At 42.7% G+C, this 106,921-nt stretch overlaps 4 protein-coding genes and 1 non-coding gene across 7 annotated transcripts; 3 read left to right on the plus strand and 2 right to left on the minus strand.

The window, feature by feature from the left end:
• Nucleotides 1-30,305: 30,305 nt before the first annotated feature.
• Nucleotides 30,306-53,012, minus strand: ATP6V1B2 (ATPase H+ transporting V1 subunit B2). The gene is made up of 14 exons (XM_063310874.1): nt 52,859-53,012; nt 44,585-44,640; nt 43,581-43,679; nt 41,855-41,948; nt 41,649-41,726; nt 40,279-40,418; nt 37,768-37,869; nt 36,176-36,273; nt 34,728-34,851; nt 34,097-34,247; nt 33,504-33,586; nt 32,363-32,467; nt 30,638-30,767; nt 30,306-30,541 (listed from the first exon to the last, which is right to left on the minus strand). The coding sequence occupies exons 1-14, from the start codon at nt 52,980-52,982 to the stop codon at nt 30,399-30,401; spliced, it is 1,527 nt and encodes a 508-aa protein (XP_063166944.1). The 5' UTR covers nt 52,983-53,012; the 3' UTR covers nt 30,306-30,398.
• Nucleotides 53,013-60,330: 7,318 nt separating this feature from the next.
• Nucleotides 60,331-80,386, plus strand: SLC18A1 (solute carrier family 18 member A1). Its single transcript, XM_063311370.1, has 15 exons — nt 60,331-60,484; nt 61,178-61,529; nt 63,872-63,930; nt 64,891-64,974; nt 65,652-65,744; nt 67,631-67,720; nt 67,996-68,039; nt 68,364-68,424; nt 69,260-69,355; nt 73,228-73,306; nt 73,901-73,952; nt 76,366-76,429; nt 76,806-76,925; nt 78,340-78,473; nt 80,273-80,386. Exons 1-15 carry the CDS (start codon nt 60,343-60,345, stop codon nt 80,384-80,386), a joined length of 1,584 nt encoding a protein of 527 aa, XP_063167440.1. The 5' UTR covers nt 60,331-60,342.
• Nucleotides 80,387-83,608: 3,222 nt separating this feature from the next.
• Nucleotides 83,609-93,207, plus strand: MAK16 (MAK16 homolog). Its single transcript, XM_063311475.1, has 10 exons — nt 83,609-83,729; nt 84,580-84,629; nt 85,497-85,606; nt 86,437-86,501; nt 87,634-87,785; nt 88,202-88,256; nt 88,842-88,916; nt 89,661-89,774; nt 91,328-91,384; nt 92,909-93,207. Exons 1-10 carry the CDS (start codon nt 83,715-83,717, stop codon nt 93,083-93,085), a joined length of 870 nt encoding a protein of 289 aa, XP_063167545.1. The 5' UTR covers nt 83,609-83,714; the 3' UTR covers nt 93,086-93,207.
• TTI2 (TELO2 interacting protein 2) lies at nt 93,194-104,071 on the minus strand. 3 transcript variants are annotated; one of them, XM_063311473.1, is made up of 7 exons: nt 103,162-104,071; nt 101,801-101,987; nt 96,860-96,952; nt 95,483-95,670; nt 95,243-95,386; nt 94,537-94,699; nt 93,194-93,498 (listed from the first exon to the last, which is right to left on the minus strand). In XM_063311473.1, exons 1-7 carry the CDS (start codon nt 103,821-103,823, stop codon nt 93,295-93,297), a joined length of 1,641 nt encoding a protein of 546 aa, XP_063167543.1. In that variant the 5' UTR covers nt 103,824-104,071; the 3' UTR covers nt 93,194-93,294. The 3 variants fall into 3 exon arrangements, 2 of the variants coding, with proteins under 2 accessions (XP_063167543.1, XP_063167544.1); XR_010068488.1 differs by having other exon boundaries at nt 93,370-93,498; nt 94,537-94,766; XM_063311474.1 differs by lacking the exon at nt 93,194-93,498 and having other exon boundaries at nt 94,514-94,766.
• A 728-nt stretch (nt 104,072-104,799) lies between these two features.
• On the plus strand, nt 104,800-104,897 carry LOC134503018 (small nucleolar RNA U13). Its single transcript, XR_010068494.1, has one exon. It is a non-coding gene; the product is annotated as a small nucleolar RNA U13 (small nucleolar RNA).
• Nucleotides 104,898-106,921: the final 2,024 nt, after the last annotated feature.

Below are 106,921 nucleotides of genomic sequence, written 5' to 3' on the forward strand. Positions count from 1 at the left end.
GCTGTCCAGCTCCATCCTGACTCTGGACTTTTAATGCCCTGCTATCATAGTGCATTAAGAGATCCCTCAGATAGGCATTTCAGGCTTTAAAAGTTAAAACCAGCATCTTTAATTGTGGTTGGAAAACAGTTAGAGACTACTTCAAGTCTGTTAATATCCTGGCATCTGTTAACCTGAGAGCAATCACTTCTTCTTCTGAAACTATTATTTCTGTGGAACTCAAGATTAACAATGGGAGAATTTGTTCCCCAGAATTACTTTATCCTTTCATCATTTTTCCCTGCTAGCTTATTCTATTAAGAGATGTGCATCTTCAGTTTTCAATTACCTGTTAAAACGAACAGTTATTTTTAAATTCAGAAGCACACAATGACAGAGGAACATTAACTGAGAAGGTTAATTCCAGAAGTGCTTTGTAAACCATTTATAGTTAAATATGGAATTAGCTTACAATGCAAGTTAACCTCCTGCCAAAGTAGCAACCTTTCTAGCTACAGCCACCACCTCCACTAATGGCCTATAAATATCATATATATAAGTTCTAAATGGGCTCTGCAATTTTTATCCTGAATTAGAACCTGTGACAGCATTTCCTTGCTTATGTAATATGGAAGCTGGCCAAACGCATCCATCATGTATCTGGGTGAAATCTCAAATTAATTCCCCTTAAAGATATTCTCTGCCAGGCAAAGGGCTTTGCATCATTCTCTGGTGGACAGGATGAGCTGGGCTAGCAGGACTCTTGCAGAGGAAGAGGCTGAGAAAGAGGACACCACCAGGGTGGTTTATTCTGGTTGCTCAGATTGCACCCAAACAGAAACATCTGCTGCTGATGTATATTTTGGAAATATATCCCAACCGCTCCAAATCTGCCAACAGGAAATTAGCATCAAAATGATAGGGATTCATTGTTCTTGATATGCCTCATTTTAGGGAACCATGCTGCTCATTGGCAAGGAAAGCTGGTTGAATCTAGGTTCCCGCCATTGGAGAGTGGCCAGAGGAGTGTTTAGGAGCCTGAACCTCACATGGAATCAACAATTTTCAGAGCCAGTTTGGTGTAGTAGTGAAGGCACCAGGCTAGAAACCAGGAGGCCATGAGTTCTAGTTCAGCCTAAGGCACAAAGTCAGCTGGGTGACCTTGGACTAGTTCTTCCCTCTCAGCCCTAGGAAGAAGCAGGCAAGGGCAAACTCCTTTTGAAAAATGTTGCCAAGAAAACTGCAGGGGCTTGTCCATGTAGTTGCCAGGAGTCAAGACTGACCTGAAAGCATATATCCCCCCTATTAAAATGTAGTTATCCATGCAATATTAAGAAAAACATTGGGGGAGAAGGGCGGTAATATAAATAAATAAATAAATAAATAAATAAATAAATAAATAAATAAATAAATAAATAAATAAAAAGTATAAATAATTGCTACCACAAAGTAACTAAGAAATGCAACAGCAACTTCCTCTGTGCAGTGATCCAATGCTGGTGTTCAGCATCCTCCCACAGCTTCCTAGGATAAGGTTTCTGGTTGAGCCCTTAGGGTCTAATGTCATTTTATTATTTCTTGCTAAATGCAGATTTGGAAATGAGGATGTTTTTTTGTTTACAAATAGCCTCTCAATTTTCTCTCTTACTTTCATTACTCTCTGCTTCTTTTCCTGAAAAAAAATGAAGCTTCACTTGCTGATCCCCCCACTTTTGTCTCTAATGGTAAGAATGAAAAATTCTAAAAATTAAAAGCTCTCCCCACCATAGGAACAAAAATGGAGAGTGAAGCAGATCAGAGACATTATTCAAAGAACGAATGGCCTGTCTGAGATATACTGAAGACACACAATGAGCAAATCTGGCAAGCAGTGAATCTTTAATTAAAGGGACATAAATCCTTAAAACAGATCTAGTTACCTGGAATATTTATATCCCACCTTTCTGCTTCTTGGGGGCCTACATAGCTCAGAAAGTGGATTAATCAATGCAAATTGTTTTTTTAAGTATTAAACTGAAAAGCAAAGCATGCATTACAATTGTATTTTAATAAAAGAAAAAGAAGATAAAAATTAACTTGAACCATGGTGAAGCCAAGGTATCTTCACAGAATATGGAAATTCCATTCAGAATGCAGGCAGCTGTTTTCAAAAGACAGAGACTTCTACTTTGGGGGTGACAGACTGAAAAGCATCTTTCCAATGCCCAGTTGATTCTCTGGAGGCAAGGGATCCTAAAAGAAGGTCTTTGGTCTATCCCAGAGTTTCTCAAACTTGGCAACTTTAAGATGTGTGGACTTCAAACTCCCAGAATCCCCCAGCCAGCACTTACAGCCAATACAGGCTGCGCTACAGTTGCATTCTACTGAAAACAAGAAAATAAAATAGATACGAAAGCCCAATCTGGGGGGAAAAATACATAGGAGAACACAGAAAAAGAAATGTAAAGGACTTACACTGCATCTGGATAAAAGATAGGGAGAACACTCAGGGACTTTATGGACACATCCATGCAATTTTCTTATTAATAATACTGTACAGAGCTGGTTTGCCACTGTCTTTTTCAAGGATGATGTTCTCCTCAACTTTCCAGTCCAGCCTAAAGTCCTGGCATTAACTAGCGTGATAGCTTGGCTGTAGCACATGGTCTTCCATTCAGGGCCTAACCAGCACCAGTCGCTCTTCATTTTGAGGGATCACCCAACATTACCAAGGTGCTGTCACTTGGCTCAACTCCAGAAATAAAATAATTCTGGGGGGTGGGGAGGTGGGGAACATAGGCCAACAGAGCAACCACCAGGACTGTGGAACGATTTCTTTGCTTCAATGTACTTGGGCTCTAGTTCAGTCTGTAAGATTCTCTTTTCTCCTCTCTTCCTTGATCCCCACCCAACTCCCCTCCAACCGGTAGTTTTTCAACTGCCAGTTTCCAACCAGAACACTAACATTCATCAACCTCCCACTATGCTCCAGTCCTGCCTGCCAGAATGGAGTGACTAAGGTAGTGGGCGGAAGTGTGGTGAGTTACAAGCCAAAATTAGCAGCTTGTAGTGCCAACGGAGTGTATCTTGTCAGGACTGGGCTGCCTCACACAGAGAGCTGAGTGGCTTCCACAGCGAACAAGCTGCTAGGATAAAGGGTACAGTACAGCACAGTGAGGATGTGCAAGACAGAAAGGGACAGAGCATGCAAACATGTGCCATCTTGGCGCAGATACAGTCATGACTGAGGATGTAACCAACCAGCTTTGTGTGCTTTGCGCCTAGGAGCTGAGCTTTGGGTGAAAGTCAGTTCAGTTTTGTGCACTGGACGGGGAGATCGGCCATGTGCTACAGCCAAGCTATCACGCCAGTTAATTTTTGGCTCCTTGAAAACAATGCTTCTGCCCACCTCTTCCCGCCCCGTGATTCATTCCATCTGTATGTTTCTATATGTGGTATCAGCAGCAGGAGTCAGATAAAGATTTGGCTGCCTGAAAGCCCAGCTGTGGATGAATGAGAAGTAGACTGAAATAACAGTTGCACGACAGGTATCTTCTAGAAAGCACCTGCTTCATTTGGTGCTCCCCAAACCATTCACATTATTTCTGATGTTCAGACTGGATGTGCCATTGCTAGCCAGCCAACATGGCTGTACCCACAGAGAAGGTCTGAAGAAGTGCAAAGGACATGTTTTTTTGGCCACCCCACCTCCCTCAACGTTTTAAAGAGGAAAAAAAAGTTTTCTGTTGAATGCAAGTACATAGCAGTCCCAAGTTACCTGGGAAAGCTTGGCATCTCCAGATAAAAACATCTCACACCATAAAGATGGGTAGAGAACACTGTCCAAGACTTCTGCTAGCCCAGTGCCCTTCTGTTGTGTTTGGACTGCAATTCCCAGAATTCCAGTGGCTATGTTATTTGAGAATTTGGGGGCTTGTGGTCCCAATGCTCTTAGGACTAGGTTGGGGAAAGCTAGCACGTGCAGTGCTGAACAAGGTTGGGTCAATGCTCTGATTCCATGCCAGCCATTCTCATTTGAGAAAAGCTGAAATGTATCTGCAGAATGCCTATAATAGTCTCTGTTATGGATTGAGCTGCAGTAAGAAGAATGGCTGTATCATTTTCAGCACAGTTAACGCCAAATCCTTAGAGATCCACAGAATGTTTTCAACTCTGATAGAGAAGGGCACTGCATGTATTGCAGATGGACGCTCCCCAGCTAAGATGTCTGTGTGCTACAGGGCTATGCAAAGCATTCACAAGGGCCCCTTCACCACAAATCCTACAGCAGAGGAATGGATGATTAAACTGATGGAACTGGTCCAAATGGCCAAGTTAACATCGTTGATAAGAGAAAATACTGTGTCTGGATTTGTCTCTATTCGGCCACCACTTGTAGACTATTTGCTTGTGTCAGAAAAAAATGAAGTTTTGATTTTGGGTTTTGATAGTTAAATGGTTTGATTTGATAGAAATTATATTACTAAGGATTAACTAATGTAAGAGATTATATTTGTAAATGCATTTATATCTGTACTGGAGAAGGTCGGAAGTTACTTTCTTTTTCTGTTTTCTCTCTAATTCTGCACTTTTATAGTTTTCCTTTTCCCTTTAGTTCTGTTTTTTATCTTTTCTATATTCTACATTTTGTATTTACCTATATTTTGAAAAATTAATAAAGTTCTTGAAAAACAAAACAAAACAAGGTGCCCTTCCCCAAGCTGGCTCTCATAAGCAAAGCAGCCCTCCTGGAGGCATTAAAGCAGCCGCATCCTCTGAAAGGCTCATACAGCTGCTTCAAAAGCTGCCCCAGTTACCTTCCCATGCATGGGCTTTCTACTTGGATCACCAGCAAAGAGAAGGGGGCCGGCAGCCACACAATGTACTGGCAGCTGGGAAAAGGCTTTGGCGCAGCTGTGCAAGTTTACTGTGTGAGCCATGCTGAGCCAATCAGTGACTGAAACATGGAAAGCCTAGATGTCTTTGGCAGACTGTACCCTGGCAAGCATGTGGAAGTGAGAAACTATTCAGGCAGCATCTGCTATGTTTCTGTGAGAAATTCTAGATAGTCCTGCCCCAAATTAGCAGTGTTGTTCTCTACTCTTACCTTTCCCAGTGTAAGTTCCTTTCCTGCATTTGGCTCAATCAGGATGACTGGTTAGAGCAGTATTTTTCAACTTCAACAACTTCAGGATGGGTGGACTTCAATTCCCAGAATTCCCCAGCTGGCATGCTGGCTGGGAAATTCTGGGAGTTGAAGTCCACCCTTCTTAAAGTTGCTGATGCTGAGAAACACTGAGCTAATAATTGCATCCTCATCTGGACAACCTTCACCTCCATCACAAAGGCTATTGGCAGGTTAGAATTTATTGCTTGCATTTTGTTGGCATTCAGGGAGGAGGAGGAGGAGGAGGAGGAGGAGGAGGAGGAGGAAATAAAAAAGTATCTAAAAATACAGTTAGTAAAACAACACAACGGTGCTAAGATTTGGGGTAGAAGCCACAGCCAAGCTGCAGTACAAATGAGGTCTGTTATGAAATACTCTGGGATCTTCAGCAAAAAAGGTCATCTGCTATGCAGAGGACTCAGGAAACTCAAAGGGAGCCACTGCTAGACAGGACAGTCACAGCTGTCATTTTTCTCTAACAGGGCAATTGAAAGTCCAACATGGATATGAACACACAGATTCCGGTTTCAAAGGCAAGTCAAATATTACATTAAGGAAATTCTGAGTGCCAGAGTTTGCTAAAGGTGCTAAAGTTCAGGTAACGACAGATGTCCCCCAAATCTCTTTCTTATGGCTGACAGTTGCTGAAAATGAGTGACTTCTTTTTCTCATATTTTGGACTGGGAAAAAATTAAATGGTGGTAATATATACCTTAAAATAGGCTTAGCATAGCTTTGAGAAAAATCAAAACTTACCCCCCCCCAATTCCTTGCTCTAGCCACTTTGCCTACTGCACCGTGATCCTGTTGACCCCAAAATGGCAAGCATAGTAATTGGCCATCAAAGTTTGCCTGTGTCCAGGTGAAGCCTAGCAGATGCTTATGCACCATGCCTGTAGGACAAGCCCATCACCATGGACCCAAAGTACATCAAGCTCTTTCTCTAAAATGCCCAAAATCTTGCTTGGAGTAGAGACTTGTGTAACTGTGGCTCCTTTGAAAAGTAGCAGATGCACTGGTACTGTCCAATGGTCCTAATCAGAGGCGTGCAAAACATTTTGAATTCAAAATGTTTCAAGTTTGAACGGCAACTTCCAACCACTTGGCAAATGTTCCAATGCTGTTCTGACCTTGTGGGAGATGTTCTGAGCTCAGAACATGTCTGGGATGGATGGAACAGGATGGAAGGCTTCCTGTGAATTTGCCACAACCAAAAGCTGAGTCTTTCGAGCGCAAAATGTTTCTAAATCAAAATGTTCTGCATACTGTTGGCTCTAATCATCACCAATTATTTCAAGGCAAGGTACAGAGTGTGACCATTACATACTGAGATAGTGAATGGGGTCATGAAATTGAAAGCCTTGCTACAGAGAGGTGGAAGATAAAGCATCAATTGGAAACAGTTACTTACACATTTTATATATGGTAGTTATAAAGCTACTTATACCGATAAGCATTACTTAAGCCTTATTTGGCTGACTGATCGCTTTAGACAAATCAGATAGGTAGTGATGCTAAGAATATGTCCCAAAGCTTTATTTTTCTTATAATTGAACCCACCATTAAAAAGCTTACAGAATGTAACACATCAAAGGTGTTTATTTGTTTGCTAGACCGCTACAAGAAAAAAAACCTATTCAGGAAACTTTTTGACAGCTATCGTTTGGCCTTATTTATTTATGATAAACAATCACATTATGCAAAACAAAACAAAACAAAAAAAATGCTGCCTAAGAACCGTACAAAGAAATCACAAAAATAAAACCTTTCCAGGAGGTGGTGTCTTAGGAATGCCTGCAGAACTCCCATTTTATTTCGATGGAGTTTGTACAGGAGAGCAGATTGTAGCCATGTACCCACCTCCCTAGTGCAACTGAGTACCATCTCTTTCTTGACTGGTACAAGGCATCACTGCCTTGGAATAAGAGCTGACAGTGGGAAAGCTTTTGGGCCAGTCAACCTCTCTCAGCCCATCCCACCTTACAGGGTTGTTGTTATGGGGAAAAATAAGAGGAGGGAGTGTTATGTCTGCTGCTTAAAATCTGGAAGGGAAGGAAGGAAATAAACCTGGCAGAAAATAATACTCTAATCAGGGAACCACCAAGGAGGAAACCACACCCCACCAAAACTGGCAGGGCAAGCTACTGTATATAAGCAGGGAGAAATCCCCACACTCACTCTCACTGATGATGTTACCTAGTTGGATAATGAAACGTCTGCAAGCCAACAACCAAGCTCAGAGAGCACTGAGAACACCATGGATAAAAAAATCTAAGAGCCACATAAAAAGCATCATTATCCTCTCCTAAGATGCTGAGGAAAACCCTGACTTTTCCCTAAAGGCATTTTAATAAGCATTTCATTACGAGAATTGCCACTTTTTTCACGATGAAAAGCAGGGACCAGCAACCTGGGGCCCACAATAACCATAAATGATGTTATTAAAAATTAAATCCTTTTTTTTGAACCAAACAAAATAATCAAAATCTGGCGAACACCTGAAAAAGTTGCTGAGCCCCAAGGTTAACAGACCCTCTTCTAAAATTCCCACCACCACATAATCGGATCAATGCTTCTGCCAAAGCAAATCTGATTGATTCCATGGGGTTTACTCAGAAGCCCCATGAATGAGGCTCTCATAGCTCTGTCACCCATTAATTGATGCAATAATGTTGGTATTCATGGAACAGTATTAAAGCCCTGGAGACTGGGAAGGAATATGAATCAAAATATCATTTCGGGAAACCTTTCCAAACTGAGGGTCATGCTTGTTTTGCTGGGGGGGGGGGCTTTTTTTTTTTAAAGCAAGATCAGAACAAAAACATGAAATGCAATGTCATGTCACTAATGTTTAAATTTCATTAACCTAAATCAAGATGATTGCTCTCCGGTGATCTCTTTCTGACACGTTCAATTTTACAATTTGGCTAGATCATTCAGGGTCATGCTTTTGGGGGATCATGTGAAGCCTCTGTTTGCACTAAGGAACCTTGTACGAAGCAAGCAGCTGTGAGGAGTTTTAGGACCCCAGAAACATGCCGTAAACAAGACCCAGAAATTACACTTCAAGGTGCATATTACAAATAGTCGGCAGCACTGAGGCAGAACTGATTCAGTTTCTGCCGCTGAGGTCCTGAGTACACAAAGCAGCAAAAAGCCACATGAAAAATCAGCCTCTCTTGAACAAGGTTCAAATATTCACTGCTGATCACATCAGCGGCTGCGTTCCAGGCACACTCCTGACCATCCAGATATGTGAGCTTTTCATTCCCTCCAGCGCATAAGAGAGGTAGCCCGCCACAGAACAAGCCAACTGGCTTCATGTTTGCCTGCATGATTCCCAAAAATAATGCCCACGCCCATGGTGAGAGGGGAAAATGTAAAAGCCCTGGTCGTTATGTATAAACCAGCCTGTACAAATCCCCCTTCCTTTCCCATTATTTCAGCACGAGTGACAATTTCCAGAGGGAGAACACTGTAAATCTGTTGCAGCTACACGCACGCACTCACATACACACTCTCTTTTTTGGAATTTTAAAGACTAAATGTTCTGGTTGGGTTTTTCGGCATCCAACAGAGCAGCACTGGCTGATAGCTTTTTATAGCACCACGCAGATATATAATTTTTATGATGCCTCAAAACAACTTGTGGCAGTCCCATAAAAAGGTACAATTCCCCCAATCAGATCGTTCCTCTGTTTTTCCCGGACCTTCCACTCTGCCAAATGCTCTCCAAGGGTTGAGCAGAGTTTTCACATCACCTGCTACCAGAGCCTCGACATGCCTATAATTAAACATGCTCTTAAATGCAAAACAGGTGCTTAATCACAGACCTGCAATTTTGCCCCTAGCATCAACCCTGAATGGCGTCCAGCATTCACGCCGCAACATGTGCAGACGTGTCCTGTGAACACTTTGAAGTCAAGGGACTCATGTACTGTACTGGGTTTCAGCAGGAACAAGCAACTCAGCGTCCTCTGGATGCCTTGGATTGCAACTCCCTTAATACCCGATTGCTGGCAATGCCGAACGGGGCTCCTGCCGCCTGTCCTGGGTACCCTCGTCCCACTCTCCGCAGCTGGAAGACCATCGCTGCTGTGCAAGAAACTAGCTGCATTCACACACCCTTCACCTGTAGACTGAATTAACCCACTGCCTGGGTTCATACACCGGGCTGATCGATAACTAACCAGAACAGGCTAGGTTCGGAGGATACACTTAATCACAAAACAAAACAAAACAAAACAAACAAAAACCGAGCAGGCTTACCACTGACCAAGCTTCCTGGGTCGGGCGAAGGCAACCACACAACAATGCGTCTGATCAAGCGTGCTGTGTGATCGCCCAGCCTTTGTTTTGTACACACTGATTCTCCGGGCCGTGGCAATCACTTCTGCTGCGAGCCCGCGAGCGCGAATTCCTGCAAGGCTGTGGTGGGTTGCCCCCAGTCGCTCAGCAGTACCGGATTGTGCAACCGCCAGGAGTGGCTTTGTCTGCCCGTTTACCTGACCGGCGCTACTTTTGCACGGGGACGGCGGAGGCACAGGAGGCGCTCGGGCCGCAGACGGTCACCCCTTCCCTGAATTGCCACCGCGCGCCCGGACGCGCCTCTCGCGCCGCCCTCACCTGGCTCCGTCTTTCCCCGCGTCCGGCCCGCCCGCTCTGCGACCCCCGCATGGGAGGCGAGTGCGACTCCAGGCGAGCGCCGCCCGGCCGCCCACCGCCGCCCCTCCGCCGCGGGGCCAGCCGGGTGGCTCTAGCGCCGCCGCGCCGCGCCGTGCATTGTCGCCCGGACTGGGGGAAGGCTGGCGGGCGCGGGGCGAGCGGGGCGCGGGGCGAGCGAGCGAGCCTGCAAGAGCGAGGAGGGCGGGCCGCTGCTTGGCAGGCGAGGCGCTAATTGGCTGCTTAGCTCAGTTTGGGCACGCGGGGAAAGTGGCCCGGCGGGGGGAGCCGAGACGGGCTTTGTTGCGCCGCGGTCGCTGCCTGGCAGCTGCCAGGCGGGATGGAGACGGGCGGGGGAGCGCGACGGCTGTAATGATGTGTGTCGCCGACGGGCGGCACGCGCCGCCTCCCCACGCCCCCCGGGACGCCTGGGTGGGATGGAGGGCGGGGGGGCCCGAGGAGCTGAGCTAATTGCTCCGGACGCAGGAAAAGGCTGCGCAACTTGCGAACGGTCTCCCTGCCCGGAGACCGCTCCGTCTCTCCTCTTGTCCCGCTCGGCGTGCAGGAGCGCGAGTTGTCGCTTCTCAGCGGTGGGGGTTAGTTGTGCAAAATTGTACCAGATCCTCTAGACTCCAGAGTACGTGGCTGTTGGTGTTCTAATCAAGACTAATATCGACACATGTTGATGCTTAAACCGGCCTTGTTTGTTCTGGGGGAGAGAAATGAGCGAATTGGGGGAGAATTGCTGCGCTGGCCTGCAGAAGGGAGCCTCCGTGTCAGGGAGACGTACATCTTGAAGAAGGTTGGGGGCGGGGAGAGGCGAGGGGGGCAGCTGTGCTTGAGGTTTGCATCAAAACAGGACATCAAAAATTGCTTCTGTTGAATCACACCTGGGATCTTTGAGATCGCCTCAGAGCAGCTCTCCAGGGATTCATGCAAGAATCTTTTGAGATCTAGCTAGAAATGGTTACAGTTTAACTTGCGATCTTTTGCTTTGTGTGTGTAATTTGAGCTGGATTCACACAACATTGCTAACCTGTTTACTAAATTAGTCATTTTCTGGGATATAGCATAATGCATGGAACTGAAAACTAAGGAAATAGTTTGGATTCATAAAAAATACTAAGCCACAAAACAGCAAACCAAACTGACCAACTTTAACACTAAACTTAGCACAAACATATGCTGTTGTGAGGTCTTTAACTGATCAGGGTTTACCTGTTGTGTGAACCAGCCTTTAATCTTTGGAAACCTGCTTTTTAAGTTTATTTTAAAGAAGAGTTTTGGAGTGCAAGAAATGTCTTTGCTTCTGTTTACATCATGGTTGCTAGATGATGTTCAGGATGACAGCAGGTCTTCTAGCAGACTTTTCCCTCTTCACTCTCATTTTCTGTCAGATTCTCTAATATCCCAATATGGGAATTTTGCACCCTGGAGTCCCAATGCCATTTAAATCTCCTCTGAGCACACAAGAAGAATCCTGCCTTAGGCCGAGACTTCACATAGCAATGACTGGTTGATAGATTGTTCCTCCCCGGATTTGCCCAATCTCTTTTCAAAGCCATCTATGCAAATGCTGTGGATGGATGGATGGATGGATGGATGGATATATAGATAGATAATAGATAGGTTTGGTACCATCACAATATGTTGGACTACAATTCCCAGAATTCCTAGCCAGCATGGCAAACAAAATTCTTAGAACTTCAAGCTCAGAATGGGGAAGACTGCCAAAAACAAACAGTGTGTGAAATGATGAAGTCTCTCCTTTGTCTGCCTTTTCACTGGCTGTTTGTTTATTTTCCCCCCAGTGAGTTTTGCTATCCACATGCTTTCACTCTTCTTAATTGCTTACTTTTCAAAAACAACTATGGTTTTTTGTTTTGTTTTGCAGAAAGGTGGCCTAATCCCTTTCCCCCTGCACTGCCTTTCAGCTTTTGACTGACCTTTTCTCACAGCCTAGTTAGGTATAAAAGAAGAAAGGCATAAAAATGGAACAGAGTTAACAGCAAACATGTCAAATAAAAGAAGACTTATCGGCTGAAGACTATCTGCAATACAAATGCACAGTTGGCAAGGTGTAAATCCTGCTGAATGCAAGTCACAAGGAACAATTCCAGTCTAAGCAAGGAAAGGCTCTCCTTTTTCATCTTACCGAATATCCAAGCTCTGGGTCATGTTAACCACCTGCCTCTCCCTGGCGTGCTTTAAAAATTACCCAAAGGTATCCACACTCACAACCATTTTGGTTTGCTTTCAGCACAGGCACATGGACAGCAGAACTTCACTTGCATCTCCTCTGCTTCCCATGTGGAGAACTTCAGTCTTCCTACAGCAGCATCCTCTGCCAGGCAGGCACAGAACTTGGGGAGAAGGTAAAGAAGATCCAGAAGACAACTTCCTGCTAGACTCTGTGGCATCACTACTTGGAAGCCTTGTCTGTACAAATCTTCAAAGATAATGCAAATGAAACTACGAAACTAGTAAAATCATGCAAATGTGACTAGTAGAATCTCAACTGACCACTATCTGGTGGACAGTGCAGCATATCCTGCAAGAAATACGATGCATGCATGCTTGATCCCACATGAGGAGGGATCTCACAAAGCTGCCTTATATCAAGTCACAGCACTGTTCTCTCTAGGCTAATGTTTTCTACTCTGGCTGCCAGCAGCTCTCCATGATCTCTGTCGTTCATCACACCCCATTAATTCATCTGCTCCTAATTATTCAGCTTGTTTCCTATACCTTGTCCTAGAGTCCTTCAAGATGTTTTTCCACCTCTCAATCCTTCTGAATGCAGCAAAACATGCATCTAAGGTTCATCAGGGCTGTTTTGACTATTTTCAGACCTATTTGAACATCAGCACTGGCATGTGGGGGAGTCTGTAGAGTGCAGAGAACTGCCAGCCAATCAGTGATTGCCCTTTCTGGCCAATTGTTCAACGCAGAAACTGCCAGCCAATTGGTGCTTCCTCCTTGGCTAGTAACTAAACGTGTCCTCTCCCCCCACCCCCAGTTCAGTGTTAAATGTACCACCTTTCCTCTTGTTCGCAAAAGTAAAAGGGAATACATTGCTATTGTTTCCTGGTATTCATATGCTCACCATGATGGCAAGTCTCCATTGCCTTCTAAGCAAATGTTTTACCTAATGGTGCCATTGTAGGGCTGTGATGGGACCCAGCAGGTAGAAGAAGCCAGAAATCCCCTCTAGGGAGGGTACAGGGTGCCCCATTCATGCACAAAGGCACTGGGCATGAAAAAAAGCATTTGCTGCCTTGCACTGGCATTTCCCTGACCATGGATATAACACCACTGGCACAGGGGTATCTTGAAATTGCTCTCAATAGCCAGTCTCCCACCTTTATCATGTCATGAGATCAATAGGGACTCATCTTGCAGATGTAGCAGGATTACACTTTAATCTAGAAGGTCCTCTAGGAAGCCATTGCCAATGAATATAGACCATATTGAACAAAATGGACTGGTTATTTGACTTGGTACACAGTTCTTTGTGACCTCTTATTCTTTCTGTTGCTGCAGCCTCACTAATTTCCTGATTCATTGGTGGCTGGTGTGGTGTGTGTACAGCCTCCTATGGTTTGGTGTCTTGAAAGAAACCAACAGGGACGTGCTCTTTGGAGCTGTAAAATGGGATGGAACAAGACAACAGTTCGTTCTGTGGGAGGAGCAGAGGAACTAGCGGGGTTCCACTCAGAAGGGAAGAACAAACAAAAGGTCAGGAGGAGGTTGGCAAGGGCTGTGTTTCCCCCTCCTTGATGAAAAGGTAGCAGTGTTTGATGTCTGAGAATAACATGTAGGTATGGATACTGTGTGGTGTCTGCTGCATACTTGAGAGAGGGAAATGTCTAATTTTAGAGATGCCAGGATTTCTCTTGACCAAATAGTATTTAGAGCCCTCCCTTCTGTGACATGGTGGTAAGATCATAAGCTAGTAGAGGGGACTCTGTCTCTCTCTGACCTCTCCAACTCTGGCAGTAGATGAATCAAGAACAGATAAGTAAATCCTACCAGTTGGTTAACAGCTTAAGGGCTGGTTCTGGATCATAAGGTCCAGGTCCATCTCTCAAGCCATGTCTTGACTCCTCCTATCTTCCAGCTCCCAGTTAAAATCCAGTGGCGTGATTTCTCTGAACAGCAATTTTAAGCATCTCTGCAATACAATAACTCAATTTGTCATCTGCTGCTGGGCTGAGCACTTCTCTTTTCCTTCCCCGTTTCTCTCTTGAGAAATGGCCAGATTCATATCTGCATTCCTCCACCCCTGCTTTGCCTCCTCCTTGAAGTTCATTCCTTTCCCAAAGCTGCAATGCACAAGTCAGAACTTGCTGTGTCTCTGAGTCTTGTCGCCTCCTCCAACTTGAATGTTCTAGGTATTACTTTACTCTAAAAACTGCCTGGAGGATTTCTCAGGGAACAGCAGCTCTCCAACTCTCTGGCAAGACAGCTCAAGTGAAAAGAGCAGGACAATTAGTTCCTTGACATCAGTGAGCAGTTTCACAGCTGGATTAACTTGGCGATGGTGGGCTACAAAAAGAGCCAGCCCTGTCATTAGACCAGTGTTTCTCGACCTTGGCAGCTTGAAGATGTGTGCAGCTTGGCAGCTCTCACAATTCCCCAGCCAGCCAGCCTTGAGTTGAAGTCCACACATCTTCAAGCTGCCAAGGTTGAGAAACATTGCATTAGACAAATGAAATTATTGTCTCAGATGGCTAATGCTGAGGATGGCATTCCAATAGCTATTCCTCTTGAGGGCTCTCCCTGGGTTTGGTGATCTGGTAGCAAAGCAGGAAAGGAGTGGCAAGGCAAAATTAGGGATGCAAAAGCAGCTTGCCTTTCCCCTTTACCTCTGGAAGAGGGGTGGAATGGATTGTGGCTAGCTCAGGCGCATGTGTATGTAAAGCAGGGGTGTACACTGTGCACCCCCACAAAAAATACAACAGCCACTTCCAGAACCTCTCCCAAAATTGTCACTGAGCTGTCACTTTTAATATGACAAAAGAATTCTGGGGGGAAGAGTAACACGGTATCTTGTTAGCTTTATTGGTTCGGTCGTGCCCTCACCCACTGTTTGGAGTCTGGCCTCCAGCAAATGTGGCCTTCATTCCCCACCAGACATGTCTATCCCAGGTAGAGAGGAACAGCAAGGATTAGTAGAATCCCAGCCTGAAAATGAGTGTCCAGAACATGATCTCTGCAGTTAGATGAAAACTGATCTTTTGTTTTGATATCTCAAATTCTTTCTTAAGATGATCCCTCCTGTACTCTGATTCAGCACTGTACTGGGGCCAGCAAGATGCATTCAGAAAGCTTAAAAGTCTGGATGGACAGGTGATCATTCTCTTTCACCAAGGCACCACAGCACGTGATATTTAAAGGATTCTAGTAAATAGCTATCAAGACTAATAGGTATACATTTGCTTGCTCCTCTATAGATTTGTCCACTTCTTTTAAAACTGTCCCCCTCAGACATCAACAACCCATCTGATGGTCATGAAACTCACCATTTAACTCTTCCCACCCTGAATATGTATTTGAAAAGTGTAATAGGTTCTTATTTTAAAAACAAAGGCAAATTCTCACCTGTCTGCAGCCTGGGGAAATCAGTAGGCAAAAGGTATCTCCAGCCTGGAGAAGACTGGGTTAAAATCACAGATCCTATCAGGAAAAAATGAAAGAGGACACAACCCTTCAACCAGGGCTATAAGCCCTATAAACCTGGTTGAAGAGCCTGGTTCCTAAAGCAGGTACCCACAATCACCCAGCCCTCTCCTCTTGCTCTCTGAATCTCAGTGGTGACTGGATGGCAGTTCCATTTTCTGAGAACAGGAATTAGCTTCTTCCTTCTGCAGATATTTTTTTTTGTCTCCTCTGAAAGAGCTCATTGGAGTTCCCAATTGCTGTCACCCACACACACATCCCAGGGAAACGCTAAGAGGCTGTTAAAGAGGGAAATCTGACTCTCCTCATCACCCAAGCCACATGATGTTTGTTTTATGTCTCTGGTGAGTTCCTATTCTGGCCCAGCAGGCCAAGAACAGTTTTGTGATTTCTGCTCCACTGAGTTCTTGCTGGAGGTAAGAAACTGTCAGAGTAAAAATACTCACCCCTTGCCAGCAGATCAGAGAACTAAGCTGGGAATGTTTGACTTTTCTATTTACATCAACTTCCTGAATCTGATGATTTCCAGAGAGGGAGGCACTACAATACCCATGGTTGCCACTCTACAGAGCGGGAATTCTGAGAGGTGTAGTCTCAAATTGGAGAGAGCTGATTGAAGGATCAGTTTGTTTCTGTGAAAACCTTGGGGGCAGCTCAATAATTGTGGCTGCAGATTGGGTGCAAATCCAGGGGGGGTGGGGGAGAAGGGGCAAAGAAAAGAAAACGGGGCCAGGATTAAAACACAATTATGTGCTTTTAAATGATGATAATTGAGTGAAGGAAAGACTGTACATTGCAATGTTTAAAAACAGGAGGCAGTTGTGTGCTGGATTTTCAGCATGCAACAAACTCTGAAGAAACCTCCTTTGTGATCTCAGGTCTGCACATGCCTTGCGATGGTGCAAACAGCCCTATTTTTCCCATAAAATCTAGTATTTTATTGTCTGTAAACCACCCAGAGTCATCGTAATATGAGACGGGTGGCGAAGAAATATGGCAAATAAATATATCTATAATAAAAATGAGTTTATGGGAGTATTACCAAAGATGTCTTACTTGGGGGGGGGGTGGGGGAATATTTCACTAGGAATTAAATTTAGACTTGCCCAGTTCTATGAACGGTTCATCCTAGATGTTAAGTAAATAAGACTATTTCTGTGCCTGTGAGGCATTTTACAGCCTGGGCCAGCTGTAAATCTTGCAGAGGTTAGGCTACAGGATCCTCCTTTTATCTGGAGAGAATGCCTCACATTTGCTGTTAGTGTGAGAATGCGGAAGTTATTCCTCTGATTGACACATCAGACTTCTCAACATGCATAGACACATGCAAATAGACTTGCCCAAACAATGAGCTTCATGAGTTGCTATTTCACATATTGAGTGCTCATTACTGTGTATCTTTAAGCCCAATTCCCATTAATCACAAAAGCTGAGCTTGAAGGTAACTGTTCAACATTTGGAAGGTCCTGCATCCCCATCCCTGTTGTAGCCTAGCTACATATAGCCCTCTCCCCATCTTGACTTTAAGGATATTACTCCCAAGGGTTTAGACCAGTGTTTCTCAACCTCAGCAACTTTAAGATGTGTAGACTTCAACTCCCAGATTTCCCCAGCCAGCAGAATTCTGGGAGTTGAAGTCCAAACATCTTAAAGTTGCTGAGGTTGAGAAACACTAGCTTAGATCATCATTTCTCAACCTTTCTACCCTGAAGGAACCCCTGAAATAATTTTCAGGTTTCAGGGAACCCCTGGATAAAAACAAAATTTACAAAAGCTTCACAATACATTTCTAACCCTCACAATGCATGTTCTCCAACATGTTCTCCAACATGTACAATAGCAAAGGGGCAGGCTGGAATAAAAATTCCCATCATTGAGAACACTAGCACAACACTAGCACACAAACAAAGTTCAAAAACCAATGTGATTTTTTTTCCTCCAACCACAATCTGTTGCGGAACCCAGTTGAGAAAGGCTGGTCTAGACATAGAGCAGGAAGGAAAGAGTGGTAATAAATATCTCCTTGAGAATTTACTGATCCAATCGAAGCAAACATTTGTAGCTCAGGGTTGAACTGTGGGGTCCTTGGTGCTCTCTGAGCCTTGTTGTTTTCTTGCAGACATTTCATTGCCAGACTAGGCAACATCTTCAGTGCAAAGAGGGAGTGGGCCTTGCTCTCAGTTTATATACCATGATTTGTCCTGCTTGTGTTGGTGGAGACACAAGTAGGACAAACTACGGTATATAAACAGAGAGCAAGTCCCACTCCCTCTTCGCACTGAAGATGTTGCCTATGAAACGTGTGCAAGAAAACAACAAGGCTCAGCACCAAGGACCCCACAATTTACTTATCCCCACAACCAGTGTAAATGGACCCTTAGAATCCGAAAAATGCTTCATTTTTCCATAAATGGCATGTTGCAGACCTGCTATAACAGCACCATTGTGTGGCCAGTTACTGAATAACACCTAGACCAAATGGCATTTGGTAGAAAGCTACATTGTTTTAAAAAATGGTTTATTGGTAAGAGTTTAAATATATGTGCCATTTTCAAGTTGACAATATAGGAAAGGGTTTCTTATTCTTTCTGGACCAATGATCAGCTTACCCATTTCTCATATCTAAGGAAGGAATGTAACCAACCATAATGTTACACATGCAGTGCTAGTTTGCTGATGCTTCTAAATATTCAACCACCTTTAAGCTTCCCACCACCACCACATCCCATTCTCTTGCAATAGGTACACCTTTACTTTAACTGTCAGCACATATCCAGACTAAATCCACCAAGGGTCCGTGTAACTTCTAATTCTTCAAGGTAGATGCCATCAGATGGGCAGCATTGTGATCAGTGCATGGTTTATGTGGGTAAGCAAGCTATAGCTTATATCTTCAGGTTTCCTAGGAATGCCTCGCACTGAAGTTCATTTCCCTGGTTAGATCCTTACGGCTTGCTTCAGTGGGTAAGATGACTGAGAGGATTCCATATTTTTCAGAAGAGAGACCTTTTAACGGTGGCAGCAGTTCTCTGGTGTACAAATCCAAGATGATAGCTATCCCAGCTCATTTTCTGTGGAACTGCATGAATCATATTTTGCAGACATGTATGACTCATCCTCTGCTTCACTAACCTTGGATGCATCTTTCAGATACAGTTTGGTTTTGTTTCCAAAGACTTGATAGAAGTGGATGGTAATTGAACATTTGCTTCATTTCTCTCTGGAGAGAATTCCTCCTTTTCCTCTGTCTTGACTGGAGATACAAGGAGCTTAGATACAGAAGTCTTTTTCTGTTTCTTGTTGGAGAAGACCAAAGCTGCATGGTGTTTCCTCAGCAGGCAAAATCTGGCTGGTAGTTGGTTTCAGAGCCACTGTGTTGTCCCATCTGTGGTCAGTACAAAAGCTCAGGCTATCATCTTCAAGAGGGCTCATCCCTGTAAAGGAGGAAGTGACTTGTGGGTTTCTGATAGACTTTGTTGTCCAAGCAGCAGGCTGCGGAAAGTCTATTGGAACTTCTGGTTTTTCAGAAATGTTGTGATTAGTGGAATCTATAGGCTTGTTGGTGACACATTCATGATTCTCATTCTCCTTGCATCCCTCTCCACTTAGCAAAGATACAACGTTTGATGATCCGCTAAAGTTTTCTACTTCAGATTTCTCCAAAACTGGATTCTTAATGTGAGGGTCTTGGTTGACTGAAGAGTGGTAAAAGATTTCATGAACGTTATCTCTTCTTCTTCTTCTTCTTCTCAGTGGGGTGGCCATTGGAAGAGTACTGGCTGTACTCAGAGTATCTTCTTCTTGTGCTCTAGTAAACATACATACATATATAAAGAGAACAAGCTATGTAGAACATTTAATCTGATATTATTGCTCTATGTGTATATGTGAGTGTATGTCTAGGGGTGCAAATGCACAGGCATGTATCATGTGGAAGAATAAAAATCTTACAAGCCATCTCTCCTCTTACTGAGGTTGATAACTCTGACTCAAGGAATGAGAATCCATCCAATTAGTAATTACCGCTTATGGACATAGTCATCATCATCTTTATGGACTTGTGTATGTTCATAGCCAAAAGCTCCACTTCTCCGATTCTTGCCAGTTGTGGAAGCTTCAAGAAATTGAAGCATGCTCTGATGGGAACCTGAGAACAAAAATGATACAGAAATGTTAACTCTCAAACTTACCTCCCTATATATTCCAAGCCACCCATCATTCATACCTGCTTCAGGACTGCTCACAGTTTGGGATAAGTCTTGCTTGTGTTCAATAAGTCGTCCTTCCACCCTTGACAAGCCAACCTGCAAAAGCAGGAAGCAGAGTTACACTGTGAAAATTAAATTGATTAATTTTCAACACAAGAGTAACTTTGAGAAATGACTGCCAAGGAAGGATCTGATAACAGTTTTCAGGTACCCAAAGGGAAGTCACACAAAAGCAGCCACAATCTGTGCTGTGGCCTAAGAGTCCAGAATATGGGATAATGGTCTTAAGTAACTGGAACGAAAATTGCAGGTGAATATTAAAAAAAATCTTTTGAAGAGTCAGAATAGTTTTGAGAGTGAACCAATTACAGAGGGTTTACAGGCTCCCCTCCAATGTATCTATTCAAGCAGAGGCTAGAAAGCTATCTGTTGGGAAGGTTTTGAAACTTCTGTGAGTCTTGGCCACACCTGGCAGCAAAATACTCACCATGCTCTGACATTCTAAGGAATGGTAATAGCATATTGGGGAGAAAGTGTGCTTCCAGATGGCTGTTACAGTGCAAAAGCCCTATATGTCAGGTCCACTAGATAGACCAGACCAGGAAATCAGCTCCACAGGAAGACCAGAACTACACTTTATTGAGATTGGCTACAATAACAGAATCTTGCAAGTCTGACTGTGCTGCACCTCTTCCCTCATACTCCAGTAAATTAGGGCAGCATCTACCTGACACTTTTCCAAATGTTATCTTGTTTTTTGGTCTTAAAAAGTTTTTCAGTGCCTTTAGCCTAAGTAACAGTTCTTCCATATTTCCATCAAAGTCATCTTCCTTTCTTTGTACACTACCTCATAAACTGGTTTCAGAGATCCAGATATTTTCTTTTATTTGGTAGTGTTTACAAGGAGATGGTTACATGCAGACAAAATGAGAGTAGATCAACTGAAACCAAGATGATATCCAGAATTCTCATTGGGATCAATAGGTCTGTTCCAAGTGTGACCATCTTGATCTTCTCTGCTATCTGTTAATTGGAGATGTAAAGACAACCCTTACCTTTCTAGACCTGGTTGCTGGTTTTGACAAAGCTCGCCGATGAATCTTGACTAGCCTTTTCTTCACTGGTTTCTGCTTTGGCAAGACAGCATTGCCTAAAAGGATTTAGGCTAGTTGTCATAAAAATGCTTTGGATGTTCTTCCCCACTGCAAGGCATAAAGCACCTATTTTGCCCTTTAAAACCCTTGAAGATTTTATTAGATCTAAAAGTTTCAGCCAAAACCACAGGTAGAGGGAGCTTTGAGGACTGCCAATGAGGTGCTAGAAGGCATTTAAGGCCCATGGATTGCCCACCTCTGATCTAGATGTATCATCTATGCTTTCTGGGTCTGGTGGATGAGAATTTAAGCCACTATATGCTCTTCCATTGTTACACAGATTCATCTTCTAAAATGGCAGCTAGAATAGTAAGAGGAACCAATTCTTTATACGGAGTAGAAATGAGGTCAAGGAAGAGCAGGACAAGATTCCTAGCTGATCTTGGAGACATGTCTCTCACAGAGGTAGAAGACATGTCTTTTTGAAAGCCTAATCCCTGCTTTAAGCTGAGTATGGTAGTCTCCTTCCCTATCAAGTCAAATGCAAGCTAAATATTAAATACGGTATCAAAAACACCACCTTGTTTTTGCACGTTTGATGCAGTGACCTTTTCTGCAGAAGTCTTGTTGATTTTAAAGAAGAATCTGGAGTAAAAAAGTTGAACTAAGCGTTAAAAAAATGTTCAGCACACACAGATATTAACTCTGTTCACATGGCATATCAAAATCTAGATGACTACAGTAGGACACCGGTAGGAAAGGGAAGGATGTGCTCCTTTTATTAAAGAGAGACTTTAAATCAAAGGGCCACCACTATGGAACTTACTTGGTTTGCTTCCATAGAAAAATTAGTCAGAGAGGAATTGGATCAAGTTTCCACCAAGCTGATGCTTCAAGATGGGAAGGGCCTCTCAGACTCCCTAGCCAGCATGTCCATGCTCATTCAGATTTCTGAAAGTTATGGTCTAGCGTATCGATAGGGTAATGCTGCCTTTGACAGGAACAGGTATAGCAAGATTATCCCTTGGTTCCAGGAGATGAATAGGAATTGCCATTCAAGCTATCCTAGCAACCGGATATGGAAGACTCAACAGAGTTCCTGCGCTAATTTGGCTTATGCAATCTAGTGGCATAAATCCAGCCAGGAAGATTAGAAATTGTTTACATAATCTCCACCCTAGTTCACTATTTTCCAGCTTTTGCAATCTAGTGTCCCCTTCAGCTGCAGCCAGCATGGCATATGCTTGAAGATGTTATCATTTGTCTGTGGAATGCTGTTCTCCAGTGTTTATCAAGATCTCTGTGATTTCAGAGGGGATTATTAGTTATCCATTTAGTGATGGGACTTTTTCATATAAAGGATATGCTCCACAAGCTATGGGAGCAAGTTGTGGGAGCAGCTCAGGCAACATGAATAGGTCAAGATGAATGCTGCTGAACAGATGAAACAAGAGTCATATCTTAGGAACAGAATACTGTAACCATAGCATTGCTCTGGATTAACTTTCCAGCTAAAACTGACATTATCTCTGGCTATGCAGCTTACCTGCTAGAAGCTTGGGTAGGAGAGGAAGGCTGAGAAGGTGAGGATGTAGGCTGATGGTTTTCTCCTGGCTGTGCTAAAGAACAGCCAGCATCCCGTAGTTTCCTCTGAAGAACAGTCACTATGGAGCAGACCAGACAGTCTGAATTAGGTGTGTCTTTAAGAAAGGCCTATCACCTCCCCTTGAAATAGACATTTTAAAAGTCTCTTGGGCTGTCCACTTGGTCTTGAAATCAAAGTTCTCTATGCTTTGCAGCATAGATCTTTACTACCAAGAACAGTTTTGCTTTCTGAATTCTTTGGGAAGATTACTTTGTCTGATTTCTCCTACCTGTATGCTCCAATTCCACCACAGTCTTCTCTGCTGTGGTTGCTCTCCTCTCTAGCTCCTGCTTTTCCACCAATTGGCATTCTAGGTAGACTTTCAGCCTCTCTGGGAGACTGAGCTGTGCACAGTCAGGCAGCTCCATCCAAAGGAAGCACAAAACAGGATTCAAACCTAGGCTTTCTTCCCATGGACACATAATCAAAGTCAGTGAGTCTCTTGTAACAGCAACAACCTACATACACTAAGTGTTGAAGCATCAGAAGCACACGCAGAAGATGCATTTTCTATATTAGAGGGTGCTTTGTCCACAGGGACCTACCTACAATCTTGGGTTTATACCCAGGCATTCTATTCCAAGAAAGCAAAGATACAACATCCTAATCTTGTACTCTCAATACAAATCCCCAATCCAAGTAGCCAGCTCTACCTCTGGGAACACAAGGTGATCCATTTCATTCAGCTGGCAGGACAGCCTGCTGTTGTTCTTCCTGGCATTATCCAACTCCCGCTCAAGTTCTAAACAAAAACGAAGTATCAGGTCAGCATCATACACATCGGATACCACTGGAACACTGGCATTCGTCCTCCAAGTTAAAAATAAAGACACGACTTAACCTGTAGCATCCCTAAGCAATTTAACAAACCCTACTCATATTTACAGCCTTAAAGCCAAGAATGTTTTTTCTTCAAAACAGCCATGTTCAGGACATTTGAACTGCAATCTTAAGCAAACTTGAATGTCACTGAAAGCAGCAGAATTTACTTCTGAGTCAATATTTATGTATTTATTTAATTCGCCCCCACCCATCTCCTCCCATCGGGGGACTCTGTATGCCAGAGATGGACTGAAAGTCCTCTCCCTTATATCAAGGTCTGTGTGTTTGCCCACAGAAATCCATGGAACAAATAGATTAGTGACTTACAGTGTCTTTATAATATCACAGAGTTTTGGATAAAGCAATATAAAGCACAATAGGTGGAATACTCTCAAATGGGCTGGGGAATTCTGGGAGCGGAAATTTGTGCATCTTAAAGTTGCTAAGGTTGAGAAACACTGTTCTAGAAGATGCTGTAAGTTGCTAGTGGAAAAATGACCGTAGTCCTGTTTCCTCAAGTTTCAGCAGTCAGACCTAAATATTTTACCATGGATATGCTTTTGATATGTTGCTTTGGTATCTTGATTTCCTGTGTCCTTGGCCCAGTGTTCCCTTTGGGATGGAGAATCTTGGACCTGCTAAAAAGGAGGTTTTTAATAAAATCTATATATATACTAACCATCTTATGTTTCTCATTTCTAAAGAGGTCATAGTCACCATTTCCATGAAAGATCCTTTACAATCTTCTATTACTTTTTATAAGGTCAGGGATCCCTGCCCAATAGAATCTTCTGCCCTGCTTCTTAGCCCTGTATTTTCTTGAAATCAGTACCTTTTATGTACACACCTGAAAGTGCAAGAAAGTTATCAGCTAATGAATTTTTTCTGCAATTTCTCACCAACTAATTGTCTAAGCTTATTTGCTTCTGGGCAACTAGCCATGAGTATAATTTGATAATGCCACATGATTTCCAAATTACTACCTTCCCACCTCAGCTTACCCTCACCAGGGTCTAGAATTCCCTACCTACTGGCCATGCTTGCTTGGAATTTTGGACTTTTTCATCTCAATACCCAACATCAACTTGGAGAAAGGCTGTATTGCTACCACACCCCAAGCAAATAAATGAGAAACTGTTTTTTAGATCAGTGTGTCTTCTCTTCTAAAACATTTTTTCCATAAGCTATTTGTTCTTGAACAAATTCCACTTGCACCCTCTATTACTGAACCCCAATGACATCGTCCACCTGTTGTATTCCATATTTCCATATCTTCCTCTCCTTTGCCAGATCTGATTTTGACCATTTTTAAAGCAGTTTCAATAGAATCAACGCATCCAGTGTCAATTGGCCCTGAACTACTGTAAGTGTACAAGGGAGTATACACCATGACTTGATCACCTTTATCAAGAGCCATCAAAGTGTCACAAAATTATTAGGAAGATTTTCAAATTCTCCAAAACTCTTCATTAGAATAGAAGGTAGACAATAAAAGTATGGAGAAAGGAAGGCAGTTTGGTGTAACAACTAAAATTTATATTGTCAAATACTAAGTAGTTAACTGTTGCTTCTTTTTCTCAGGATGTAATTCAGTATCTGCAGGTATTAGCAATGAGTAATTCACACAGCCTACAATATTCACATTAAAAATGTCTTAAGTAGCAAACTTTAGCTTTAAAACTACTAGCTTAGCTTTTGTCCCCTGTATCCCTATATACTGTTTTATGCAACATCTAATGGAGATCTTTGGAAATCTCACAATGTCTTAGTATTTCATGGCATTTTTTGGTTATGCCAAAGTGCATAGATTAGGAACACACTTCAGTTTACCTGGACATCACTTCCTGGAGCATTACAGTTGTTATTGCTAGTGTGGGATTCTTCATGTTGCTGTTGCTGTGCTGGGTCTAACTCACCACCTGAGAAGAATACAACTCATGGAAAACAGAGAACATGAAGCAGAGCCCCTGTTTTCTAGCGTAAGTAATGCCAGTAATGTTTTTGTAATAGCATAGAATTGAATACAGTATAACACAAGATGTTAACATTTTTGAAAGGCACTGAAAATCTGCAATCAGGTTAGTTAAAGGCTTCCAAATGTCCACAGGCAAACTCAAGGTCACTTTTAGGGGCAGGCAGATGCAATCTTGGGTGAAATGTCCTCGGTAGCCATGAGGTTCCAGTAAGAAAACTAGATCTCAGAAGCTTAAAGCCCATCAACTCTTACAGAATGAGTTGTAACTCAGTGGGAAAGGAGGGATAAAACACCCACTTTGCATGGAACAGGTCCCCATTTAAATTCAGTCCTGGGCATCTGTAGTTAGAATTAACAAAATATAAGAAAAATCTTATCTTTAATGAAGAATCCAGAGCTCTACTTTTCTTGAATAGAGAAGAGCAAACTGTGGGAACAGGGTTACCTGGAAGCTTCCTATATTCCTAATATTCTATAGACCTTAAAACAGTAGCAAATTTACCTTTTACTACTTGAAATGTCCTATTTAATCCTTCTTTAAATCATTATCTCTCAACCCAGCAGAAGCAATAGTATCTGAAACCACAGTTAACTTAGAGATGTGAAAGGTTTCTAACCTATTGCTGAATTTCAACACAACGCATTCCCTTCTCCTTTGGCAGCACCCTCTTGACTTAAAAAAAAATTCCCCAGAAACTAATGTGCCATTACTGACAACCCATATTTATCTGTCAGCCCACTGCCGTCCCAAGGAAACACTCCCCCAACAAACCTTTTGCTTTCAAACAACAAAAAGTTTCCCTTATTCTAGCTCGTCGCCCATTCCTCTGATTAGACATAACTGAGCCACATAAAATTTTCCCAAGCTGCCCTTTTCCATCCTTCCTTTTTATCTTTATTTGCTGTTCTCTTATTGGAGAACCTAATCAGGGAACATGGGTTGCTTACTAATTGGTTTGAGAACTCAGCTGACCACCTATTTTCTACTAGGATGGCTAACATTTGAACTGGCCCCTGAAGCTATGCTTCTAACAGGCCTCACCTGCAGCAATTAGCAGAAGATCATGTTTGGCTTTAAATTTGTGTACCACTTTTTCTGCATAAAATAAGTCTATTACATTTAAGTGCTTCCTGGGGCCCCATAAGGGAGAATGGCCTATTGACTAGGGTGTCTCATGCTTTGCATGTAACTTGCAACGCTTTAGTGAAATTGAAGGCCTACCTCTTTTACAGTGCTAGCGTGCTAACCCCCTGTGTGGCTTATATTTCTGGTACTATCTATGAGCAAATACATAACAGCCATTTTTCCATTACATCATTTGCACGTGAGCAAACTAGGAAGCAAGATTAGAACCACAGTCATGCTGTTCTCTGCTGCTAACAAGTCTTCAGGCACTGAAGAGTTTCACCTCCAATTCCTTGAGCACCATAACTATTTGACCATCACAGCCTTAAACTGAAAGCTCATTTTTCTTCTGAGCTATATTGCAGATTAGAGATACTGGCCAGGTTCACATATCACACTAAACCACATTGTTGTATGCCTTTGATTTAACATGTTGTGCAAAAATATGCCATTGTAATCTGTAAACCATGTTCATGTCTTGTGTGAATAAATGCAGTTGAGGCTTATTTAAACACTATTAAACAGCCCACAACTGTGTAAACCCAATTGTTATTTATTGAATGGGTAGGAAAAGGACCTCTGTTCTTATTCATTCATGAACCACAATTGGTGATCCTGCTGTACCTGTTTTTAAGGAATATGCCTTAATTTCTGGTTCCTATTTTGTCTTGTTTTTCCTGGAGATGCTTCATTGCTGATACTACTATTCATCAGGTTCATTTCTTCTCTCCATGCTTTGACCAGGATCTGTAGTACATTTCTAGACAGACAGGTAGAAGCATTTTCACAGTACCTAGACCAGTGTTTCTCAACCTCAGCAACTTTAAATCGTGTGGACTTCAACTCCCAGAATTCCACACATCTTCATGTTGCTGATGTTGAGAAACACTGACCTAGACAATACTGATCCCTCTTGGCTCTGACATACCCTCCTGAAAGAGGCCTGTTTAGCATCTTTTTCCTTTTTGGAGTACAGGTAGTCCTTGTTTAGTGACTGCCTCATTAAGTGACCATTCGCAGTTATGACAGCGATGAAAAAGTAACTTTACGACCAATCCTCACATTTACAACCTTCGCAGGTCTGTAAAGCAAAGGAAAGCTGAAGTAAGATCATAAGCACAGTTGTGGTTTCTCTTCACTTAATGACCAAGTTGCTGGTCCCAATTGTGGTTCCTAAAACAAAGGCTACCTTTACTGGGTAAAACCTACTTCTCCAGCCACTTAGGTTATGCTAGCAATTTAAACTGTCTTAGTTCTGCAGAGTTTAGCCCCCTGCTTTCAGTATAAATTGCTTTGTTGCTTATTTCTTGCTTGTTTTGAAATCATTTGTGATTTGTTGTAACAATGATATATTTTGGTGTTTTATTGTAAGCTATAAACCCTGAAGGTGCTTAATAGGACTAATAAATTGTAAGCTCATAAATGATAAGATGATGCCATCTACCACAGTTGTATTTATCACCTTAAAAAAAGAAGATACCGCCTTTATGCATTGCAAATTTCATTGATCTGACATCTACTAAACAACTGTAATTAAAGAAGTATGGTGCTACCTTAATATAGTCCTAGCTGCTACTGGAAATTATCCAAGGCTGAACTGAGAGGAGTAGCAGAGGTCTCCTACCATTCCAAACCATCAGTGTCTTGCTGAGCTGCTGACATATGAATCTATAAATTAGGTTAAGCAACTTGGTGGTCTCTGGGTAACACGTATACTCCCTTAGGCCCAACCAAGTTCTTTGCCTCTCCAGATTTAATTTTTAGAAGGCTCTTCTTTCAGAAGCTAGGCATGCCGCAAAGCACCAGTCTCTAGCGTAATTGCTCAGAAAGACCCTTGACCCCTCTCCTGTTGCCCCCAGCTGGTAGAAAAAAATGAGAAATATTCATGGGAGGGAGATCAGGGTGGGTTGGCTATAGGTGGCTGGACCAACCTTGCCACTCTGCTTTCTGACAAAGGGCTATTTCTGGTATCTGGCTATGCTAATCATAACAGCTAGCCACCAAGGACTCACAACATTCAACAATTAACAGTGAAGCATTTCCACACTAATGTAGAAAATCAGTGATTAATGGACAGTGTCAGATGGAAAGCAGAAATCTGCAACGGCAACTGATGAAAGGTATCTCCTCTTCCTTCTAATAGCTCTGAAGCTGGTGGACAGGGACATCTCACTGAAGCAAAGTTGAACCATGACGGGCTCATGACTTATATGGGTATGGGCCAACTTGTGAGTATGAAATTAATGTTCTTGAGAAACCACAAGCCCTACTTTTATGAAGGGCCCACCGCTAAAGGAAACAAGACACCTTCATGTTGTCAGTACAGAACAGAGTCCCATTTTCTTTAACATTTATTTATCATGTTTAACTTATTCAGGTATCACAGTTTTCTACATTAAAATATTTCCATGCTATTTCCCCATCCCCATGATTCCCAACCCTCCTCAAATTCAGAGAAAAATAGAATGGACACAACTTTGATGGAATGCATCAGAGTAAAGGAAAAAAAGGCTACTGCACCCAAGTTACAGAGCACACAGAACAAAGCAATACAAAGAAGATCTGCATACAACAAAGCACTGGGAGGGCCAAAGGAGAGAAATGTTGGAACCACCAGTCTTTGCAGCCGGAACCATCACAAACCTCTCCAAGCAACACCCAGCTGGGATCTGGGATGGTGTCTCATAGTTTGTGATCTGGATCACCAAAAGTAGAGTGGTGGGAGCGGCCCCTAGGAATAGGCTGGAAACCAAAATCAAGATGAAAACATACCTCATGTTTGCCTCTGGGCTCTGAAATTCACACGAGCCCATTCAACAAAAGCGTTTGGCTGCCAATGCCATCTACTACCCAGCACCAAAGCAATTTTTAGAGCTGTGCTCAATTGAATGGGGCTAGCGAGCTTCACCTTTGGAAGATGGTTTAAAGAAAAATCCAAGGGTGGGTAGGGTTCAAACCTATTACCTTCCAAAGGGTTTCTCAATAACAGAATTTAAAATGGCCCTTCACATGTTCAGTGTGCCTTCTTAGTTTCTGGATCATTAGGAGCCTATCAAGAGGGCTCATTGGTATAACTTTCAAACGACCTACGGATATTTCAAGTAAATTTTCCTCAACTTTGTTCAAACATAGGGGTGTGCTGAGACGTGCAGTTGGAAAACATTGGGCCCCTTTCAGAGTATTTCAAAGGCTGATGTTGTACAAAACAAGATACCCATTAGCTGCAGGCATCATCACCCTCACCAGCATTGTCCTCTGCCCCAATTACTTTGCAATGAAGCATAGGAAAAAGGGGAGGAAACCCCGTTTTGCTACTGTTTCATATTTATGTTCCACAACTGAATAAATGTGCAGATGGATAAGCTGGAACTGGGCAGTGGGACTGGCAACCTGGAAAGTAGTCCCTATGCCAAGTTCACAGAAGAGGTAGGAATCATGTACTTGTTTCTGGGCAAGCAACAGGATGTGCAAATATTGCAAAATCACTCTTGGGTGATTTCCTAGCCACAGTTGAAGTGAATGGTGCTTTGTGGGCTTGAAATGCCACCAGTAACCATTCTAACCTGTTGGATGGCCTTCTCTTGTCCACTTGTCAGCAGGATGGCTTAAGAGCGCAACCAATGGTATGGGATAGCACCAAATACCACAAGTCCTGAATGGACAAGGATGGCCTGACCAAGGAATACAACTTTTCTCAACTTTTGATGGACTAGATTTTCCCTCCATGACTAGATGACTTTTCTCGTGCTCCAACAGTCCAAAAATGGCATGGCAGCCAGCTCTGTGCACTTTCTTCCTCCAAGACCACATAAAGGAAAAATGCTTCCAGGAATGCAAAACAGAGTTCTGAAGATAAACCATTTCCTCCCAGTATATGTAAACCACTCAAGATACCAGTGTTTGAGAAGGAGCATATTTTAAACTCTGTTATCAGCTTAAAACATCAGGAACACTGGCACAAATATGTCACTTATTCTTGGTTTAATTATAGGGCTGACAAGTAAACACCAACACAAGGGAAGAAAAAAAACCAGTATTTTGGGGAGCTCAAAGTGCAAGCTAATGCTTTGCAGTGGAGTCTCGGGGATAGAATTCTGCCAAGGTGCTCTGGGGGATTCTCTTCAGCATCTCCTTGGGGAAAATACGTAGCAGCTGCCATCCAATGTCCAGCGTTTCATAAACAGTGCGGTTTTCATAGGGCCCTGAAACAATAACAGACAGCAGGATCACATACTGAGATCCAGATGATGCCTTTGAAACAGGAACAGTGTCCCCAGTCATCTGAAAGCAATACCTACCCTGAGCAATGAAGTTCCTCTCAAACTTCTGCAGAAATTCAAGATAGAGAAGATCATCAGAAGTAAGTGCTTCTTCTCCTACCACAGCCTTCATGGCTTGGACATCCTTCCCAATGGCATAGCAGGCATACTAGACAAAAAAACAAGTACTCTTATGGAGCTAGCAGGACAGTGAAATGTATTAAGGAATAGGTTTCCATGGACTATCACAAGCAATATGAGCTTCGTAGGAATTCTGTGACTATTTCTAGCATTAAAGGCAATTAGACATACTTGGGCTTTACTGGGATCCTACTTGTCATGAGAAATTGACAGCTTGGGGGTTTTTTTGAATTATTTTTTATTACAGATCTTTTCCATAAGTAAAAAAAAATCTAATAAAATAGAGAAAAAGGAAGGAGGAAAAAAAGGAAGAAGATAGTAAAGTGCAAAGAAAAAAAGAAAAACAAAAAAAATAACTAAAGAAATTAAAGTAGATGACTTCTAACCTTCGTTTCAACGAATATTAACAAACCCATCATCTCCCTTCCCTCCTAACTATTCCAGAAATCCCTTCAGCCCTTATTTGTCACCTTTTTAATCATGAAATCCATAAACCATTTCATCTTTTTCTTTTAGCAAAAAGTCCACAAAAGGTTTCCAGTCTTTTAAAAATGTACTTGTTTTCTCCCTGCCCAAACAGATAGTTTTGCCAATTCCACAGATCTGACATTTTCATGCTCCATTTCTCCATTGTAGAAATTTCTGTACTCTTCCATCTTTGTGCTTATAATAATCTTGTTGCCGTTACCACATACAAAATCAACCTTCCATGAGTCTTTTCTAATTCACTATCCGTAAGTTCCAATAAAAAAAAATCTGGTTTCTTTGCAGTATTAATCTTTAGAATTCTTTGAATCATTGTATGTATTTGTATCCAATATTTCTTAGATTTTTTTTTACAAGTTCGCCACGCATGGTAAAATGTCCCTTCATGTTTTTCACATTACCAACATTGACTTGAGCTACCTTTATACATTTCTCTGGTGTCATGTACCAACGATATATCATTTTATAAACTTCTTCTCTTTATATATTCTCATTATAACACAATGTACATTTTATCCTGTTTACCCACGTTCTTTCCCATGCATTCAGCTGTATACTACAACCAAAATTGGTAGCCCATTTTATCATACAATCGTAGAAAATTGACAGTATGGAATAACCCTTATTTAATGATGGCAGGAAAAAACTTTTTCTGGAAAACATTGAAAATGCAATGGTAGTTTTTTTATCAACTAATTATTAATGGTACTTTTAAAAGTTTAGAAAGATTAGAAAAAGAATTTAATTTAGCAAAACAGCCAAACGGCAGTCTATAATGTATTTGTTTGGTAGCAAGCCTTTGAAACTTTGGTTGCTTTGAATGTATTGAAAAAGCTTTTGTGGACCTAAACTAGCAACCCAATATTATCAACTGAAAACTTTACCAGAATAAATTTGGATAATGCACCAGAAATTTGGAAGAGGAATATCCTATATTAAAAAAATCAATGCTCTCTCGTTTTAAGAAATGTCAAGTGTGTTTCTTGACAATGAAAACATTGTTAGGAGCTAGGTCCACACACCTGGAGGTTGCAAAGGTTGTGCAATGCTGTCTTAACACAACTTGTGAACCAGACAGAAGCTTTTTAAGGCAAGAAAATGGAGGAGCTATATACCTCTGTTAGTAATTCCACTTACCAGCTGGTTTGAAACTTCAGCATGATCCTTTCTGGTCATTCCCTCACCAATAGCAGATTTCATCAATCGAGACAAAGAAGGAAGTACATTGATGGGTGGGTAAATCTGGAAGAGGAACCAGATTTTAATGACAGCTCTGAAAATTTGGAACTGCAACTTCTGGGGAAGAAACGGACTTCGTGGAGCTGACGACCACGGCGGAATGAAGGGACAGAGAGTAGACTGGCTCTTTGATAATTCTGCTCTGGACAAGGCGAGGACTTGAGATTGCTCACAAGTGCCCCAGACAGTTGCTCCTCATGAGGAGACAGCAAGACAGCAGTCTCTGGTGGGATTAGAGCTCTGGGAGGCGAGGGAATAGCTATCCTTGCTCAAACGGTGGTTGGCGCCTTTGAAAGGACACTGACGAGGCTTTATGGATTTGTTTACAGATAGAGATGGGTTATGGGAAGAAGAGATCATTTGTTTTATTTTAAGAGAAGGTGGTAAGTTACTAAAATTGTTTGTATTTGTTGTGATGAAGGAGGAAGTCACTTCTTTATACATTTCTTTCCTTTTTATTTTTTCTTTCTTTTCTGTACTTTTTTTTTTATTTTTATACTTTTTAGTTTGTATTAGTTTTTACTTTTGTAATTGTAATCTTTAATAGAATTACTATTAAAAAAATGAAAAGTTGGAAGTGCAAGAGGAACAGCTAGGACTGTAGGGTTACAAGATTCAACCTTTGGATTTAAGAAAAAAGGGAATGGAGACAGAAAGCCAAGACACTGAGGCTGGATCTAAATTTAATTGTGCCTAGAACATATGAACTAAAATCCAGGATTTCACTAATTTCATCAGGTCTGTTTTAAACAGGACCGAGTGTGGGATCAACCCACAGTTCAGAGGCACTGGTTCAATTGATACTTTCCTTGCATTTCTCTGTAGGATTTAATGTTGTTGCTGTTCTCTATCTTTAAAAGGGGATGACCTCTGAAAGTAGGCATTTGCTTTCAAGCATTTCTGACCGGACCACACACAGGTAACACTGCCGAATCAAACAGCAAATAGTTGTCCTTTTTTTTACAGGATTAAGAAACCAGTGACTTCATGTACAGTATAACAGGCACAAAGGAGTATCTTACAACATGAAAATACTAACCTGTCGGTTGTACAGCTGTCTGTCTACGTAGATTTGGCCTTCGGTAATGTATCCCGTCAAATCAGGAATAGGATGTGTTATGTCTGCAAGTGAAGTTGCATTAAATCTTTCCAGTTTCTGTGCAAACTACATTACCAATTGCCGATCTGTTTCATATACATCATGCTAAGCCACAAGGTGGCTGGTATGATTTATAGTTTAGTGGGTTGTACGAACCCAGCCATTAAGGTTTATTTACAGCTAAGCACAAACTATAAATCCAGCCACTGTGACATACTTGCCTGACCAGAAGGAACAGAAAAGGAGATCCAGACGGGAAGGTCCGTTAGTGAAAGAGACTGCTGGGGGAAGGAAGAGCTACCAAATGCTGGAAAAAACCCTTCCACTTGTTAGGGAGGCTGTACAAGAAACTCTGGGAGTTATACAATACAGCTGTCCAGATGCTGATGGCAGCAGTGTCTGAATTGTTGTGAAATGGTTTGCCCGTCAGGCTTGATGCATTTAATCTCAGCCTGCAGGGCAAGGGATGTAGCATCAGATGCACAAGATGAGAGAAGTACCAAGTCGAAAAATAAGCCTGAAGGAGAACTCACCATCATTGGGCATAGTAAGAATGGGAATCTGTGTAATGGACCCGCTCCGGCCTTCTACTCGTCCAGCTCGTTCATAGATTGTGGCCAAATCCGTGTACATATAGCCAGGAAAACCACGCCGGCCTGGGACTTCTTCTCTGGCAGCTGAGACCTTTGGTAAACAAAGAAACAAACAAATTAGCAAAGGTTGGAATAACCAGCAGAAGCAAGAAAATAAAAAGGGCTCTTCAATCTTCTGTCCCCAAAACTACTCTTTTCTGATGCAGCCTTTGGCACTGCTGACCAGAGGAATGCTGAAAAGTTAGTTTCCATCCCTCTCTGTTCTCTCTGTCAAATTTAAGACTGTTGCCACCTCCTTAGCATAAAGACATATTTTCCTGAACCCACAGGATGCAGCTGATTGATATGCAAAGGGTTTTCATGCCTGCTGTGGATCTGAACACTGCATACTAAATGCGCTTTTGCAGGCATGTCAGAACTTTCTGCAGTAATTCTTATTCTCAGAAAATCATAACCTACAGATTCTTAGTTAATTTTGCACAAACACCTCACAAGTTGTTAGAAAATTCAAACCAGGGAAATGTTTGGCTGCATGGTAAACACTGATCTGATCAACAGACTACATACGTACCTCTCTCAGAGCTTCTGCGTAGGAGCTCATATCCGTCAGAATGACCAACACATGCTTCTCGCACTGATAAGCCAAGAACTCTGCTGTGGTCAATGCAAGACGAGGAGTGATTATCCGCTCAATGCTGGAAAAGAACAATGAGCTCCATCAAACCAATTATGCCAAAGTGAAGGCCTTGCTTCCAAAAAAGGACAGTTTAGAAAAAAAGCCCTAAAGCAAGATTCAAGATCCACTGGGAATAATTAAGGGTTAACCCTGGGAGACAGAGAATGCATATGTCTCCACAGTATCCTTAAGGGAGATTGCCTGAACCCAATGAGAGGAGAATATGCATCCTATGCCCCAAGGACTTCACTCCTCTTTCAGGTAGCACTAGATGCTCAGATGTTCCATGAAGGCATACACAGATAAAATCAAAGGGCACACTTCCAGGTAGTATGATTAATATCCAAGATGAAATCAAAGAACAAAGACCCCAATCCATGTGTTGAATTTTAACAGGCATATTCCATTCAAATCTTACACTGATGTTTAAAGTGGGAAAAGCAGAAAAGGAAGGCTGTTCTTATACCCTACAATAGAGAGCAACCAGGTAAGAGTAGAGACCAATACCTGACACCCAATGAATCTGAGTTAGATTTTTTTGAGAGTGTCATCAAGCAATTAACTACAAACCCTGCAAGATTCAACAATGCATGTACTCAGATATGGTGCTGGCCATCAGTGTTTGAAAAGAGTCTGGACAGACTCATGAATGATCAGGATGTCAATAGTTAATGGTCTTGATGGTTATTCACTTCTTAAAATACCAGCTGCTGGAGAACAATAACGAAAGAGAGCTATCACTGTCACATTCACGTTGTGAGCTCCCTGAATACATTTGGCTGGTCACCATATGTCACTGATGGCCCGTGGCCTGATCTGGCAGGGAACTTATTTTCTAAGATGGTTACACCTCTTCAACGGACTCTTTCAAGACTGAAAGGCACAGGGAATGTTGTTGCTAACAGGCAGAAACTCTTCACTCCCAAATTTCATCCGTGTTGCCAAAGATACAGCCCATTTCCAAGCTTGTGCTGACGAACAGGTGTCTGGGAAGGATGCTCCCTGTTAAATGTGCTTTCCAGGATTCTCTTCCAATGGCAAAACTCAGTGCCTCATGCAGGTTTGAATTTTAAGCAAGAACTATTTTACTTTTTGTTTTACAAGGTTCAAATCTTTTCCTGCCATTTTACCTCAGAAATCTGACATATATAAGTCACTGTTTCATAAGTCAATGCTCAAAGCTACATCTAAATTTATTTCCAATGACTTTTGGAAACCTGCTTGTTAGGTGGATTAGAGAAATATTAAATAAACTACAAGAAGCAGAGACGAGATTCACATTTCACTGTTTCCTATATTTTCACTATTTAAAATTTGACAAGTGGCAAAGTTTATCCACTTACGTTGGATCATTAGCCAAGTTCAAGAACAGGCACACGTTGTCCATGGATCCATTTTCTTCAAAGTCGGATTTGAAAAATCGGGCTGTTTCCATGTTCACCTGGAGTAAGGCAAGGAGATAAGGTCAACCGGTTCAAATCCAACTTGCAGAAAAGAAAAGATCATTGTCTGTTTATAGAGATGCCTACTACTTCTCTGTCAGTTTTTTTTCCAGACTAAACATGAGTTGAGCTCCTTGGGTGCAGATGACTAAGAGACACATTGCCTAGTCAACGGTACCCCGCTTTGGGGATTCACATTACATGTGTTAGCACACAGATGAGCTGACTATGCACCTGCTTACTCGACCCTGCTTTGAAGTAAGATGCAGATCTACTGAAGTAAATTAGCATACATCATTCCTTGCAACTTGTTCCCTGTATGTATGTATGTATGTATGTATTTGATTTATATAGCTGCCCATCTCACATAAATGACTCTAGGCGGCTCATAATAAAACAAATAAAATACATTAAATACACAATTGATGAGATTAGCTCCATCCCTCTCAACATTCCACAACTCCTTCAAGACCTGGCTGTGTGATCAGGCTTGGGCATCCCAGGGGACTGGGGAGATTTTGTGATGGCTCCCTTACAGTGGTTAATATTATCCCCTCTTGTTTTGTGTGCCTTTTTATTGTTATTTTTTAATTGTGACTGTTTTTTATGTATTTAGTTTTTTAAGTGTTGTACGCCACCCAGAGTCACTTTTATGTGAGATGGGTGGCTATATAAACATGACAAATAAATAAATAAATATTAAAAAAATAAAAATAAAACATATAGCAGCCAGGCATCACCCAACCAATTATCCACACAGCCAGATGGTCTCTGTCACACGCCAAGGGCCCCATTTGGGGGGGGGCATTCAATTGTGTCTGATCCTCGGCAACTGCCTGGACTAGTCCCTGCAGTTTTCTTGGCAAGATTTCAGAAGTGGTTTGCCATTGCCTGCTTCCTAAGGCTGAGAGAGAGGGACTGGCCCAAGGTCCCCCAGCTGGCTTTGTGCCTAAGGCAGGACTAGGACTCATGGTCTCCCGGTTTCTAGCCGGTCGCCTTAACTACTACTGTAGACCAAACTTGCTCTCAAGGGCCCCAGGCGTGGGCACAAAACCAAGTTTTCAAGGCCTTGCCAAAGGCCAAAACAGGAAAGTAGTTGGAGAGATAGTGGTGATATCCCTGGAAGGGATGGGGGAAATTTTTGCACTCTCTCCTTTTTTTTAAGGGTAGGAATGAGAAGACCCTGGAAGGCAAATGGTTCCCACTTCTACCCTTCAACTCCTCCCCAACCCAGCAAAGAGATAAAAATGGCCATATTTCAGCTGCATAATTTCAGCTGTGGGGGGATTAAGATTGAAATTGGGGGTGTATTACTTCCCAAAGGCCTCCAGTGACCATTTCCACCCTGATTTTTTTTTAGCAAAAAAGAAAAAAAATGCTGCCAAATGTTGGCAGCACAGTCTCGGGGGGCGGAAACAGGTTTCTCTCCCATGGTGGTGCATATAGTTCCAGACAATGAAAGAATATCATTTTGCATGCATTTAGCTACTTACACCCATTGCAGCAAATACAATGGCGAAGTTCTCGGCACTGTAGTCCATCACGTCTTTGGATTTCTTCACTAAGCCTGCCTGACGACAGATCTGAGCCGCTATCTGGGGAAAACAAAAGGCAACGGATGGCTTCAGTGTCCTAAAGCCCTGATTTTTAGGAAGAACGTAGGTGGGAAGAGAAAGATATCCAAGTGTCGTTTATGAGGATAAGAAAAGACACATTGCTTCCATATTTGGTTTGGTTACACCTAATAGAGAATGAAGAATAATCAATCAGATATGTAGGCAGATCAAAGTTCTTCCTATCCAGTCTATGCGTAATGATGTTCTGGGGGAAAAAACTGGATCGTATAGCAAAAACTCACTCCTATCAAAACATTAGTAGACTGAGAAATGCTTGAAGAACAGTGGAAGCCACATCTACATCTCAGGCCCTTCAAGTACTTATGCAAAGGGAGATGAGGTGGCTGTAAAAGGACACTTCCAGATGTGGACTACATTCTGTGGAGCGATTTATTTATTTTTTTTATCAAATTTTATCACCACCCATCTCCCCCCCGAAGGAGGGACTAGCATTTACTTTAAATGCCTCTCCGCATCCCCAAGTAGAAATCCTTGGATTTCCAAAGTCTTTTAAACGAAATGTGATGGGTTTTCACTTTCAGTATGATTTTAGCTTCATGTCTTAATTAATGTCTTAATGTTGGGATTTATTAAACAGTTCTATTTTTAATTGTGCTTTTATTCTTGAGCTACATGAAGGACTTGCTAGAGAGTGGCCTACAATTTTTTTTCTTCTTGATCTGTTCAGGAATTCAACCATTTGGTCATCTCAGGGTGGAGGAAGTGAGATGGCAATGGTGAGTTGTTAGTCACAATGAGAGATATCTGGCATTAAATATGGGGGACCTTTTTCATACATCAAAATCAGTTTCAGTCCTGCCTCTAGTCTCTAAACTCATTCATGACTATACAAAAATCCTAACTGCCAGTATTTATCCTGAGACTGATGAAGGCTAGCAAGAACATGAAAGTTTGTGAGAAGGAACACGAACTGTGATTTAATATCTGCATGTATTACTGACACCAGAAAGTTTATTTTCTTTAAAAATATTAACCAGATTCAAAGACACAATTTAACACAGTATTGTAGATTGGGGAAGGCAATCTTGTGTGCTCTAAAGGAGTTTTCACTCCCACCATCCTGGTCAGCTATTGACTATTCTAAAGCCTTTGACTGTGTGGACCATAACAAATTGTGGCAAGTTCTTAGTGGTATGGGGATACCAAGTCATCTTGTATGCCTCCTGAAGAATCTGTATAACGACCAAGTAGCAACAGTAAGAACAGACCACGGAACAACAGACTGGTTTAAGATTGGGAAAGGAGTACGGCAGGGCTGTATACTCTCACCCTACCTATTCAACTTGTATGCAGAACACATCATGCGACAAGCTGGGCTTGAGGAATCCAAGGCTGGAGTTAAAATCGCTGGAAGAAATATTAACAATCTCAGATATGCAGATGATACCACTTTGATGGCTGAAAGTGAAGAGGAACTGAGGAGCCTTATGATGAAGGTGAAAGAAGAAAGTGCAAAAGCTGGTTTGCAGCTAAACCTCAAAAAAACCAAGATTATGGCAACCAGCTTGATTGATAACTGGCAAATAGAGGGAGAAAATGTAGAAGCAGTGAAAGACTTTGTATTCCTAGGTGCAAAGATTACTGCAGATGCTGACTGCAGTCAGGAAATCAGAAGACGCTTAATCCTTGGAAGAAGAGCAATGACAAATCTCAATAAAATAGTTAAGAGCAGAGACATCACACTGACAACAAAGGCCCGCATAGTTAAAGCAATGGTGTTCCCCGTAGTAACATATGGCTGCGAGAGCTGGACCATAAGGAAGGCTGAGCGAAGGAAGATCGATGCTTTTGAACTGTGGTGTTGGAGGAAAATTCTGAGAGTGCCTTGGACTGCAAGAAGATCCAACCAGTCCATCCTCCAGGAAATAAAGCCAGACTGCTCACTTGAGGGAATGATATTAAAGGCCAAACTGAAATACTTTGGCCACATAATGAGAAGACAGGACACCCTGGAGAAGATGCTGATGCTAGGGAGAGTGGAAGGCAAAAGGAAGAGGGGCCGACCAAGGGCAAGATGGATGGATGATATTCTAGAGGTGACGGACTCGTCCCTGGGGGAGCTGGGGGTGTTGACGACCGACAGGAAGCTCTGGCGTGGGCTGGTCCATGAAGTCACGAAGAGTCGGAAGCGACTAAACGAATAAACAACAACAACATCCTGGTCAGCACCAACAGCAAGGGATTGTGGCAAGGATAGAACAAAGTATCTGGAAAGCTCCAGGCAATCTACTCCTATATTATATTGGAAACATTCTTTCCACTGAGTAAGTTATTAAAATACTTTTTACCTTGTGAGTTTGGAGCAAAGCTGAGTGATTATAAGAGCCAGTGATTATCTACTCTACAAAATGATAGTCAAACACCTACCTCGTTATGGGGCAATCCAGCAGCAGAGAAAATGGGAATCTTCTGGCCTCTGGCAATACTGTTCATACCATCTATAGCAGAAATGCCAGTCTGAATCATTTCTTCTGGGTAGATTCGACACTCAGGATTGATAGGTTGACCTGTTTCATTTTGATGGGAAAAGCAATCCGGTTAGTCTGCATTTTCCAAGAAGGTACGCCCAGTATTTTCCGCAAAGATTACAACAATCCAACATATCAATGTTACAATTCAAACAATTTGTTTAAGGAAGTGGATATTTCTGAACTATTTTTACACCTAGCAAAGTCTTTTGTGAGTCAGTACCCAACAGCAAGCTTTGAAAGTATCACCATCTTCAGAGGCTGTGAATTAAGAAGGAGTCAGCCTTTTTTAAACTGTTTTAAATTTTCTAGCCAGAGAATTGAACATTTTTGTGATAACAGTCAGTAATTAACATTTTGAGAACTGGACATTTCTTGGGTGAGGTTTACAAGGAACCAGAATTGGGTCTTCTCTGGATAGTCATTTAATAAATAAAAAAATGCAGTGTGGCCCCTATTTGAATTCCTTTTCAAAGGTATGTTCAAACATGGCTTTTTCAGTAAGAATTACTGACAGGACCTTAATATTATCTGAAGCCAGTTAAATGTTCTAATGAGCTGCTTCGTGGCTAGCTTTTTATAGATCATTCAAAACTGGATCTTTTTACCATTGGCTTAGAGCAGTGTTTCTCAACCTTGGCAGCTTTAAGATGGGTGGACTTCAACTCCCAGAATTCCCCAGCCAGCAGAATTCTGGTAGTTGAAGTCCACTCTTCTTAAAGCTGCCAAGGTTGAGAAACACTGACTTAGAACATAATGGAAAATCAACACAGTCAAACGTCAAACTGCTACTACCCGTTTTGAATAAAGATGGTTTAAGGATTATCCTACTTTTTCTGCATAACGCCAGCCTTTGAAAAGAGGCAACGTAAACAGTCCTTTGATCTTCTAGTTTGTATGGGCTCCCTGTAGGGATGTGCAAATGAGCCAAGATCTGAACTGAACTTGTGATATGATTGGGATTCCACACACCAATTGTTGAATTGATCTGAACGTTTGGATGAAGGAAAAGTGCATTTGTGTCTGCACAGATAGCACTGCATCTTCAAATCAATGTTAAGGTATGTGATGGGGTTGCATTGATTTGATCAGAATGGGTGTCTCAATCATGTTTCATTGGACTCCATATTTGCAACTGAACGTTCACACAGCTCTGCTTCACTGAGCTGTTGCTTTATTATACTAGCCTACTACTTTCATACACAGAGCTGCAGACCCATTCCCTGTTAAACATTTATATTAGTGTTATATTAAACATTTTAAACATACCCATGATATCAAGATAGTCTTCAGCCAAGACTACAGGACCTCTGTCTATGGGTTTTCCTGATCCATTAAACACACGACCTATAAAGATGAGAACGAGAGAGATACATTAGCAAAAAAAAAACTAGCTACCATCCTGCATAGGAAACAGTTATCAGGGACAAGTCACATATGAAGTTTTCCATGCAATAAACAAAATCTGGTACTACCAAGCATATCTTCAGACACTGGGGTTCGAAGGATATCCCCGGTGAATTCACAAGATGTTCTCTTAGCATCGATTCCTGAAGTTCCTTCAAACACCTAGAAGAGGGCAAATATTTTATTATTTCATATTCTTATTTTAATCAGGAGTTGAGGTTTTTATTGCAGCAATTAGATAGATAATTATATGCAATGGGATTCACATTAACCAAAGCTAAGTTACAAACTTATTTATATTATCATCTCCTAATATAGTTAGATTTGACCAATCCAAACTTCCTCAGCATATTACAAAATACAATTTAACCAGAATTATGACTGTAAAAACAAGCATGAACTTAAATGTCAACACTTGGGTAGAGCAAGAAAAAAAGAAGAGAAATGCAGTTTGGTTTTGGGGAAAAGGAGTATTACATATTTGAGTGTCTCAAGAAATGTGAAAAATTTAATAGTTTTATCATCATTAAAGATGTGCAAAAGCAGTAGAACAATAGATAGATAAGGGAAACTGTCCTGGGACAGAATATTAATTTTGCTGCAATATTAAATATTGTCATGAGTAAGGATGGCGAGCAGGGGGCTCCCATCCAGACTGTCAAGCGCATGCGTAGCACTGATGAATTGTTCAGCCATTCAAAGAGACACAGATCGGGACCGCCTTAACCCTTGGGGGTTATATGTCTGGGTTTTCCCACGCTTCTTCAGTTTGTTAGGATTCCTGTTAAGTACTAGCAATAAATATTAGAGACCAGTTCCATGTCTCAGTGTGTTTCCTGGTTGTTAGGACATCAATCCTAACAAACTCCTACTCCCATCGAAAGAGGGAGGAACAAGCAATTAAGGAGATACGTTTAGAAATGTCTTCAGAAAACCAAGAAATGCGGCTCGCCATCCTTACTCATGACAAATATAAGGGCATTAATATGAGACAATAACATTATCCATTATCATCAATGGCTTCCTAGTAAACATTTAAACGGATTCAAGATAATTGTGCTAGTTCTTTATTTTAGGTTCTACTTTCAACAACTCAAAAATGGTGTTAATTTATTGTCACATGGCTATTTTGATTTGAAATCAATTCCACACCTGACAGGAAAGAAAATTATATTAAGCTTTCCTGGAACAAAAGTTTGAAGAACAGAGTTCAAAATATTGTGAGAACAGAAACTGAAAGGACTTCTCTTTCATGGAAAGCATGGAAACGTATATGATTTCTGAAATATTACATCTCAGTTTAAAAAGCCCATTGTAAAGTCCTACGTAATTCAGATGCTGGACCCTAGAATGATCTAACAGGTATGAATAAAAGAATGTATGCCACTACTTCAGATGGCTTAATTTCATTGCAAAATTTGAAAAGCTACAGGGAAGCGGTGGCGCTGCGGGTTAAACCGCTGAGCTGTCGATCGGAAGGTCGGCGGTTCGAAACCGCGCGGCGGGGTGAGCTCCCGTTGCTCGTCCCAGCTCCTGCACACCAAGCAGTTCGAAAACATGCAAATGTGAGTAGATTAATTGGTACCGCTTTGGCGGGAAGGTAACGGCGTTCCGTGTGTCATGCTGGCCACATGACCCGGAAGTGTCCTATGGATAACGCCGGCTCCAAGGCTTTGAAACGGAGATGAGCACCGCCCCCTAGAGTCGGACATGACTGGACTTTACGTCAAGGGAAACCTTTACCTTTACCTACAGGGAAGCAGTACTGGGCACCCTCTCAGAAATAACTCTTACCTGAACTACAGCTTTGGATCCACTGACTTCTAGGACCTGTCCACTTCTCCTTGTTCCATCAGGAAGTGTCAAATGCACAATCTCTGCATACCTGGGAAACTAAGTGACAAGAATAACAGTTAACCAGGCCAAGAGATTTTTGTTAAGAGCAGGAGAGATACGAAATTAAGTACAGATCAAGGCTGATCAAGTACATTTCTTTGAGTTTAAAGGTTAAACTACAATCTGAAAAAACTTAGGGGAACACTGAACATGGGAACACCGAATTCTTGAACATAATTATAGACCAATGGGTTTTTTTCCCAATACCATTTTTACAAGCATTCAGCGTGAAACTCTGACAGCCATAGCAATGGCTTGACAGCCATCTGTCATTGAAAATTTACTATAGAATGTTATGGCTAAGGGATAAAATTATCTAATTGTCTCACCTCAGAAAAAGGTTGGCATCTATACAGTAGCTTCCCCAATCTGATGTTCTTAAAATGCATTGGCTACAAATCCTATCACCCCGCCCCTCAACCAGCATTAGATATTCCTGGGGTACTGTTGCTGGTCCCACATCAGAGGAAAGATGCAAGAATGAGAAAGGCTGGTCTAACTTTTTCATGTTTGAAAATCCACAGTGTAATTGGAAATCCCAGCCAGAGGTTGTATATTGACAATGCTTTTGTATTTGATGGGAATGTTCAAGTGCCCCTGTAAATAAACCCACAAGTCACTTGTCTACAAATATTATTCTACTGTAAAGGAAGGGATGAGATTTGCATGTCCTCGTGGAACACGTTGAATGGCACTTCCTTGTCCAAAAGGGTGATACATTGAAAGAGTCCATGAATTGGCTTGCATGTAATTTTCATTACCAACCAAGCTAGCACTTGAGAATTGCAAAATACAGTTACAAATATAAGAAATACTTGCTATAATTAAAGGGAAAAAAACAGGAAACTGCAGTTCAGATCAAGTGTCTTTTTACCTGCATGCCCACCAAACCCCAAATTTACCTTCACTTGATCCAAGATTACTAGCGGTCCATTAACTCCAGATACTGTTTTATATGCTGAAAAGCAAAAATGAAGAAAGGATGTTTAAATAATCTAATATGCTCTTAGTCAAAACACACCCTTACACAAATTTAGTAAGTAATAGTGCAGGTTATGTAGCCACATCAAAGGTACTCTCATGCTATGCTTGATAGATCATCTCTGGAAAAGAGATCCCAAGAGCTGGGTCATATGTTAGGTACAGGAAAGCAACATGTTCTGGAGTGCCGATTGTTGTGAGACGGCTAAAGTACCCTAGCGAGATTTTTCATTTCACTAATTCTTTGCCTCCAGCCTCCCAAAATATGAGACTACCATGTAAACAGGCTAACAACCGCCATGCAACTCTGAAGTTGCTGACAACTAATTCAAAGGGTGAGTATTATTCTCAAGACTGGAGATACTGAAATTATATTTTCAGGCACTAGTCTTGACTATAATGAACTATATAACACAGCTTTCATTTAAGATACAGAAAGACTGAAAAGAAAAAAACAACCTGAAGACCATGATCCTAAAACACAGAACCACCACTCCAAGTTCAAGGGCACCACATTCATGAACGAGGCTAGAGATGCTACATCGTATTAACACTAGCACAAATAACATTCTTTTCAGAAAATCAAGTACAGGTCGTCCTTGTTTAGCGACCGTTCAAAGTTACAATGGTGATGAAAAAATAACTTTGCAAGCAATCCTCACGTTGATGACCTTTGCAGGTCTGTAAAGCAAAGGAAAGCTGAAGGAAGATTGTCAGCATAGCCACAGTTTCACTTAGCTTCACTTAATGACTGAGCTGCTGATCTCAATTGTGGTCGCTAAACAAGGACTCCCTATATCCCATTATGGAAGATCAATAGAGGCCCTGTTTATTTCACACATTGTTGCAATGCTGGGGGGGGGGGGGGAATCACTCCAAGTTCAAAAGCTGCAGATCCCTTAATCTTTAGAACAAAATTTCTGGCGCAAGGAATTAAGTCAGAGACTCCCATCTTTTCAGAGCCTGCTCAGGCTCTGTGCCAGAATTTCATTCAATAAATAGCTGGGAAATAAAATGCCCGTTTGCATTGGCACAAGTAATCTGCACCCTCTTGAGTGCTTGGCAGTGGAAAAGCAATCAGAGGCAGACACTTGACATCCCAGAGTTTCTTACTCCAGGGTTAAGGAGATCTGAACTATCCTCAATGAAACAGACCCACACACATTTGAGGATGTCCTACCATTTCATTTTGCTCCTTATTCATGATCTGAACACCGGCAAGGATCAACCAGACTGAGTCAATTTATGCATTTTATACTTAAATGTGCAATAGAGCACTATCTCTGCCACCATCAGTCCCTAGAAAGAAGGAGCAGAGAAAAGGAGAACAATCCCACAGAAACTCAAGTTTGGTTCACATACTGCTCTAAACCAGTGGTTCTTGAAGTGTTGTCTGGGGACCCCTGGGGGTCCCCAAGAACCTTTCAGGGGATCTGAGAAGTCAAATAAATATTTCAACATTTCTCAGTTTTAATTTCTGATACAGTAGCACACAATCCATTTGTACCCTATAAAGCAAAAGTGCAAAACCTGTTTCTCCTAAATGGGTCCAGAGATTTTAAAAAATGGGAGGAATGCCCACAAAATCCTGGATTCTCAGGAGTTCATTATACTAGAGCATCTCTCTCATTCCCCCTTTAAGAAAAATGCCTAGAAACTAGGAACAAGCACAAGTTTCATTCATTGTATGATAACTCTTAGCTTCCCTTCTTGTTGACTAGAAGATGGAAGTGGAAGTTAGGAATGCTTTCTCTCCCCTTTAGCTTGTCTGTGAGAAGCTACAGGAGATTAAAACATGCATGGCATAATTACTAGCAGCTTAGGTTAGCGTAATGTATATGGCATGAAGCTGTCTTCTAATATTTGCCTGATGAGATATTATGAACTGGTTCCTACATCATGCTAAACCAAGGTTTATCAAACAAGTCACAATTAGATGGGCCTGCATAACAAGCTACACCACAGATTAGGGTTGAAAAATGAAAAAGGATGAATTCACAGCAAGCATAAGCCATGGCTTCTTTAATATGCCCCAAGACCTGGATCCATAGTAAAGGTAAAGGTTTCCCTTGACATTAAGTCCAGTCGTGTCCGACTCTAGGGGGCGGTGCTCATCTCCGTTTCAAAGCCGAAGAGCCGGCGTTTGTCCATAGACACTTCCGTGGTCATGTGGCCGGCATGACTAAACGGAACGCTGTTACCTGCCTGCCGAAGCGGTACCTATTCATCTACTCACATTTGCATGTTTTCGAACTGCTAAATCAAAATAGTCATCGCCCTCCAGTTCTGCCTTTTGTGATTGTTATTTAACAGACCTCAGGAGCATTTTGTTTCAATGGTAGCCCCCACACTCCAGAACTCCCCTCCCACAGAGATTCAGTCAGCTATGTCCTCCCTTAACAGGAAAGCTGTTAAGTCCCACTTGTTCCATCTAGCATAGGGATGCTGTGATTGGTAGCCAGGGTTGTGAGGATACATCTGCTGCTGGTATAGTTTTAGTCTGATTGGTCCTCTTATGCATGTTTGTGTCTTCCTCTTCTTTTGCACCAATGTTTTTTATTATTTTATGATAAGACAGTTAGCTACCTAGAGCCTTCTATGAAAAATAAATAAATAAAACCAAGAAGCTGCATTATGGCTTGACTTCAAGTGGCAACCCAAGTATGACCTTAAGGATTACCTCCACCAGCCATACATCTTAACACATACCAGCTCATTTTTGTAAATAAATCAAAATTCTTCTGAAGCAGTGCTCCCATGTCCCCCATTGTCAAGATGGGTATTAAGGAATACAACTATCTCTGTGATACCCAAAGAAGTTCATCTGGGCTCACAGATGCAACCAAAAGGTATGCAGGAATTATTTTATAATAATTTATTCAGAAAGGAGAGTTTGAAGTATCGTGTAAAGAGCAAAGGATGCGGGAAGAAGCAAAAAAGAGCTTGCACAAAGCAGTAAGGGTCCTTTATCATTTTCCTTCCCAACTGTCAGCAAAAGCTTCGATTTAATCCCACATGACTATGACAAGAGAAGCACTTTAAAGGTGAAGGGGCTTTATCAGACTCACAAGGCAAGAGATTAATCATTAATCACTGTCCCCAAAAAATAAGGAAGGGATGAACAAACCAGATTATTTCTAGAACAGAAGAACTGAGTAATAAGACTAGGGCTGCATCCAATCCACAATTACCTGGAAGTAAATCTCATTAAACATAGTGATACTTAACTTCCAAGTAAATATGCCAAAGGGATTGTCTTGTCAGGGTCAAACCTAAGCACAAATTTTCATGGAATCCAACAAGACTCATGTCCAATTAAATATTCCATAGACAAGAGATCAGCCACTTCTCAAAGGTTTCCACAAATACAGCTATGTTATAAGTCTGCTACAGTTGCAATTGCTGCTGTTATTGCCATTTACAAACCGGATGAGGGATAGAATAAACCTGTTCTTCCTTAGTCACCCCACTTTGTCTCTGTGAGTCTAAACCAAGGTGGCCTCCAGAGGTTTTGGCCGAAAATTCCCATCAGCATGGTCACTGGGAGCTACTTACTTCTGGTCTCAGGAAAGATAAGCCCAGATTCCTATTTATCCATTATGTCTCACAAGGTCAACTATAGCATCATTTCATTATGTTTCACATAACATGGTGTATTTGTTGGCTTAACTTAACGTGTGAATCCAGCCATACTTTTAACGGTACAGTTTGCATCTAGTATTGAAACATTATTTTACGTAAGTAAAATTTATCATTTGTGTTTGGGATTACTGTGAAGTTGTCTCAGACTCAAATGGAAGATCAGCTATATGGGTTGTTTATAGTAAACATGACGGTAAGTTAGCTGTGTTGTGTCAACATAGTGATATTTACACTGCTGGTAAAGATGTAACAAAGTCTGTTTGTATATAGTAAAGGCTTTCTTACAATTTCACCCATTATTTTAATAACACTTGAATTTCAAATCAAAACAGTGTTAAATTGTACATCTTTTAAAACAACTGATCCAGGCTTTTTTCAATAGTTTTTAATACCCTTAAATATTTTAACATTCTATACCAGGGCTTCTCAACCAGGGTTTCGTGGAACCATTAGGGTTCCGCGAGAGGTCACTAAGGGTTCCCGGGGAGATCACGATTTATTTAAAATTTTATTTCAAATTCAGGCAACTTCACATTAAAGAGGCAAGTTTCATTCTTTATTTTAGTTGAAGAACCCTGTTAATGCATATATACAGGCCTATCCATGAAACACGTATGATAATTTTGTAACTTGTGGCCTATATTTGAGCCTGAATGTGCAGGGGTTCCCCGAGGCCTGAAAAATATTTCAAGGGTTCCTCCAGGGTCAAAAGGTTGAGAAAGGCTGTTCTATATGCTCAAAGGATGTGTGTGGTGGAACAGATATTCACAGACAAAATGTGGGTGTGTTTCATTGCAACTGGAAAGCAATCAACCAGATTTGTTCCTTCCTTCTGTACCACATTTGGGTGTTGAGCTATGTCCCCAACAGCTATTGCACAATCGCAAAATATTTCTGCTAAAATCTTGCTAAAGCGCAAATCCCAGTCTTTCAGAGGTCTTGCGAAAAGTAACATCTGCGATGGCATTTGGAAGCAGTCTTGTTTTAATGTATTAACTATGTAACAGTAAAGTTACTGGTACTTTTCAGCTCATCGTAATACTCACAACATAAACACGGTCTTATATATGTTATCACAGATAACATATTGCCTTGCAACTGCAGAAAAGAATGTGCTAATCTAACAATTGCAGCCATGAACATCCCATGTTTTCCCCCACCCCACAAAAAAGAGTTCCAAGTTAGTTAAAATGTGACTTTCCAGTCCAGTTCTGTATAGCTATGAATCTGATGATTAACTCCTGAACATTTTGTTCACTTCTCCCCCTTTTTCGGGCGAAGGGTTTACTTCCTGTCACTCTCCAAACAATCTCATTTCCTTCTTGTGTGCTTGCCCATGTACAAATCTACATAACTGGTTCCCAGCCTGTAACAAGGACACTGTGCTGCTAAGAAGGCAACAACCAGTCATAGAAGACCAAGCCTCAATCCATGTGGCAAATGTCAACCAATGCTTCCACCTCTGACCAACACTGCTGGCAAATGCACTGATGTTCTTTTGGCAAAGGGAGTTACAGGCACATCAGATGAGTCTCAAGTATCCTATGCCAGGCTTAGTGCTCCAGTTATATCTTAGCCTGCAGTACTATCTGAGAAAGGAAGTGGAGGACCTTCTGCTCACCTGAATTTCCTCCATACCCAACAACTGTGACTGTTCTGCTTGCTCTTGCCAGAGACATCTCTTTCTCCCCTCCCCACCAAAGAATAAGAATATCTAAAAGCCGTACCTCTTAACTAAAGGTATCTGGATCTTGATGCTTATGGTACACATGGATTGGACAAAGACAACATGTTTTGGCTGATATGCACATTTTAAATGTTGAGGGCATGGCATTTCCTGTCACAGGAGGGTCTTACCGATTCTCAAAACGAATACAACAGTGAGTGAGGGGAGCCACAAACAATACATTTACTAGAAGGCAAAATCTTGAGGTTATTCACTGCTGCCTACTCTATGTCCCTTAAGTTGTTCTCTACTACCTTAGCTTAACTCTCCCTTCCTTCCCAGGTGAGCAGACCTGCAACTGAAGCACAGGGCTACAGCCCTGTACTCTAAAAGTATAAAAATGGCTGGGAAGCATTTTTGAAAATTAACAATTCTGGGGGCTAAAATGTGTGGCTTTGCAGCACAGCAGCTATGTGTTTGTGATCTGCTTGAAGACTGGAAATATTTCTCTTTTAGAAAAAATTAAAAAAGGAGGGGCAGGCAGCCTGGTGGAGAATCCAGGATATATCCCTGAGCACAGGGACCATAATACCCATTACTGGTACAGATTCTGGCAGGGCCATGGAGGTGCTGAAAAGACAGGATGGGAGGGCAAGCAAGCACCTATTCAGCTAAGGAATTATCTCTAATCAAGCCTTAGTAGAGTTTCATGGCTTGCTCAGCAACATATTCTGTTTATCAGCAAAGAGAAGGAAGAAAATAGATACCAGTAAGAAAAAGGAAACTGGGAAACCTTGCCTGCCTTCAACACAATTAGATTTCTTTACCCCAGCCTAGAGATTACCTCTATAAAGGTATCTTCATAAACCAAACTGGATGAAATAGGCCATTTCTCTGCCATTTGACTGAATTTATCTGCTCATTCCACCTTTGCATGTATACGGGGTCTACACAGCCACTCTTCACTGCTGCAACACAGTATATCCCCATTCTGCGAGTTCCACAATTGCAAAAGTTTGTTGCTGTCACATTGCCTTTGATTTACAGTAACAAAACAGGCATCTGAAACATCCTTATCCTGCTTTGAATAGTAACCCAGCTTAATTTCCCAGTGAATAACTGAGCCTGTTATTCACTGGGAAATAATAACTGTTTCATTTTACAGTTTTGATTCTGATTCAATTGCATACACCACCTTATGCAAGGAGGACCACCAGAGCTGAGTGGCAAGTTGCCAGGGTTGACAAAATAACCAGCCAGCTTAACAATCTGAAGAAGGCAGCCTTCTAGGTTTCCTCTCCCTTCTGGCCTAAAGGCAACCAAGGCAGTCCCAGGGTCAATACCAGGCTGAAATGAATAAAACCATCTATCTCATGCAGTAATGCTAGAACTCTCCCTGACTCAACTCTTGCTTCTATGTTTCCTCCATTTCATCTGACAACAATAAATCTACACCCTGAAGAAGAGACCTAAAAACGAATCTCATCCCTAGAGCATGTCACACTGGGATGTGAGAGCGAAACATCTAAGCATGCCACAGCCATCTTGCTTCCACCAACTGCTTCATGCAAGCCTGCTGTGTGTCACATGATCTCAAGGCTTAGCCAGAGTCTATTAGTCAGAAGGTTTCACAACCACTTACTCTCATTTCTCATTTTAATAGCAAACCAGGATGGTTCTGCTTCAGCCTTTAAGAGAGACAGAAAAAAAAAAGGGGGGGGGGACGGTATCATCTTCAAGGGGCAGCAATAATGTAAGGGTGGCAAAGACCATCTGTCCGTGGGGGAATGAGAGCATTCCAGCGGGTTCTGCCATGCACAAATCAGCATGGAGGAAAAGCTGACCAAGCAAAGAGAAATTAAAAGAATGGAGGGAGGGAGAGATGAAGGGGATAAGAAACACTGACAAAATCATGTGAGTTACTGCCTCTCTCAGTTTAAAAACAAGGAAACTACAGAGGAAGAGCCATTTACCCCGAACATATATACTTTTAAGGGAATGGGCATGGGGTGCCACAGGAAAGCTTGTCTGATCTTGCACGAGGTGGCATTGCAATATAGCCCCCTTCGTGCCTCGCCACTCCTAAAATTATCTCTTTACCCTGGGACTTATTTTACGGTGTAGGCTGCAGTCTGCCCTACCCTGGATGTTCAGCTCCAGCTGAGGGAGGTTTACTTGAAAATAAGCCACCCCGGGTGCGCTGGCCTCACTTCGAAGGAAGGGCAGCCTGCAGAATCCAGCACTGCAGCGCTCTTCATTGCCAAGCCAAAGTGTGTGCAACAACCTAGCCCGGTGGTGCCCCTTCGGTCTGATGCCAACCTAGGAAGGCACCCCATGTCCTTGAGAGGAAACAGCACCTGAAAGGTCACGCAAGGCTCTTCCTACAGGATGGCGAGCAAGGAGGAGGGAAAAGGTGGCCGAAATTGGGCCTGGGTGTGCAGGCAAACACTGGTCTTCGCTGCAGGGCTTTTGGGCTTGGAAACCCCCGGAGGCAGGGCTGGCACTTCCCTCCTGAGCAAATGCGCAGCAAAGAGGTCTGCAAAAAGGGGGGCTACAACCCAGCTCTCACCCAAGAAGAGCTCCTGCATCGTCCTCTCCCCCCCACCAGCACCTTGCCGACGCACTGGGCCAAGACACCCATCATCCCCAGCCAACTTGGGACTTGCCATCCCAAGGGCTAGAGGGCGCCAAGGCTGGATGTACTGCACCCAGGAGGATCCTTCCCTTTTGCCCAATGGACAAATCTCGGCCTTCCCCCTTGGGGAGAGAAGAAGCCGAGCCCGTCCGAGCGTCCCCGGGCGGAGGTGACGGGACCCCCCGCCTTTTCCCAGCTCCGCGAAGGGCTGAAGGGAGAGGCTCTCGGCACCACGGCGCCGCCGGTACTCACTGAGGCGGGGCTGAGAGATGTAATCGCGGGTGACGGCGGCCGCCTGCTCCCGCGTCGCCCCTCCGCCGCTCAGCTCCGAGACGGCGCCGTTCACCATCCCCCGAATCACCCGAATCGCCGCCATCTTGCCCAGTCTGGACTGCCGCGTGACTGCGCAGGCGCTGATATAAGTGCCCCGCGTCAGCCGCCCCCCGCCTCTCTCTCTCTCTAACGCGGACGGGACAGACCCGGAAATCGCGGGGAAGGGAGGAGGGAGAGGGGCGGGGACGGAGGAGAGGAGAGGAGCTGGCCAGCGTGCTGAGGGGCGGGGCCAGGAGAGCTCGAGGGAGACGCGCTGGGCAAAGCAGGGCGCCACGCAGAGCGGGCAGAGTGCCCCTGAGCGTGTGCAGAGCGTAGAACAGCAGCTCCCACATCTGGGGCTTGCAATAGAGACCACAGAAGTGAGGAGATACACCTGACTGGGCCCAGGGTGTTCACTGCACACCCCAGGTGCTGCGAAGATGGACACGCCTAAATCGGGGATCAAGTGGCATCAAGGAGCTACCAACCTCTGGCGCTGCGAAGTGGTTGAACTTACATTCTGTATGGTGCCATACAGCGAAGATAGGGCCCCTGAGCTCCCGCAGAGCGGCTTCTCCAACATGCCCCACCCACACGGCACAGAGAAGGCAAAGCTCCTAATCTGGGTCTTGCTATTTAAAACCGTGTCATAGAGCAGAGAGATGCGCATGAACAAGCACAAAGTGCTATGAATCATGTACTTCCTTTTAAAGTAGAGGCAAAACATGGGTCGTAAGATAGGCTAAGATAGCCTTCCCCATTCCTCAATGGTATCATCATCATCATCATCAATTTATTCCCTACGTTTCAGGTTAGCAGCAGCCCTTTCAAAGTGGTTTACAAGTAATATAAACAGTTGCAAATAAAATACAAATAATAGGACAGAAAAAGAAATACTTTAGGATCTTTGCCATGGGAGAGTAGATGGCAATGGCTGTACAGGTTGGGGCAGGAATGGGGTGGGAGAGGGCCAGATAAGCAGGTTACTGCAGTGACTGCCTGTCTCAGGATCCTTCCCACAGAGCAGTGAGTGGCAATGAGCTCCAACTACTGCAGGCAAAGACCATGCTATCTGAGGATAATGGGAGTTTAACGCGGCTCGATGGCATTGGGTTTAGGAAAGCCATTTCAAAGAAATAGCACGGAGCACGTTTTTGTCACGAGAGCTAGTGAGCAAAAGTAAACAGCCTGACCCCAAAACAAGAGACCGATGGAAACTGGGCCAAGAGAGGGCCTTCCAGTCTATTGCATTGGTCCCACAGGGGAAAGTGGCACAAGAATTGGAACCTTGTTTTAAATACAAATAGGGATCATATTAGATATATGGAAGTCACTGGAATTCTTTCATAATGTCTTCATAGCTTTTCTGCAATAAACCTACTTTTCTTTGCTTTTGTGTCCTTGGAAATCTGTTCTTAAAGTTTTTGGGCCTTGCCAGTTGAGGAAAGGCTGACATCTCCTTCGCTAATGAATTCCCAGTGTGGGTAGCGTTAATAGTAAAGGCTACAAGGAGCAAGACTTTTTCTATGGAACCCACTGTGTTTTTGCACCTGCTTCCTCTCTAGCTGGGTATACATGTACAAAACTATGTCTTTTCCATTCTCATTCAGCAGTGAGTGGAAGCAATTAGATTAACAAAGCTTCCTTATACCAGTCCACATCACTGGATTGTATTGGTCAATATTACTGCAGCCATCAACGAGCCCTTCAGAAGTGTTGGAGTATAACACTCATCCTTATGAGCGTTCATAACAAAGGATCTAGTCCAGCCTTTCTCAACCTTTTGACCCTGGAGGAACCCTTGAAATATTTTTCAGGCCTTGGGGAACCCTTGCACATTCAGGTTCAAATATAAGCCAGAAGCTTAAAAAATTGTTATATTGTTTCATGTGTAGGCCTGTATATATGCATTAAAAGTATTCTTAAACTAAAAATAAAGAATGAAACTTACCTCTTTAATGTGAAGTTGCCTGAATCTGAAATAATTTTTAAAATAAATCATGATCTCCCAGGTAACCCTTAGTGACCTCCTGTGGAACCTTAGGGTTCCACGGAACCCTGGTTGAGAAACCGTGGTCTAGTTTGATATATATGGAGTGCACCTGTTGAGAAGGAAGTTTTGAATGGATCTAGATATGGAACTCTCCTGGGGAAGATGGGAATTGAACTCGGGACCTTCTGTATTCAAAGCAGGCATTCAGCCCTTGAGCTATAGGCTTGATCCATTCGGTAGGACTTCTTCCATTTACAAATTCATAGAAGCAGAAAAGGAAAGGATGAGGCATTGTCCTACTTCCCTTTGTATGCAGATGGACAGCTGGCTGAGTGTCAACTGCCTCTTCCTCTAGAGGGGTGATTAATAAGTGCATGTTGCAGACTCACAAGTCTGTCCTGGTGGAATAAATATTCATGCTTTCATGAATATGTCAGATTCCTGGAACAACACAGTGAAGACACATATGCAAAGTTACCAGTTTTGATGCAACTGTACAAGATATTAATATGTAGCTTTTCAGTGAAAGAGAGTATCTAGGCCAAATACCCTGGCTGTTTATAAATTGTAGCCAATATCCCAATCATTTTATCAAGCTAGGATAGTTTTCTATAGATAACTAAGTCCAAAATAGTCTTCTTTTTCCTTTGAGATAACTCAACAGATTGGATAATTTAAATTAAAAAAAAATACATGCACATCAATCATCACAATAAGTGTGGCTACTGGATGTTGCACATCTGATCTTAACATCAACTGGACTCTCACACAAAGGGCTTATTTCACCTATTTTATTATTTTCCAACTTGGAGCAATCATTTTTAAAAAGATGTTACTAAATAGAATTTAACACTCTTTCACAAGATCAGATCCTGCAGAAACTAGCATATATGAAAACAATTTCTGATAGTTAGCTAGAATAACATAATGATTACTGTGTATTAATATAACTCCTTTTAAAAAAAATAATGTGTACTCCTCCTCTTCATGCAAACGTATTAATTACTCCCATAATATCACTCTAAGATGAGTCATTCTCTTTCAGCACAACCTAAGACTCTGCTGATCTGGGAAGAAATGGAGGAGAAGAATGTGCTATGTACAGTACCTGGAGCAAACCTGACAGTTAGTTAGACAAGTGAGATCTGCTTACCAGTAGCACTGCTCATAAGGTTCACCCAGCAATATCCATTTTAATGCAGACAGAAAAATACATAATGTAAGCCATGATTTTGTTTCCTTCTATCTTCTTCACAATGCAGCTTCTCCTGTGGAGCAACTCAGCTTCTCTACACATCAGCAAGATGATTTTCTTTGCAAATTCATTTCCCCCCTCACTTTATTTATGTAGTTTCTCTGCAAAGGGAGATGGGCTGTCATCTTCCAAGATACCTTTCACATGTGGCTACAATTTATAACAGCGTGTTTGTTCTTCAGAAGTTTATCATCCTTATGACTGGTATCTAATCCAATATCTGAGTAATAACAGCAGCCCAGGAGATGGCAGTTGCATGTCTGGCTCCTATTATAATCTGTGCAGACAATGCTACCAACTTCAGGGTACTCTGGGCTTATGGGAGTTGTTGTACCAGTCACAGCCTGTCCTCTGCCCCCCTCCACCCCAGGTAAGAGGATTTCAGATTATTGATTCAAAGCATTTCTACCCTACTCTTCAGCCAGTTTGCCTCCTACAGCAATTCAGAAGTCATCAAAAGAGGAATTGATATTACCATCCATTTACAGTTCAATAACTTATCAATACAGCTTAGCTATGTGTGTCTCTGAATATACAACATTTTTTTCTTTTTTAGCTTTCTTTTTTTTCTTTTATAATTTTGTCTATTTTTGTCTTTATTTTTCTGTATTTAGTTAATAAGAGAATGGGGGAGGGTGGAGGAAGAAGACCATCCCTGCCTCTAAACTTATAGTCACAAAATTAAAAAGAGACAGGGAAGAAAAAGGAAAATGACAAAAATCAGGTGCCAATTTCATAGGATTTTATAGAACTTTTCATGCAGAGCAGTAGTGTATAGTGAGTGGTGTAAACATAAAGGGAACTTGAGGTTGTTTACAGCACTACCTGGATTTCTATAGTTCAAAGACTGGAAGGGACAAACATTACTGGCCTCTCAGCTGAGCTCATAGAAAAATCCCATTTCCTTTCACTCTCTGCTGTAGCTGAATCTAGTACAACCTTTCTCAACCTTTTGACCCTGGAGGAAGCCTTGAAATATTTTTCAGGCCTTGGGGAACCAAGCACAAATATAGGCCAGAAGGTACAAAATTATTTTGTTCGTTTCATGTGTAGGCCTGTATATATGCATTAATAGTGTTCTTAAACTAAAAATGAAGAATGAAACTTAAAATGAAATTTGAAATCATTTTTAAAACAAATCATGATCTCCCAATGAACCCTTAGTGACCTCTTGCAGAACCCTAGGCTTCCATGGAATCCTGGTTGAGAAACCCTGATCTAGTAGATCATGGAGAGGCAAAACCCAATGAAGCCAATTCTCAGGGCTGATGGAGATTGCTATTCTTTTTTAACCTTCTGGAATGGCTGCTAAAAGAATCATTCTGTTGAAAAAATGACAATAGAATTGTAGCAATCTGTATGCCAAAGGCTGCCTTTCCTAACACAAAACCATCCAGATGTTTTGGTATGACAACTCTTGGAATTCCCAAACAACATGGTCCATGCTGGCTGGGAATGCTGGCAGTTGGAGTCCCAATGCATTTGGAGTACTTCTGAATGGAGAAGGTGGCTGAAAAATAAGAAGACTAGTTAATTGAAGGGTAATTGGTTCCAAAAAATTGGTGGCAGTACAGGGCCAGCTCCACCAGAGGGTTGTAGGTATTGTCAAAAGAAGCAAACTATTACTGCTTCATTTCGTTATCACTGTAATTTCCCTGCCAAGATTGGAAGGAAGTGGAATACATTTTCTGTTTTATGTGCCAAAATAAAATACTGGATTTCATCCCCCCCTTTTTTTTTTACTATGCCCCTTGACTGGGTGGGAGAACGATGCCTTTCCTTTCTCCTTTTTGCTTTGCCTCACCAGCAAATATTATGGAACAGCCCAAGTCTGGATTCACACACTGTGCTAAGCTGATTTCCTTAACCATGATGTCTTACAGATGTGGACAATCCCTGCCATCTCAATTGCCATCCAGCCTGCAGTATTATTCCTGACAAAATTCAGTGGCAAAATAGTCGAATATTGATAACATATTTCTCAAGAACTCAATAGTGGTAGTGGTGGTAGTGATATGAGTGAAATATCACATTCATGGTCTATCACTCAGAGGCTTCCCTCCCTGTGATTCCTATCCTTAAACCTGCACCCCAAAGTACTACCAGTGCTACTACTACTACTGCTACTACTACTAGTAGTAATAACAATAACCCCTGTTACTTCTAAGAATATAATTGTTTCCTTGAATGGTACTTCCTCTTGGCCCTTGCTGGTCTTCCTCTGTCCTGTTGTTACTTGGATTTTATAGCCTGCTTTATCACAAATGAATAGCAGGGGATGGCTACTGCTTCAAAGAAGAGATGGACTAGATCAGGGTAGTCAAGCTGTGACATTCCAGATGTTGCTGGACTAAAGCCAACAGCATCCCTCACCCCTGCCTGTATTAACTGGGGCTGCTAGAAGGGGAAACTCAGCAGTTTCTGGAGAACTTTAGGTTGCCTGTCTTAGATTATCCTAGACTAGATTTTCCAGTTCCTTTCAATTCTGTAAATCAGTGATTTTGCTAGAAATTTTTAGAGAAGAGATCTAGAAGAGGAATATTGTACTGGGATCAGAGTCCACTGAATACTCTTATGGGAATTGGGGTTTTGCTGTCTGCCCCTCTCTGAGCTGGGATAAAAGTATATGCTTCTGAACAATAAACCCTAGCTTTAAAAAAATGAATAATTTTCAGGTGGCTCTTGATGCAAATAATCCCTTCATACCTTATTAGTCTACCTCCCATTTCCCTGGCTTTGATGCAGATGGAGCTGCTGAGCTCATTGGGGCATGCTTGAGCTATCAAGCCTTTCTGGTCAAGGAATCCTCATATCCTCTTCAGATAAAAAAGAATATTAAATTCACTCGGAGGAGCATTTTCTGAGCACTGTGGCATCATCAGCACCAGGAAGACAGGCAGTGATATATCCAACAGTGGTAAGGACTCTCAGTTTCTCAATATTGGGTGATATGACAGGGTTGAGATTAATGAGGCCACTGCAGTTTGAAGCCTTAAATTTTTATAGGAAGAAAGGAAGGGAGGATGATGATTAAAGGTGCAATTTGACACTTGCATATAACTAAACTCAAATAAATCCAGTGAGTTGTACTATCTTCCAATGTCTCCCTTCCCTATGACTAAAATTATGAAACTTCTAAAATACAAAATTCATCGAAAGGGAATGCTTTTGATTTGTTCAACTATAGGTAGCCCTGTGGTTTACTGGGATAGTGCAGTAAGTTGAATTAAATTGGCACAAACTAGTATGTAAACTTTCAAGTTCCATAGAGATATTTCTCTGGCTGAATGTTTTGCAAAATGTGGTGGTGGGGAAGACCAGTGTTTGCCCCTTGTAACTTTTTAAAGGTAAGCTTGGAGGAATTGGTCAAACTCAAAAGAATAAGCCTTTGCTAGCTGCTTGGTGCTAAATAGTTTTCATATTGCATCAAGCATTACCAGAACAAAGAAACAATAATCTCTCTCTCTCCCTGTGTGTGTGTGTGTGTGTGTGTGTTTGCAAGTGTGTACTTGGCTACAATGCTCTCTGATTCACATCAAAAGAACTGAAGGAGGCAGAAGCTGAAATCCAATGTTCTTACCATTAGTCACTTTTTAAAAAATACACATTTCGGTGATGCACAATGTTCTTTCAGGATCCAGAACAAAGTAAACTAGTCTAAAATGATATCTTAGTAGTCATTCAGGTATGTATATTTTCCCACTTCTTTTTTCTTTTAATGTGCTCTTTTCAGAAAATGGCATCACTCTGGATTTTTATATGGATGTTTCACAGGAATTTGGATCAGAGATAAAGAGAACAGCTGTTGAATGGCTAACAGAGTTTCTGGGTTTTGGTTTTTTTTGGAAAACTGCGTGAGAGAACAGTCTGTATATGTGCGGAGGGTGGGGGGAGTCAATATCCCTATTAGGTCAATATCTTTGTTTACTCAACTTACTGGCATAAAATAAAATGCAAGATTTTTATGTCCCTGATAAAAAATTCTGGAAGGTTTTGTGTGCTGTTCAGTGCCTTGTGTTTGACTTCATAAGGAGGTTGTCCTTATGTTGATTCTGGACTTGTCCTTTTAGATGTATTTTTGACGCTGGAGTTTGGATGGACATTTTGCCAACATTTTTATCTTACAGGATACAGAAAAAAATAAATTCTAAGAAGCATTGAAAACAAACCCAGAAGATGAAGATTCGACTCTTTCCTAAGCTAGAAACAGAATGTGCTCCATGGCTCTGGTTAAAAGAGGGAAGACAATCCCGGAAACTGGTTTTACTGGTTGTGTTTGTTGCTCTGCTGGTAGACAATATGCTGTTCACTGTTGTGGGTATGTAGTATTTTGGTTTGCTTATTCCTCTTTAGAGTTTAATTAAATGTGGGGGGTTTATATTGCTTTTGTAATGTGTTCTCTCACAGCCACCACTTATTTCATCAGCCACCTCTTGGTAGCAGCCATTAAATTTACCCAGAATGCCCTGATGTTACATCATTCCAGGGCATTCTGGAAAAAATAATATTGGCTGCCTAGTGGGAGTGATATTAGTTACCATATATATTTGTGTCTTAGAAGATAAGCTTACTAGTTACCACATATACTTGTGTATAAGCAGATAAGCTGACCTGCATTTTTCATGGTATTTTGGTTAAAAATTCAGGAGTCCACTTATCTGCAGATGGGTTTATACAGAAGTACATACAGGAGACATGAGTACTGTACTTTAAAAAAGTATTACTATATATACTCACAGATAAACTCATCTGTGGATAAGCCAAACCTGATTTTTTGGGTGCAGTTTGGCACCTAAAATTCTCAGCTCATCTGGAAATATATATGGTATTTGGCTGCCATCACCCCTAAGCCAATCAGACTGCCCTGGAATATTTTGAGTGTGTATGTGTGTAGATAAAAAGGCAGTTGGTAGAAGGCAGAGTGGGATAAAATTAAGACAAAATAAAAATGAAAAAGCAAGAAAAAATTTTTTTGCAGGACAATATTACCTCACTCTTCTCTTTCTTTCAGTGCCAATCATCCCTTCATTTCTATATGCCACCCACAAAAATACTAGCCACTCCACAATTCAGGCCACTCTTCCGATAGCTCCTGTGCCTTTCTCAGCTGATCCCTATGCCTCAGGCTTGTTGGACTATGACAATACCACTGTGACGACCTCAAGCCATGGTGCTCTGGCTGGTGCCAATGGGAGCCAAGAAGGAATAGTTGCCCCGCATTTCCCTATGGCTGCTTTGAACCATAGTTGTACAGATGGGACGGACTCTCTTTCAAATGAAAATGTTCGTGTTGGGCTGCTCTTCGCCTCAAAAGCTTTGATGCAACTCATAGCAAATCCCTTTGTGGGACCCTTGACCAACAGGTAGGCCAGCTTTTAAACAAGCCAATTGATTTCAGAGCCATTGGTTTTCCCCACACAACCACAACCCATGGAATAGGTTGGGATGAAAGACTGGGTCTTGCTCACAATCACCCAATGAGCTTCATGGCTGGGAACTGACTTGAACCAGGAAGCCTTGCTGCACTGCAACCCATTCAATTTGCAAAGTGTTCCCAGTGCCCAGTGAGAGCCAGTTTGGCCTAGTGGTTAAGGTACCAGACTAGAAACCAGGAGACACTGAATTCTAGTCCTGCCTTAGGTGACGAGGCACAAACAACCTTAAGCCAGCTGGGTGACCTTGGGCCAGTCCCTCTCTCTCAGCCCTAGGAAGGAGGCAATAGCAAACCACTTCTGAAATTTTGCCAAGAAAACTGCAAGACTTGTCCAGGCAGTTGCCAGGAGTCAACACTGATTCGAAGACACACAAGAAAAGAAAAAGTCCAGTATATCCAGCCTGCTTTTCCTCCACAATGTCTTCACTAACTGCAGATTGAATGGGTTGAGAAGAGACAGGGTGGAGCCTGGAAGGTTGATGGCAAGCTTCTAAAACCTTCTTTCTCCCTTGCCATTAGATTAGCTTACTCTGATGAACATTCGATAGGCCGGTCCTGAGCCTATTGTTGCTTGATGGCAATCTAGCTTATCATTCTGGTGCTTCTCCCCAGCTCAGCTAAATCTGGGAGGTAAAGGAGAAGGCAAGCAGATGCTCCAGTTATTGTTTTTTAAATGCCCACAATGCAGGAAGACAGGAAAGTGTGTTCCACTCAGCCCTGAAAATGCAGAAAGTGAAATAAACCTGTTTCGTCTGGAAATGGAATTTCCCATCGTTTGCAACATATTGCCGCTGGCTTGCTGACAATGCCTTATTGTTTATTTATTTAATTTTTATCCTGCCTTTATTATTTTTACAAATAACTCAAGGCAGGGAAGATACCTAATCCTCCTTCCTCCTCCTCCTTTCCCCACAACAACAGCCCTGTGAGGTGAGTTGGGCTGAGAGAGAGTGACTTGCCCAAGATCACCCAGCAGGCTTTCATGCCTAAGTCAGGACTAGAACTCTCAGTCTCCTGGTTTCTAGCATGGTGCCTTAACTACTAGTTAAGTATTATTATTTAATATTATTTAATATTTATTTAATATTATTATTTAATTATTGGTAGAGGTGTGTTTAGCAGCAGAGGGGCAATAATTTCATTCTGTGGTAGGGCTCCTGATCTCTCTGGTATAAGTCTAACACCTTAACCCCTATACACCTGGGTGGTATTGCTAGGAGGTGGGGGAAGAAACCTGTTAGGTTCTCCCACGTATTCCCTAGGCACTACTTGCTTTTGTCTATCCACCCCACTTTTTGGATACAAGCTTGAGGGCCCACCAAACTGTGGGATCCCACACATCTGCCCTGCGCATGGGCACTTGCCCAGGAGGATCAGTATGTGTGTGTAAATGACAAATCAAAGGTGATGACTTCAACAATGCCATGTTTTGCATCAGACATTAGGACACAAATACATAACCATGGCATTTGTATGAGGATGTTGTGACATGTGTGTCATTTTGGCATCATCATAGTTTACTGTGGATGTTGCTGGGTCTGTGGACCAACTCTAACAGCACTGTTGGTCCATAGGAACAAAACCACATGCCTCAGTTTCTGGTAATAGAGAACTGTTTGGGCAAGCATGATTGGATCTGTGTTGCTGTCAGTCCTTCACAGTAGACCAGACTAGGAAACCAAAGTTAAGAATGCTAATACTACTTTTATTATAAGGTTACAATAACAGAATCTTGCAAGTCTGAATACATTTCTCCCTTCCCTCCCATTCTCTTAGTGAGAACTAGGGAGGGTCCTGTCTGAGACACTTTCTCAAACTACATTTCTGCCTTGGACTCAGATTTCTTTTATCTGACCTTTTTCTTGCAGCTCTTCCTCCTATTCCTCAAGGTTATTCTTCTTCCCATTACAGTTGCCATGTTTGCAACATGGCCTCTATGGTGCTGCGCAACAGTTGTGAGTCTCAGAAGACAGGCTTAATGGCAACTAAAGCAGGCAACTGCAACCTGCCATTTTAAAGCATCCCCAATACCCCACTTGATCTGATATTGCATCAATCTAGGGATTTCAGGAAATGAAAATTATGTCCCTTGCTATGATGGGTGTTTAGACACACAGTGGGAAATGGCTGTATTTTCTGGTTCCTCAAATGGCTTTGTTTTGTCTCTCTCATTCAAGAACTGTTTGAAGAAGCCTGTGTTGTGTGTTGTGTTGAGTTGTGTTGAGTTCACTTGTTGACACTACTCAAAACCATTTTTTTTGGTCCATGTAGGATAGGATACCATATCCCCATGTTTCTTGGATTTGTTATTATGTTCGTCTCTACACTCTGTGAGTATGAACACCTATACAACATGTATCTCTTCTGATGCTGTTGGACTCCAGCACCAATCATTCCTTACTATTGGTGGTGCTCCCTAGAACACATGGGAGTAGAGTACAACAGTACCTTGTTCATCCCATTCAACTATGGTTTACAGAATAGAGATGCAAATAATACAGAAACTTGTTCTCTAATTTTACAGAAAATGTGTGTTTTCTTCCTGGAACAATATTGGGTAGTTTTGGTTCTGGGATAGGCAATCTGGTGTCCTGCAAATATTTTGGGCTCCAAAACCCATAATATCTTCTGCCTTAGTTATATTGGCTAGGGATGCTGAGAGTTTAAATCTAAAATATTAGAACAGCCCAGTTTGCTTCATCTTGCTATTGTTTGTGTAATATAATTCAATAAAATAATGTGCAAGCAGAATTTAAATGTCCCTTGTGTCCTTATATGTACATTGATCATTATTGTTGTTATTTGATAAATCTGTTATTATTCAATTAATCTATTGAAGTGAATGCATAACTATCAATTTCTGCTTTACCTGGTTTCTCATTTTCCCAACATAAAATCAGTATTGGCTTAAGCTTCCATCGATTTGCAAATTTATTTTTAAAAACTGCATGAAAATTTCAGTGTATGCGTTTCTTCTCATCTGCATTGCTGTCGGTGATTTTCCCCCCTATGTAATATGTTTTGCAAGTGTTCTTGTCCTAATATAATAGATTTTTGTTCTCACTTCCCTTCATATACCTTTTTTCTTTTGTTCTGAACATTATCAAAAAACATTTGAAAAATGCAGGTTTTGGCACATAAATGTATTGCAGTTCATGAACTGCTCTGGCAAATCAGAGCAATTCATAAACTGCAATCACGTAGCAATGAGGCTGCCACTTCACCCCAAAAGTCTTATCTGAAAGCATCCATAATTCCAGTAATCCAATTCTGTACTTTTCTTCCTTTAGTGTTTGCTTTTTCAAGGAGTTTCACCTTGTTGTTCATCGCTCGAGCACTGCAAGGCTTTGGTTCTGCCTGCTCATCTGTTGCAGGTAAACACATTGGCAGGTATTACTGGCAATGCCACAGATCATGCATGGCTGGGAGAACACCCGGAAGGCACTTTTCTCTCTTCGCATCTTGTAAGTGGAAAGCAGCAGCAAAAGTCACTGAACCCAAGTTCAAACCTGGGCATCTCCAGTGATGGTTGGGAAAGTTGCACATCCGGAGCCCTTGATTGTTGCTATTCACATCACTCAGCTGGATGACCAAAGGTCTCACTCACTCTGATAAACAGCCTTCCTTGTTCTCAAACAAGGACCAAGAATGATAAGCCTACTGTAGGGTATAATTTCTATTCCGGTTCTGCTTCACACCCTGGAGTGAATGGAAAGATGCTGAAGTTATACATGGAAAATCTATTTATTAAGTTGAAAAGTTTTGGGTTATAAAACAAACAAAACAGAAAATCTCAAATACAGCATTGGGGGAACATACTGTCTCACTCATCACAGTATGAAATCACAGCTTCTACAAGCAATAGCTGATAGTGAAGAACAGGGGAAAAGAAGAGTTCCATAGATACCGTGAATGTGTCCATGTTCCATATGTACAGTATGTAGTCTCTGTCTTTCACTTCTGCACAGTACAATGATGCTATTACTAACCCAAGTCTGTTGCTTATTTCCAGCAACTCAAAACCGATTGGCTTTGCTCTCTCTGCCTGCAGGTCTGGGGATGCTTGCAAGCGTGTACCCCGATGACTGTGAGAGGGGAAATGCAATGGGAATAGCATTAGGAGGGCTGGCTTTGGGAGTGCTTGGTGAGTACATTTACGCTTACATTGTTTAGGGCACATATGAACTCATGCAGAGTTCACTGTGGTGTTTCCTTCTCCAGCTGCTTCCCTTTAGGATTCTGTTTATTGTTCGGTTGGCTTTGTCTGTAGTTCTCTGGCAGCAAGTAAGACATTTTCCAACAGCTAAGCTGGAAAAACTCCGATCTATATCTGAATGGGTGACTGCATGTAAGCACTGTCTACTATGGATTATTGCTGAGTGTATAACTGCATATTGTAGAGTCCCTCTCAAGTACTGCTACTACTAGTGGAGAGCAGGGGCAGTGTTCCTGGGAGGGGATGAGTGAAGAACATTGGGAGTGAACTTCAAAAGTATATACTCCCAACAGGGTCACCCAAGGCATGAAGGTCACCCTAGTTGCCCAGTTAAAGCAAGCAGGGATCTATATTTGGCAGCAATGATATAGGAAGATCCTGTCCTAACAACCAGGAAACACACTGAGACAATGAACTGGTCTCTAATATTTATTGCTAGTACTTAACAGGAATCCTAACAAACTGAAGAAGCGTGGGAAAAACCCAGACATATAACCCCCAAGGGTTAAGGCGGTCCCGATCTGTGTGTCTTTGAATGGCTGAACAATTCATCAGTGCTACGCATGCGCTTGACAGTCTGGATGGGAGCCCCCTGCTCGCCATCCTTACTCATGACAGATCCTGGAAGTAGGTGATCACTTTAGTGACAACAGCAAAGGCATCATTTCAAACTGTGTGGGAGAAGGCAATGGTAAATCATTCCTGTCTTTGACCAAGAAAACTACATGGCTAGACGTGGTGGATTTCAGCAGTGCCCCTGGTTCTCAGGAAGGAGGGAGCACATTCCAAGAAGGGGAAGGAGCTAAGAGGAAACACAGTCCAGAGGGCAGTTGTGGGAAAACCAAGAGGTTCAGAATAGCCCTGCCCTAGAGCCTTTCCAGGTTATTTCCCCTTAGGTGAGGGAGAGTAGCTTTAGTCTGGCAAGATTCTGTCTATATGGTGTGAGCAAATAAAGAACTGAAGTTTGGCTGGACTGGTTCTTGGCTGTTCTTGGGCTGGGCCCGACATCAGTTTTGCCAGACTAAAGCAACACTACCAGTGGCACTGCCGAAATCCACCACATCACCTCCCCTTTCAGAGACACATTCCATAACACTAGACAATGTAATACTTCATTGACAATATAGTGTCGTAACTCAGGTTGGATGGCACTCAACATGCTACTGTGGAACAGCTGAAGATCTTTCAGAGTATTAATGATGTTTATGATGCATATAGTTGGTAACGTTGCTATGCAGGAAGAGAAAATCCAAAGCTGCAAAGAGAGAATTGCAGTGGGAATGTGGAATGTAAGAAGCGTAAATGTGGGAAAGCTCAACACAGTCAGAGATAAAATGAATTGACCACTCATTGACAGGTATCAGTGAACTGAGATAGTTTGGAACTGGAAACCTTCAGTCGGAAGAGCACATTGTTTACTATGCAGGGCAAAACCAAAAACCAAAAACAAAGAAGGAACAGTGTTGCTTTCATCAAGAAGGACATACTAAAGACAGTTCTTGGGTATAACGCAATCAATGACCAAATAACATCAGTTAGACTTTGTGGACAACCCTTGTCTAAGTTACCCATTGATGCAGAAGTTGATTGGTTTTATGGTCAAGTTCAGTCAGAACCTGCAAGGAAGATGTGCTGTTTGTGGTTCGACACTATTGGAAATAGTAAAGTGGTTGGGATGTATGGCCTAGGAAGCAGAAATGAAGCAGAAGGAGAGCAGCTTGCCAAGCAAATTACCCCAAATTCATCTTTATAGCTCTGGTTCTATTATTCTTGTCCCTTTTCACATTAGCACTACTGATGTGTCTTCTTTGCAGTTGGAGCTCCGTTTGGAAGTGTGATGTATGAGTTCGTTGGGAAATCATCTCCCTTTCTGATCCTGGCATTTTTAGCTCTCCTGGATGGAGGTAAGTCATCCTCTGAAGTGGTCAGATCAGGGCCCACTTTGAGTCTTTGAGCTGGGAAAAATAGCTCAGGCTGCCCATATTTCTGTGAAGGAAACGCCACTGAGCATAGTGAGGCTTAATTCCTAGAAAATGTGCTAAGGAGATGGCAGCATCAAGTGAGAACTGAGCTATTGAAGCAGAGAACAGGAACTGAAGTAAGGTTGAACGTAATTAGTAGGAAAGATGGGAAGGTATTTCTGAACATTAAAAAAATAGTAATGATATTTCTGTTTTAGCTCTGCAACTTTGTATCCTGCATCCCACAAAGATTTCACCAGAGGTAGGGCAAAAATACCCATGTGTGTTTCCTTTTTATGTATGTACTAAAACATGTTTTACCCTGCTTGTTGATGGAAGGGATCTACACATCTGTTTACTTTTATTTTTTTTAAATGCAAAACAAAACAATTGTTTTAAAAATGTTAATCTAAAATATCAGATTAGGAGTTACAAAATCAAGAGTAAAGCCAGCATTTTTCTCAGGGTAAAAATATAGGAACTCCCAAACCTGCTTGAAAGGCAGTCCCTCTTTTTGTGCAAAAAAACCCAGCTGATCTCTCTCTCTTTCTCTGAAGCATTTCTGCCTTCTTTGTGTATTTTCCAGAGTATCAAAGGAACCTCCTTCTTGACCTTGTTGTGGGATCCCTATATTTTGATTGCAGCAGGTATGTCTTCCTGCCTCAGTTACAGGCATTCGGTCTTGAAGTTATAATACCAATCATCCAAACTTAGCTTCTATGGAACCGGAGTTGGCTTAGAAAATATTCTTCTAAAGATTCTTCAACCAGCACTGCTCATTGTTTCTGGTCCTGCCTGCTGGAACACCAGAGCATGAGTCTTTCCATCTCCTGCATGGTTGGCTGTCATATACCTGAAGATGGCTTGACATCTCTCCAGGCAAAATGCACCCTACTCTTTTTATTGCCCCATACAGCAAATGCAGAATCAGAGAGTCTAAAGCAGGTATTTAGGCCACTGAGTACAGTGCAGGTTTCCAAATTAATAGCTGTCCAACTTCTGTTTGGGTGCATCCAGGAAATGTGAGCTCACATTCTAGCTGTGTAGAAGGTTCCATTGTCAAACCAATAGAAGAATCTGTAGGAAGTTCTTCCTAAACTTCAGCTGGAATCTCTCTTCCTGAAATGCATTATTTCATATAATATCTTGCATTGGCCCACCTTAGCTAGGGTAAAGGGTGCAGCTCTCGGTCTTTTTTTCTGTGATACCCCTTCAGGTGCTTGACAAATGCTATCATGCCCACTCTCAGTTGGATTTTTGCAAGTCTAAGCACACCCAATTCCATCTATTCTTTCTGATTGGCTTCTAGGCTCCCAATCCTCCATAGGGCCTTTCTTCCCACCTGGATTTTTTCACATTCCTGTATCTTTCTTCAGATGTGGTGCCCTGAACTGCAAACCATAACTGAGGTGGGAGTCTAGCCAATGCTCTGCTAATTGCAAGAAAAATTATGGAAGTTCTACATCTCTTCTCTCCCTCCAGGTTCAATCTGCTTTGGAAACATGGGAGTTGCTATTTTAGAGGCCACTTTGCCCATTTGGATGATACAAACCATGTGCTCCCCAGAATGGCAGTTGGGTAGGCTTTTTTTAAAAAAAATGATCTTCACAGTTATTGGATGGTAATAAAATATGTGGGTCTGTCTACTGGTCTTTATCTAAAAAATTAATAGTTCTGGTTCCTGTTTAGACTCTGGAAATGTGAATTAGCTAACATGCAAACTGTATATGTTTAAACTCAATTGTACTCTAATCGCTTTAATCATAGTTTCTCAGGAACTAGTTCAGAGGAACTAGCACTGTGGAGGTTTAAGTGTATCTGTGGTGGTTTTGGTCTTCTCCTCCTTCTCCTCCTTCTCCTTCTCCTTCTTCTTCCCTCCTATTTTCTGATAATCCTCACTTCTTGTAGCAATTCTCTCCAGAACAGTAGTTTGTGTACAGTAGTAGTTTTTTTTAAAGTTATAAACAGCAATAAAAAATTCAGAAAATATTTTCGAGCAGAGCAGGATTTCAAAATTATTTGTGTTCCTTGGACTGGACTTGGTCTTTGAGTGGCAAGCTGGAGACCACACTTCAAAAAAAAAAAAGGGGGGGGAGGGGAGGGGTCAGGAGTTAATCTAGATTTGTTTTAATTTCAATTATATTTAATTAAAATGAGAAGAGCTCTGTTCATGAGCTCTAAAGACAATTTCCTCTTCTGTTCAATATAAAGCATTCAGTGGGAAATTGTAAAGGAACTCTGGGATTGGTACTCTGTTGTATCTTTGACGTATAGCTTTGAGGAAGTTGGAAGAACCCTGTCTTTCTTCCTATATGAAACAGGCTCCAAATGGGACCTCTCCATGCAGGTTAGCCATTAGCCGCTTCTGGACAGGAAGTGCTATAATAAACTTCCTGTTTGGGCTGTAGCTTTGCCTGAACTGCGCTAATCTTTCTATTGCTAGTGTGGGTTTGTGTGTCTCTCAGCTGTGATTCCTAGACTCATAGCTGTCTGTCTTTTCTTTCAGTCTCACCTTGGCAGCACCACACATAGGCTCATGTGTGCTGATGTGTATGACTAGTACAGTATTATATAAAAAGAGGGTCTTCCTTCATCTATCAGTGAAAGCTGATACCTTCAAGAGAGAAAGAAAAAGAGAGAGAGAGAAAGCTGGGCATATGGCTATTGAAAAGCTCCCTACTGATTAAAGAAAAAGCTTCTTTAGAAGCAGAGGGTGGGTGACTCAGCACATGGCAATTATGTGCCACCATGGAGATGGGATAATGAGATGAAATAGCTGACTTTTATTGTAAAAGGCACTGAAATTAAATTTGTGGAGGAACAATGCTCTCAGTGACACTTTCTGCCACAGCAATTGAATTGCTACCTGGGCTTAGCAGAGTGACTGAGGACTGCTAATCAGTTTAAGGGCTGACTAACCAGCCAGCCAGGAGGAACCCCTGATAAGATAGAGGGCCTGTGAGGACGCCTTGCCATTTCCTTTTTGCCTTTCTGCAAAAACAGCAAGGCAGAGATGGGTGAGGTTGTTGTCAAGAGGATGGGAAGAAGATATGGGTGGTGATGGTGAAGGGTCGCCCATTCTGAGACTGGAGACAACATCCATGCAAGACAAAGTTCCCCACAGTCTTTCTAGACCTGTGCTCCCTAGTTTTGTCCTAGCATCCCGTTATCTCTTTCCATATCCATTTCCCTTATTTTTATATCCCTTGGCAGAAACTGAAAGCCTCCCCTCCTCCCATTTCTCTCTCTAATTTTTAAAACAGGTTGAATGCTTTGCTCCACTTGTGCATGGCATGTTTGTTTTATCCTGAATGTCTTTGGCAGAATCTAAGTTGATTTTTTTTAAAAAAAAATGCGAACAGTAGATCTGTGAGTCCCCAAGCTGTGGGAATCTGAGCTGTTCCTCTGGTCATTGCCAGAAGGAACAATCCATGCAGTGCATTAAACATCTAAGGGTAGCTGATAACGCTGGTGTTACAGGACCTTGGATAGCTCCAAAATGACGACTTGCTGGATAAGATATGGCAGAAATTGAAAGCGTCTATCATGGTGGAGTCCTCTCAAGCTTTTTCTTCCAGGTGTTTTTCCCTTCCTGAGTAGATTTGAGGGGAAAAAATGGATTAAGGCTTTGTTCTTGAGCTAAATGCTTTATCATCTTCCTGTCAGGTCCTGCTTTGTGCATTACAGGCACATTTTATTTGTTTGCTTGCTTGATTCATAAAGCTGCCCATCTCACAGCAGTGACTCTGGGTGGCGTACAAAGATTGAGGCCACCACCACAACATATAACCCATGTCACCCTGGTTAAAACAACAACACCCTAAACCAAAGACGCATCACCAGCAGAACCTCCTGGCCCTGGGGTAACACCTTGTTGGTGTTTCCTGCACAGAGGTCCAAATCCTTGCTTGTCACTTTGTTTGCTGAGTGATCCAGAGCCAGCTTTTTTTTCTTAGTCAATTCTAATCCACAAAGTGAGGGGTGAAGATAGAATGAGAGTGGGGCCAGAATGAATTTCTTGGAGAAAGGAAAGGCTAAACATGTACTAGTTCTGTTTTACACTTGGACAATTGAAACAGCAATGGGTGGATCCAGATTTAGTCCCATTTAGAGACACTCATTGAAGAAAGCCTTTTACAATGTGTTTTCCAGAAGGTTAAGATTATGGTTTTCTTCATCTTCATGTAGCGCAACCACTGGCAGTTTACACTTGGCCTCCTGGCTAGAAGAATACTGTCTCACCCTTTGTAAACACCTCATGTAATCCTTAGCAACTTCTAGTTCAGGTTAACGTGTTGTTTAAAAGTGACTCATATGTGAACACAGAGTTCTTGCATAGGAACAACATTTCTTTCCAACTTGCAGTTTGGTGTTAATAACATGGAATAGTTAGAATAACTTCCCACAATCTAGTGCCCTGCTGATGTGTTGGCTCATATCTCTTATCTTCCTCAGCCAATATGGCCAATGGATGGGGAAAATAGGAGTTGCACTTTGATACCATCACAGCTGTAAGAGAATCATATTTCATCTCATATTCAAGGATCTCCAATTCACAGATTATCAATATTAGAACATTCTTGTTTGTACCTTAGTACAAAAAGACTTGTAATTATATACAATGGATCTTCCATATGAAATATAAAACATTGAAAAGATATCGTGTAAAAGCAGGATGAGACCAATGGCTGACATTCACATATTGAGTAGCTTTGAACAACTAATACAAGGTTTTTTTTTTAATTTGCTTAACCTGGTGTTTCTTAGCAAAATGGAAAGAACATGGATTTCCCCAGAGGACTTGCAAAACAAGTAAAAAAGGCAGTCAAAGGAAATTAAACACCAATGATTGAGTTTCTATAACCCATTGTGTTCCATTCAGGCAAACAGAGTTGCTGGTGATAACATCTGTCATCTGCAGGAGAATAAATTAATGATAAGCAACAGCCAGTCAAATATTTGATTTGGGTTTAATTATAACTGAAGAGCAAATAACTGTTCTGTTGGTGCAAAGTGTAAAGTTGAAATGAGGAAGGAAGGGATGGGCTTAATATCGGTCAATGCCTGCAAGGACCTGACCATGAAGCTTGTTTTGAATACAACGGATTTTATGAAGTACTAGGTAGGTTCTGCAGTTCAGGCAGGGAGTTGCTATCTCTTAGCAACTGGATGCTGCCTCTAAAGGTTGAGTTGAAATATCACACTCAATATCTTTTGTTACAACTGTCCTCCATACATTTGCCTAGTCCCAACTGAACACTGTATTTGTAGGACAGTCTGTAGTGACAAACTGGTTCCTTATTTTTGTTAACAAATGTATCTTTTGCATCAGACTACATTTATGTATGTATATACACAATAGGATCATCAGCAAAGGCTCGGGGGGCACTCCTGTCCTTGGATATGCTATTTGTGCCTTCCTTTCAGACTGATACGCTTTTGTTTTGCAGGGGTAGCTTTTCTGCCTGCCAGTATCTCTTATCTCATTGGGACCAATCTCTTTGGGATACTGGCCAATAAGATAGGGCGGTAAGTAGAGGAGCTCAAAGGTTTTTGAACCTTGAAATTCTGTGAGCTACTGTTGCAGCTTTGATGGTGTGGTCATGGGGGAGGGAATGATTCTTTGGGAGTGTCTCCTTTGTGATGTACAGGCAGGAGAAAGAAACCCAGTTTCATCTATCATCTATCATCTATCATCTATCATCTATCATCTATCTATCTATCTATCTATCTATCTATCTATCTATCTATCATCTATCCATCCACCCACCCACCCATCCATCCATCCATCCATCCATCCATCCTCTATCTATCCTGAATTCTTTAGCTTAGCAGAAGCTGCTTTTCATCTCATGTAGGTTGCTGTGCCTGTAATAAAAGATCTACCTACCTAACTACCTGCCTGCCTGCCTACCTATTCTACCTATCTATTGACCTAGATTTCCTCAGCTGAGTTCCAAAGAGAATTACTGCAGGTATTTCAGGACACTTCTGACAGGGGAGTCCATTGCTGATGTCTACAAAGGCATTCCAATATTGATGGTTTTATTGAATTTGCAAGATGAAGGGTTCAAACGGTCTTCAGAGCTGTTGATACTATTTGTTCATTGCCTTTCTTGGCAGGTGGCTGTGTTCATTGATTGGGATGATGGTAATAGGAGTCAGCCTCCTCTGTGTGAGTATGGCAACATATTGCATGACCCACAAATGGAGAAATCATGCAAAGAGTCCTAATTCCAGCTTAATATGTGCCAGCATTGTTGTAGGTAGGACAGGAATGTCAAAGAGAATAGGGAGATTGCAGTGTGGATCCTAACAGAATTCTGCATGTGATGAGAGAAGATACATGTGGCGCAGAGTGGTAGGTGGCAGTATTGCAACCGAAAACTCTCCCCATGACCCAAGTTCAATCCCAGCAGAACCTGGATTCTCGGGTAGCCGGCTCAGGTCGACTCAGCCTTCCATCCTTCCGAGGTTGGTAAAATGAGCACCCAGCTTGCTGGGAAAGGTGATGACTGGGGAAGGCAATGGCAAACCACCCCACTATAGTCTGCCAAGAAAACATTGCAAAAGCGGCATCACCCCAAAGGGTCAGTCATGACTCGGTGCTTGCACAGGGGACCTTTCACCTTTCACCTCACAAACAATGGAAAAACATGGGAAAAATTAAGGAAAAGTGTTTCCTCCCTCATTTTTCCCCATTTCATCTGTGATTTTCCCCGCCCTGCCCCACCATTTTCTTCCCTGGACCTTCATAGTACTAGCCTAGTGAACTCTTTCAAAGTAACCAGAATCTGACCTGATTAGGATATAACCCTAACTAAGCTAAGATGTTTTGCTTTGTTTTAGTTTAGTGTCTTATGCAAATCTACTAATTATAGTTTGTAAGCCATGCTTTGTAGTTGACTCTATAGTTTGTTTCATTAAACATGGCTAAACAAATCATACCTTGGCATGATGCATGAGCCCAGCCATTTGAAGACTCTAGATTTTCTTCAAATGAGATTTCCTGTTTTACTAACCTACAAGCTCCTGTGCTGTGCAGAGAAAGCTATTGCGGTTCAGGTATTCATTTATTTATCAAATTTATATAGTCACCCATCTCATACAAGGTGACTCTGGGCAGTGTACAATAAACCAACTATTAGAACAGAATATAAAAATTAAAATGTTAACATGGTTAAATAATTAACATAAGTCAAAACAAGATTGCAAGAGGGTTAAATTAAGATGTTATATGTGGTGCAACCAATGCATGGGCTCTCTGCTGCCAGGGGATCCCCAGGCCTGATGAAAAAACTATGTTTTGAAGGCTTTCTGAAAGGCCTTAAGGGTTGGGGCTCACCTCACCTCAGGGGGGATGATGTTCCAGAGTGCAGGTGCCACACCAGAAAAGACTCATCTCCTAGGTCCCGTCAGATGGAACTCCTTAGCAGATGGGATCCGCAACACACCTCTCCTGCTGGATCTGATGGGATGGGTAGATGTAATTGGAGAGGCAGTCCCTTAGATAATCTGGTCCCATGCCACGTAGTGCTTTAAAGGTCAAAACCAGCACCTGGAGGCAAACTGGCAACCAATGCAGCTTGCGGAGCAGAGGTGTAACATGTGCCATTCTAGGGCACACATAACTGCCCAAACTGCTGCATTTTGCACCAGCTGAAGCTTCCAGATACTCTTCAAGGACAGCCCCATGTAGAGCGTGTTACAGTAGTCCATTCAGGAAATGACCAGGGCATGAGTAACTGTGAGCAGAGCCTCACAGTATTATACTGATTAGGCTTGATTTTGGTTTAAAGTTGTGATTTGTAGAAGCATGTCAGAGAACAATTTTTTGAATACAGCTTTTTCTCAAGCATGGCATGGGAGGCTTTGAAAAAAAGAGGAAGGATCCTGCATTTGCAAGGGAATGAACTTGCACTGGATAATCTGTAATAGAAATATTCACAGAAATATAGAAGAAAATCCCAAACACAGGAAATCTTTATAAAACTCTGCACAAAATTGTCAATTTTGTGGAATGTGAATCTAGCTACAAAAAAGCGTTCAAAGATAAGAAGTTTGGGAGAACACCAATGCTTCCTGGGGACAGTGGGAAAGCTTTGGGGGCATATAAAACCAACCAGTCCAATGAGTTTGGCAAGTGGCTTTAGAACAGTGTTTCTCAACCTTGGCAACTTTAAGATGTGTAGACTTCAACTCCCAGAATTCCCCAGCCAGCAATTCTGGGAGTTGAAGTCCACACATCTTATAGTTGTCAAGGTTGAGAAACACTGCTTTAGAAGATCACCTGTTGGGGGAAAACTCAAAAATTTGGGATGCAGAATGGATCCCTAGAAGAAGACATGGCTGGCTGGGACTTGGCACTGCAAGCTGCAACATGATGTTGCTGATAGTCAGGTGCATTAAATCATAAGTCTCATGATTGGTGCCTGCATAATTATGATGGGTTAAATGAAATGTGTCATTCTACCTAATGGTTGAATATTGCATCCATATTTCTGCTGTCTTAAGTTTTCACCAAAAATAAGAGATACTTTTATGACTTCTTCTGAGCCTTAATCCACCTTCTCTCTTGTGCACCCTAGATGCCCCTGGCTCAGAATATCTATGGACTGATTGGACCCAACGGTGGGGTTGGTTTTGCCCTTGGTAAGATTTTCAAAGACTTTGGATTCTGCACCAAACCATTCAGCACAATTACCTTCAGTCAGTTTTACCGGTGGTACAGATATAACTGAATTGTTTCATAAAAAGAAGTGGAGTCATGCTCAGCTGAGTGATTTTATGGGCATGTCAATTCTTGGCAGAAGGTTTTTCTATGGGGTGGGGAAGAGACACTCTAGCAAGGTTCAAAACTGAATGGAAAAACAATGTACATTTCTGATTGTTTGTGATGGCTATTTCATACCAATCATACAGAACACAATCATATTTTGGAAGCATCCTTGCTTGTTGTTCATGAAACATGAATGGGGGATGAAATACCATTTCTTATGAGATCTTTTTTGTTTCATTTTGGGGACAGGTATGGTGGATTCCTCAATGATGCCTATAATGGGATACTTGGTAGATCTTCGCCATACTTCTGTTTATGGCAGTGTCTATGCCATTGCTGACGTGGCCTTCTGTCTGGGCTTCGCTATTGGTATGGACTAATATGCATCATGGTGATGTAACATTACAGTTTTTGTTGCATCTGTATGCTGGCAATTCCTGGGAGACTGATCAATCAATTGTTTATTTATTTATAAAAATAAGCTCTTTCTCACATATGCAAGACAGAAAAAGGATGGATGCATGAGCCAGACTTAGTCATGCTTCAAGGAGACTCATTCCAATCAGCACAGAATGCTATCATGCTTAAATTTTTAAAATTGATTTTAATTAGTCTACTGCATGCATCATTAAGTCTGGACCTAACTGCATACACATACCCAGAGACAGGGAGAGAGGTTCAATTTGTTAGAAGTAAGTTTGTAAGTTTTGAATTGATCAGATGCAATTTCATGGAATACAAAGATGTGAGGATTATTATTAATTATTTATTTGTTAGGTTTACATCCTGTCATTCATATAAGAGTTCAAAGTAACCCAGGTAGTGCTCTTTTTCCTTCAGTTTTCCCCCACAAAAGTAGGTTGGGCAGAGAGGGAGTGTAAGGATGGGTAAAGTCAGCCAAGGTGCTCCCAGACTGAATCTGGGTCTCTCCATGCCTAGGTCACTGTCTCTCAGTGAGAAGAGGGGAAGTTGTTGGGGTGGAATCTATAGTGGCAGTTTCAAATACAGGAGTTCCTAAAGGATATTTGCACCAATTGAAGCGAATATTTGTAGCTCAGGGTTGAACTGTGGAGTCCTTGGTGCTCTCTGAGCCTTGTTGTTTTCTTGCAGACATCTGCAAGAAAACAACAAGGCTCAGAGAGCACCAAGAACTCCATGGATATCTGTACTTCAGCAACTTTACAACTCTCCCAATTTTTTGATTCTTCTGGTCAACGCATAAATGCTGATGGGCTAAACCAGATAGGAATCAAAACCAGATGAGCTAATTCTACTTTATTGTAAAGCCGCATTGACAGAATCTTGCAAATCTGAAAGTACAATTATCCCCTCCCTGCCTTACAGCCCAAGAAACTAGGGAGGGTCTCTTCTGAGCCTCTTGCCCCACTCATTAACCATCTACAGGCTATGCCGTCTCTTATCTGATCATTCCCTTGACAGCTTCTCTTGGCCCAGTCTCCCAAGGTCTTTCTCACATACCATCACATCTTCCCCTGGACCCATAAATCATGACATTCACTCTCTTAAGATCAGAAACAGAGAGAATCCTGAACCCTAAATCCACTCTGTGGATTTTTTAAAAATCCATTTTTCTCATCTTTTAAATTTCTCTTTGCTACCAAAAAATAAGCCAACAAGCAACAACATCTGAAAATTGTCTGGGGTTTCAGGGAAACTCATTTTAAAAGCAGAGAATTGCTGCACAGCCTTCATGGACCTCTTTCATTGACTAAACTAATGATGGCTCTTCTGTTCAGAATAATGTTACCATTCTTCTTGACAGGTCCCTCTACAGGAGGCTTTCTAGTACGGGCAATTGGCTTCCCATGGCTCATGGTCATCATTGCCGGAATCAACCTTGCTTATGCGCCTCTTTGTTGGTTTCTGCGGAGCCCCCCAGCCAAAGAGGAGAAGATTGTGAGTTTGGAGAAAATGGGGGTGGGTGGGTGCCTGGTGGTTGAACCCAAAGGGAAATAAATAATAAATGTCCAAAGGATGGTTTGTTTGTTTGTTTGTTTATTTATAATGTAATTTGAGGTCTATCCATAAAAGGTCTGGGGGGAGGAGTTGCTTTCCAGGATGCCCATTCCCTGCTGAAATTTTTAAGAGAAACTTTAAAAGAAGTCAAGTAGAAAAGTGGATGCCTAGTGGGTAGCAAAGGAAGTATTTGAGATCCATAGTACTAAAAGCACACAGTAGATAGTACACAGTATGGGTGATTGGGTTCCTGTGGCTCATGATCATCACTGTGGGAATCAGCCTGGCTTATGCACCTCTTTGTTGGTTTCTACAGCCAACCAAGCCAAAGAGGAGAAGATTGTGAGTTTGGAGAAAACTGGGGTGGGTGGGTGCCTGGTGTTTGAACCCAAAGGGAAATAAATAATAAATATCCAAAGGATGGCTGGTGTTCTCTCTACTGCTCCCACTCAGGGCATAAAAATGCCCTGGGAAAATTGCTTTTCACCATAACAAGGTCTTCATCTTGTCCCCAGTCCATGAATCAGAGACACTTAAGTATTCTTTAGCTATTCCAGTGTGAAAGTAGAATTTTTCCTCTTATTATGACAATGGCTTGAAGGAAAGTGCCACAGTGACTGAGACAGGTGGCCACCAAAAAGGGCAGGGGTTAACAGTGGAGACAGCCAATTTAATGCCAGTATGGTTTTCTGCTGAACGGAGGAGGGGTAGAGAGCACTTCAGCTCAGCAGTGGGGAAAGGCCCCTTGCTGGATCAATAGTTGGCCACTTTTTCAGATAGAAAGTGTATTTTTGGACTGTTCTTCAGAGAAGCAGGATCTCTAAAATGGAACATCAGGCTACTAGATGATTCCAACATCAAATGGGGCTGAGAAGAGTATGCTTCTCAATAAATATTCTCTTAAATATTCATATAATATTTATCAAATATTAATAATACTTGTTTAATATTAAGTATCTTAAACAGCATGCCAAGGATTTGGAAGCCCAATTAGACTTGGGTGCTGTACCCAGATAGCTGTTACTGGGCAATCATTCACCATTTTTCAAGCTGGCTAGATATCTAAACCAAACAACAGTTCCCACATTCAGAAGAGTCCTAACCCTGGCAAGATTTAATGTCCTCCCCATAGCTGTTCTCATGGGGAAATTACAGGGTATCCCTTTTGAACAAAGGCGTTCCGGTAATGAAGGGGTTCCTGAAAGATGAATGCACATTCTTTTCTATTATTCCTATTATCAAGATGCCCAGTTGCAGTTCATAATGCCCCATCTAGTTGGAGTTTCCAGGCCACCCAAATCTATTTTATTATTAATTAATAATATTATCCAATCAATGTGAGCTTCTTTCTTTTAACGTGGCTAGGCTTTGCTTTACTATTTGCGAAAGACATCACACATGACCACATCAAGTTGATATTGATTGGATTTTACTGTGGGGTTTTTTTGCTGCCTCACATTCTGTTTTCTTTCTCCTTTTGAGCTGACTGATGACTGTACCAAAGCATCTTGTCTTGCCTTGTTGGACATAGGGTACAAGTTCTCTCCTTCTTTATCAGTTCCCTTGGGGGGAGGGGGAGAGCTCTAGTGGGCTGAAGGAAACGAGTGATCAGGAAGCATTTTAGATGCCACAGCAGGTCCTTTGGAAAACAGATTCTGGATTGCTATCACTGGGTGTGACAATGATGCTCATGCTGGTCTTTTGCTTCCCTTCTCCCTCCCTCTGGTCCCCTCTCTCAGGCAATTCTAAGTCAGGAGTGTTCCACGCAGTCCAGAAGCTACATCACTCAAAAGGCTCTCCAAGAGTTTCCACTCACAGACAACAGCGATGAAGAAAACGAGACTGATTTATAGAAAGAGGGATCCACTTCTTCCTCGTTCCCTCCCTTCCAAATCTCCTCCTATTAACTGTACCATGCATATGACAGTGGGGATGCTGCGATGGTCATAAGTGTGAGGACTGCTTGTAAGTTGGTTTTTCAGCACCGTCGTGAATCTGAACCATCACTAAACAAATGGTCATTAAATGAGGACTACTTGTATGCCTTTCTTCCTTCATCTCAAAACAATATTTGATGGCATAACTTTTTCTTAACATTCCCAGCGGCCTCCCTGCTCTTAACAGGAGTTTGCATGCCGCTCTCCACATGTTTCTTGGTGGTACAGCAAAACTTGCACTGCAAAAAGGGAAAAATGCCCTCAATTTGAGCTCAGCTCTTACACATCCGTGTTATTTTTTCGTCAACAGTCTGGAACTGGGCTATGTGTTCACTTCCCAATCAATCCTACAGCCCAGCCCAGCTCCGAACATTTATTGGCGGAGTGGCACCTGCCATAATTTGTCATAGTCTCCCAGTGACAACATGTGCTTCATGATGTCATTCTTCAAAATGCTGGAGGTGCAAAGCCTGGCACAGGCACATCATTTGACTCTCCTTGCAGATGCCCATGTATAATTGATGCTGGAAGCAAACCTGCATGTTAGAGGCAGCCTTTCTGACTTGATCTCCCCTCAAGCTGCTGATATATTCCATGGGTGTTTGTAAGTTGACAAAAGGTGGGTGGAAACAGGCCAGCTCCTTCAGAGAGTGGTGACGCAGCTCCTTACGTATGGAGGGAGGCAAAAAGAAATGTAAGGCGATTTGAACACTGTTGTTACATAAAACCACTGTTGGTATTCTTTGGGTTGTGATTTCCTAATGCACGTCAATAAATACCGAGCTCTGGAGTTCTGGTGAACTTGACTTGGCTACAACTGCACCAGGAGGGACAAGAAGCCCACCCACGTCTGTGCCAGGAGATGATGGCCTCTCTCTGTTGCTGAGTCAGCTGCAACTGAGCCATGAAAAAAGAAGAATATCAGGTGACCCCAACTCACGCTGCTTGGTTCCAAAGGGGGAAGAGTCTGGGAGAAAGAGGCCCAGCACACAAGCCATGTGTGAATCCCCTCAGCCAATGGCTTTTGTCTCTCCAGTGCAGTGTTTCTCAAACTTGGTAACTTTAAGATGTGTGGACTTCAGCTCCCAGAATTCTGGGAACTGAAGTCCACACATCTTAAAGTTGCCAAGGTTGAGAAACCCTGCTCCAATGAATGGATTCAAAAAGCAACAAGGTGTCTGAATAACAAAATCACATGGGAACCTTGCAGCAAAGGTCAGCCTAATGCTTAGCTGGATAACATTTGCAGGAAGCTGGGTGAGGAGCAAACATTGCAAAAAACCTGGCTGGAATTTGTAAGAAATCTTCTAGGAGATCTTCCCTAACCTGGTGTTTTCCAGATGTATTGGATTACAATTCTCAGAATGCCAGCATGGCTGAACCTGTGGGTCCAGTGTAGCAGAAGGACAATTGACTGAGGAAAGGTGGCCTAGGATATGTCTGAATAAACAGAAGGGAGCTACATGGAAACTCACCTTGCAGTGAGGGAATTGCTGAGTTCAGAATCTGGAAACAGAGAGATTTGGGTAACAAAACCACAGTAAAATATATTAGAGGGGACCTGGCATAGTAATACTTTCTTCTCTTCCATTTAAAAATGCGTGCTACTCTTCAAAATACCAGTTTCTCTAGTATGCTCTCCTGCTATTGCTGCATAAAAAAAAAGAGGAATCTCAACTTCTAACTAATCTTTAAGAATTCCTAAAGGATATTCAAATATTTAAAGGTACTCTGTAGCCCAAAGACAGGATCAGGATTGGTCAGACCTTGGATCATCATCATTTTCAGCAGTTTATTCTTGTCAACAGGTCTCCCTAAAATTGGATGGCTGGAAATTGACAAAAAAATTGAGAAAACTAGCAACAATTTCCCGATTCTCAGTGGAACATTACAGTAACTTGGTGAATTAAGCCTCAAACAGGCTTAAAGCCAGTGTAAAAGTATTTTTCCTGTGTTGTATCATCCCAGCTGTTGTTCACTGTAAATCATATTTTATGGATTAATGTCTTGTGAGATCCCAGCCAAGTTTATTCAATAAACCAAAATAAAACAACCCAGAGTTTTGTGCAATATATAAAGGAATAGATGGAATTCAGTAAAGTTTATTTCTCTGTAATGGACTGCTTTGCAAAAATCTCCCCCTTGCTATTCAGTCCTGTAGGTCTTCTCACAAGCAGCTCAATGGAATTTACTCACATAAACCTGCATATGATTGTTAGCCAAATGAGGACTTGCAAATGCCGAGGGATGCAAAAAATGGCAAGCAAGCAAACTCAGGGAGATCTTAATCAAGTACAAAAAGAGAACAGCTTAATTCAAAATCCACAGTTAATTAATAACTTTATTGGAATTAAAATGGCAGAAAAGAGAGTGCAAACTTCTGAGTTTTCCAGAATTCTTCATGAGACAAAATGTTGCGGTCTAACTATAGAGGTTTAGGGTTCTCCATCTCTGGATGTATGCAAGAAGAGGTTTCACAACTGGTTTTCCAGCACATTGCAGAGGACTGAATTAGACCAGTGCTTTTCAAACTGGGCAACTTTAAGATGTATGGACTTCAACTCCCAGAATTCCCCAACCAGCATACTGGGGAATTCTGGGATTGAAGCCCACACATCCTAAAGTTGCCAAGTCTGAGGAATTCTGAGAGTTGAAGTCCACGTATCCAAAAGTTGCCAAGGCTGAGAAACACTAATTTAAATGCTTGTTTAGGCCCTCTTGTGGATGAAATCAACAGTGCATTAAATAAGCTTCGAATCTGAACGCTCACCAAAGCTGATGGAAAGCAAAGTATGTATATTCAGAGGCACTCTCCTGCATTAATTTCTCCGGCCTGCTTGCATGAGGATGGGGGGGGGGAAAGAACCATTATTTTGATATTGACCCCAAGTTAAGAGAAAGTGGCTTCTTTCATTTAATTTGAAATGTCTTTAATCGAATATCTTTGGTCAGGGCAGATAAGCCCCCAGGTGGGACCAGCACAAGCGGGCGAAAATCAATAGGGCCGATTGCTCTAGGAAGCTGGGTTGCCCTTCCACCCTGGGAATGGGGGACGAGGAGAACGCGGTGAAGCCCCACTGAACCCGTCGTATCACGGCAGCGGGTACGTCTTCCAAAGATCTACGCTAGAGCATGCGCAGTCGTCGCCCTGCATCGCGGGGCTCCGTCTTCCGCGTTCTCGCGAGATCTCCGCGTCAAGTCTCCCATCTCCGCCTTTCCGGCGCGTTCGCTTCGCGGCGGTGAGATGCATTCAGACGACGTGAGTTGGGGGAGAGGTGACCGGGGTCTCGGGTGGGACGGGGATAAGTTATTCTAGGAAACGGATCTGGTTCCGTTCGGAGGGTCCGGGGACCGCCAGCTGCCGCTCCTGCCCCCGTCTGGGCTTCCTCCTTCCACGTGGGAGCGGAGCCCATTGGTGCTGGACGCGTCGGGGCTGCATTGAGCGTCGGAATTCGCTCCTTGGGACGCGTGCCCAGCTTCGCTACATTGTAGGGAGAGTACGTGCCAAGACTCCTCCTCTCCCTAATTGCAGCCTTAAGAAGAGAAGAGAAGGCTGGAGCATGGGCAGAATGCCGCGGCTTTATCCCCGACTCCAGCATTATGGTTAGGGTGTGGAACGTAGAGAAAGGCAACTCTGAGCATGGGCAGAGGTGTGTGTGTAAACTTGGAAGCAAAACGTGTAGCTCATATTGCAATAGAAAGCTCAACTATACAAGATACAGATAAACTTTATATAGAATTCTATTGCTTGTATTTGATGGGATTTTAGCTCTGCATCTCACCCTGGTTGTATGCATTGCCAAGTGTGTACCACACATGTATTTTAATACAGCAGTAGATCCCTAGAATTACATTGTGAATGAATAATGTTATAGCCATATGATATCATCCTATTTTATTTTATTAATGAAATTATATATCCCTGTTAGTAGAGCGCCCAAGGTAGATAATGTAAAATAAAAACCAGTACACTAAAACAATAGCATCAAATGCACATCATTAAGTTAAAAGAGAGCTGGTTTTGTTACCCAAAGAACCTAGCCATGATGCATACGTTTCGAGCTGAAAAGCAGGGCAAGAATTACTAACCTGGTCTGTTTTCCTCATAGATTGTTTGGGATACTCTTGGCAACAAACAGTTCTGCTCATTTAAGATCAAGTGAGTATTCCTTTATTTTCACTATATGTGCTGAATTCAAGGGTTAGAACTGAAGGGACACCCCTGGTGTCTTCTAGATGTTCTGGGTTACATGATCGACACATCTCAGGTGCCGGGCCAGTGATTAGGATTTATGAGATTTGTGGTCAGAATATTTGGGAAACTCCAGGTGATTTTCCTTTGGGCTGGATTGTTTTGGACAGTGAATTTAAATAATGAGTTCACTCACATTTTCAACTTCTTAATGTCCATGTTTTTCTCAACCAGCATGCCTGCAAGGAGGCTGTTATAAAAAATATCAGAAAGGTCTGTTTGCAGTTGAGTAGAATCCTTCATGCTGCAGCTCAGAGCAACACCTCGCCCACTCTGGCTGATCTCAGATGCTAAGCAAGGTCAGCCTTGGTCAGGACTTGGATGGGGGACTGCTTGTGGATTCCAGGGTTGTTTGCTGAACTGGGGCATTGAAAAAACCATCCGAGAGGAATGTAATGATAAACCGCTTCTGTTATGTGGCTGAAGAAATTGCAGAAATACAAGCACCAGGACCTGAGGATCTGTTTATCTTTTAGAACCATTTCTACTATCCAGAAACACTGTTTTTGCATTACTGAAATTACAGTATAGCTACCTAGGGAGGAATAGTGAACTTTTAAGGGTTTATTTTTCTTGACATTCTTCCTGTGCACAGAGATGTGTTTGTAAGCTGTTGGCCATGTTCGCTGGGGGTTCTGGGTATTGCAGTCCCAAAGCATCTGGAGAGCAGTACACCGTTGGGCCTAGTGATTCTGTGGTAACATTCAGTAATGGAGATGAGAAATACTGCATGGTGTTTAAAAGTGACTAACTTTACAAATTCTTTCTTTGCAGAACAAAAACTCAAAGCTTTTGCCGAAATGAATTTAATATAACAGGCCTGTGCAATCGCTCGTCCTGTCCCTTAGCCAACAGTCAATATGCTACTGTGAAGGAAGAGAAAGGTAAGGATTCTTGCTGTGGTTCTTCAGTATCACAACTTGGTGGTTTCACTTCGATAGAGCAGGGACTTGTTAACGCCCATCAACAGTCAGTAGGATTTGGAGGAGGGTTAAAGGGCTGCTTGGCTTACAACAACAACAACAATAATAATTTATTAAATATATATGCTGCCTGACTCCCAGTAACTCTGGATGGTTTACAGTTGTTAAATAGTTTAGGAGTTTAATAAAAGGGCACCCTCTTTGCACATAGGGTTTTCCAGGTTCAAATCCTTGGAATCCCTGATACAAAATTAGAGAGCTGCTGCCAGTCAGTAGGGACTGGGCTGGATGGATACCAAGGGCTGTTTAGCACATGGTAGCTTCTCATCTTTCTTGAGAATGGGATTGCCCAAGTGATAGAAGCTCCTTCTCAACTGCCTTGTGGGCTTAAAGAAACAGCAGAAAGTGCAAACTGCTTCCAGCCCTTCCATTTTACTGGGCCCAATTCCTTTTTTGTATAAATTGACTTGGCTTGGTTGGGAATTTAACATGGGGCACCGTAGCCCACTTGTAAGGTAAGGCCCCCTTGCAGTGTTCCATGATTTAACACAGAGTGCTTGAGGATTAGTATTTTCACACTTGGCCATGGAGCCAAGTAAGCAAATGTCAGCTTAGCCTTTTTTCTCCCAAATGAGGAAGATAATTTCCTGGGACCTTGTGAGCGCCAATCACACAAATCTGCTGAACCTATGGGTTAAGTGATTTTGGAGCAAATTGCTTGCATCTGTAACCGAGAGTGTAGCAGACCTAAAGGTGTTTCATATCGCTGCTTGTTTTTGTTCACGTTTTAGGACAATGTTATCTCTACATGAAGACCATTGAAAGGTCTGCTTTTCCGAGTCGGCTCTGGGAACGAGTAAGTTCTCCTTCCAAATGTAATAGCACTGAATTTGGCACCTTTTTTTTTAATGCTTTAAGTTTATAATTGGGAGTGATTACTCCTGTACAGGATGATAGCTGTTTTTAAAAAATTAGGTATTAAGTAAAGAAGGTATGAACTAGGTTCCAGTTGTAGGGATCAGATTCCTGGCATTGTCGACAAGGGCACCAACCATAGATTATTGCACACATTGCTAAGCCAAAACCAAATAAAGCACAATACGTGGACCAAGAGACTTTCTCTGCCATGAGTTATGCAGGCACCTTTAGGCAGACCCTGCTGGGAAACATTTTTGCACCAAAGTTCATGCTTTGGATTTGGCAAGAGGATCTTCACTTCCCAGGCAGTATTCTGTTTAGTATTCCTCAATCTGATTTCAGTGGGGAGCATTGCATTTTGCCCTTGAAACTTTCTGTGATTTCTTGTGCATGCTTGTGTCCGCTAGAGGGCATTCTGTGCTACTAGAGAGCCAAATAACAAGAAAGAGGACTTAGCCATGAGAGAGTCAAATGGGAAGGTAGCATCTGATTATTCAGGGTCCCGAGCCCCAAAGATTGTAGGGATTTCCATAAGGTTCTCTCTGGACTGAGTAAATGAACCACAAACGTGGGAAAGAAGGTTAGGGTGACAAAGGCAGTGTTCTTGTGAAAGAGAAAACAAAAACTGTCATAAAGTTGATACACAAGAATCTATGGTATGTGTGTAACTTTTTTTTTTTAATCTGTTCAATTGTGTCTGATTCCTGGAGACTACCTGGACAAGTCCCTGCAGTTTTCTTGGCAAGATTTTTGGAAGTGGTTTGCCATTGCCTACTTCCTAGGGCTGTGAGAAAGGGACTGGCCCAAGGTTACCCAGCTGGCTTTGTGCCCAGGGCGGGACTAGAACTCACGGCCTCCCGGTTTCTAGCCTGGTGCCTTAACCACTACACCACACTGGCTCTTATGTGACCTGTAGTAGTTTGTTCCTGTTGTCCCATCTCAAAAAAGATAATGTCCTCCTACCCCCTACCCATTGTTCCAGATTCCCATTCTGCTCCTTTCTAAATGCTTCAGAGCTGCCCTTTCTCAGAAGTGCCGCACACCATCTCCTCCCCTTTCATTTCTGGCAGGTCCGGCTGAGCAAAAACTACGAAAAAGCATTAGAGGAGATTGATGAGAATCTCATCTACTGGCCCCGCTTCATCCGGCACAAATGCAAGCAGCGCTTTACCAAGATCACCCAGTACCTGATCCGAATCCGCAAGCTGACACTGAAGAGACAGTAAGTTGCCTTGCCGGGCCCTTGTAGGCCAGCAGTGCTTTCCTTCCCTCTGGTGTTACTGCTGCAGTGCTTTTTTTTTTTTTTATCGTATGGCATAGCAATTCGGTGTTCATGCTGCTTTCTTTTCCTTGCTGGGAAATCCTTGTGAGGTCCAGCAGCCAGAGGTGTAGACTATTTAGCCATGACAAGTCATGTTGCCCACGAGGAGGCTAGTCTATATTGCACCGAGTTGGGCTGAGAAAGAGCTACTGGCCCAAGGTCACCCAGCCGGCTTTCATGCCCAAGGCGGGACTAGAACTCACAGACTCCTGGTTTCTAGCCCAGCGCCTTAACCACTAGACCAAACTGGCTCTCTGCAGAGTGCTGATGTGGGTCTGTTGCTGGCTGATTCCACCAACCTCTTCTTTCTCTTTCAGGAGGAAACTTGTTCCGTTAAGTAAAAAGATCGAACGGCGTGAAAAAAGGCGAGAGGTGGAGTATCATATCTGCCGCAGAAGTTCCTCATTCTTTTGCTGCTTTGTCTCTCAAGCAGGCCGTACGGAAGCTCCCAGGCTCTGCTACTGTCTTCTCTTTTTGTTTCAATATCTTGGGCATAAGGTCTGGGTGCTGGCACCTAGTGGTCATCCTCTCCCCATAAAGCCTGGGGTCCCCCTGCCAGATATACCCAAATGGTGATCCACTTCAGAGCGGTGCTAAGATTCGCCCTGTCCACCCCTTTGGGCTGGATCTGGCCCAGGAGTTTATACTGGGCATGACAGCCAGGAATGCTCATGTATGATTCTAAGGCAGTGTTTCTGAACCTTGGCCATTTTAAGATGTGTAGACTTCAACTCCCAGAATTCCCCAGCCAGCTTTGCTGGGAGTTGAAGTCCACACATCTTAAAATGGCCAAGGTTCAGAAACTCTGTTCTAAGGCTTTGGTGGGGGAGGGGGAAGAAGGGTCTTTGGAAAGTCCTGTCTTTTGAGGAGAATGGATGGAACCAACCCCTTCTCACATAATATTATCCTTCATTTTCCACTCTCCTTATTGAACTTTTCCTTCTTTTCTTCTACCAGGAAAAAGCCTTAGTTGCAGCTCAGCTGGACAATGCAATTGAAAAAGAATTATTGGAGAGACTCAAGCAGGATACGGTATGATCTCTTAGCAGGAAGATCATAAAGTGGTTGGGTTACCAGGTCATTTCGATTGTGAGGAGGGAGGGCATTCCAATAGCTTATCTGCTCTAGCCTTTATGGCTCATTGGCAGGAGCTGAATCGTGGCATTTAGCTTAACCAAAAGGCCCGGTGAGGGAGCAGAAAATGATCCCTGGAGTTCAGGGGAAGGCTCTAGTCCTACTCAAGCAAGTAGTCCAGACTGGAGATCCCCAGGGTTCGTATAAGTTGTTAGGGAAATGAAAGGGTGGGGAGAAAGTGATGAATCTATTCTGGAATCCAAAACCCTCCAATAAAGGGTAGATAAAAGGAAAAAAGTATGAAACACATAGTTAACCTATAGAAATTACTACATGGGAACCTTGATTTAATGAACCCCCATTTATTAGAGTTAGGTTCAGTAGACCAAATTTTGGGCTGGACATGCCCCAAAACAATCCCGTTGCCTCCAAAGTTGACCAGATGCAGTTAATTTTATGTTATTTGCGGTGATTTGTGCAAATCATTGTGACAGGTGTAACTTGTGATTTAGCTAACCTTTGGGAGTAGTGGGCCGTCCCCCCTCCCCCAATTGATCCCTTAAATCCGAGTTTCTCTATAAGGCAAGATGCAGCAACGGCCACTGAAGTAACTTCAGTGGAAATTAGCACTAGTGTTAAGATATCTTTGGTGTTTGGAAATTGTCTCACGTGTTCCTGTTCTTGGCGTGTTTCTCTCCTTAGTATGGTGATATCTATAACTTCCCCATCCATGCCTTTGACAAAGCTCTGGAGCAGCACGAAGCTGAAAGCGAAAGTGACTCGGAGGCAGAGAAAGAGGCGGAGGTGGAAGAGGAAGTAAGGCTTTTGAAACTCTCTTGCTGATCTGCTCTGGGCGGTGGGTGGGGAGGGATATCGCTTACGGGTGCCGGACAGCATATATGCGTGCGGCGGTGGGAGATTGCTGCATGTATCAACTGAGGAAAAAGTTTCTACAGCACAGCTCTTTCTAAGGCATTGTCATCCATTCCTCTGTTGGGAGATCTTCCTGAGAGTCACAGCTGCACCTGAAGCGTTGCTGCCAAAAATCTGCTTTCCCAATTTGTTGTCCTTTGGATGTGCATGAGAATCACAGGGTGGGAAGGGACCTTGGAGATCTTCTAGCCCAACCCCCTGCCTAGTGCAGGACTCCTCATGCCATTCTAGACAAAAATGGGTGTCCAGTCTTCTCTTGAAAACCTCCATGGATGGAGCACCCATAGAGTCAGGAGGCAGGCTGTTCCTTTGCTTAATGGCTCAGTCAGGAAGTTCCTCCTTAGTTCAAGATTGGATCTCTCATTGTAAAGCTTCCAAGTAGGACTGCAACTTCCAGAATGCTGTGCTGGTCTTTGGCCATTCTGGCTGGGGATTCTAGGAGTTGCAGTCCTAGCCTAGCACTTCAGGGGGGTGTAAGATGGTGGAACAGTGTCATGGACCCTGTTTTATTGCCAGCCCAGATCTTCAGTTTGTGTCAAAAAAGCCAAGCTTCAAGTTGGCTGTGTTATGGTAGGTTCATTAACTTGGGTGCATCCTGCTTCCCCAAAGTTTCCACAAAGATTCCCACATTTTGTCACTTGAAGGCTGGAAATTGGGGGTTGAAATATAATAATAATAATAATAATAATAATAATAATAATAATAATAATAATAATATGCTGCCTGCTCTCAGCAACTCTGGATGGTTTACAAATTGGTTTTTTTTAAAGTAATTTTTATTATAAAAAGATTTTACATAGGTTTAAAAAACTACAGGAACATAAAATAAAAGGTAGGAAATGAGAAAAAGAGAGATCTAAAGCAGCGACTTCTGATCTTTGCAGCAGTTAAAGATTTAGTACTTGCCATCTCCACCCTCCCAAATTACATATCATGGTTCCCTTCTTCCCATAAACAGGCCTTTTTAATCAGTCCCAAAATCATCAGTTCATTTTTACCCATTTTCAGAAAAAAGTCCATAAAGGGTTTCCAGTCTTTTATAAAAGTAAATGTAGTTCCCTCCTTAAACAAGTCAACTTAGCCATTCCTGCAAGCTCAGCCATCCTGACAATCCATTTCTCCATTATGGGTATTTCTGTAGTCTTCCCTCTTTGGGCATATAATTGCCTCGCTGCAGCTACTGTATATAAAACCGTTCGTCCATGAGCCTTTTCTAGTTGACTGTCCATAGGTCCTAGCAAAACAAGTTCTGGTTTCTGGCAGTTTACAAATTGTTAAAAAACTTTAAAACAAGGAAACAACACAAAGCGCAAAAAAAAAAAAAAAAGATAACAAATCCAGATGGGAGCAAAGAAAAAGAAGACAGAAGGTTAGTTATTCAAGAAGAAATGCTGCTGCTCTGTGGTTCAGTTTTTTTTTTTATGCTTTCCCTGCAGGACTTGAACAAGAGGGAATATGTGGAAGTTGACGAGAGTGACCTCAGTGACTTTGAGGTAAGTGCAGCCCGCTGAAGATTGTAAGTCAAAACTTACAGGATTATCTGCCCAGATGCACTATTATATAGTGAAGTCCAAGTTCAGCAATGAAGTAATTTCATGCTTGCCTGTGTACTCTGGCCTTCCCTGTCCTGTGTCAGGAATCTCTTCATAATTTATTCTGTAACATAACCTTAGCATTAAGTGTGCCTGTAATCGTTGTTGAAATCCACGGGTGGAAATAGGGAAAATACTATTCTGTGGATAACTGGACAAGGAGAGACTGGGACCTCTTTAGGTAATAGCAAGGTGCTGGGCCTTTCCACTGAAAGATAAGCCCAGCAGGGTATGTCAGACTTCACTGGCACTCCTTAGATTTGCCAGGTCAGTTCGCCCAGCATCTTTTGATCTAGTCACTGAGCAAGGCTGGAAGTTTGTAATGAAAGCAGAAGGGAAGAGACGGAAACAGTCACACTTGTGTTACAGCAACGCTGACTCTAATCTGGCCTCTGGTTCTCAAGGCTGGGTATTCCCCGAAGTTAGAGGTAGGCAGCCTGCAGTTTTCACTGAAAAAGCCTTCTGCTAGCGGATCAGGCCTGGCAAGAGATCTTAGTTCCTTCCCTGGCATGCTACGCCTTAGTGAGAAGAAGGACTCAGACTTGAGGGGATTAGGAGGAGGATTTATTAAACTTGTATGCTGCCCAACTCCCGACGACTCTGGGCAGCTCATGACAAAGAAATTACAATAAAATCAATAAAATGTGAAAGATAAAAGATGGCAAGACTGGATGGAATGAAGCAAGGGGTCTCTCTCCCCCTCACCAAAGTCCTGGGTGAAGAGGGTATGAGAGAGAACAGGTGCCAATTTCATCTTGACCCTTCCCCACAATTGGCCTGCAGCTTTCAATGGATTCCCCAAAGAAATGTGACTCTCACTAGAAAAATGGCAGCCTGCCCCCATCTCAGGAATCAAGCTAGGTAGGAAGTGTAGCTCCTGCAGTGTGGCCATTTGGTGGAGAATGCTGGCAGCAAGGAAACAGGGCTGGGAGTAAGTACAGGTAGTCCTCACTTAACAACCATTCGTTTAGTAGTAGCTCAGACTTACGATGGTGCTAAAAAACAACTTACAACCAGTCCTCACATTTATGACTGTTGCAGTGTCCCGAGTCACGTGACCACAATTTGGGCACTTGGCAACCGGTTCGCATTTATGACTTCCACAGTGTCCCATGGTCACGTGATTTCCATTTTCCACCTTCTTGGCTGGCTTCTGGCAAGCAAAATGGGGAACCGCGTGATTCGCTTAACGACCACGTGGTTCACTTAACACCTGCAATGATTCACTTAAAAACCTTGCAAGAAAGGTAATAAAATCAAATCAGATTAGCTTAATGACCACCTCGCCTAGCAACCAAAATTCCAGGCCCAATTATGGTCGTTAAGCGAGGACTACCTATAAAAACATCTTCAGATTGCATCACAGTCGGGTAATGAAGGTAGCACTGTTGCGTCTAACCTGTTTTTTTTTTTTTCCCGTCAAAGGAAATGGACAAACTGGCAACGAGCAGTGAGGAGGCGACATCCAGCGAGGAGGAAGAGAAAGATTCCAAGTCTAAGGGAAAAACCCTGCTGAAAGGGCCATTCAGGAGGAAACGAGCTTATGTGGAAATTGAGTATGAGCAGGAAGTGGAGCCCCCGTCCAAATGCAAAGAGACGTGACTTGGGAGTCGCGGGCAACAAATGCTCGCGCTGTGAAGTGACCGTGTGTGTTTTCACCCATGGAACTGCCGTGAGGCTTTTTGTATGAGAGAGACCAAGGAATAACCAGACTAGAACACAAACGTCAGTGGCTTTCTGTTCTTAGCATCTGCTTCTGCTGTCCTTTCCCACCCACACCCACGCAGAAAATATACGTATTTTTTTCTTCTTTAAGGCTGTTGTGGAGCAAGAGTATTCTCGTCCGGAAAAGCCAGAGCTTTTCCTTCCAGATTCAAACAACAGGCTTCCCCTTGACCAATGTCTCTCTCGAGTTGCTGGGCAGTCAAAGGTGTGGCACAACCCTCTAGTATGTGGTGCAGGCATCCCTTGAGGTCTTCATTTTCACAGCTTTGGTAGACTCCCTGCAGTAGGACCTGGCAGCAGAGGGGAGAGAGAGAAAAGGGCTTATTTATTGCTCCTTGCTCTGCTCTGTTTGTTCCCCAGGGAGCATCACACATACTTAGATCACGGATTCACTTAGCTCAGTGTTTTTCAAACTTGGCAGCTTTAAGGTAGGTGGACCTCAACTCCCAGGCTGGCTGGGGAATTCTGGGAGTTGAAGTCCGTCCATCTTAAAGTTGCCAAGCTTTGAAAACAATGACTTCGCTTATAGCTACCTTGGCGTTAGCTCTCATGCTTTTTGTCCTGAATGTTGCCATCTTACCAGGCTGTGCCCTGCAAGGGAAACTTTTGTGGGGCACTGCTTTTAAAAGCCAGGAAAAATATCCTTACAGGTCCCTTTGCACATTCAAGTAAGAATAGGAAAATATTGAAAAATATCTTATTTCTTTAAAGTGTTTGTATAGCTGCCCATCTTAAACCAAACTTTGGGTACCTTACAGTCAAGAATAAAACCACAAATACACAATAAAAACCAATAACCAAAAACCAGGGACCACAGCCACGCTCCCTGATGCAACCCACACATTCTCTCCCACCCTAACCTTACTCTATACCCTATCTCAACCGTAGCAACTTTAACATGCTGGCTGGGGAATTCTGGGAGTTGAAGTCCATATATCTTAAAAGTTCCCAAGGTTGAGAAACACTGCCCTATCCCAATGCTTGGGGGAAGAACTAGGTCTTAAGTGCTCCCTGAAGATTAAAAGGACGGGGGGCCTGTCAGATCTCAGGAGGGAGGGTGTTCTGTTTATTTTATTTAGAACATTTGTATAGAACTATGTCCATTTTATGGCCAGAGGGGGTAGAATAAAAGGATGTTGGTAAGTGAGGTTTATAATAGCCATGTGTACATTCAGGCTTCTATGAGATGGGAGGAATTCTGAGCACGTTAGATAGCTGCTAGCACAGATACAAACCAAACAATTCCCTGAAGATTCCTCCTCTCCTGTTGAAAACCTAGGCTGCTTTCCCGCACCTGCGGTTCACCTTGGGACTGAAACTTGGCTCACCTTCACCTGTCCTTGGGAACAGCGATTCAACAAGAGGAGGCACTGGGTGGCTCTCTGAAGCAAAGCCGCTTTCACAGGTTCAGGGATGGTGCTCCTGTCTGTGGCCACATCCCACATCATTTTCAGCAAAGTCTTGAGGATTACGGCAAGACGACAATTCATTCTGTGGCAAGAAGATGGAGATCTGATTGGAAGGACTATTTCTGTAGACAGATGATCCCTCCACAGACCTGGGAACACAAACCCAACCTGGTTGGAAAAGCTACCCAGCCAACTAGCCCTTCTGTGGCAGAACCAGTATTGTGTTGCTGCTTGCAGTCTGTCTTGCATTTAGTGTTTGTCTCCTGCTTGGGTATCTACTGGCCCAGGGTGGCTTACAAGTATTCTAATAATGAAGATAACGACTATGGCCTTGACCAGTCATTTACTGTACTGGAATAGAAGGGTCTATTTTCTCAGCATGTTCTCTTGGCACGAGTGCCCCTTTGACTCTAAAGCAGCAGCTTGGGGTCTTTTTTTCTTTTTCACTGAGAGGCACCCCAAAATAATTCTGCCTCATACAATTAGTTCTCATTTATTCCATAATTTCCCCGTTTTGATATACAGGTACATATCTACCTATCTTTCGAACTTTGAGGCAACTTTCTCGGGCTCTGGGGTGGAGGCACCAAGGCTTTTAGGGATTCACGCCTGTCTTCTTAGATACCTAGGCCAGGCGTGCTGTATCGTGCACTTCAGCGTTTCTAATGTTGCAATCCGAGCAGCTTCTTCTGGCCCGTCGGGGATTTCCAGGTATGCCACGATCACTCGCTGCAGCCGCTTCAGATGGCGGACAATCTGGATGCCAAGCCTCTCAAAAGACAAATTGGTTAAGAATTAGAAGCCCTGTGAGGAAAGGCTCTCTCCTTACCAAGCAGTGAAGAAGAAGGGATGGGGCATTTCTTACCTCTCCACAAAGGCAGGCAGGCTCTTGGCATATATTCTCCGCAAAGAAAGCTGGTTCTCTGCTTCCATGTGGGTCAGTAACAGCTGGAGGACTTTGTCAGAGGGTGTGACAAGTGGGGGGTTAGGGGACAACTGCTGTGGGGCCCTCTCCAGGACTGGCAGCAAGTCCAGCATGCACAGTAACACAACCTAGTTTAGGGATGAGAACAGCTGGATATGTGAGCATCTGCCTGGCACAGAAGATCAGAGAGGGTGGCTGAGAGCTGGGTTCTATTTTTTTATTCTGTCATGAAGTTCACTGTCTGATACTGAGCTAGCCAGTCACCCTCTCAGCCTGACCGATTAGCAGGGTGGTTGAGATTACATGATGGAGCTAATATATCTCATCTTGGAGGATGCAGTACAGAAATCAGGGGGTTCAAAACTATACTTCCCCAATTAAAAAATAGGCCTAGCAGAAGATCCATGTAGACCTCTACTCCATCCTATAGTGGCAAAAGGCCCCCCTCAAATTCTCTGCCCTCTCAGCCTATTGGCTGGGTTAGCCCAGCATGTTTGACTAACCTACATCAGAGTTAGGCAACTTATGGTTCAATCAGGCTATTATACTAAGCCCTAACACAGTTAATCGGCATAGGAAGTTGTGTAAACAAAACGTTTATATTTCATTCACCTTGGGTGAACTCAACCACTGTTTTTTATTGCACAGACCTTGATCACAATTACCCATAAGTAAAGTAATTCTCAAAGGTTTACTTAAGGGTGGAACCTTAAATACGTATCTTCCCTATTTTTCCATTTAGTGAGATGTTTGTATGCAGAGAGTCCCAGATTCAATTCATAGCATCTCTGGAAAGCCAAAAATTAAAAACAAAACAGAGCCCAACTACCATTATTCATACATATAATACCGAACTAGAAAAACCAACGGCAAGATTTCTAAAAGAGCCTTCTCCTTTCCCATCCAAGGTTCAGCTCTGCACCTTGGCCAACACCAGTAGCAGACCTTGTCTTGGGCACGCCATGCACTGCGCATCTGTTGGCTCACTGGGCAACCGAAGGGAAAAAACAAGCAAGTTTGATCAACAGAGGAAGAGCATGGCTGCAGGGCATTTCTTTAAAGGGGTCCAAATTCAGTCCAGCAGCAGTTACATGATGAACACTGATCAGTCCATTTTGAAACAGGGATGCTGAGAAGCCTTCAGAGGCAATCCAAAGGTTTATCATTTCTCCGTGATTGGAGTGAGTTGTGATGGGATGGCTTGTAAAAGCACATCTAAGGCTGCAATTCTATGGTTGCTTAGGCGGGAATGAGCCCAGCTGAAATCAATGGCAGTTATTTTTGAGTAGATACGTAGAGGACTGTGCTGTACGTTACCTGCACAAGTTGAGCCTCCCTGCTGTAGAGATGGTTAAAGACAGCATGATACACAACCTGCACTCTGTTAAACTGGCAGAGGACAGCTGCTGGCTGCAACAAGAGTACATCCGTATGACTATGACTTGGAAAGGCATTTGGCTGCATTGCGCAAACAGAATCATTTTACGACATTAGGAAATTTACATAGGTACATGCATCTATACCTATAACATCATTCCCTTTCTGGCTGTCTTTATGCCAATCACTGAAAAAGACGAAGAAGACACTAGACAGCGACCTCCACCACTCAGCATAGCTTTGGACAACTGAGGCTTTCACATCATGGTTTTAGCAAAACAGGGCTAGAGTAGAGCAGGTTATCAGCCTTAGTCATACCCATTCTGTACACAGCATTCCTTGCCAACAGTAAGGACACAATTCTGGTCAATTTTGGCACAAGCAAGAACATCCCAACTAGAGACTACCTTGAAAGCCAACATATCGCCGTCCACATCCTACCAACTAGAAGGTTCATTTTTTCCCCCTCAATACATTTTCCACAAACCTCTCACTATGGCTCTCTAGATCGTAAGCTTCACCCAATGCCAATGTTTTCATGAACAAATAAACAATTATTCTGGAAAACCATGCTGACCATTCAAAAGCAAGAGTGTACTTACTGTCAATTTTCTTCCATTTGGGTCCTCCTAATGTGATTCCATTAGGCAGGAACTCACAAGGCCAAGAAAATTTTTACATTAAGCCCAAACCTGACTCTTATCCTGTTATTCTCAAACCAGGGATCATAAGCCAGTTTTGGATTATATGCTAGGTTTTCCTTATTTCTTCCCCTTTTGCTTATTTAAACCCCTGCTCCTAGGAGGAAGAGCCATGTGGAAGTAATCAGACTGCATACATGGCTTTCGTGCTCATGAAACCTATAGATAGCACAATGAAGAAAATACCTGTTTCATTTTAAATGGCTAGTACAGTATACTCTTCAGCAAAGGATCGTTACCTTGTCGTGGTGCTGGAGCTTGAGCACCTCAATGATGCCATGAGCTAAACCGTGAAGGGCCACCCAAGATGGGAAGGTCATGACAGAGAGGTCAGACTAAATGCGATCCCTGGGGAAGGTAACGGCAACCCACCCCAGTATTCTTGCCGTGAAAACTAAATGGATCAGTACAACCAGAGATATGTCGGTATACCATCGGAAGATGAGACCCCCAGGTCGGAAGATGGTCAAAATGCTACTGGGGAGGAACAGAGGATGAGCTCAACTAGCCCCAGATGTGATGACGCAGCTAGCTCAAAGCCGAAAGGACGGCTAGTGGCCGACGGTGCTGGTGGTGAACAGCGAATCCGATGTTCTAAGGATCAACACACCATTGGATCCTGGAATGTAAGATCTATGAGCCCGGGCAAATTGAATGTGGTTATTGGTGAGATGTCAAGATTAAAGATAGACATTCTGGGCGTCAGTGAACTGAAATGGACTGGAATGGGCCACTTCACATCAAATGACCACCAGATCTACTACTGTGGACAAGAGGACCACAGAAGAAATGGAGTAGCCTTCATAATTAATAGTAAAGTGGCTAAAGCAGTGCTTGGATACAACCCCCAAAACGACAGAATGATCTCAATTCGAATTCAGGGCAAGCCATCTAACATCACAGTGATCCAAATATACACCTCAACCAGATGCTGAAGAAGCTGAAGTAGAGCAGTTCTATGAGGATCTGCAGCACCTACTGGACAACACGCCTAAAAGAGATGTTATTTTCATCACGGGAGACTGGAATGCTAAGGTGGGCAGTCAAATGACACCTGGAATTACAGGTAAGTATGGCCTGGGAGAACAAAACAAAGCAGGACATAGGCTGATAGAATTTTGCCAAGACAACTCAATGTGCATAACAAACACTCTCTTCCAGCAACCTAAGAGACGGCTTTATACATGGACTTCCCCAGATGGACAACACCGAAATCAGACTGACTACATCCTTTGCAGCCAAAGGTGGCGCACATCTATACAGTCAGTAAAAACAAAACCTGGAGCTGACTGTAGTTCAGATCACGAACTTCTTCTTGCACAATTTAGGATCAGACTAAAGAGATTAGGGAAGACCCACAGATCAGCTAGATATGAGCTCACTAATATTCCTAAGGAATATGCAGTGGAGGTGAAGAATAGATTTAAGGGACTGGACTTAGTAGATAGAGTCGTGGAAGAACTATGGACAGAAGTCCGCAACATTGTTCAGGAGGCGGCAACAAAATACATCCCAAAGAAAGAGAAAACCAAGAAGGCAAAGTGGCTGTCTGCTGAGACACTAGAAGTAGCCCAAGAAAGAAGGAAAGCAAAAGGCAACAGTGATAGGGGGAGATATGCCCAATTAAATGCAAAATTCCAGAGGTTAGCCAGAAGAGATAAGGAATTATTTTTAAACAAGCAATGCATGGAAGTGGAAGAAGACAATAGAATAGGAAGGACAAGAGACCTCTTCCAGAAAATTAGAAACATCGGAGGCAAATTCCAGGCAAAAATGGGTCTGATCAAAAACAAAGATGGCAAGGACCTAACAGAAGAAGAAGAGATCAAGAAAAGGTGGCAAGAATATACAGAAGACCTGTATAGGAAGGATAACAATATTGGGGATAGCTTTGATGGTGTGGTCAGTGAGCTAGAGCCAGACATCCTGAAGAGAGAGGTTGAATGGGCTTTAAGAAGCATTGCTAATAACAAGGCAGCAGGAGATGACAGCATCCCAGCTGAACTTTTCAAAATCTTGCAAGATGATGCTGTCAAGGTAATGCATGCTATATGCCAGCAAATTTGGAAAACACAAGAATGGCCATCAGACTGGAAAAAATCAACTTATATCCCCATACCAAAAAAGGGAAACACTAAAGAATGTTCAAACTATCAAACAGTGGCACTCATTTCACATGCCAGTAAGGTAATGCTCAAGATCCTGCAAGGTAGACTTCAGCAATTCATGGAGCGAGAATTGCCAGAGGTACAAGCTGGGTTTAGAAAAGGCAGAGGAACTAGGGACCAAATTGCCAATATCCGATGGATAATGGAAAAAGCCAGGGAGTTTCAGAAAAACATCTATTTCTGTTTTATTGACTATTCTAAAGCCTTTGACTGTGTGGACCATAACAAATTGTGGCAAGTTCTTAGCGGTATGGGGATACCAAGTCATCTTGTATGCCTCCTGAAGAATCTGTATAACGACCAAGTAGCAACAGTAAGAACAGACCACGGAACAACGGACTGGATTAAGATTGGGAAAGGAGTACAGCAGGGCTGTATACTCTCACCCTACCTATTCAACTTGTACGCAGAACACATCATGCAACATGCTGGGCTTGAGGAATCCAAGGCTGGAGTTAAAATCGCTGGAAGAAACGTTAACAATCTCAGATATGCAGATGATACCACTTTGATGGCTGAAAGTGAAGAACTGGGCAGCCTTATGATGAAGGTGAAAGAAGAAAGTGCAAAATCTGGTTTGCAGCTAAACCTCAAAAAAACCAAGATTATGGCAACCAGCTTGATTGATAACTGGCAAATAGAGGGAGAAAATGTAGAAGCAGTGAAAGACTTTGTATTTCTAGGTGCGAAGATTACTGCAGATGCTGACTGCAGTCAGGAAATCAGAAGACGCTTAATCCTTGGGAGAAGAGCAATGACAAATCTCGATAAAATAGTTAAGAGCAGAGACATCACACTGGCAACAAAGGTCCGCATAGTTAAAGCAATGGTGTTCCCCGTAGTAACATATGGCTGCGAGAGCTGGACCATAAGGAAGGCTGAGAGAAGGAAGATTGATGCTTTTGAACTGTGGTGTTGGAGGAAAATTCTGAGAGTGCCTTGGACTGCAAGAAGATCAAACCAGTCCATCCTCCAGGAAATAAAGCCAGACTGCTCACTTGAGGGAATATTAAAGGCAAACTGAAATACTTTGGCCACATAATGAGAAGACAGGACACCCTGGAGAAGATGCTGATGCTAGGGAGAGTGGAGGGCAAAAGGAAGAGGGGCCGACCGAGGGCAAGGTGGATGGATGATATTCTAGAGGTGACGGACTCATCCCTGGGGGAGCTGGGGGTGTTGACAACCGACAGGAAGCTCTGGCGTGGACTGGTCCATGAAGTCACAAAGAGTCGGAAGCGACCAAATGAATAAACAAGTACAGTATACTAACTAGCTCCTGCCTAAAGTAAAGGTAAAGGTTTCCCTTGACGTAAAGTCCAGTCGTGTCCGACTCTAGGGGGCGGTGCTCATCTCCGTTTCAAAGCCTTGGAGCCGGCGTTGTTCATAGGACACTTCCGGGTCATGTGGCCAGCATGACTCACGGAACGCCGTTACCTTCCCGCCGAAGCGGTACCAATTAATCTACTCACATTTGCATGTTTTCGAACTGCTTGGTGTGCAGAAGCTGGGACGAGCAACGGGAGCTCACCCCGCCGCGCGGTTTCGAACCGCCGACCTTCCGATCGACAGCTCAGCGGTTTAACCCGCAGCGCCACCGCGTCCTGCCTATGCATAAATAATATGTTCATCCCCATTTAAATCTAAAATAGCAGCCATAAAGCCAACATATCTTTTCCTTTCCCCAAACACAGACATAGCGACATCAATAGGAATGTTGAAAACTGGGCTGAATAAGTTATTTAAATCAAAGATTGTTATCTGTCTAATGCTGCCTATTCTCATTACTATTTCAGTGCCATAAAACCAATGAAAACAATTTTCAAGTCATGTTGTTTTCACTTGTGTCTGCTCCAGGCTGAAATAGGAAAATAATTCTTTGCTCTAATCAGATGAGGTTTAATAGCCATCTTATTTGTTTGCTTGGAGAGAAGAAGAAGAAGACCATTGCCTCTGCATAATGTATCTGCAGGGGAAGGGCAGGATGGTGTAGGTGTGTGTTTTTTCCTTACCACGTTTTGAATAATATGATGTAGGCACTGTACACCCAGGATTTTATTTTCTATTCGGTAATCATCTGACAGCAGTAGTGAAGGTGGCAGGACTTTTTCCAGGTGATCACCAAGCCAAGGTCTCTGGACCTGCTGGAGCACGAAGCAAAACACGTACTTTGTTGCTGGGTTACACTGCCATGTTTCTCTGAATCAGAGAAAGAAAATAGCAGTGTTAGACAAAGAGAAGTTTTCCCTACCACTTACTATTTGATTCTTTTAACCTGAGAGGCCAGAGACTACTATTTTTCCTGAAAAGCCATAGATTCTGCAAATGAACTAAGGCCCTACCTTGTGGGACTGCTTCTATGTGGATTTCATTACATTTGAAGGTGGTAATAGTGACAAGATGATAACCAAAATAATTACTTGTTTGAAATTCATTTCATTGGGCTTCAAGTTCACAATAGCCATGAAGGAAACCAAATTAAACTATCTCCAGCCAATGGCTGTCCAATCTCTGTTTCAATGCATCCTCAAAAGAAGCCTGCTACTTTCCCTGGTAAATGGATTCACTGTCAAATTGCTCTTATGGTTTGGAAGATTTTTCTTAACATTCAACCATGCCTTCCTTAACTTCACTATTCTGAGTCCTGCTGTCAGGGATGATAGAGAACAGGTCTTGAACCTCTCATGATGTTTGTTCAGGTATTTTGAGAATGCAATCACATTCAAACTCTATTGATTCTTCTCAAGACTAAACATCCAGTTCTCAATTTCTCCTCGTAAAAATTAGTTATTAGTCCCAAGATACCCTTTTTGCTCTTCTTTACACCTGTTTCAATTTCTCTGAACTTTTCTTAAAATGTACTTAATGGACCACAGTTAAGGTAGTGTCTGACCACTGCAGAATATGATGAAAATATGAACTTTGCTTGTATCAATGCAGCATAAAACCACATTTGCCTTTTTAGCAACCACACCACACTGTTGATGTATTCAACTGCCATCCCAGGGTCCTCTTTACATGTGGTATTATCAGTCTAGAGATCTCTCATCCAATTTCAGTTTAAAATCAAAATTACATTTTGTTCTGGTTACATTCACTTCTGAGTGCTGGCCCTGTCTAGTTCTTAAGAGGACAATTTCTGGCATAACACTTGAGGACAATTGTGATCCTAAGAAAAAATGACCTATCCTTAATCCTAAACCATCACTCCCATAACAACACTGACTGTAGAAATAACCTCTTCTGATCTATAAGCTCAATCACACAGTCAAGTTTAATTACAAGGTCACTGAAGGACATTTCAGTCTTTGTTCTAGGCTACAACTGAGCCTACGTTTTTGCTTCCAGAGCTCACCAATGGGCTTCCACTCACTTAGTCAACTTTGGCTTCAGGCACTGCATCACCACAACAAACCACCCATGTTCATCTTCACGTGTGCCTCTGAGGAACTCAGGTACCGATTTACACTCCAAAACGTGCAACAGAGTGTCCAGGAGCTCCCGAGCCCCATGCCGGCTCCCGGGCCGGGTCCACGGCCTCTCTGCCACATGAGTCACGGCACAGATGAAGATGGGTCCTGCCACTTGGCGAAGGACTGAGCCAGCCACCACAGGGTCCAACCCAACCAGGCCTTTTGCTGCTTCTATTTTGGCCAGGATGTTGCAGAAAACCAGGCTGACCGCCAAGGCTCGCTCGGCTCCTGCGGCACCAGAGGGGTCGTCACTAGGGGATCCCCCTCCCTCCGGCTCCCACCGGAGAGGCGCTGCGTAGCGGCTCAGGGCAACCACCAGCTCCAGCAGCAAGGCCGGGGCGGCCCCCAGCAGCCACCGGGAGTCCGCAGCCTCCAGGAGGGCAGAGAGGTCTCTGAGGAGCCCCACCTGGGCCGGGCCGGGCGCCCCGCTTCCAAAAAGCCGCAAGAACCGAGGCAGAGCCTGTTCCGCTGGGGCCGAGGCGGGGCTCCCCAGGCGCCCCGTGCCGGGATCCAGCGAGGGGTGCTGCCCCGCATGGCTGGGACAGGCCTTGTCCCCGGACATAGCAGCCTGTGAAGGCCTCGCTCCCCCAGCCCCGACTTCTGGCCTCCCCCGCTGATTCTCCTCCCGGGTCCCCGCCTCGCAGCCTCGACTCTCTCTAAGCTTTAAAGCCCGGGACCCCGTCTTTGGATTCCCTGGGTTTCAGTTCGAATCGTTCTCGAGCGCCATCCGGACTCAAGCCGGTTACGGCTCCGGTGTCGGACGAAACGAGGGCTACCGTCCCGCCGAGGCCCAAGGAGGGAGCCGCAGAAGCGCCCCTGCCGCCACAGAACGGAAGCCCGTATCGGCTTTCCGCTTTCCGCCGGAAGCGGAAATCCAAGCTTCTTTCCTCAGAGATAAGCAAGTGAAGAAAAAGTAATTGCGTGCATGGTCAAGGCGCTCCGAAGGGCGGTAGCATTCCGCTTTGGTCCACCGGACAGTATGTCTGCCGTGCACCCCAGAAGCGAAGGAAAATAGGCGCTTTCTTTTCACTCCGCTCCAACTGGGGCCCAAGACAGTTGAAACAAATGCGTCCGGATTTGAGCGGAAGTTAGGACAGTGGGTCAATCTAAGCTTTTCTCTAGGGACCCGTCCGGCCTTTTCTCCTGTTTCTTTTCCTATGCCGCTTTCCTCAGTCGCAGCTGCTTCTATTTCAGAGTTTCCGTCGTAGGACTGCAAAGGTTTGACCCTTCCGACTTCCCTAAGCCTTCCCCCAAACTCTTGCCGGGAAAGCACGGCCCCCGTTGCCAAGAGCATCGCGTAAACCGATGGGGGCGGGGCTGCCGGTGAATACATTAGCATGCATAATAAGGGCGTCCGATTTTGGTTTCTGTGGGAGAAAGAAGAACCCCTCTGGCGCGCAGAGGAGAGGAACGAGGACAGCTGCTTGTATTTTTAAGTCAGAATTAAAAGTGTGAGGGTGGGCAGTTAAGAGCGGTTTCACCATAACCTGAAAGCCGGAGGCATGGCTTTGCTAGTGCGGCTTCCTGAAAGTTTTTCGATCCTTCAGGTTCTTTCATGTGATGAGTGGGGTGTTCACGCGCATGCGTGAAATGTGCCGTCCCAGATGTTACGACGGGGCACAGTACCCATCTGATCAGAACCGGGGGAGCGTCTTGTTTTTGTCTTTCTTTTGGGTGGTGGATGCCTAACTCATAGCAGTTGGTTTTTAGTTTGTGCGTTAGTCGGTTTCTAGGTCAGGAGGTTTTCCTGGGCATTATCCTAGGTATGGTGGTTTCTGTGGGACTCAGTACCTCAAAGCTGTCACTAACAGGAATGTGAATTTACTTGTAAATGACTTGGTATCTTTATTCGATTTATTTTTATTTACATGAGTCATTTAAAACAAAGCAGGAGCAACAAAAATTCGGGGGGGGGGGGGAGACAGATGTTCCTGTGTTTCCCAGCGGCAGGTGATAAAAGAAAAACATCTATCTTTAAGGAGAAAATGCCTGGAAGAGGTGCTAGCCACCTTGGACATTCTAGCAATCACAAGTGGAGATCTGATATTTGGCCAGGGCCTATCGCTCAATCAAGCCTACCTGAGAAGGTTGCAGGGAGGATAACATGAGAGAATTAATGTTTGCCGAGGTCATTGCTCTGCACAGAACACAGAGTATAAATATAACATTTGGGTATGCTGAAAAGCAATTCTATTGTCCCAATACACAGAAAAATGTAGTTCAGGATATATGGCGTCTGGTTCTGCTCCTGTGATCTTGGATAGATATTCCAAGTTATCTGGTTGTGAATGGTAGTAAGTAATATGCATGTGAATTAAACATGACCCGTTTCAGGATCTGGTGCTTTGCACAACAGGAAATAAGGTGCTTCCAACACACAGCAGGCACCCACCCAAAGGGGAGCAGGTTAATGTATGTGTCTCTCTTTACATGTGCCTGAAAATACTTTTGTTCTACTCGGTTGCCAAATCAGAATTTGTGTCTCCATGTTCCATTTAAAGACAGCTCTATTTTGGCTAAGTTGAGGCCAGTCTTCACCAAGCAGGCATGCTTCCCGAGGTGTCCAGAGGCTTCATGTTTCTGTGTTTCATGTTCATATGTCTTGCCTTTTAGTTTTTTTAACAGAACAGTGTAATAAAATGCCTAGATTAAACCAGAACTGACCACTACACTTTAAAGTTTAATACAATAGAGCCCCAAGTTCAGATGAAACAACCTGTCTAAAGCATCTAGATCTGTGATTTGTAGTTTTGCATTTTCTATTCTCCCTTCGCCCCTTATATAATCCAATATGCTTACCCTGTTGTCTTGATTTCTTTTGCTTCATCCACCTTGGTACTTCTGTTTCCTAAAAAGATACTGTTCGTGGAATTGCATGATCCATGCTCTATCACTAGATGTATTCTCTTAGTCCATTTTTTCCATAAAATTTTAATTGTCCAAGTTTTTTTTGTTTGTTTGTTCAATCATGTCCAATTCTTGGAGACTGCCTGGACGAGTCCTTGCAGTTTTCTCAGCAAAGTTTTTCGGAAGTGGTTTGCCATTGCCTCCTTCCTAGGGCTGAGAGGGAGGGACTGGCCCAAGGTCATCCAGCTGGCTTCATGCCTAAGGTGGGACTAGAACTCAGTCTCCTGGTTTCTAGCCTTGATGCCTTAACCACTATACCAAACTGGCTCTCAGTGCCCAAATACTCATGCCCTAAATTCTGTTACCAAGCCTGTAAGACATCTTTTCTCTGTCTTCATTTCTTGTATTGTTCTCTTCTGGATCAAATTTTAGATTGTAGTCATCTTAGAGTATGATCAATCAGCACTTAACTCACCTTCATGGATGTTAATGGGGCTAGTACTTTGACGGGAAATCCCCAGAAAATACCAGGCAGCAGCAATGGCCAACGGCTTTTTGCATTGCTGACAAGAAAGATGCGTTTGTTTATTTATTAAAATTTATATGCTGCCTGAATCCCAGCAACTCTGAGCAGTTGTGCCCATGTAGTCACCAGACGCTGAAGTCAACTAGAGGAAAACAGCTGCGCACAACACAGTTGTGATTAACATAGCCTTGGTTTAGCAGTTAACTAAAAAACCCAACTTTGGTTGAATTTGCAAGACATCCTAGGCTAAAATGTGTTTAGTTTGTCACCGTTTTATGTAAATACAG

This window comes from Candoia aspera, chromosome 9 (assembly GCF_035149785.1).
Source record: "Candoia aspera isolate rCanAsp1 chromosome 9, rCanAsp1.hap2, whole genome shotgun sequence".
Lineage (NCBI taxonomy): Eukaryota > Metazoa > Chordata > Lepidosauria > Squamata > Boidae > Candoia > Candoia aspera.

Bases quoted from the DNA above. Each gene is read 5' to 3' on its own strand.
- ATP6V1B2 (XM_063310874.1), bottom strand. From the start codon at position 52,982: ATGGCGGCGATTCGGGTGATTCGGGGGATGGTGAACGGCGCCGTCTCG. The intron at 36,274-37,767 runs GTAAGTAGCTAA...GCCTTACTCCAG, and splicing joins TTGTATTTGCTGCAATGGGT to GTGAACATGGAAACAGCCCG. The intron at 32,468-33,503 runs GTTAGTATTTTC...TTCCTCTTCCAG, and splicing joins GACAGCTGTACAACCGACAG to ATTTACCCACCCATCAATGT.
- SLC18A1 (XM_063311370.1), top strand. From the start codon at position 60,343: ATGAAGATTCGACTCTTTCCTAAGCTAGAAACAGAATGTGCTCCATGG. The intron at 63,931-64,890 runs GTGAGTATGAAC...TTCTTCCTTTAG, and splicing joins TATGTTCGTCTCTACACTCT to TGTTTGCTTTTTCAAGGAGT. The intron at 76,926-78,339 runs GTATGGACTAAT...TCTTCTTGACAG, and splicing joins CTGTCTGGGCTTCGCTATTG to GTCCCTCTACAGGAGGCTTT.
- MAK16 (XM_063311475.1), top strand. The intron at 86,502-87,633 runs GTAAGTTCTCCT...CATTTCTGGCAG, and splicing joins CGAGTCGGCTCTGGGAACGA to GTCCGGCTGAGCAAAAACTA. The intron at 89,775-91,327 runs GTAAGGCTTTTG...CTTTCCCTGCAG, and splicing joins AGGCGGAGGTGGAAGAGGAA to GACTTGAACAAGAGGGAATA.
- TTI2 (XM_063311473.1), bottom strand. From the start codon at position 103,823: ATGTCCGGGGACAAGGCCTGTCCCAGCCATGCGGGGCAGCACCCCTCG. The intron at 95,387-95,482 runs GTAAGAAATGCC...GTCTTTTGAGAG, and splicing joins CTGCCTGCCTTTGTGGAGAG to GCTTGGCATCCAGATTGTCC. The intron at 93,499-94,536 runs GTGAGCCAAGTT...CTCTGCTGCCAG, and splicing joins GTTCCCAAGGACAGGTGAAG to GTCCTACTGCAGGGAGTCTA.